We start from the raw sequence: 144,179 nt of genomic DNA on the forward strand, positions 1-144,179 counted from the left end.
AAGCTGAAGTGAAATAAATATGCTGGAGGGCAGAGTATTTTAATAAAATCATGTTTACCATGTAACATATTCTGGAACTCAAATGTTAGAAGCACTGCAGGGCAGCTGTCAGCCAACATTGTACAGACTTCCTAGTGTCCTACGTGTGCACAGGGCTTCTAGGAAATGAGGGTACAAGGAGGGGAGACAGGACAGAAGGATATGGCCTGTGACTACCCCACCCCAAATCCTCTGCCAATGGCCTGGCTTTCCTGGATCCTACTTAGCCCTGTCAGGCTAGGGAGAATCCTTGGGGGATATGGCCCCTCCTCAATAGGGTACACCGCAAAGTGGTATCCCAATCAGAGCAAGGTACCCCTTTGATCCAAATTGTTTCCAATCAACACACCTATCTGCATGATCTCTACCCCCAGGTGCCTCTGGTTGTGGTTCTTTGAAGCAGATTTGCCCATCGGCAAATTCAAGTCAAGTTTGTTTTTACTGGGTGGGTGAGTGCACTTGATTTTGTCTCTTTGATGCTGGAAGTAACAAGACAGATGGGAATTACGAGTATGCCTATGATCAGGAATGTAACTGGACATGTGTCTGCTGCCTGCATTGTCCCCAAAATTGGATATACAATGTTGGCTTCATGTGTATATGCTTTTTTTGTCATTGCTGCTGTTTTCAAGAAAAAATTGCCCATATTTCACTAAGGCTTAAGGTTAGCAGGTAACTCCAAAATTATTTCAAATTACTGCATAAAAACAATGGAAAGAGATCCACTGGATACATATTCTTATACCAGTCCACCACCCAGATGATTTATGAGACAAAGACAAGGCAGAGATGTGGGATAGATCAAATACAATCCAAAAGAGTGACTTCCTTGGCAGGAAGCCCACGTGAGTTGTTTTGGCCAGTAGGATATTAGCAAACATGAAATAAGCAGGAGCTTAAAAAATGCTTGTGAATTTGGCTTTCCTTCTTGTGTGTCCCCCCCTTGTCATAAGGTGAAGAGAGTCTTGTAGGCCCACTGTTCATGACGATGAGAAACACATGTGGAGCTGACTAGACCCAACTCAGCTGAGATGCAGATGTCCAGCCAAACCCAACTTATCAACAAAACCTTAGCTGCTCCACAAATATGTGAGAGAAATTAATGTGTATTACCATAGGCACTGAAATGTTATGATTATTATGGGGCAATGACTGACTGATATAAAGGGCCTGGTCATTTCCCCCACAGTGTAAAATATGTGAAGCCCCTCCTGGGATATCTGTGCTTTTTCTTTCTCATAGCAGTTTCTCACCATGAATTGTGACTATGTGTTCACTTGACTTTCTTTTTACCTAGATACATATTCCTGGAAGCATAAATGTGGTTTATTCAACATTTTCAGGACACAGCACCTACTCAGATAATAGCTGTGGGATGAAAGAAGAAATAAATAAATAAGACACTGCAATATAGAGAGAAAAGGGCATCCAGGGTTCTTCATTTCCATCAAGGGCAAGAGAGAAAAAACATAGTTTAGACTCAGGATTTTTGGCAACACGTTAAGGCTGGGTCTGGGCCCATAAAGTGGATGGTGATGAACAAGAAAAGGAGGGACACCTGCCCATCCTGTGCCAGTCACTGGTGAGATCAGTACCTCTGTTGTTTTCTTACCATCAGGATCCAGGCTGAGTCCCACAGGGTCCCTTGACACCCCAGAGCAGCAGTTCTTTAGAAGAAACCCTAGTGGTGGCCTCTGCTCCTGGTGTCTCTGTGAGTGCTTAGGTCAGGTGATGACTCATAAGCATGCACAAGAATTTACTGAGATTCTGCAGCATGGTGAGCTCTGGCTTGGGCCCAGTACTCAAAGAGTCATTACAGAACACTGGTCAGTAGAGGACAGCCCTGCACAAAGCCGGGGCCAGTGGGGGGCAGGGTGCAGGGACAGAGGATATTCTGAAAGCCTACCTACTCCAAAATATCTTACACTCAACTTCCACCTACCTCATCTTCTGTCATGTGGCTTTCAGCCCTAGTGTGGCCTCACATGTTTACTGCCTGATAGACACCTTGGCAGATACTGTATGCTGAATGCCATGGCAAGGGAGTGAGGAAGTAGTTTGGGAGATAGGAAAAAGAGGCCCATGATGTTTCAGAGAATCTGGTAATCACTCTGGAAGAAACAGGAATTCAAGCCTGAGGTGGTGAGAAGACAGGAGATCTAGCCTCTCCCTCCTATACATGTTGAGAGCCAACTTCTCCAGGGAGTGGGGATAGATTTAGGGCTCATGGAGCACAAGGAGGACATAGGTCCTTACTGGCCTAGAACCCAGGGCATAGGGCTGAGGGAATGGGATGACCTCAACTCTGGCCTCTTAGAGGAACTGGTGTGGTCAACATGGCAGCTTAGGGTGTGCTCTGTTCAACTCCCCCTTCAGAGAGAAACTGCTGCCACAGAAGCCAGTTAGCTGCCCCATTGCAGCATTCCTGCCAAAGGCCATACCCATCCCAGGCCACTCCTAGGCCACTCCCAATCCTTCCTGACTGAGCACTCAAGGGTACTAGACCAGGCTGATTTTTTTTTTTTTAATTTTAAATTGAATTAGCCACCATATAACGCATCATTAGTTTCAGAGTAGTGTTCAATAATTCATTGGTTGCATATGACACCCAGTGCTCATCCCATCATGTGCCCTCCTTAATGCCCATCATCCAATTACCCCACCCCCTTACCCACTTCTCCTCCACTAACCCTAAGTTTGTTTCCTATAATTAATGGTCTCTTATGATTTTTCCTCCCTCTATGATGACTTGTCATTCAGTTTTCCCTCCCTTATCCTACAGTCCTCTGCTCTGTTTCTTATATTCCACATATGAGTGAAACCATATGATAATTGTTTTTCTCTGATTGACTTATTTCTCTCAGCAGAATACCCTCCAGTCCATCCCTGTTGATGTAAATGGTAAGTATTCTTTCTGACAGCTGAGTAATATTCCTGTGTGTGTGGGGGGGTGGGTGTGTGTCTTTTCATAGTTTGGCTGTTGTGGACATTGCTGCTATGAACATTGGGGTGCATGTGCCCCTTTGGATCACTGCATTTGTATCTTTGGGGTAAATATCCAGTAGTGCATTTGATAGACCATAACGTAGCTCTTTTTTTTTAATTTTTGAGGAACATCCATACTGTTTTCCAGAGTGGCTGTACCAGCTAGTATTCTCAGCAATAGTGTAAGAGGGCTCCCCTTTCTCCACATCCTTGCCAACAATTGTTGTTTCCTATATTGTTAATTTTAGCCATTCTGACTGGTGTGATGTGTAATCCCATTGTGGTTTTGATTTGTATTTCTCTGATGGCTAGTGATGTTGAGCACTTTTTCATGTGTCTGTTGGCCATTTGGATGTCTTCTTTGCAGAAATGTCTGTTCATGTCTTCCTTCCATTTCTTGACCAATTGTTTTTTGGGTGTTCAGTTTGAGAAGTTCTTTCTGAATCTTGGATACTAGCCCTTTATCTGATATGTCATTTGCAAATATCTTCTCTCATTCTGTGGATAGCCTTTTAGTTTTGTTGGTTGTTTCATTTCATGTGCAAAGGCTTTTATCTTGAATAAATCTCAACAATTCATTTTTGCTTTTGTTTCCTTTTCCTTCGGAAATGTGTCTAGTGAGAAGTTGCTGTGGCCAAGGTGAAAGAAGTTACTGCCTGTGTTCTCCTCTAGGATTTTGATCGATTCCTATATCACAGTTAGGTCTTTCATCCATTTTGAGTTTATTTTTGGGTATGGTATAAGAAAATGGCCTGGTTTCATTCTTTTACATGTGGCTGTCCAATTTTCCCAACACAATTTATTGAAGAGATTGTCTTTTTTTCGTTGGATATTCTTTGCTGCTTTGGCAGAGATTAGTTGACCATAGAGTTGAGGGTCCATTTCTGGGATCTCTATTCTGTTCCACTGATCTATGTGTCTGTTTTTGTGCTACTGTGATACTGTCTTGATGACATGGCTTTGTAATACAGCTTGAAGTCAGGTATTGTGATGCCCCTAGCTTTGGTTTCCTTTTTCAACATTTCCCTGGCTATTCAGGGTCTTTTCTTTTTTTTTTTTTCCCAAAGATTTTATTTATTTGACAGACAGAGATCACAAGTAGGCAGAGAGAGAGGGGGAAGCAGGCTCCCCGCTGAGCAGAGAGCCCGATGCGGGGCTCGATCCCAGGACTCTGGGATCATGACCCGAGCTGAAGGCAGAGGCTTTAACCCACTGAGCCACCCAGGCACCCCCAGGGTCTTTTCTTGTCCCATACAAATTTTAATATTATTTGTTCCAGCTCTGTGAAAAATGTAGATGATATTTTGATAGGGTTTACATTGAATGTGTAGATTGCTCTGGCAGCACAGACATTTTAACAATGTTTATTCTTCCAATCCATGAGCATGGAATATTTTTCCATTTCTTTACATCTTCTTCAGTTTCTTTCATACGTGTTCAGTAGTTTTCTGAGTACAGATTTATTGCCTCTTTGATTAGATTTATTCCTAGGTATCTTATGGTTTTTGGTGCAATTGTAAATGGGATCAATTCCCTAATTTCCCTTTCTTCTGTCTCATTGTCAGTGTATAGAAATGCAACTGATTTCTGTGCATTGATTTTATAACCTGCAACATTGCTGAATTGCTGTATGAGTTCAAGCAATTTTGAGGTGGAGCCTTTTGGGTTTTCCATATAAAGTATCATGTCATCAATGAAGAGTGAGAGTTTGACTTCTTCTTTTAAGCTAGGTTGATTCTTGCCTGATGGGACTCTTCTAACTGGTAGTCTGTGCCCCAGGGCTTCCCACCTAGAACAGCTCCACAGTAAGAAGTTCTTCTAATCCATCCCCTCTCTGTGTTTCTTTTCTTTATCAGCACTTTCTGTCCCCCATATTCTTTAGGCCCTGCCATTTCAGTGCATATCTTCCAGCTGCCAATGTCAGTCCCATAGGCAGTCTCAATGAGCTGGAATTAGCACCCTTGGACCATCTCTTAACTAATGACTAGTTGGATCTGGTGTATTAATACTCAGCTCCTTGTCCACTCAGTGGAGCATTCTGAAGCATGTATTTTATGCTCTCTCTCAGAATAGAAGTATTTGTCTTGTTATTTATTTTTTTGCACTAATGAATTACAGTATTTTAAAGTCCTTGCCTCTTACATCAATATTTAGATATCCCACTGACCTATTTGTATCTTCCCCTTCTTTCCCTCAACCCAACCATTTGTTTTTATTATCTGGCGTGTGTACTGGTTTTAACTAAATTTGTGATGTAACTGAATAATGGAGTGTGATTACATAATTACCTCAACAAGTGCCTCTTAGAATCTGCTCAGCACAAAGAGGCTTGAAACTGCATTACCCCTTTGGTATAATATAAGCTATGGGAACTTTGCCATAAGAATGAATTGAGCCCCAAGGATGTTGAATATTGAATATTTTGAAGATGCAGTTGAATTTTTTTTTTCATTTTGAATGGAAAATAGTGGTTTATGTGTTTCCCCTCCAAGGTAAGATTTGCCTGTTTTTTTTTTTTTCTTGTTTGTTCCAGGAGTAGAATTTAGTGATTCATATAATTTAGTGATTTAGTGTAACATATAACATCCACTGCTCGTCACTCAAGTACCCCCCTTAATGCCCATCACCCATTTAGCTCATCCCCCATTCACCATCCATCCAGCAACCCTGTTTGCTCTCTATAGTTAAAAGTCACTTATGGTTTGCTTCCCTGTTTTGATATTATTTTATTTTTTTCATCCCTTCCCCTGTGTTCATCTATTTTTTTCTTAAATTCCACAGATAGTGAAATCATATATTTGTCTTTCTCTGATTGACTTATTCCAATTCGCACAATACACTCTAGTTCCATCCATGTTACAAATGGCAAGATTTCATTTTTTGATGACTGAGTAATATTCCATTGTATATATATAGCACATCTTCTTTACCCACTTATCAGTCAATGTACATTTGGGCTCTTTCCAAATTTTGGCTATTGTGGACATTGCTGCTAGAAACATTGGGCTGTTTGTACCCCTTCAAATTGGCATTTTTGTATCGTTTGGATAAATACCCAGTAGTGCAATTGCTGGGTCATAGGTTAGCTCTATGAAACTTTTGAGGAAAACAATACTGTTTTCCAGAGTGGCTGTACTAGTTTGCATTCCTACCAATAGTGCAAAAGGTTTCCTCTTCTCTCCATCTTCATTATATCTGTTGTTTCCTGAGTTGTTAATTTTAGACATTCTGACTGGTGTAAGGTGGTATCTCATTGTGGTTTTGATTTGTATTTCCTTAATAAAGAGTGAGATTGAGCATTTTTTCATGTGTCTATTAGCCATTTGTATGTCTTCTTTGGAGAAATGTCTGTTCATGATTTCTGTCCATTTCTTAATTGGATTATTAATTTTGGGGGTTTTGATTTTGATGAGTTATTTATAGATTCTGGATACTAACCCTTTATCTAATATGTCATTAGAAATATCTTTTCCCATTCTGTAGGCTGCCTTTTAGTCTTGTTATTTCCTTCACTGTGCAGAAGGTTTTTATCTTGATGATGTCCCAATAGTACAGTTTTCTTTTGCTTGCCTTGCCTCTGTAAATGTGTCTAGTAAGAAGTTCCTGTGGCCAAGGTCAAAAAGGTTGCTGCCTGTGTTATACTCTAAGATTTTGATGGTTTCCTGCCTCATATTTAGGTCTTTCATCCATTTTGAGCTTATCTTTTGGTATGGTGTAAGAGAGTGGTCTAGTTTAATTCTGCATGTTGTCCGGTTTTTCCAACACTATTTGTTGAAGAGACTGTCTTTTTCCATTGGATGTTCTTTTCTGCTTTGTCAGAGATTAATTGATCATAGAGTTGAGGGTCAATTTCTGGGCTCTCTATTCTGTTCCATTGATCTATATGTCTGTTTTCATGCCAGTACCATACTGTCTTGATGATCACAACTTTGTAACACAGGTTGAAGTCTGGCGTTGTGATGCCTCCCATTTTGCTTTTCTTTTTCAACATTATTTTGGCTATTGGGGGTCTTTTCTGGTTCTATACAGATTTTAGAATTGTTTGATCTAGTTGTGCAAAAAATATAAATGGTGTTTTGATAGAGATTGCATTGAATGTGTAGATTGCTTTAGATAGTATAGACATTTTAACAATGTTTCTTCTTCTAATCCATGAGCAAGGAATATTTTTCCATTACTTTGTGTCTTCTTCAATTTCTTTCATAAGTATTCTATAGTTTTCAGAGTACAGCTCTTTGATTAGGTTTATTCCTAGGTATCTTATGGTTTTGGATGCTGCTATAAATGGGATCGATTCCTTGATTTCTTTTTCTACTGCTTCATTATTGGTGTATAGAAATGCAACAGATTTCTGTACATCAATTTTATATCCTACAACTTTACTGAATTTATGTATTAGTTCTAACAAATTTTTGGTGGAGACTTAAAGTTTTTGAAAAAGAATATCATGTCATCTGTGAAGAATGAAAGTTTGACCTCTTCTTTGACAATTTAGATGTCTTTCATTTCTTTTTGTTGTCTGATTCTGAGGCTAGGACTTCGAGGACTATATTTAACAATGGTGGTGAGAATAGACATCTCTATCATGTTCCTGACCTTAGGGGAAAATCTCTGTTTTTCTTTACTGAGGATGATATTAGCTGTGATTCTTTTGTATGTGGCCTTTATGATGTTGAGATATGTTCCTTCTATCTCTTCTTTTTGAGGATTTTTTTTTATCAAGAAAGGATGCTAAAGTCTGTCCAATGTTTTTTTTCTGCATCTATTGAGAGGATCATATGGTTCTTACCTTTTCTTTTATTAATTTGGTGTATCATCCTAACTGATTAGTGGATATTGAACCACCTCTGCAGCCTAGGAATAAATCCCACTTGATTATGGTGAATAATTCTTTTAATGTACTATTGGAATTTGATTAACCAGTGTTTTGTTAAGAATTTCTACATCCATGTTCATCAGGGTTATTGGGCTATAATTCTCCTTTTTAGGAGGGTCTTTCTCTGGTTTTGGAATCAAGGTAATGCTGGCCTCATAGAATGAGTTTAGAAGTTTTCCTTCCATTTCTATTTTTTTGGAACAGCTTCAGAAAAATAGGTATTAATTCTTCTTTAAATGTTTGGTAGAATTACCCTGGAAAGCCATCTGGTTTTGGATCCTTATTTACTGGGAGATTTTTGATTACTGATTCAGTTTCTTTGCTGGTTATGGGTCTGTGCAGGTTTTCTATGTCTTCCTGTTTCAGTTTTGGTAGTTTATATGTTTCTAGGAATTTATCCATTTCTTCCAGATTGCCCAATTTATTGGTATATAATTGTTCGTAATATGTTCTTATAATTGTTTGTATTTCTGTGGTGTTTGTTGGGATCTGTTTTCTTTCACTGTGATTTTATTTATTTGGGTCCTTTCCCTTTTCATTTTGTAAGTCTGGCTAGGGGTTTATTGATTTTTTCAATTCTTTCAAAGAACCAGCTCCTAGTTTAATTCATCTGTTCTACTGTTGTTGTTGTTGTTTTTAATCATTTATTTCTCTTACGATCTTAACTATTTCCTTTCTTCTGCTGGTTTAAAGTTTTATATGCTGTTCTTTCTCCAGCTCCTTTTGGTGTAAGGTTAGGTTGTATATTTGAGACTTTTTTTGTTTCTTGAGTAATTCCTGTCTTGCTATATACTTTCCTCTTATGACTGCCTTTCTGCATCCCAAAGGTTTTGGACTGTCATGTTTTCATATTCATTTTCTTCCATGTACTTTTTAATTTCTTCTTTAACTTCCTGGTTAATGCATTCATTCTTTAGTAGGATGCTCTTTAGCCTCAATGTACTTGTGGTCTTTCCAAATTTTTTCTTGTGTTTGACTTCAAGTTTCATAGTATTGTTGTCTGAAAATATGCATGGTAAGATCTCAATTTTTCTGTATTTGTTGAGGACTGATTTGTGATGCAGTATGTGATCTATTCTGGAGAATGTTCCATGTACACTCTAAAAGAATGTGTATTCTGCTGCTTTAGGATGAAATGTTCTGAATATATCTGTTAAGTCTCTCTGGTCCAGTGTATCTTTCAAAGCCCTTGTTTCCTTGTTGATCTGCTTAGATGATTTGTTCATTGCTGCGAATGGGGTGTTAATGTCCTCTACTATTATTGTATTATTATTAATGAGTTTCTTTAAGTTTGTTATAATTGTTTTATATATCTGGCTGCTCCCAAGTTAGGGGCATAAATATTTACAATTGTTAGGTCTTCTTGTTGGATAGACCCTTTTATTATGATATAATGTCCTTCATCTCTTATTACAGTCTTTGGTTTAAATTGCTGTTTGTCTGATATAAGGATGGCTACTTCACCCTTCTTTCGATATCCATTAGCACAACAGATTGTTCTTCACCCCCTCATTTTCAATCTGGAGGTATCTTTGGGACTAAAATGAGTCACTTGTAAACACTACATTGATGAGTCTTTTTTTTTTTAAGATTTTATTTATTTATTTGACAGAGAGAGAGAGAGAGAGAGAGAGTGCACAAGCAGGCAGAGTGGCAGACAGAAGGAGAGAGAGAAGCAGACTCCCCGCTGAGCAAGGAGCCCAAAGCGGGACTCGATCCCAGGAGCTGAAGGCAGCTGCTTAACTGACTGAGCCACCCAGGCGTCCTAATGAGTCTTTTTTTTAATCTCTTCTGATACCCTATGTTTTTTGATTGGAACATTTAGTCTATTTACATTCAGAGTCAGTATTGATAGATATTAATTTAGTGCCATTTTATTACCTGTAAAGTCATTGCTTCTGTTCCTTTCTAGTCAATGTTTGCTTTGGTCTTTCTTTCCCCTCAAAGTGTTCCCTTTAATATTTCTTGCAGGAATGGTTTAGTGGTCATTAATTCCTTCAGTTTTTCTTGTCTTGGAAACTCTTTATGTCTCCTTCTATTCTGAAAGACATCCTTGCTGGCTTCATATTTTCCCATTTAGCATGTTGAATATATCCTGCCAACTTTCTTCTGGCCTGCCAAGTTTCTGTGGAGAGATCTGCTGCTTGCCTTGTCTACCCTCATAGGTTAAGGACCTTTGTCCCTAGCTGCTTTCAGAATTCTCTTTATCTTTGTATTTTGCAAGTTTCACTATGATATGCCTTGGTGTTGATCTGTTTTTGCTGATTTTGAGGGGAGTTCTCTGTGACTCTTGGACTTCAATGCTTGTTTCCTTGCCCAGATTAGGGAAGTTCTCAGCTATAATTTGTTCAAATAAATAATCTGCTCCTTTTTCCTGCTTTCCTTCTGGGACAACTGTGATATGGATATTATTGCTCTTTGTGGAATTGCTGAGTTTCCTAAGGCTATATGTTCCTGATCTAATAGTTTTGTTTCCCTCTTCTTTTCAGTTTCATTATTTTCCATAATGTTATCTTCTCTATCACCTATTTGTTCCTCTGCTTCTTCCATTCTCATTGTGATTACATCTGGTCATTATATCTGACATTTTCCATGTCAGTTATACTATTTTTTTAATTTCAGCCCGATTAGTTTTTAGGTCTTTCATCTCTGCAGCAAGGGTTTCTCTGGTGTCTTCTATGTTTCTTTCAAGCCCAAGACTGTTGTTCTAAATTCTTGTTCAGATATATTCCTTATACCTGTTTTGGGAAATCCCTGGATGTGATTTGTTCTTGATATTTCTTTTGGGGAGAATTCCTCCATCTTATCATTATGTCTAGATTGCTGTCTTTTGTATATTATGAAAGTTTGTTATATTTCCTGCTCCTGAGATTAATACTATTTTCTGAAGGGGGTCATACACTGTTCAGAGTCTGGTCTTCAGGAAGTATTTTTGGTGTGTGCTGTGTATTACTATGCTCTTGTGTTTTGGCTGCTCTTTCCCACAAGACAGACCTCTGCAGAGTTCCTCCTTGCTTGAGGTGGGGAGTGTTTAACTTTTAACCAGTGTGGTTTGATTTGTTTGTTAAGATAAGCCTGATTAAAAATAATAATTTAAAAAAACCTGATCCAAGAAAAGAGAAACAGAAAAGGAACAAAAAAGCCAACAAACAGACAAACAAAAAACTCTAAGCCTGATTCCAAAAACTTAGAAAGAAAGAAGGAAAAAAGAAAATAAAAGAGAGAGAGAGAGAAAACCCTAATCCATAAAGCAATAAAAGGAAATAAATTAATCAACAAATGAACAAAAAACTATAAGTGTTGTTGTAAAGAAAAATTAATTTCAACTAATTTAATTTAAAAAGTAAAAAATAATAATAATAATTTTTTTAAAAAGGAAGCCTGGTCCTATTTCCACCAAAACTGAAGCTAACACTTTGGAGCACTCTGTGATCTATAGGCTTGGTACATGCAAGGGGCTCGTGTTCATTTTCTAGGGAGAAGTCTGCTGCACTGGCTCACAGTCAAACTTGCCCTAGTAAAGAAGTCCCTGCCAGGTGCAGGGGGATCAGGGTTTGCTGTAAGTGACTCCAGTCTCCACTGGAGGTAGAGTCTTCCTCTGAAGTCTGACCTTCATGGTGGATTGGAGAGGATGGTGGTGGGTAATGGCCTTACCCCACCCTCTCATTCCCAGGGAAGGGAACTTGCAGCTGCCACTGTTCAGGGGGACCTCACGGGAGGTCCTGTGTCCCCTCCTGTGTCCCAGGCCCTCATCAGATCCCTGCCCTCAACCTGTCTGTGCCTGGGGACCATGGGCCAGCCCAGTGCCACAGTTCTCCTGTGTTTTATCTCTGGTCAGTGGCTGTGATTCAAAATTCCAAATATTAAAGGACCCAACAAAGCATGGACCTGCTCTCCAGCCCTGGAAGAGAGCCTTGCAACACTACACCCAACACTGTTCTGTCCCAAGAAAGCAGTCACATGGCCACAGAGATACCTGAAGTCTATGATGAAGCACAGCAAAAAGCTGTAGCCAAGTTATCTGCCCCTGCTATTGAATGGTCACTCAGTGGTACCTGGCAGGTCCTTTCTCTTTGGAGAGGAAATACACCCTCTTCCAAGTATACTCCAGGAAGGGGAACATTTATTTTCTTCTAGTACAACCAAGGGATCTTCACACCACAGTGGCTTGCAAGAACCCTACATATTGCTCTCTCTCCTGCTTTCTCTCTCACTTCTCTCTGCAGAAAAGGCTCCCTCCCCTCTGTCACACCTGCCTTTTCTCTTCTCCATTTTATATTCCCAAATGTTACATCTGCCACTTTCTATTCCATCAATTGTGCGGATTATTTTCTTAATCCTCAGATGGATTTCCTAGTTATTCAAAATGACTTGATATTTATCTAGCTGTGTTTGAGGCATGAGGCAAGCTCAGCACCCTCCTACTACTCCACCATCTTAACTCTTCCCTCTCCTAAGGTTGGACATCTTACCAGCCCAGTGGAATGAGGCTGAACCAAAAATTAGGGTGATTTAATGAAGTAAAATATGCCAAATTTTTGCTTATCTGAGTACATGGTTCATACCTGCTAACTTATTTTGGTGGCAGCACCTTATATGTGCTGGCTCAGCACCACCCTTTTTTCATAGAACACCTTGAAATTATCTCAGCTGATCTGTCATTGATTGCAAAGATACAGGCCTTGCCTGAAGCTTATTTGAGGTTCATAGGGTAGTGTGCTGGTTAAAAAAAAAAAAAATGCTCTCCAACACACACACACATATTCATTATAAAACTTTACTGCCACATAATTTACAAATAATAAGCTATACAGTACTAAATTCCACATAGCCAATTGATTTTCAAAGAAAGCTTTTGTTAGTTTTTGACCAACTCTTGTTTCTGTAGCCAAACTGTGGTTATAATTGATGAATGAATATAGTTCCTATATGAATGTTTGTTGATATTTTCTTTCACATTAAAGAGTAGACAAAAGAAAAACAATAAAAGACTGAGGCACCCCACATTTTGGTCTCTTAATAGAAGAATAATTTGGGGAAATAACTTAGTCTGTTACAACCTCACTGTCCTTATCTATTAAATGAAGTTATTAATAACAGATACTTCACAAATATTGATGGAGCAGATGAAATGGTGTTCATACAATGTCTGCAAAAATATCAAGTCCCCAAGAAATGGTTAGTAGCCACATCACCACCATCACCATCACTAGCATCATCATCATCATCACCACCATCACCACATCACCATTACCCCCACATTGCCACCCTCATCACCATTACCACCACCACCACCATCATCATCACCATCACCACCATCATCAGCACCGTCACCATAACCACCACACTGTCACCCTTATCACCATTCCCACAACCATGACCATCACCACCATCACCACCACCATCACCATTACCATCAGGTAATTATCACCGTCATCATCGTGACACTGTGACCTGAAACAGTCAAGGTCCTTCTCTTATCTTTGCTGTCCCCCTCTGGCATCAGGGCCCACCCATCAGGAGCACAGAAAGAAGCTGGCCTGCTGCTTCCTAGGTCCACTAAGTTCAGAAGTTCTTGAGTCAATAAAGCAGTTACCATAATAAAAAGTCATCCATCCTAGAAAACCTGCCAGAATTTCACTACTTTCCTCCTTATCTGTGGAGTGGGAGCCAGAAAGATTTCTTTAAATGAAGCCAGCAACTAAGAAAAATTAAAAGGGAATTTGAAGATGTAGTTATCTGGCTGCCCCAGCCCCAGCTACCCTTCTCTGGAATCTGAGAGAGGTCTGAGTGAAAGGCCAGGTCTGAGTTTCAGAAACAGGAGCCTGGAAAGCTCCCCAGATTGGAGGATTTGATGGGAAAGCTGATTGGGTTTTCTTGTTCTCTTGGAGCCTTGCTCTTTGGTGAGCTATCCCCGACTCCCACACACACAGACACACACACACACACACATATGCCCCCCAGGTGTTCACACCTTGGCGGATGTGACTTGGTTTCCTTTGCACTATGCTGACTTTTAAGCAGCAATTCTTCTCTTTAATAAAAGAAGATTACACAAGCTCCCAGGAATTTTTCACGAAGTAGAAGAAAATGGATGCATTGAGGTTCCTTTGGGAAAAGTAAACTTGGCACAGTACAGCAGACAGGGCCACACTGATCACCCGGGCAGAGATTGGGCCTTCTGGGGGGTCCTGTAACCTTATTATTCACATAGGATGACTTTTAGAGAACATTCCTGAAGAAGACTGGGATTAGAGCTTCTACCTGAGAACTGGGGCAGGTATGGGTACAACAGATCCAAAGGTAGCCCCAGACCAGATAGTTCATTTAAGATGAATGTGGGTTTGTGATTAAGGGTAGTAGAAAGAACCTCAGGTCAAGATCAGGTCATCAGCTTTCTTCTATGCCTGCATCTCACTGAGTGAACTTGGGCCCATTTTCTCATTTCTCTGTGCCCTTGTCCTCCAGAAAATGAGGAAGTTGAACCAGATTAGTAGTTCTTAAACTGTACTCTTTGTGCTCTTCAATTTGTACAGAGAGCCTCAGGGGCTGCCTGTGGGGCAAGCTGGAGATAAAAAGGCCCCAGGATCCCCATCACCACCACTTAGTCAACCAGAGCTGCTCCACTCTGATCCACTTTGTTTGCTGGGCATCTGTCTAAGATTGAAAAGTAAACTTCTGTAGTTAACAGAGATGCTGAGTGGGGGCATCTCTCACTCCTTCACCCCTTCTCATGGACTTATAAAGTACCCACCACATGTCAGGGACTGTGCTGGGCACTGGGACCACAGAGGAGGAGACCAAACAAGTCCCTGCTCTTATAGCCTTAGAGTCCACTAAAGAGAGACCAACAATCTGTGAACAACAAAATAAGATAAATACCAATGGTACTAAGTGCAAGTCAGAGAATTAAAACAGGGCAGTATGAGGGGCTCTGGAGTGGCTCAGTTGTTAAGCATCCTACTCTTGATTTCAGTTCAGATCATGATCTCAGGGTCATGAGATTAAGCCCCACATCAGGCTCCATGCTGAGCATGAGATTATCTCTTGAGATTATCTCTCTCCCTCTTCCTCTGTCCCTCCCACTCGTGCTCTAAATAAATAAATACATAAAATCTTAAAAAAAAAAATGGACAGGAGAGTGATCAGATAGACAGGGAGGAGGTAACATTTAGGCAGAAATCTGAAATGGTCCTTAAGTATGTGAGGAACAGAAAGATGGCCTTGTAACTGGGCACAGGGATAAGGGAGAGTCATACAACAGAGGTGGGAGAGGTGGGCATGTCTAAGATATGGAGGGCTCTGAGTCCCTCTAAAATCTGATGGTTTTTACAATTAGCAATTATTGTGAACCTCACACCTACCAACATCACTGACTTCCTAATACTTTAGACCTGAGAAGCATCCTCCAAGAGCAAAACCCCACCACCCAGCCACTGGTGTCCCAGCCCCTTGGAGGGACTAGTTCTGGGTAAATAAAGGGTCATTATCATCCATGTCCAGATGGTCCCCTGGGGACATGGGAACCACACACTTTACCTGGGAAGAGGACTGAGTTGGCATGGGCTTTGACCCACACAGACCAGCTTCTGTCACCCAGTGGACCACCTCAAGCAAGTCACTGTTCCCACTGCACACATAAAGATTCCATCTCTCTCAGAGCTCCTGAGAAAAGTAAATGAAATCTGGCCCATGTTAGGACCACAGAGCACTAACTGGTTTATGTTGATTGTGTTTAGAATTGCTACCTGTGGGCTAATCTCATAGCCTTTAAGCTAAGTCCTAAGGACATGAGCCAGGATTTTCCCTCCTCTGCCCTTTGTATGCTACCAGAAAAACTGTGAGTGCTCAATAAATGATCAGCAAATTAAAACATGAATTAAGAATAATGCTGAGCATGTGTGTGCAGGCATTGCTCTGAGGATGCCTGAAACTCCTTTAGCTCTCCCACAATCCCAGGTGGTATGTACTCCTGCTACCTCAGTTTTAAAGATGAGGAAATAGACAGAAAAAGACTAAGTTATTTGTAGGTTCCCACAGCTGCTAAGGGCACCAGAGCTTGACAGTCTGGCTCTTCTCAGCTGTCATCTGGAAGGACAGGAGAGCTGAACAAAGAACACATCCTGTTCTTCCACTGATGCTCTCAGAGAGGCCACATTTCCCAGGGGACTGTGGTGGGGGATGTACTGGGTCTGGTCCAAGGCAGCTGCAGAGGGCCAGGTTACAATGTAGGTCACATGCTCCAGCCTGGACAGGCCAAGGATCCAGCACATTCTCTGGCCCCAGGCTTTCCCTGTCACTGCTCCAGCATGCTGCAGCCTGGGCTCTGGATGGCCCTGGCCCCTCTGCTAGGCACCCTCAGTGCAGGTGAGTCAATAGCAAGATCGGTGAAATAATGCCCATGACATCTGGACTCATGCTATGTGTTGGGACCTGGGCTTCTACCTATATTCTCTGTTAGACGTCTTGTCAACTCTGTATATATATGACTAACACTAACTTTTCAGATGAGGTTCTGGGGTTCAGGGAGAGTAAACCACTTGGCCAAGGGCACACTGTAGGTAAGTGTCAGGCCCAGGTATGAACCCAGCCCACGGCCTTCATCATTGCTGGGTCAGTGCCTTAAAGGAAGGGTGGAAGGCATACACCCTGGCCTTCCTCCTCTGGGTTTCACTCGTGTGTGTGTGTGTGTGTGTGTGTGCGCGCGCGCGTGTGTGTGTATCCCCTCCCTCCATCTCCATGCTTTCGCTCTCTCCCTTACCCAAGTAAGTTTGCCTTCTACACACAGCCTTTTCCTCCCTAGGTTCTCAGGGATCACCCCTCTCTGGTCCCCTCATCCGACTCTGTCCCTTCTCTTGAACCCTGGAATTACATGCAGCCTGAGTAGTTTTGTATACTTAGTGGGTATTAATTTTTCCTTGTGAGATGTCTGCCTCTCTGGCCTCATGTGAAACAAGTACTTGTAGTTGGCTTTATCAAGTGCAATATATATACATATTATATAATCTTATAGCATATACAAATATATATATAGATATTTAATATATAAATCATATATCAAATATATATGTCATATATATTAAATGTATACATAATCTTTTCATTTATTGTTCACAGTTCTCTGAGGTAGGTTTCATGTCTCAGTATAACATGATAAAATCGAGGTGGACAGAAGCTGCTAACAGGTAGTGGGTGGAAGAGCTGGGGTCAGAGCCAGGTCTGTCTGTCCCCAAAGCCTGTGGCTTTCCTTCAAGAACCTGGAGCTTCCTAAGGTTTCCCACAAGAATTTGCTGAACAATCCTGAGGCAAAGCTCAGGCAGCTCTTCCTTGCTCTTCAGGGCAGCAGTTTTCAGGTGTGGGGTGTGGCCATAAGAGCACAAAGAAGGGCCACACATCAGGGCTTATGAACTGCAAGGGAGGTCCAGACAGAAGCCTTGCCATATCATACCCTGATTCATGCCACTCGTTCCACCAAGACCTCAGGGTGGCTCTGGCCAGTCATGTGATCTGAGTCCCCATCTTTCCACATGTAAAATGAGAGGGTTGACCAGATGAAATGTCAGCTCTATTATTCTATGATGCTGGTTGCAGGGCACACAAGCACCTGGAATTCTAGAAGGTGAGGGTAACAACAAAGTCATGAGTCTTCCTCACAGTGTCAGGTTTCAGGGGCCTTAGTTGGGAGGCTCTACGCCAATCTGTGGTCCAGTTACATCTGTGCTTTCCTCTTCCCATGTCTTAGGCTGGCCATATCTAAAAGAATGATCATCCTCAGCACCAGTCATTGTGCCCCATGTCCTCAGTGAAGACCCATTTTTTATGACAGTTTATCAATTATTGCAGGCTTTTGCTGAAGTAACATCATCACAGCAGAAGGTCCAGAGCAGAGGGTCTCTCTAGAGACAAAAAGGGAGCAGTGTCCTCACACCAAGCCTATTGCTCCTCTCCTTCGCTCTTCACAGGGGCAGCTGCCCTCTGCCTCCATGGTGGGGTCCAGGGCCACTTCTTGTGCCTCATCGCCTGCCTGCCAGGCCAGCACTCCATGGCTGGGAGCTGCCTGCAGTGCCCCAAGGGCTTTCAGTAAGGAGTAGACACCTTTGTGCCCTAGGAAAAGATGAGGAAAAGGGCAGGAAGGGCAATGCAACAGGGCAAAGGGTTCGGGGAGGTGGGGGCTGCCTGCTCTCTGGAAGAAAGTGGTCTTGTACAGGTCTTTTCCATGGTGGCCCTGGGTGTGATGAGCTCCCAGGGGCATTAGCCCAGGAGCCTGGGGTGGTTGACCCCCCAGAGCATGCCCAGGACACTGTCCCTGGACTTTTGACCTCAATCTCAGCCCAACTGAAGTGTGGATGCCAGATCTGGGCTCTCGATAGTCAATATTTCTCACCTGTCCTGTTACTTGGCAAGTCCTCACCTGGGAATTAGAGCTGGCCATCACATGATATGCTCTTCCCACTCAGCTCCTCCTTAACTCAGATGGTAACATAACCTGAATGGATCTGGATCCCAGGCCTTCAGGGCCTCTCCTCAGTTACTCAGTTTCCTTTGACTTTTGTAGCTGCCTCAGTGGCATGACAGCTCAGTAGCCATGTCCCACTGGAATCTGGGTTGCACCCCCAGGAGTCACAGAAAGCAAGGGCTGCCAGGTGATCCTGGGGAAGAGCATCCCCTTTTCAACTGTTTCTGTGGGAGGGGCCATGGCAGTTATCAAGAAGTCCCCAGAAGAAGTTAAATTTCTCAGGGTCTGGAGCAAGTATGCAAAAAGTAAAGTGGTGATGCTCCCCTTGGAGAAGCAACCAACACTCCCTGCTGACTTCTTTTTTTTTTTTTATTAAAGATTTTTATTTATTTATTTGACAGAGAGAGATCACAAGTAGGCAGAGAGGCAGAGAGAGAGAGGGGGAAGCAGGCTCCCTGCTGAGCAGAGAGCCCAATGTGGGGCTCAATCCCAGGACCCTGGGATCATGACCTGAGCCAAGGGCAGAGACTTTAACGCACTGAGCCACCCAGGCGTCCCTCCCTGCTGACTTCTGACCCAGTGCTCGGGAACTTGCCCAACCAGTTCAATGCAGAAACAAGGAGAATCTACCCTTCCTGTGGGGATCAAATGAGGTGATATCTGTGAAGTTCGGGGAGGTTCAGAGTTACTATTCCCATGTGATATGCAGTTAAGATAGAAACTATGGTGCCGTGGTGCAAATGCACAAAGCCCCCACCTCATGGCCCAGTCATTCACTTAGTAGGCGTCACCAGGCACCTACTGTGTGCAACACTGGGTAGAGGATAAGGATCAGGCAGACCTCTGTCCCCTCAGAGCTTGCCATCCTTCAGAGCTGTGCCCCTAGCAACAGCTACAGCTCAATGTTAGTGCTGGAGCTGCATCCACCAAGATTCAGACAAGAAGTGGGTGAGAATCTCCCCCTTAACCATGAAGCTCTATGGATCACAAGAATTAATTCCACCTCACCATGACAAATGGAGGCAGTGTTGGTGGTGATTTTCCTTACAGAGGAATTTGGAAGGGAAGAAAGGTGAGGAGATCTGCAAAGACACTTGGCAAAGTAAGCACCTGAGCCAAGATTCCCAATTCTCAGCAGCCTCCAGGTAGAAATGTTAGGAAGGACCTATCTGCCCTCTCACCTTGTGTTTCCCTGTTGTCTCTCAGTGTTAGCTGTTCAGGCAGGAGCCAAGTATGAAGCATGCTGCCTGTGTCTTCTGCCCTCTGGGCTACTTCTTCATAGACAGAGTCCTCAGCTGCCAGCCCTGCCCCACAGGTAGGTGAGAATAGACTAGGACCTGATGACATTGAGGAAGGACCAACACAGGGTAGGCTAGGAGAGTCCTCTGATTGGCCTAAACCCTCTGGAAATCCAAAGGTCTCTGAGAGGACACCTACCCCTGGGCCCCAGACACACCCACATGGCTTGTGGAGAGTGAAATGGAGGTAACACAGAAGGAAAGAAGTATGCAGAGTGGTAAGGCACATAAGCATCAGACGATGGTTCAAGTACCAGCTCTCTTCCTTGTATGTCTCCCTTGTATGATCTCTTCCTTCCTTATCTTGGCAAAGTTTTATAGTTCTTAGTGTACAGGAGCTGCACATTTGTTAAACTTACCCCAAGTAATTCATGTTTTTGGATGCTATTATAAATGAAACTATATTCTTTATTTCTATTTCCAAGTGTTGGTAGCTAGTTGGTTTTTTTTTTTTTACTTTGCTTTTTTTTATCATTTTTTAAAATTATTTTTTTCTTTTTTTAATTTAAATTTTACTTTGTTAACATACAGTACATTATTGGTTTCTGGAGTCAAATTGAGTGATTCATCACTTACATACAACACCCAATGTTCATCACAAGCACCCTCTTTAATACCCATCGCCCATCTAGCCCATCCACCACACCCCTCTTTCCATCAACTTTCAGTTTGTTCTCTATTATTAAGAGTCACTTATGGCTTGTTTCCCTCTTTCCCTCCCCCTCCATTTCTCACATATGAGTGAGATATGGTATTTGTCCTTCTCTGACTGACTCATTTCACTTAGCTACAACCATGTCATTGTAAATGGCAAGATTTCAAGTAATATTCCTCTGTGTGTGTGTGTCTGTGTGTGTGTGTGTGTGTGTGTGTGTACATATATATACATACCACATCTTCTTTATCCATTCATCAGTCAATGGATATCTGGGCTCTCTCCATAGTTTGGCTATTGTTGATAATGCTGCTATAAGCATCGGGGTTCATGGACCCATTGAATCTGCATTTTTGTATCCTTTGGCTAAATACATAGTACTATAATTGCTGGATCGTAAGGTAGTTCTATTTTTAACTTTTTGAGGAAACTCCATACTGTTTTCCAGAGTGGCTGCAACAGTTTGCATTCCCATCAACAGTTCAAGAGGGTTCCCCTTTCTCCATATCCTCACCAACACCTGTTGTTTCCAGAGTTGTTAATTTTAGCTATTCTGACCAGTGTGAGGGGGTATCTCATCATAGTGAAATACACATAACAAAACTTAACATCTTAACCATTTTAAGTATACAGCTTAGTGGTATTAAATACATTCATAATGTTGTCCAACTATCACCATCATCCATCTGCACAGCTCTTTTCATTTTGTAAAACTGAAGCTCTATACTCATGAAACAATAATCTCTATTCTCCTGTACCCCTAGCCCTTGGCAACCACCATTCTACTTTCTGTCTCTATGATTTTAACTACTCTAAGTATCAGGTAAGTAGAATCATACAGTATTTGGGTATTTTTGTGACTGGTTTATTTCACTTAACATAATATTCTCAAAGTTCATCCATGGGTACACCATATGTCACAATCTCCTTCTTTTTAAAGGCTGTATAATATTCCATTGTGCATATAAACCACATTTTGACTTTTCATTCATCTGTTGATGAACATTTGAGTTGCTTCCACATTTTATCTACTGTGAATAATGCTATGAACATGAGTATACCAATACATCTTTGACCCTGACTTTTTTATATTGACTTTGCATCCCTCAATCTTACCTGTTTCATTTATTTGTTATAGTAACTTTTGTGTGTAGATTTCATAGTATTTTCTTTTTGTGCAATATGTTATCTGTGAATAAAGACTTTTTAACTTCTATTTTTTCAGTCCATGTGCCTTTTTATTACTTTTTCTTGCCTTGTTAGGCTGTCTATGGATTCTAGTATTACTTTTCAATAGAATTGGACATCCTTGCTTTATTTTAGATCTTAAGAGAAAGTTTTCAGACTTTTACCATTACATATGATATTAGTTCTAATTTTTTTCTCTAATTTTTTTATAAATGCTTTTATTTGGGTTGAGGAAATTCCCTTCTATTTCTAGCTTGCTGAGAGTTGTTATCATAGATAGGTATATAATTTTCTCCTTTTTCTGCATTGATTGAGATGAGCATATCGTTTTCTTCTTTGTTCTAATAAAATGATAAGTATCATTGTTTTTTGGATGTTAAACCAATCTTGCATTCCTGTGATAAACTCCACATGGTTGTGATATTTTATCCTTTCTACATATCATTGAATTTGATTTGCTAGTATTTTTGTAACAATTTTTACATCTATGTTCGTGAAAGATATTAGTCTATAGTTTTCTGATTTTTAATAATTTTTAAAAATTAATTAATTAATTAATTTTTAATAAGCATATAATGTATTTTTATCCCCAGGTGTACAGGTCTGTGAATCACCAGGTTTACACATTTCACAAGCACTCATCATAGTACATACCCTCCCCAATGTCCATATCCCCACCACCCTCTTCTGTCCCCCCTCCCGCCAACAACCCTCAGTTTGTTTTTTGAGATTGAGTCTTTTATGGTTTGTCTCCCTCCCAATCCCATCTTCTTTCATTTTTTTCTTTTCCTACTCCCCAACCCCCCCACATTGCATCTCCACTTCCTCATATCAGGGAGATCATATGATAGTTGTCTTTCTCCAACTGACTTATTTCACTAAGCATAATACCCTCTAATCCACATTGTCGCAAATGGCAAGATTTCATTTCTTTTGATGGCTGCATAGTATTCCATTGTGTATACCATTGTGTATATATACCACATCTTCTTTATCCATTCATCTGTTGATGGACATCTAGGTTCTTTCCATAGTCTGGCTATTGTGGACATTGCGGCTATAAACATTCAGGTGCACATGCCCCTTCAGAGTACCATGTTTGTATCTTTAGGATATATACCCAGCAGTGCAATCGCTGGGTCATAGGGTAGCTCTATTTTCAGTTTTTTGAGGAACCTCCACACTGTTTTCCAGAGTGGTTGCACCAGCTTGCATTCCCACCAATAGTGTAGGAGGGTTCCCCTCTCTCTGCATCCTCGCCAGCATCTGTCATTTTCTGACTTGTTAATTTCAGCCACTCTGACTGGTATGAGGTGGTATCTCGTTGTGGTTTTGATTTGTATTTCCCTGCTGCTGAGTGATGTGGAGCATTTTTTCATGTGTTTGTTGGCCATCTGGATGTCTTCTTTGCAGAAATGTCTGTTCATGTCCTCTGCCCATTTCTTGATTGGATTATTTGTTCTTTGGGTGTTGAGTTTGATAAGCTCTTTATAGATTTTGGATACTAGCCCTTTATCTGATATGTCGTTTGCAAATATCTTCTCCCATTCTGTCAGTTGTCTTTTGGTTTTGTTAACTGTTTCCTTTGCTGTGCAAAAGCTTTTGATTTTGATGAAATCCCAATAGTTCATTTTTGCCCTTGCTTCTGTTGTCTTTGGTGATGTTCCTAGGAAGAAGTTGCTGCGGTTGAGGTCAAAGAGGTTGCTGCCTGTGTTCTCCTCAAGGATTTTGATGGATTCCTTTCTCACATTGAGGTCCTTCATCCATTTTGAGTCTATTTTCGTGTGTGGTGTAAGAAAATGGTCCAATTTCATTTTTCTGCATGTGGCCGTCCAATTTTCCCAGCACCATTTGTTGAAGAGACTGTCTTTTTTCCATTGGACATTCCTTCCTGCTTTGTCAAAGATTAGTTGACCATAGAGTTGAGGGTCTATTTCTGGGCTCTCTATTCTGTTCCATTGATCTATGTGTCTGTTTTGTGCTAGTACCATACTGTCTTGATGATGACAGCTTTGTAATAGAGCTTGAAGTCCGGAATTGTTATGCCACCAACTTTGGCTTTCTTTTTCAATATTCCTTTGGCTATTCGAGGTCTTTTCTGGTTCCATATAAATTTTAGGATTGTTTGTTCCATTTCTTTGAAAAAAATGGATGGGATTTTGGTAGGGGTTGCATTAAATGTGTAGATTGCTTTAGGTAGCATAGACATTTTCACAATATTTGTTCTTCCAATCCAGGAGCATGGAACATTTTTCCATTTCTTTGTGTCTTCCTCAATTTCTTTCATGAGTACTTTATACTTTTCTGAGTATAGATTCTTTGCCTCTTTGGTTACGTTTATTCCTAGGTATCTTATGGTTTTGGATGCAGTTGTAAATGGGATTGACTCCTTAATTTCTCTTTCTTCTGTCTTGTTGTTAGTGTAAAGAAATGTAACTGATTTCTGTGCACTGACTTTATATCCTGACACTTTACTGAATTCCTGTACAAGTTCTAGCAGTTTTAGAGTGGAGTCTTTTGGGTTTTCCATATATAGTATCATATCATCTGCAAAGAGTGATAGTTTGACTTCTTCTTTGCCAATTTGGATGCCTTTAATTGCTTTTTGTTGTCTGATTGCAGAGGCTAGGACTTCTAGTACTATGTTGAACAGCAGTGGTGATAACGGACATCCATGCGTGTTCCTGACCTTAGCGGAAAAGCTTTCAGTTTTTCTCCATTGAGAATGATATTTGCGGTGGGTTTTTCATAGATGGCTTTGATAATATTGAGGTATGTGCCCTCTATCCGTACATTTTGAAGAGTTTTGATCAGGAAGGGATGCTGTACTTTGTCAAATGCTTTTTCAGCATCTATTGAGAGTATCATATGGTTCTTATTCTTTCTTTTATTAATGTATTGTATCACATTGATTGATTTGCGGATGTTGAACCAACCTTGCAGCCCTGGAATAAATCCCACTTGGTCGTGGTGAATAATCCTTTTAATGTACTTTTGGATCCTATTGGCTAGTATTTTGGTGAGAATTTTCGCATCTGTGTTCATCAAGGATATTGGTCTGTAATTCTCTTTTTTGGTGGGATCCTTGTCTGGTTTTGAGATCAAGGTGATGCTGGCCTCATAAAATGAGTTTGGAAGTTTTCCTTCCATTTCTATTTTTTGGAACAGTTTCAGGAGAATAGGAATTAGTTCTTCTTTAATGTTTGGTAGAATTCCCCTGGGAAGCCGTCTGGCCCTGGGCTTTTGTTTGTTTGGAGATTTTTGACGACTGTTTCAATCTCCTTACTGGTTATGGGTCTGTTCAGGTTTTCTATTTCTTCCTGGTTCAGTTGTGGTAGTTTATATGTCTCTAGAAATGCATCCATTTTTTCCAGATTGTCAAATTTGTTGGTGTAGAGTTGCTCATAGTATGTTCTTATAATTGTTTGTATTTCTTTGGTGTTGGTTGTGATCTCTCCTCTTTCATTCATGATTTTATTGATTTGGGTCCTTTCTCTTTTTTTTTTTTTGAGAAGTCTGGCCAGGGGTTTATCAATCTTATTAATTCTTTCAAAGAACCAGCTCCTAGTTTCGTTGATTTGTTCTATTGTTTAGTTTTTATTTCATTGATTTCTGCTCTGATCTTTATAATTTCTCTTCTCCTGCTGGGTTTAGGCTTTCTTTGTTGTTCTTTCTCCAGCTCCTTTAGGTGTAGAGTTAGGTTGTGTATTTGAGACCTTTCTTGTTTCTTGAGAAAGGCTTGTATCACTATATATTTTCCTCTCAGGACTGCCTTTGTTGTGTCCCACAGATTTTGAACTGTTGTGTTTTCATTATCATTTGTTTCCATGAATTTTTTCAATTCTTCTTTAATTTCCTGGTTGACCCATTCAATTTTTAGAAGGATGCTGTTTAGTCTCCATGTATTTGGGTTCTTTCCAAATTTCCTCTTGTGATTGAGTTCTAGCTTCAGAGCATTGTGGTCTGAAAATATGCAGGGAATGATCCCAATCTTTTGATACCAGTTGAGACCTGATTTATAACCCAGGATGTAGTCTATTCTGGAGAATGTTCCATGTGCACTAGAGAAGAATGTATATTCTGTTGCTTTGGGATGGAATGTTCTGAATATATCTGTGATGTCCATCTGGTCCAGTGTGTCATTTAAGGCCTTTATTTCCTTGTTGATCTTTTGCTTGGATGATCTGTGAGGAGAGTGTTAAAGTCCCCTACTATTATTGTATTATTGTATGTATTATTGTATTATTGTCAATGTATTTCTTTGATTTTGTTATTAATTGGTTTATATAGTTGGCTGCTCCCATGTTAGGGGCATAGATATTTAAAATTGTTAGGTCTTCTTGTCTGACAGACCCTTTGAGTATGATATAGTGTCTTTCCTCATCTCTTATTAGAGTCTTTGGCTTAAAATCTAATTGATCTGATATAAGGACTGCCACCCCAGCTTTCTTCTGATGTCCATTAGCATGGTACATTGTTTTCCACCCCGTCACTTTAAATCTGGAGGTGTCTTCAGGTCTAAAATGAGTTTCTTGTAGGCAGTATATGGATGGGTTTTGTTTTTTTTATCCATTCTGATACCCTGTGTCTTTTGATTGGGGCATTTAGCCCATTAACATTCAGGGTAACTATTGAGAGATATGGATTTAGTGCTATTGTATTGCCTGTAAGGTGACTGTTACTGTATATTGTCTCTGTTTCTTTCTGATCTACTACTTTTAGGGTCTCTCTTTGCTTAGAGGACACCTTTCAATATTTCCTGTAGAGTTGGTTTGGTGTTTGCAAATTCTTTCTGTTTTTGTTTGTCCTGGAAGCTTTTTATCTCTCCTTCTATTTTCAATGATAGCCTAGCTGGATATAGTATTCTTGGCATGTTTTTCTCGTTTAGTGCTCTGAATATATCATGCCAGTTCTTTCTGGCCTGCCAGTTCTCTGTGGATAGGTCCGCTGCCAGTCTAATGTTTTTACCCTTGTATGTTACAGACTTCTTTTCCCGGGCTGCTTTCAGGATTTTCTCTTTGTCGCTAAGACTTGTAAATTTTACTATCAGGTGACGAGGAGTGGACCTATTTTTATTGATTTTGAGGGGCATTCTTACCATCTCCTGGATTTTGATGTTTGTTCCCTTTGCCATATTAGGGAAATTCTCTCCAATAATTCTCTCCAATATACCTTCTGCTCCCCTCTCTCTTTCTTCTTCTTCTGGAATCCCAATTATTCTAATGTTGTTTCATCTAATGGTGTCACTTATCTCTCGAATTCTCTCCTCATGGTCCAGTATTTGTTTGTCTCTCTTTTGCTCAGCTTCTTTATTCTCTGTCATTTGGTCTTCTATGTCACTAATTCTTTCTTCTGCATCATTTATCCTAGCAGTAAGAGCTTCCATTTTTGATTGCACCTCATTAATAGCTTTTTTTATTTCAACTTGGTTAGATTTTAGTTTTTTTATTTCTCCAGAAAGGGCTTTTATCTCTCCAGAGAGGTTTTCTCTAATGTCTTCTATGCCTTTTTCGAGCCCGGCTAGAACCTTGAGAATCGTCATTCTGAACTCTAGATCTGTCATATTACCAATGTCTGTATTGATTAGGTCCCTAGCCTTCGGTACTGCCTTTTATTCTTTTTTTTTTTTGTGGTGAGTTTTTCTGCCTTGTCATTTTGTCCAGATAAGATTTGCTTTCTCCTCCTCTGGAATGCACTGTTCTCCTTGGTGAGTGAAGTTGGTCTTGGCTAGGTTTCTTGTTGATCTTCTGGGGGAGGGGCCTGTTGTAGTGATTCTCAAGGGTCTTTGCCCCAGGCGGAATTGCACCTCCCTTACCAGGGGCCGGGCTGAGTAATCTGCTCGGGTTTGCTGCTCGGGTTTGCTTTTGGGAGCTTTTGTTCCCTGAGCGCTTTCTGTAGAGTTCTGGAGGACGGGAATGAAGATGGCAGCTTCTGAATCTCCGGCCCGGAGGAGCCGAGAGCTCGGGGTCCCATTCCTCAGTGTGCCCTCAGAGAAAAGCGCCCAACCGCCCCCGTCTCCCTGGCCTCCAGTTGAGCTTGGAGGAAAGCGCTCAATTGCTGGCACTTGGAGAAAAGCACCCAGTCTCTTCCATCTCCATGGCCTCCGGCCGCGCTCTGAGCTCACCCAGCCTGCGACCAGTTCAAGGTAACCCCAAGCTGAGAGCTCACTCCTTGGCTTTGTCGCTGTAGCTGGCTTCCCCACTCTAATACCTGTGAGCTCTGCGACACTCAGACACCCCCGGTCCTTCTGTGACCCCATGGGACCTGGGTTACGCTGACCCCACGTGGGCTACTCCCTGGTTTAGCCTCTGGAGCGATGTCCCTCCGTGGAGCAGACTTTTAAAAGTCCTGATTTTGTGCTCTGTTGCTCTGCCACTTGCTGGGAGCCGGCCCCTCCCCCCGTGGTCTATCTTCCCGTCACTTTGGATTCACTTCCCTGCAGGTGATCGATTTTCTGTTTCTAGAATTGTTGTTCTTCTCTTCGATTTCCCGTTGGGTTTGTAGGTGTTCACAATGGTTAGATAAACTATCTAGCTGATCTCCTGCTACCTGATGTTGTCTCAGCTTGCTACTTCTCCGCCATCTTGACTCCTCCCCTTTTATCTGGTTTTGATATCAAAGTAATACTGGTCCCACAAAATTAATTAGAAAGTAGTCCCATGCCTCAATTTTATGAAAGATTTTATGTAGATTTGGTATGAGTTATTTTATAAGAGTTATACAGAAGCCAGTAAAGCCATAGGCCTAGAGTTTTCTTGTTGGGAAGGTCTTTAATTACAAATTCAAAAATTTAATAAATTTAAGGCTATTCAGAATTTTTGTTTCTTCTTGTGACAATTTGGTAATTTAAGTCTTCCAAGGAATTTATCTGTTTAAGTTGTAAAACTTATTGTCATAGAGTTGCTCTTACTATCCTTTTGGCATATCATCTGTGGTGATTCTGTTTCATTCCTGATATTGGTACTTTGTGTTCTTTCTTTTTTTTCTGGACTGGTCTAGTTAGAGCTTTATCAATTTTATTTACCTTTCCAAATAACTAGCTTTTGTTTTTATTGATTTTCTTTATTTTTCTATTTCACTGATTACTGCTATTATCATATCCTTCCTTTTACTTGCTTCCTAAGATGAAAACAGGTCATTGATTTTACACCTTTCTTGTTTTCTAATATAAGCATTTAGTATATAGGCATTTAAAACTAAAAATCTAAATCTCTGCATTGCTTTAGCTATAGCTCACAAATTTTATGATGTGAGGTTTTTATTACCATTAAAGTTAAAAAGTTTTCTAATTCCCTTCTGATATTTTCTGAATAGTAGATTATTTAGAAGTGTTCTGTTTAATTTCCAAATATTTGGGGCTTTTTGATGTCTTACTGATTTCTATTTTAACTCCATTGTGGTCAGAAAATATGTTTTCTAATATTTCCACATTTTGAAAGCTATTGAGACTTTTTAGTCATTTATGTGACTCTGGGACATTTATTTAAATTTTCCTTAAACCTCTCTTTCCTGATTTCTAAAATGGAGTTGATAATAATTATGACTAAATATACCTACTAAGTAAAGTCATATGTAAAAAGTTCAAATGGTACCTGCTATAGTCAGAACCAAGTTGGTCCTCACATGAATGCTGGGAACTCTGTGACTAAAAGAGTGGATAACAGGCCATTAGGTGCCTCATCTCAGAGACAAGAGCTCTCTCAGCATGCTCTGCTACTCATTGGTAAGGAACCTTCTCTGGCTAGGCACATGCACATGCAGTCCTCTGTTCTTCCTTCTTCCCCAGCTTCTGAGTGTTCCATAAGCCCCATTACTGCCCACGTTCTTAGAAGTCAGAGCAGGAAAGACAGAGAGAAACAGGCTGGGAAGGGGCCTGGGTAGAGCCCTACTTCATTCCAGAACACATAAATGTCAGGTGGAAAGAGATAGAGAGGTCCTCTTGCCCAGCTACCCACCCTCCCCACTGCTATGAGTCCTGCAATCCTTCCATCTTATGTCCACAAAGACTCTCAGGTTTGAAGTAAGTACTCTCTCAAGAGAGGATGCTCAGGGAATCCTATCCCACTCAGGTGTGCACAGATGATGCCATCACTGTGCAAGGATGGTCTGAAGTGACAGAGAACATGAGAGATACAGGGGCCCTGAAGAAAAGAAGGTAATGTGAAATAAGGGAAATCAGAGAATGCCAAGGTCCTAACAACCAGGCCTCCTCAGGGTGGGGTCGCCAGAACAGAGGAAACCAGGAGTTGACTCCAAGGTGCCCTCTACTCCCATAAGCAGCATGCACAAGACCACAAGACACATGCGGTTCTGAGGACCAGAAAAGGAGCATCTCAAAGCATCATCATTTTTATATTTTTGTTAACTTTTAGACTATGTAAAAAAATGTTTTTTTCAGTAGTAAAGAGTTCCTTCCTTAATTTTGTTTGAGTGGAAAATGAAGTGTGTCCACATTGCCAGGATACTGGCCAAAGGGCAGCAGTGGAAGAGGAATAGAGGGAGAGCCCCCACACCAGAAGGCAGTGGGGAAGCAGAGCTGACACTATGGTTGATGACATCTGCATGAGCAGGAGTGGCTTCTTGTCTCCATCCCTTCTCTTCTTCAAGGATATTGTCCCCACCTCAAAGTCACCCATCCTCTCCCATCCACGATCTTTGATTTATATTGTGGGACAGGATCAGAGCTGTGGGGAAGCCCACAGTATGCACAGGAGACTTAGGCAACAGAGCTCCTTCCAGGGAGCAGAGATGGCTTTGCCCTTTGCCTTAATCTCCTCTGAGCAGCTCTGAGCTGACCCAAGTGGCTTGGGTCACATGGTGTGAAGTCACAGTGCAAACTCACATTTGTCTCATTACTCTGTACCACCCCAAAATGCCCTGAAGTCCACATGGATCCATGTTAGACAGGTTTTGAGCAGTGAAACACCCTGGGGAAGTACTTGGCAGGACCAGAGGCAGTCAAGGACCTTGGTGAAGTGTCTGACTGCCTTGGAAGGGGACCAAAGGTTGCACTGCAGTGACAAGAACGGGGTGACAGTGGGAAGAGGAGCAAAGCCAACATGGAGGTCCCACCAGCCCTCTACACAACCATGTTCTGCCTCACACACTCTTAAGCACCTACACATGCCGGCCACTGGCCAGTGCCCAGGCCTCTGGAGCTCACTGTTAGGAGAGAGACAGACATAGGAACCCTCTAAACTGTAATGTGGAGAGTACTGAATCAAAGTCAGGACAGGGCTGTTGAAGCTCAGAGAGAAGCACCACTGGCAGTCTGCTTGGCAATGGGTCCGGGAGTCTTCTTGGAGGAGTAGACATAGGGGTCAGGCCCAGAAGGAGAAGAGGTTCAATCAGTCAGTCAAGGAGGGCAGGGAGAAACCTTTAAGCAAAGGAAGCAGCTTTTTAGAAAAGCAGAGAGCAGAGAGTTTGCTGATCTGATCTTCTCCCTGGCAGTGATGCTACACCAGGGCTCTGGGCTGCAGCACCCCCCAGAGGCCTGCCCTCTCTCAGTTTGCTCTACCCCTGAGGCTTCCCCTTACAGGCCACATCTGCCAAGATGGTGCTGTAGCCATTCCATGCCCAGCTGGGAGCTTCAAACGCAAGAAGGAGACATCCCACCCCAACACCAGCTTCTGCTCAGAAGGTCAGTTCTGAATTCTGTCTGCTACTTGCTCAATGGGAAGAGTGATTTGCTGACTTTGCTAATTAGGTGCTCATCCAAAGGCTAAAAGACACTGACTTCATGATGCAGATTACTGCTAGTAGGATGTCCAGGCCCTGATGGGGGTGAACATCAGGAAAGCCACACTCAGAGGCCCCATTAGGCCCCCAGGTTTGGGTGTCTGTGCTTAGCTGGGAAAATCAGGACTTGTGCAGGAAGTTCAAAGGCAGCCCACATTGTTCAACATAAAGTGTAAAGGACCTGTGGCTCATAATTCCCTCTGAGCTTCAGAAATCAACTAAGTGGCTTGGGTCACACAGCGTGAAGTCCCAAACTCACATTTGTCTCATTACTCTGTATCACCCCAAAATGCCCTGAAGTCCACATGGATGGATGCTGTACAAGTTTTAGAAGCAAGAGAAAGGAAAAAAAAAAAAAAAAAAAAAGCAAGAGAAAGAAACACCAGGGAAAAACTCCTCACAGCCTCTATTTTGCCCAGTTCTGAGGCTGTTAACTAGAAACAGGACTGAGTCCTTGGTAAACGGTTCGAGGAAACAGATTTCTGTGACAGAGTCTCTCAGCTACTTTTCTGTGATACTCTTTTTTTTCTCTCTCTCTCTCTCTTTTTTTAAATTTCTTTTCAGCGTAACAGTATTCATTGTTTTTGTACCACACCCAGTGCTCCACGCTATACGTGCCCTCCTTAATATCCACCACCTGGCTCCTCCAACCTCCCACTCCCCCACCCCCCCAACCCCGCCCCTTCAAAACCCTCAGGCTGTTTTTCAAAGTCCATAGTCTCTCATGGTTCAAGTGATGTTCTGAAGCTACCAACTCCCTGGGCTATTCCTCAGAGCCATACGGAAAGCACGTTCCCCACTCAGTGTCGATGCTCCCTCTGCAGGCCAGGCCAAGGCCAGCACCCATTGGAGGCCAGCCTCTGGAGGACAGGGCCAAGCTGGGCACTCAGGGGAGACAGCTGGGTAGGAAGGACCCATTTCCTCCACAAGTCCCAGGAGATGGAGAGCAAGGCGCAAAAGTGTCAGCCGCACCACCCGTGGTCAGACACTAACTCCCCTAACCAGGAGCCTAAGTTCCTACTGGAGGGCAGAGTAAGGGCAGCAGTCATCCCACGCTGGGACAGAGCCACAGACATGGCAGGGAACACATGGCAGCCTCCAAGAATAATCAATGTAGGTCTGATGTGAGTCAGAGCAGCCTGAAACTTTCATTTCTCCCAGGGGTGTTGAAACTGTGATGCTGTGACGTTGAAAGGACTCACTGAAAACTGCCATGTGCCCAGTGCTGTGCGGGGCTCTGTCACATTGTACACTGCTGTCACAGAAAGCTTGGGAAGCTGTGTGGTTGTGATTCCACTCTATAGAAAGGAAAATGGGAGATAGAGAAATGGGGAAGCTCCCTATCGCAGCCGTCTATGGGCTGTGCCACTGAGGCAGTGGGGGCTCCCTGGAACCGGCAGCACTGAGAGCAAGGCCACTAGTGTCTGCATGGAGGGAAAAAGAGCCCCCACTCAGCACCTCGGTAAATAGGGATGATAGCTCTGCTTCCTGCACTCCCAGGCCCATGGGATGATCAGGTCCACAAGGTCCTGGCAAGTATTCACTGCTTTTCTTTTGAAGCCAGCAGCCCAGTCCTTCAGAGAGAACTAGAGTGACTAGGGCTGTTCTGTCCCCAGTTCTCAGCCAGTGTCTGCAGTGCCCAGCAGGATACTTCTGTCCCACCGGAGCCACCCACCCCATCCCGTGCCAGCCAGGCACATTTAGCCCGAATCCAGGCCAGGATGAAGCCACAGACTACATTCTATGCCCAGCAGGCAAGGCTTGTACTCAGGCTGGACTGACTCAGCCAGATGCAACCTGCACACCGGGGTAAGGATCTATGACTCCTATGACTTCTCAATGATAGAGGTGACTGTGTTGGGGCTCAGGGTGCTACCACCATTCAAGAGTCAGACCCTCAGGTACAGGTGAGGCTTCGGCAAACATCTGTCCCCCTCAGTGCCCTGGGAGGGCCCCTGCCTCCAGATCAGGGCTCAGTGTCACTCCAGCCTAGGGCTCCTGGACACTCCCCAGGAGTACTGGGGCTTGAGCATGAGCAGGAAGCAGCTAGGTGACTCCTGGCTTTGCATGGGAAGAAAGGAGCACGGGGAGATTACTGTGCCAAAGTCACAGGCCAGCAGGCACACATTTGATTGTCCAGGCTATTGGGCTCTGTCCAGTAGGTACTCCCTGGTTGTCATAGGTATGCGTGCCCTGTGGGCTCCTCCAGCCCCCATGCTCCCACCCACGCCTGCCCGCCTGGGACATTCAGCAGCCGCAACAACCTCTCAGACCCGTCACAGTGTGAGATCTGCCCTTCAGGACTAGCTTGTCCGAGGGGTGAGTGAAAATGGGGAAACACAACCCTGCTACCTGTTAGACCCTGCCTTTGGGTGAAAAGCCATCTCCGCTCTGAGGCAGGAAGGCCAGGAAAATAGACCCTGACTCATAGCCGCTTGTTTGCCCACGAAGATCATGGTTCACCTTACCTTAGGGATGGGACTACAAAGATCATTCTGAGTTCCCACCCTGTTGCTTCAAGTAGCTTCTGGGCCCCTGCTGACCTAGATGCCCTTTTCCCCAGTGCTCGGGCCTAGCCCACACCCCTGCCACCTCCCAGAGGGAGGTAGCTGGGGCGGGGGGGCTGCTGTTCCTCCAGGTCTAGTTCAGGATTGTGTTTACAGGAACTGGGAGTCCAAACTGGCCCCCCATCCCCTGCCCAGCTGACCATTATTGTCCTCTGGGCACCAAACAGCCGACCCAGTTCCAGTGTCCCCCAGGTACCTGGAGTAGCCAGACCGGACTGACAGCTGTTGAGGAGTGTGCGCCCTGTCCCCGGGGCTGGTTCTGTAGCGGTGGCACCCAGCTGCCTTCAGGGACGTGCAAAGCTGGGCATTACTGCCCCCAAGGTGAGTGGGGCCTGGTTCTTCCCTGCAAGGGCACAGGTTAGTGCCAGGAAAGGCATGGGCCAGCCCAAGGTCAGATTTCAGGAGAATCTTCCTGAGAGGAGGACCAGGACTGGTGAGCTACTGAGCATCCTGACTGTGGATTCACAGTGTGTCTCAGCCCAGACATGTCTGATCCTGGGTGAGTGGTATCCCCTGCTCCCTGCCCCTTCCCTCGTAGCCTCTATTGGAGAACTATCTGTAGGGAGTAGGGTGAGAAGCTTCAGTGCCTTGGTAATGCAGCTCTGACCTCCCTCTTTCCTTCTGAGACCCCTTTCCTTCTCTCTAAAACAGGTACAATGTGGGGCACTCAGTTCCCTTGCCCAGCAGGCACCTACAGCTCTCAAGCAGGCAATGGCCAGGTGGAAGACTGTCTCCTCTGTCCCCCAGGGGCCTTCTGCCCCAGTGGTGCCCCCAAGCCTATCCTCTGCCCACGGTAAGGAAGGCTAAGGGGTATGGCTGCTCTCAAAGTTCCCACATGTTTATTAAGTACAGGCTGGAGCCCAGCGCTGTCCCAGGCACCCAGGGGTTTATAAAGAGACATGAGGGCCCAGCCTGCCTCAGGACCTGGCAGCTTTATTGGGACAGGGTGTAGGATCAGCACTGGCAAGGGCCAGGGCTCAGGGATGCAGCATGGAGAGTTGGAATGGGACCTACTCCACTCCCCAGGGCCCTAGATATTGAAAGAGAGACAACTGACTTGGATGGAGTTGGTGAGGAAGTGCCCACACCCCAGTGGAGAAGCTGCTTCAGAACAGCGCACCTCAAGGGCCAAACGTTCTGGAATTTAGTCCCAGCTGAAGTCGGAGTAGGTATCATTTGGCCCAGGCTCTGGGGTCCTCTGTTGATTTGACTGCTTTATGAAGATATGCCCTTAATTACTCTGGTCAAAAAGTAAAACTTAAAAGCATTTTTCTTATTTTAAAAAAGTAATATACGTTCTTTGTGAAAAAAGTGAAAATAACAGAAATCAAAATAAGTAGATTTCAGGTCAAATACAGATTTCAATGTAAAAAAATTATAAAATTAAGTAACAAAGTATAAATGAGCATTTATAAAATCTGAGAGAATGGAAAATCTAAGCATGATATGAAAGGCAGAACTAATTGAGGAAAAGACCACAGTATATGAAGGCAGTTATTTCAAGCTTATGTTCTTCATCAGCATCATGGACAAAGTTAAAAGATAAACAATAAAGCAGGGAGATAAAAGATAAACAATAAAGCAGTATGAATGTCAGGTCCAACATCCATCTACTTACTACCTTATTATATAAGGGCCATTATAAATCAGTTCAAATAAGACAAAGAGAGAGAGAAAGATCAAGAGACACAACAGACCACAGCAGCAGAAAAACATAAGCGAAGTAGAGGAACAGAAAACTTTTTGTTTGTGTTTAAGTTTTTAATTAAATCCAATTAGTTAACATATTGTGTAATATTAGTTTCAGGTGTACAATATAGTGATTCAACACTTCCTTACAACACTCTGTGCTCATCACAAGTGCCCTCCTTAATCCCCATCACGCGTTTAATCCATCCCCTCTCCCACCTCCCCTCTGGTACCCATCATTGTCTTCTCTATAGTTAAGAGTGTCTTTCTTGGTTTGCATCTCTGTCTTCTTTTTTCTCCTCTGCTCATGTGTTTTGTTTTTTAAATTCCACATATGGGTGAGATCATATGGTATTTGTCTTTCTCCGACTGATTTATTTTGCTTAACATAATACTCTCTAGCTCTATTCATGTCATTGCAAATGGCAAGAGTCAATTTTTTTATGGCTGAGTAATACTAATATTCCATCATATATATAGATATATATGGGATATACAGATATAGATATAGATATATAAATATATATATCACATCTTCTTTATCAATCAATGGATATTTGGACTGTTCCTACAATTTGGCTATTACAGATAATGTTCATAACATTGGGGTGCATGTATCTCTTTGAATCGCTATTTTTTTCTCCTTTGGACAAATACCTAATAGTACAATTGCTGGGTCATTGGGCAGTTCTATTTTTAACTTTTTGAAGGACCTCCATGCTGTTTTCCAAAGTGGCTATACCAATTTGCATTCCTGCCAATGGTGCAAGAGTGTTCCTTTTTCTCCACATCCTCACCAACACCTATTGTTTCTTTTGTTGATTTTAGCCATTCTGACAGGTGTGAGGTGGTATCTCAAGGTGATTTTTGATTTGTGTGTCCCTGGTGATCAGTGATGATGAGCATCTTTTCATGTGTCTGTTGGCATCTCTTGTCTTCTTCAGAAAAATATCTATTCGTGTCTTCTGCCCATTTTTAATTGAATTATTTGGGTTTCGGTGTGTTGAGCTTTATAAGTTCTTTATATATTTTGGATACTAGCCCTTTATCAGATATGTAATTTGCAAACTTGTAATAGAAGCACAGTTAGCCCATAAGCCTGGTTTTAAAATATCTCTCAATGCACTGCCCCACCTAGGCCACATTTAGGGCCACACCAACCACATCTTTGGCATGATCCAGGGGCTTACAGCCAGGATGGGCCTTGAAATCCTGAGGGTAAGCCTGGGGGCAGGAGAGGTCTCCTGCCTTCCCACCAGTGGTGACCCCAGGAAGGTTGTGGGCACCCACACTCCTCACTTTCTGCTTCTCCTCCAGGGGAACCTCCCGCCAGAGTCCAGGCGCAAGACTGGCTGTGGCCTGTGTCCTATGCCCTATAGGTCACCACTGCCCTGAGCCAGGCACTGCCACTCCACTGCCGTGTGGTGCTGGCAGCTTCTCTGTAAGTGTTCCCAGAACAGACTCCATCCCTTAGAGGGCCCAGAAGTGGGAGGATCCTAAGGTCAGGGAGGTGGGAAGATGGCTGGGGGAAATGGCCAGTACAGCCTCTGTCCCTGGCTCCCTTCCTCCAGGCATTGATGACCTGGAGACTGAGGCAGATGCTCAGAGAGCACCTCCATTTTACTGGCATCTTCCTGGCTCTGAACCCTTCCCGTGCCCTGACCTCCTCAGAAAGAGAGGCACACACAGACCCTGAAGTCCCAGGCAGCAGCTGTCCCAATTCAATTCTACATGTATTCTGCCAGGTCTGGCCCAAGGGTTAGAGGGGTGGAAAGAAACCAACCTTATTGCCTATTGCCAATCCCCCTTGCAGGGTCCAGGCCACCTCTGGTGCCAGGAGTGTCCAGAAGGAAAGCTCTGCAACCAGACAAAGCTGGCTAGTCCCGCATGTTCACCTGGGCACTACTGCCCAGCTGGGGGCCTGCTGTCCATCCCCTGTCCCATGGTGAGAAGCTCCCCTCAGCCCTCCTGGCATCTCTTCACTTTTGTCTGCAAGGCTCTGGAACCATCAACCCTGTACCCCAGCCCTGCCTGGTTGGGATGGAGGATGCTCCTTCACTGTGACATGGCCATATGTTAGCCCTCTGCCACCTGCCCCACGCAGATTAGGAGCACTGGACTACCCCCCTTTCTTGAGGCTGGTTTCTGATAGTGGTGCTAGACCAGAGGTCACATGGGACAAATCAACCCAGGCTTGTTTGGGGGGTAGGGTACAACACAGGAAGAAGCAGGGAGGAGCTCCAGAGCTAGGAAACTGAGGCTCAGGTGGAGCTCCCAGCAGGGGTGGGGGTTGGGGGGACAGTCTTTTTTCTCCAGCCTCCATCCTCCAATTACCCCATTCCCTACTCTAGCCATGGCTTCCTCTCCCCAAGATACACACACCTCTTCAAAGGACCTGGTGTCCTCTATTTTCTCTTTCTGCCTGCTATCAAAATTTGCTGTGAATTTCCAACATTCTTCCCTGGGTGGATGTCTTGCCATCAAACACTTTTGGCCTATCAAAAGCGAAATCCCACTCATTCTTAGGAGTGTCTCAGAGGCTCAGTTCTTTAAGTAGGCCATCTCCTCCCCACAAGCCCTGTCTGTCCAGGGTGAGGGTAGAGGCACCCTGCTCTGCTCCCTTCCTGGCAGAGCAGCCAGCCTGGCCAGCCCTGGAACTCCACTCTGGCCTTCAGGCTCTTGACCTCAGTAGCATCCTTCTCTCTGCCCAGGGTACTTTCCGAGAGGCCCCAGGGGCGGCTCGTGTGGAAGACTGCCAGCTGTGCCGCCCTGGGACCTTCTGCGGTAGAACAGGCCTGGCCAAGCCCCAGGGGCTGTGCAGTCCTGGGTATCACTGTGGGCCTGGTTCCAACACCTCCTCTCCGGTGAGTGCAGACCCTCCTGGGCCTCACAGAGGCAAGACTGGCCTAAGCTCAGAGGCCTGGACCAGGGTCGGGGGACACCAGCATCTATCTTTAGGGCCCACTGCCTAGTCGGGTGACAGAGTACCCCCAGGAAGATGGGATGAAACCACTGCAGAAACAAAGTTGGAAGAACCACAAGCATTAAATACAGCCTATAAAAATGAGAAAGGGCAAAAGTATCTAATGTCAGTTTCCAGCTTCCACCTCAAAAGGCACCAAATACAAATAAGTCATGAGCTAGGGAAAGGCACAGCAGGGCTGATAATTAAAACAAATGAAGCAAAGCCATTTCTGTACAATATGTATCTATTAGTCATCAAAAGTCAACACACCCGTCCTAAGAAGACACTGCTAAGGGATAGAGTCCACTTCCATGGGCCGCACCTGGGGCCAGGCTGCTGGGCAACTATCGCAAGGCATGTAACAAGGGTCTTAAGGCAGTTCATGACCTTTGATCCCATAGCTTCCACGTGGGAAAAAACATGAAAGGAAAAAAAGTCATGTATTTAAAGATGGTAGAGATGTGTAAAACACCACACATTTTAATAGCAAAAACAAAACACAAAGGAAATACCTAGGCACAGACATGGCATAGCAGCCCCATGGGATACTAGGTAACCACTAACAATGACAAGTAGGTATACTGTTGACACACAGATGACTGAGAGATGATAGAGTAAGATGACAGACAAGTCAAGCTGTGTAGCAGCACTTAACCCGCAAATAAGCAGAGAAGTGGGATTATTGAGGCTATTTAACATTAAAATTTGTTTCATTTTTCTGAAAGCACTTCCTGGAGGGAGGTGTAAGTGCAGGTTGCTATGAGTAACTGAGCCGGAGAGGCTGGCTGAGTGAGACAGTCTTCCTCAGAGAGGGGTTCAGAAGGACTAGGAGGGAGCCCAGTGGAGAGGACCCCCTTGTTCTTAACTTTAAAGCTACAACAGGACCCTCTTTCTCCAGGAGGGCCTCCCCTTTGGTGACCTCTGCCCTGCTGGCCATTTCTGCCCCCCTGGCACCAAGGACGCCAGGCAGAAGCCCTGCCCAATCGGCACTTGGAATGTAAAGAGAGGGGCACAGGACCTGAGCTGGTGTCTTCCCTGCCCGCCTGGGTTCTTCTGTGCTGCAGCAGGCCAGGCTGCCCCCACGGGCCCATGTGCACCAGATGAGGGTGCCCACCTCTCCCTCAATGTCCTGGCAGGAGGAGAGGTAGTCAGGCCCGCCACCTGGGCTCTGGCCCTAGGGCCCTCGGCTCCTGAGGCAGACATATTAGAGAGAACCTAGGGGAAGTGTGTCCAGGTCATTGAGGCTGGGCTTGGCCAAAATAGGAGGGAGGCAGGCTGGAAGCTACTGAGCGGGACTTCCAAATGTGGTGGAAATGCACACAACTTTTAGATTGTCCCAGCCCCTGAGGCCTAGATGAGGCGGAAGGAGAAAGAGAAGAAAGGTCATGTCTGAGGGAGGGCAGTAATATTCCAGAGGCTAAGGAAGAGACTCTTGCCTGATTAGCCAAGAAAGGCCCAGAGATAGTCATTAAGAAGGCCTACCGCCTTGTCTGGGATATGACTTCCCCCCAAGGGCCTCCAGGTTGTGGGGCTCCATGTACAACAGAATATCCATGGGCTCACTGGGGAGTAAAGTTTAGGCCCAGACAGATGAGAGGTAGGCACTCTGCTCTGCTATCCTGCCACCTACCTCAGATGTTCATTCAGAGAGACCTAAATTAATAGCTCATCGGGGACATCCACAGTGCCTGATCCCTTCAAAGCTGTTGTTAGTTGGGCAGGACCCTCATGGATGCGAAGGCAAGAAGCCGGGTTCCAGCACCGTAAAACAGAGCAGACTATGTGCTTTCTCTGCTTCCAGGATATTACTGCCCAGGAGGGGCATGGATGCCGAGACCTCTCAGTGGCCCATGGGGAGACCTTGGCCCTGTGGGCCACATCTGCACTGAAGGCTTGCTGGAGGCTTCATCTCAGCCAGATGGGCAGCACAACAATAGATCAGGTATTTGCCTGGCTCAGGAACCATCTATGACATAGGCAGGCAGGGCCACAAGATGACACAATGGCTTTACTTTCCAGGCCAAGAGAGCCACCAGGAGAGGACCTGTTCCCCTGGTCCTTACTGCCCCCAGGGCATTGGCCACTTCCCCTTGCCCTGCCCCCACGTCACGCCCAGTCCATTGCAGGGCTGGCCATGTTTTGCAGGTGAGGAGACAGAAGGGGGCAGTTGGGGTATCTCCTGGGGAGACAGATAAAAGCTGTATTTTGGGGCCTGAGGAGCAATAGGTCACTGGAAACCTCTCCCTGCTGGCCTGCAATACAGGAGGCCCTGTGAATAGTGGTCAAGGACAGGGACTTTGGGCTGTGCAGAAGCCCAGTGCACCACTCCTTGCTGTGGGTGGGAAATCACTTAAATCAGGTTCTTCATGTGCCTGATAGGAATACAGAGTATAGAAATTTGTAAGACTGAGGTAAAAAATAAGACAGAGCATGGCAAGGACAGTAAATGAATGTTTACCTTGACTGAGGCTAAGAAGTGGCCAGAACACAGGAGAACAGATTCTATGAAGGAGACAAAGGGCTTAGCATGGACTGGGTAAGTGAGGACATACACTCGGTAACCCTCGTGTCTTTGGCACAGAAGTGACAGGATGGGACTGGGCATCCTGCAGGGCAGGCAGAGTAGGGACTTCATTTGACACCCCTCTTCAGAGGGTGGGAGTATTGCAGTGTCTGTGGTGCACAGTCTGTGGCTGTATTCATGTCCCTGGGGCAGCATCAGGAGACCTTCCGGGCAGGGTAAGTTAAGTGTGGAGCTAAATAAGGACAACCATAAGTCACAAGTCGTGGAACCTCCAGGCTGGCGGAACCTCAGCGAACAGGACTCCCTCCATGTCCTTCTTCCAATGATGAGGTTGGGCCTGGCTGGTGGAGTGACCCATCCAAGGCCTGCTGCGGTCTGGTGTCTCCCAAGGCTCTGTCATCATGACAGTGGCATCACCCGTGAGGGTTCTCCAGACCATGGCGGCACTCCAACACTGCACTGTGGGATGAGCACAAGCCCAGCACCTCTACCGCACCTGTGGATCCAGGGGTGACCCAGGGATGAGATCATGGGGCCCAGAGGCTGACAGAAACATTCCCCAGCCCCAGCACTCCTGTCCCAAGAAGGCCCATCAAAGTACACTGTTCATCCTCCCCTTGTTACATCAGTATCCTTAGGGTTGTGGAGACAACTCTCATGCAAGCTTTAAGAACGCAGATGTTTAAAAATGTTACTCTGCCTTTTTCCCCACTGGAGGCTACCTGTTTCAGAAGTATGACATGAAGCTGTGCAGCACTCCATGTTTCCTACACTCACACCCATGTACGCAGGCACACGCACACACGTTTCCATAGGCAAATCCGCCAGTTTATAGGCAGTTACAAAAATGGGATCTCACACTATAATTTCTTTTCTCTTCTCCTACCTTTACGAGAGCCCTCTTCTTCTTAGAGTTTATCTTCAGCATTTTATGTGCTCTGTGAGCTAACCTTAAGGGGACATAATGGTACAAATAGAAGTGACAAACTTGGCCAAGCTGGAAACAGGTTTCCAAAACAGATGTCACAAAGGCCTGTGTTCAATGACCTAGGCTCTCCTTCTCAAGCTAGATACAAAGCCCCCAGTTTTCTCGTTCTGTCCTGTGCCCACCTTTTTCCAGGATAGACAAATGCTGTGGGATTTGTGGGATTTGTACTTTCTCCCCAACTTTGGGTCCGCCTAGATAACTTCCGATTAATTTGGAAAGGGTCACATCTCAGGACCCCAGCCCCACACCTGAGACCCCACCCACTGCCCCAGCAGGGAGCCAGGACTGGACAGAACCCTGGACTTGAGCTGCCTGGGCATTCAAGGGTGATGGTACTCTAGCTTTTAATCTCTACTGCTTTATTTCAGAAACTGCTCTCTTCAGAGGGTGGACAATGTGGGGACTGCTGAGTGAGTGGCTTTGGGTTGGGGAGGAGCTGCTTTGTGATCTCACCCACTTCTGACTTTGGGCAGGAGATGAAGTCACCCACCTGGAGAGATGCATCCATGCCATGGCAGGGGGGCCCTGTCCTCCAGGCCACTTCTGTCCAGTGGGCACAGGGGTGCCCCTGCCCTGCCCTGTGGGCACCTTCTCAGATCGGTGAGTGCTACTGTCTCCAGGCCCATGGGGTGAGCCCAGAGCTGTCTTCCTCCTGGTCTTCCTTCTACACTGACCATCTCCCTAGCAACATCTCTCCACCACAGAGGAGCATGAGGCCTTACAGAGCAGGACTCCCACCTGGCCTGTGACCAGCAGAGGAGGAACAGAGAGGTTGCTGGCCAGAATGAGGGCAGGTAACATGGGCTGCTGGGAGCTTGAGAACATTCATGCCTAAGAAAGCAAAGCCATTAAGAATCCTGTGCACCTGCCCAAGTCTCATTTGAGAGTAGAGCCCCACCGCCCCACCTTTAGGAACCTCCCAGCCTCCAAGAGAAGGTACCCAGAGCAGTGGGACAGCTATGGAGTCAGTGGCTGAAGGGCTGTTGTATGTTCTGCCTATTGCTGCCAGACCAAAAGTCTGTGGCCCAGGACAGCCTGAGTTTGAATTGGGATTAAGATGGAAAAGAATGGGGCACCTGGGCGGCTCAGCTCATTAAGCATCTGACTTCAGCTCAGGTAATGATCCCAGAATCCCAAGATCGGGGCCCTTGGGCTCCCTTCTCAGCAGGGAGTCTCCTTCTCTCTCTCCCTCTGACCCTCCCCGCCACTTGTGCTCTTTCTATCTCGCTCTCTCTCTCTCTCTCAAAAATCAAAGCTTTAAAAAAAAAAAAAGATGGAAAAGGACAACTATACCCAGGTTTCTATGTTGGGGAGTGGCAGGGGAAGAAATAGAGAGACCTGTCACACTCTCCTTTAGGCATCTGTCAGACTGTGCCATGGATGCAGGAAGAATCCCAGGGAACCTGAAGAAGGAGATGCAAAGCAGCTCCAGAAATGTGTGTCTCTTGCCAGGATGCTCTTCCTGGTCCCACTGATGCCCAGGTTTCTCTCTGTCTTCCCAGGATGCTTCTCTCCATGGCGTCAGAGTGCCTGTCCTGCCCCCCTGGCTATTTCTGTGGTGCATCTGGACTCACTGCTCCCTCTGGACCCTGTTCCCCTGGCTACTTCTGTCTGGAAAGAGCCTCCTCCCCAATCCCAGCAGGTACAGAGTCTCTCAGGATGGGCATGGGCCCTGCATTGGCCCAATGCCAGAGGTAGATGGGCACTCTGATTATGAGAAGTGACTGGTTGTGGGGCAGTTTAAGGACAGAGGGGGAGGGTGTGAGCAAGCAGGGCCTGGAAACGATCCTCTGCCAGCATGTTTCAAGGTCTGACCACTATTTCTGGACATGCTGGCTTCCTGTCCTTGTGCCCGCAATAGCATTTCCCACAGTTGGCTCACTGCCTCTGAACTGTGGTCATTGGGCTTTTGTCACATCTGTGTTTCCAAGCCCACCTCAGCCCCACCCAACCTCCTCAGTCAGAACCCCACTGACCCAAATACGGAAATGTCATAGATTTTCAGGGATGTGAGCAGGGAAACCTGGGGGCTTCTGGAGACCAGCCAGCAGGTTCCAGAATGGTAGCCTGTGGGTACCAAGAGGTGAGTTGAGTGTGGTTCTCAGCTCTCATGCGGGCTGGAGACAACATCTTTTGGGGAGGTGGAGTGCAAGATGAGCTCCCAGGGAAGACTCTCTCCATCCATGTTCTCAGAGGATGCTCTCTATTCCCTGGGGACATCTGAAGGGGGAGGGAGGGCAGTATGCACACCACACTGAGCTGCAGCTTTGGTGAGGGCCATTGCACCAGAGCCAGGGCCCTTAAACTCCCTCTTCTCAAGAACTTCCATCTGAGGCAAAAATCCAGCTCCCAGATTGAGGGTTAGGTTCAGGGGAGTTGGGTGGGCAGTAAGAGAGCAGGGACTTGGTGGGGATTATAGGAGGCACAGGGGCTGCTAGGCCAGGATAATTCACTGAAAAGAGAACCAGCCATTCTTGTTTATTACAACTACACATGAAATCAATGATTTCTAAATCCATTTTATTGGAAAATAAACAATCGCATTGTGTATCCTCAAAAGAAAAAAAAAATCAAAGATTTTTGTCCAAAAATGGACAAAGCACAGAGAGATGTTGGCCACACACAGCAATCACCATGCCAGGACACCATCCCCAGTAAAGCTGGATCATTAGTTCTGCCCACCTATGAAAGAGGGATTTTTGAGGCTCCAGTAATATAACATATGTATTAACCGCATGCTGTTCAATCTGGAAGATGCTGTACAAGTGTTATTTATCAACGTTCTTTCTTTCTAAAACCCTGGAACCCCTGCCCCAAGCCCAAGTCCACGTTTGGTCCCAGTGGCACTGCCCAAGTCACCCCAGGCTCCAGCCTGCTCAGTAGTGACCAGGCCTGCATTCCTCACTCAGCTTCCTTCCTTTTCTCAGGCCATTCACATCAGGGGGGGCCCTGTCCCCGAAGCCACTTCTGCCCCAGTGGAACCAGCCACCCTCAGCCTTGTCCTGCTGGCTCCTATAGCAACCTGACCAGCCGAGCCTCCTGCTTCCCCTGCCCTGCCGGCTACTACTGCCCTGAGAACATCACCACCTACAGCGGGCACCCCTGCCCTGCCGGCTTCTACTGCCCCAGAGGTGAGTGCCTGGGCCACAGCTTGAAGAGGCAAGGCCAGTAGCAGGAGGCTGGTACAGGTGCCCGGGGGTGAGATGGGGCTTGGGGCTTGCTGCCTGGGAAACAACAGCGACTAAGGATCACGCAGATGTAATCACTCTGCTTCTGAGACATTCCCACGACCTGTCCCAAAGGCCCAGGGAAGGACTGGATCCTTCACGCTGGCTGAGCCCAAAGCAGCTGGCTTGAGCTGCAAATTTCATGTCTTTAGCTTTACCTTTAAAATTATGAGAGTTTTACTTTCTGTTCCATAACATAATCTGTTGGCTAAAAAATAAAGGTTTAAAATTACTAATCCTACAAATTTTGGGCCACGTGCTTTTCAATAGAGTTAACCATCAAGAAGAAGAGTCCTGCATAGTCTATGGCTTTGTGGACTCTGGGCCTGGGAACACACAGCCTAGGAAGCCCAATATAAGCAGCTGGTGAGGGAGGGGCTCCTGTGACTCAGGCCAGAAGTTTGCCACAACAGGCCCTGCCAAGGAGCTCCAGGAGCAGCAAGCAGCAGGGCCTCCCTCCCCAGCCTTGGGCCAGCTGGACTCCCTCCTCTGAACTTTGCTTTTTAGGCACCAAATACGCCACACAGTTCCCCTGCCCTCGGGGCTACTACAACCCAGACCCACTGACCCAGAGCCTGGACAGCTGCCTGCCTTGTCCCCCAGGCCACTACTGTGGGCAAGAGAATCTGACCCAGGCCTCTGGGTGCTGTGATGCAGGTGTGTTTCCCAAAACTCCCTAAGAAGCTCCCACCTACCCCCTACTCCCGTGTTTCCTACTTCTGAACCTGGACCTGGGGTGATCCAGACTATCTCCTGGAACAGCTACTGGGAGGGGTAGGCCTGCAGTCTGGGTGAGCTCAGCCTTTGATACCCACCCCTACCCCACCAGCCTGGTCACTACTAACCCTCCTGCCCCATGGCCTACCTTTCTGTGCTCGTCTCCACCCCAGGCTGGTTCTGCGTATCAGCAGCCTGGACCTCCCGCCCCTTCGACTTAGACAACTACACCAGCACCAATTGCCTGTGCCCAGCCACGGCTACAGGGGGGAAGTGCCCATCTGGATCCTTTTGCCCCGAGGGTACCCCAGAACCCATACCCTGCCCACCGGGCTCTTTCTGCGCCACCTCTGGTAAGAATCCAGGAAACCTCTCTGGCTGCTGCACTGTGACCCAGGCTTGGAGATGGTGAGAGAACTGATAGGAACCCCAACCTTCTCCCCAGCCTTGTGAGTGCAGACATGAACCCCTCTTTCCCTCCGTAAACGGGAACTGATGCCTGCACCTGCCTAATGGGATGGTGGGCTTGGCATGCTCACAGGCCAGTCTGTGCTGACATAAACTTGCTGCTGTCATGGTTGAGGGAGCATAGGTGGGTCATCACAGAATAGCATGGGAAGGGCAGGTCTCTCTTCAGAAGGAGAGGCTTGGTAGCCCCTCCCTCATGCCCTTTCACTGGTCTCCATGTCTAAGTGACTTCCTGAGCACCTACTGTGACTCAGTGCTATTGGTCACTGGGGACCCAGATGTGAACCAGACTCTTCCCGCCCCAGCTTTCAACCACTCTCAGATGGTAGAACACAGTGAGGCCAAGACCCCAGCCTATGCACAGATCTCAGCTCTGCTACTACTGGCAATGCCTCGGGCCCTCTGTGGGATGAGAGTGGTACCTATACCATGAGGCTGGGTAGAGAAGAGAATGAGATGGAGCACTCCACATAGGCTCAGCCACTGCTGTGACTCTCAATCCTCTGGGTCCTGACACTGCACGAGGACCCTCGTCTATCTGCATAACGAGTCTACTCAGCCCCATCCCGGCACCCCCTCTCACCTCCAGGACTGTCCACTCCCAGCGGGCCCTGTCAGGCTGGCTACTTCTGTGCTGAAGGAGCAGAGTCCCCAGCTCCAGAGGACGGGCTGACAGGGGCCCCCTGCCCCCCAGGAACCTTCTGCCGTGAGTGTCTCCAGGGGCCCCACTCTCAGCCCAATGTGCCCTCCCGCCCAGAAGTCTGCTAAGAGATCACAATGATCACATTCCTCAGTTTTTGTCTGGACCCTGGGGCACCTGGGAAGAGGCCAGAGGGAAAAGGTGTGCCATGCATGGTCCAGCCAACAGCCAAGGGGTATTGCAGAGGGGCATGGTTAACATACACTTGGGGTGTTTGCTGTGGTTCGAATTGTTTAGTATGAACAGAAGTCAGTGGTCATGTCACACTAGGATTCTCATTAGCTGTCAGTGGTATGAGCCCTGATGAGGTAATTCCGGCTACAAGTGAAGGGCTGGGGTCCCTGTGTGTCATCGAGGGGCAAGGGAGCCAGGCTTCAGGGATGTTGGCAGAGGCAGATCTTACAGTCAACACCATGGTGGGCCCTGACCCACCTCACAGGCTGGGCCCACACCTGCTGCCTTGAGATCCTACTCCCTGGACCTGTGGCGTCCCCTTAGCCAGGCCATGCTGCCTCCCTGTGTCCTCAGCTGCAGCATCACACAGGCCAACACCATGTCCTGCGGGTACCTTCTCCAGCCTTCCAGAGCAGACCATGCCCTCTGCGTGCCAGGTCTGCCCACGAAGCTTCTACTGCAAGGAGGCTGGTCTCCAGGCCCCCAGCGGGCAGTGCCCAGCAGGTGAGAGGCAGTAAAGATCTTCAGGTGCCAGCAAAGGGGACAAGGCCAGGAGGGAGAGCTCCACAAGGGCAGCTGTCTGGATCCTGAGCTCCACGGCACGGTCCTTGAGACAGGAAACCTGCTATGACCAACTGCCTTCATGGAGGGGATAGTTCTCCTGAGTGTCCCTCACTCCTGGCCAGGTTATTACTGCGACTCAAGTGCTGGGCCTATCCAAGACTTCAGCCTATATCCTTGTCCTCAAGGCTATTTCTGTCCCCTGGGCACAGCCGTGGCCACACTCCACCGGTGCCCAGTGGGTACTTATGGCCCTCGGAGGGGACTAAGGAGCATCACTGAATGCCAGCTGTGTCCCGCTGGGAAATTCTGTGCACTGGCAGGGCTCATGGCACCAACAGGTATGTCCTGGAGGGCAGAAAAAGAGTCAGGCGGTGGGTAGGCCTGACTGGCGGGTCCCAGAGCAGGCTGAGGAGGAGATGCACTGGGGAGAAACTACATGGACCTGGATCACTGGTAAAAATGGGGGCAGAGCAGCAGAATTTGTTGGACAAAGATTCCCCTACCTTCCCAAGACCCCTTCCATCAGGAACACTGTGTTTCCCCACCCCACCCTCGAAAGTCAGGAAATGTGAGATGGGGCCTCGGTGTCTAGTTTTAAAAGAACTTTCCAGGTGGGGACGCCTGGGTGGCTCAGTTGGTTAAGCCACTGCCTTTGGCTCAGGTCATGATCCCAGGGTCCTGGGATTGAGTCCCGCATCAGGCTCCTTGCTCAGTGGGGAGCCTGCTTCTCTCTCTGCCTCTGCCTGCCGCTCTGCCTGCTTGCGCTCTTTCTCTCTCTGACAAATAAATAAATAAATAAAATCTTTAAAAAAAAAAAAAAAAAGCTTTCCAGGTGATCTGATATCACCACGAATTGGGAGTCACTTCATCAAGGTATGCATGTCTCAAAGTAGAACCACACCCCAGCTGCCCATGTCAGCACTGAGTCCCCACCAACACCGTGGGCAGGGGCCCTTGTACGGGGTCTTTAGCATCTCTGCCCCCAACCCCCCACGCCCTGTTAGCTGATTTGTGTAGGGGGAAAAAGGAGGGTGTCACTTTCTTGGATGTTGGGTGGCTTCCCTGTGAAATGGCTGGAAGTGTTTTGATCCATAAGGAAAATCTGGGCCTGGCAGTTGGCAGTCTCTGAGGAGGGCAAATCTCAGACTTGCCCAGACCTCACAGTCTCTTTGACCTGGAAACTTGGTACTGACTAAACCTGGAGGAGATTCAGGATCCTGCTTGTCCCAGGGTCCGGGCTGCTCAGGCTGGTTTTGGGTCAGGAATTCCTGTAGTCTGTGGCCATAGTGGGGCAGGGTGTGGGGACAGCATGAGCAGCCCTGTGCCTTGTGCTGTGTTCTCCAGCAAGGGGTGCAGTGGGCAGGGCTGACAAGGTATCCTTTCTTCTAGGAGACTGTGCTGCAGGACACTGGTGTAAGGGAGGAGCGACCAGCAAGGACCCCACTGATGGGACACAAGGCCTCCTCTGCCCTGCTGGGCACTACTGCCTAGAGGGTACTTCACTGCCTCTGGGGCTACTCCAACCATGAAAGGGCAGAAGGAGATCAAGTCCCTTCCAGCTCTCTACTGTTGAAGGCTGGTCTCTACGGGTTTTAAGCCGTTCTCCCTGCACACAAGCCATAGCCCTAAATGGAGGACAGTGTTAAGCTATGCAGGGCCGAGCACAGGACCCTTCTCCCCACATGCCCTCCCCACTCTGTTCAACAGTCCCTTCCCCTCCCAAGAACCCTCCCCTAACCTGGAACTCAGGAAGCCTCACTTGAAGTATTGACCTTCCTCCTTTGCCCTGATGATGCTTTCAGGGCCTTGTTATTCCTCCTCCACTTGGGTACTCCCTTGCAGAATGGCAAGTGTCTTCCTTTCATTCAGTGAAGTTGATTCCAGGACTCCAAGCTGAATTGTCCCTGTCCTCTGGATGCTGAGAGGGGGAAGCATTTCCACACTGGTCTGCACAGAGGGAAAAATCCAAGGGGTGGGAGCCTAATTCAGTTCAATGTCTCCCCCTGGGGCCTCTTTCCTCTGTTGCTTTGACTTCTGCAGGAGCTCCTGTCCCCACCCAATGCCCACCTGGTACCTGGTCTGAGGAAGGGAACAGAACCCCAGAAGGATGTCAAGATTGCTCTGGAGGGAGACTCTGCTCTGGCGGCCACCTGCCAATCTGGCTGGCACCCTGCTACCCAGGGTGGGCAAACACAGCCACATGGAGTTGAGGGAACAGTGTCTACAGAGAGGATTTGGTTCCATTCCAGGATCCAGACCCATCCAGAGAACTAGGGGAAGAAATACCAAAAGTCAGGAAGGGGCAACCCCCACTGACCTGCAGGGCCTGTGGGCCACTTGCAGACTTGGGGAGGTTAAGTCATGCCAGGATTCAGGAAGGAGCAGGCTCGCAAGTGTCCAAGGAGTATGCTTAAGGACCATTCACTGCCTGTGGCTGTGTGCCTCTGGGCGACTCCCCTTGACTGAGGCTCCCTTTTGTTTGGCCCCCATTCTTCCAGCATTTCCTGCACTAGCGGAACTGTCGCTACCACCCCCGTGGAGGGGCTCTTTGGGAGATCCTGTCCCTCTGGGCATTTCTGTCCTCTGGAAATGGCTGACCCCTCTCTGTGTCCTCCTGGCTCCTATGCCTCTGGTACCCACACAGCAAAATGTTACATCTGTCCCAGTGGCCACTACTGTGTTCCAGGGTTGAGGCCACAGCTGTGTCCAAGAGGTTAGTTTCCTGCCAAGAGCCTGGCTCACTAAGCAAAGGGTCCAAAGCAAAAGGGAGGAGTGGGCAGAGCAGTTAACATGCCTGTTAACTTAAGGCCTGAGCTAGCTATTCTGATAATAAGGTAGTAACTTCTGGATTTACAGAGCATTTCTACTTCCTGGCAGGAGCCCCACAGCAGAGATGCCAGGCCTCCATGCTGGACTCTAACCCAGCGCCCAGAGCCTGCCCTCTGCCATCTTCCTCCCCCACCCCTGCTTCCTCAGGCTTTAATCTCAGCCCTGATCCCTGCACAGGTTTCTACTGCCCTGAAGGGACAGGGCTTAACTGGCAGCCCTGCCCCCCGGGCACCTATGGCCCCGTGCTGGGACTGAGTAGCCTGCCAGGATGTCAAGCCTGTGACGGAGGCAAGTTCTGCCCCAGGGCCAATGCTACAGAAGCCGGCGGACAGTGCTGGGAAGGTTTCTTCTGCTCCAGAGGATCCACCCGGCCTAATCCAGAGGCCGGCACTGAAGGTACCAGGCCCTCCCTGCTGGACACTGATCCCCTGTTTCCCACCAACCAGGAGGTAGGAGACAGATTCAGAGCCCTCCATCCACTCTGTCAACCAGAGAGACCAATGAGTCTATTCTGTCCAAGAGAATTGGGGTACCCAACCTGGGCCACCTGTGTTCCTGGGCTCTCATTCATGGGAGAGCAGGACACTGGTCCGCAGCATGCATAGCACTTCGGCATTTGTCTCCACTACCTACTATCCCTCCTCAGCAGGACACCCCAAGAACTCCTATGTCCCACACAGGCCAGACTGAGGGCCAACACCAAAGCAGACCTGAGAAAGCTCACCTTAGGGGTCATTGAAAAGTCCTCTTCAGCTGAGCCATGCTTTAGAGTCACCTGGCACATACTGACTGATATGGGGTTGGTGGGAGGGCCAGGCCATCAGATCAGAGTGTTGAGAGTGAGGCTCAGCCCAGGTATGGTCAATATGTTAGCCCTCCCAAGTGGTTCTCATTGTATAGCTGAGGGATCATTCCAGTGGTTTTATCTTCTGGGGCTCAAGTCGTTTTTGGAATCCAGGGACCACAGGGCATGATCTAGTACAATGCTTGTTTCTGTCAGAAGGGAAACTGAGGCTCAGGAAGAGAGTGTGCTTTGCCTAAGGACACACAGTCAGTAGCCAATTTGAGTGCCCAGGCCCACTGGCCCAGGCCCAGTTCAGCTCTCTGCCACGCCGCAGCTGCCCTCGGGCCCTGAGAGTCATACCGTCCTCAGGGAGGCCCAGACACTGGTGAGGTCACTGTCTAATGCACAGCTCATCCCTCCAGCTCCTGACCTGCCAGCTACAATAGCCTCCTCTGCAATAGCCCAGATCTGGCTGGTTCCCATCTTCAGTCACCAAGCAGCCATGGTGGCAGGCCTCTTGGAACAGGGCCTGTGTAGGTGGAGGGAGAGGAGAGAAGACATAGCTAGGCATCTCCAGAAACTAGAAAAAATGTTAAAATACTGGGGCATCTGGGTGGCTCAGTGGGTTAAAGCCTCTGCCTTCAGCTTGGGTCATGATCTCAGGGTCCTGGGATCGAGCCCCTCATCAGGCTCTCTGCTTGGCGGGGAGCCTGCTTCCTCCTCTTTACCTCTCTGCCTGCCTCTCTGCCTACTTGTGATCTGTCTGTCAAATAAATAAATAAAATCTTTAAAAATAAAATAAAATACCAACCAGCGTGGGAAGATCTACAAAGGCTTCTACAGAAAGAGCTGGGATGGTGATAGAAACTTTGCCTCAGTCTCAAATGCTGTCTGCCTATCCCCTAGACCTTGGCACTTGAAACTTCCAGAGAGGCCCTGCCTCCCTCAGGTGCCCTGCCTCCCTTCCAGATGCCACCACCCCATGTCAGGAACAGCTTCCCCGATCTCTTCCCTTCTGTAACAGCAACACAGGGCTCTGCTGGAATAGCCAGGTGCAGAGGGTGAGACCTGCAAAAGAGACTCGCAGCCCAATTCCAGGGCCCAGAGACTGTACCAGTGATGCAGAGGAAGTTCTTCAGAATACCTGCCACTCACCATACATTTCTTGGTTCCAGAGGAGGCTGGCCCATGTCCTCAAGGACACTACTGTCCCAGGGGTTCAGCCGTGCCCCAGCCCTGTCCACCTGGCACCTTCAGCGCACACACCAAGCTCAGCTCAGAGGTAGGGAGACCCCAGCCCAGGAGGAGGCTGGGTGTGGGCACTGTCTGGATCTAGCCAAGCCGTACTGCCCTTGAGGTCAAACAGGGATTGGAGAAGAGGGCCACATGGCTAGCTTCTCCTTCCTGGGGGACTACAGTCACTTTCCCAGGGAGATCTTCCTTGGCCCTCCTTAGCACATATCATAGTCTGCCATACCATTTTTTTACTGGCCTTATTTATTTTCTCTATTCCCCACTAAAATATAAGCACCACAAAGCTAGGGAGTTTTGTCTTTTGTTCCTGTGTCAGAATAGTGCCCAGCACATAGCCGCTTCCAGCACCTGCCTGTGGGCTATGCGTATGACTGTACACGCTGACTTTGGAAACACAGGGAGCAGCAACTGCCTCCCCAACCCTGTGTGGCCGGTGCATGTTGGGGGTTGCCGGGAGCACAAGGAGGGTACTCAGGGAGGGTGGGCTGGAGGGAGGTTGGAGAGGGAAGGAGGAGCCAGCCATGTAGCACCCTGGGCTCCCCTTGAGGACCTGAGTAAGATAGAGGCCAAAGCAAGGTTTGAGCAAAGGAGTGACCTGAAACATTACTTTATAATACATATTAATATATAATTCATAAAGGGCCACCAGAGGATGCACAAAATTCTATTTAAATTGCCAGATTCCAAAAGCAACTTTAATATCTGGTTCTATTCACAAGCACCTCCAAATCACGGTTTGTAGTTCACTATTCAGAGGCCCTCCTATTGTGAAAGGAATATTCCTGACTTGTCATAAGCCCCAAAATCCCCAGTGCTCTGGAGTGCTTGGTCCTCCACACTCGAATGAGCAGAAAGGGCTTCCCTGGAGGTAGATCGAAGGATAGGCTTCCCCTGGTGTGACTGGTCAAACTATGAAAGGACACTGAGGTAGAGAGGAAAAAAAGAAAGCAGGCAGAACAAGCTGCTGATGGAGTAGTTTGGAGCATTAAGCCTTTGTGTGCCTCCCCCGCCCCGACCCCACCCCGGGAGAATGTGCAAGTAGAGGGGAGTGAGTAGCCATCAGGGGTGCCGTGGATGGAGGAAGGTGAACCAGGACAAGCTGTTCTGGGACCTGAGGCCCCTTTCAGGTCTCCTGATGCAGTCGCTGCTTCCCTGCCCCGGATAGAGCTGGGGGTTGGCATCTTAATGGGGGCATTTCCTGCAGGCTGCCTGCTCCCCGTGCCCACCTGGCCACTACTGCAGATCAGCGGGTCTCACCAGCCCTTCTGGGCCCTGCAGCACAGGCTTCTTCTGCCGCCACGGGGCCCTCGTTCCCAACGGCTCCCTAGGAGAAGAGACCAGTGGCCCTTGCCCTGCAGGTACCTCTGGGGGCTGGTCTGAGGAGGAGCCTTAGAAGGTGGGAAGGGAGCAAGCCCCAAGGCCACCACTCAGACAAGACTCCAGGGTCCCCTGGCCCTATAGGAACTGGGTTTAGGCTGGGAGCACTCTGAGAGCCTGAAAGTGGTGTTTCCTGTGGACCTGACCTGTCGGACCTGCTTCCCTTTCAGGGCACTTTTGTCCCCCAGGCACTGTTACCCCCAGGCCCTGCCCAGCAGGCACCTACAACAGGCTGGCCGCCCAGGGCCACTGTGAGTCTTGTCCTGAGGGGTGAGTGCTGAGAGGCCATCCTGGGGGCTCACGTGTCCGGCCTTGCAGGGTGTGCTTTCCTGCTATAGGACGTGCCCGGACCAGATGCTTGTGAAGACCCCTTTCAACTTGATTTTGCTGTGACTTTTAAAAAAGTTCTCTGTAGAACTGCCACATCTTCTAGCCACGCTTCTTGATCTCTTTATTGGGTATCATTCCTAATTTCAAACCTGAGGCTCTTTTGCTCAAATTCAAGCCATTTAAGTACCCCACCCCCCCACCTCCACTCACCCCGGGGCCTTGAGCTGTAGCAGAGCTATGTCCCCAGCAGATCAATAACTCCTGAGGCCGACGATAAAAGGTGAACCTGGGCAGCCATCTTTGCCCTGCTCCATGCTGGTGGGGTCACCAAGCCCTGTGAACCCCCACTCCCCACTTGTCTTTTCTGTAGTTTCTTCTGCCCGTCAAACACCTCCTCTGTGGTGGGGAATGAGTGTCCTGCAGGCCATTACTGCCCAGCCTCCACGTCCTTTGCTTCTCAGTTCCCCTGCCCCCGAGGCACCTACAGGCCACAGAGAGGGGGTGTCCAGCAGTCAGACTGCACTCTCTGTGATCCAGGTAAGGGGATAGGGACATACCTCCACCCCAGCCATACTAGGCCCCATCCTCCCTGACCATGGAGGGCAGGTGACCACAGACAGCAATGTACATCTGCTGGCTGGGGTGGGAAGTGCCCCAATCTCTCTCCTCCCCATGATTAGGGATCCTATCTTTCCCTCTCTCCTATAGGCTCCTACTGCCTCCTGCCTGGGCTGGTGGCTGTATCTGGGCCTTGCAGGGCAGGGTTCCACTGCATTCAAGCAGCAGCTGTCCCCAGCCCCACTGATGGAATCACAGGAGACCTCTGTCCTCCAGGCCACTTTTGTCCCAAAGGCAGCCCCAGACCCACTCCATGCCCTCCAGGTAAGTTACCGATGTGGGGTGGGGGGCACCAGCAGGGCAAGGGTGTGCTCTGGGCCCTTGAGAAGAGAAAGGAGTAGAGGTCCAGCCTTGGGAAGATATCTTAGGAAGGGCAGAGAAGAAACCCCCCAAACTGTACTTAAAGAGCAATGTCCATCCTGCATCCACATCGCTTGGGGCTTCAGGGTAGAATGATGAATGAGGTGACATAGAGCTTGGGCCCAGGCTCTCTGGGGAGAGGGGGTACTCGAACATGGAGGTGGTGTATGGCAGAGGCACCGCAAGAAATGAGTGAGGCCTTGCAGCAAAGATGGGGGGATGAGATGCACTTCAGCTTTGTCAGGTCCCAGACCACCATGTGGTGAGGCAGCCCAGGAGGCTGAGGAGCCCTTCAGCGCCTAGTCTGTGAAGCTAAGCAGGCAGAGCAGGGCCACAGCTCTCCAGTCTGAGAGGCACCACCTTGGGTTTCCATCTGGGAGAGGGGCCCCCTGACGGTAGCTATGGAGTGTGTATCTGCAGGCTCTCTCCTGCCCATCCCTGGGGCCATGTCTCAGGAGGACTGCCAGCCATGCCCAGGTGGCTGGTTCTGCTCCAGGGCTGGCCTGAGCTTCCCAGAAGCCCCATGCAAAGGAGGCTGGTTCTGCCCCAGGGCCTCTGTCTCTGGGCACAGTCCAGGTAAGAGTGGACCTCCTCGACATTTGGGTAGGGGTAGGGTACTATGGGAGTCCCAGTGGGCCAGACTGGAAAGAAGACATGCTTGTGGGCTCTCCCTCTGTATTCAGGTTCTTGAGGCCCAACTGTAGTGAGACAGGCCCTCTTGACCTGGAACCTGCCGTGGAAGGGACTGAAAACACCAAGGGTTAGCAAAGCTCCTCATGAGCCTAATGCACAGAAAGGGAGATGGAAGATGCATGGGATGAGTGGTGAGAAAAGGAAGAAACAAGAAGCATTTTTTAAAAATCAGTCAAAATGGGGAATCCCATGCTTGGGGGGAAAGCTGTATAAGAAACTATAATAAGGGAGCAGGAAGGGTCTTCCTCCTCATGTGCTACCCGGGGTCCAGCAGAGAATGGGTAGAAGCTCAGACTCCAAAGACAAGGGTGCATTAGAAATCCATTTGGCAGAGGGGGCACACTTCTGTCTTCTGGGTCCTTTGTTCTCAGCTGAGAACAAAGAACAGGTTGGTTTTGAGATGTATGTAATTATACTAGAGTTTTTAATTATACATCAGTTTTGAGATGCTTGTAATTATACTAAAAGTTTAAAGCAGATTCCCTTTTTTTTTTTATAAAAATGTATTGAAAGTTGGCTCTATCACTACATTATTCAGTTGCATTCTGACATTCTTTCCTGCAATAAAGAAAAGCACGGTGAAGTCACCCCTGGTTCCTAGGAATCATGCCCGGCCCTGAGAACCTTTAACAAGTGTGCTGTGCAAGGGAAGGTCAGCCACTGAATAGAAAAAAAGGATCTGGCCAGGACACAATCTTTGCAGATCCACACAATTGTCACCAGAATACCAATCAGAGAGATTTGGAAGGACATTAAAGAAACCCTCCTAGGAGTAGGGATCACACCTGCAGGGCCCAGGCCAGCTGTGAATGCAAATGCATGAAGAGACCACAGTGCACATCAGGGCTCAAGGAAAGCTGCAAATCCAGGCAACTAAGTTTAAAAAATTATATTTCAGTGCAAGCCAAGTGAAGCTCCACTGCAGGCAGATCCAGCCTGCAGACCACTTGGCCTATGATCTCCATTCTAAGGCAGTCTTCCAACCAGCAGTCACTGAGACGGTTTGTCAGGCACTGTCTGTAGAAAGCCAAGAGATTCCAGTGCCCTGCTCTCACCAAGCTTACAACCTGATAGCATTTCAGTGGGAAGGGGCTCCTCACCAAACAGGGAGGCTCCCTCTCATATTGCAGCTCTTAGGAGGGATACCCCTACACCGTCCTCCCTGGGAGATCTGATCTTAGCATGGACAAAGCCCCAACCCAGAGCACAACCTAATTAGGACCACATCTCCAAAAAATGCATCAACTATCCCCAGAAATTTAAAAAGTCCATACATAAAAGGAAAAAAGAGTTTCAACTCTTCATCCTGAGGAGTACAGGTTTCTGATCCTGTTCCATCTCTTCCCGTGGTCTCTCTCCTAAACTAGCTCCCTTGCAACCCGCATCTCATGCCTTCACTAATCCAAGGCCAGTGGAAAACTGAGATCATGAACATGGACAGGTTTCCTAATGCTTGTTAGTGCTCTGTATGATGAAGAGCACAGGTTGTCTCCAGAGGACTTAGTTGACACAGCATTTCCCAAACTTACATCCCAAAGAGTCTATGACTTGAAGAATATTTCACAGGACTAGGACCCCTGGGAACACCGTTGGTGAGAGATGTTCTGACCTGGGAGCCTGGGGCTGCCTCAGGTAACTTATGAGGTTCCCAGTTTCAACACCCAATCTGTGGAGAGCACTGTCCCTCACCCCACTCAGCCCTGTCACTACAGATCTCACTTCTTCCCACAAGAGGCCAACAGGAGGTTCCTACGTGGACCTTCCACACAGAGCTGGATTTCAGCTGGAGTGTCCCTCTAGGTGTCGGTGGGGCTAAAGTATAAGGGGCCAAACCCAGGAGAGTCACACATCAGAAGCACCATGAATCACACCGCATCCCCTCAACCACACTTGCCTAGAGGGAGTAAGAATTGTTGTGGGCTCTGGCTGGGAGATGGGGAGTCTCCCAAGAGGAAATAATTATCTCTGGTGGTTTTCTAGGGACTCTCTGCCCTGTTGGGCACTCATGCCCCCCAGGCAGCCTGGAACCCCAGCTCTGCCCCCCAGGGCAGTATCAGGATGAACCTGGACAGAGCCTCTGCAAGATATGCCCGGCTGGAAAGTGAGGAGGTGTTGCTGGGGCTGGGGTTCCTTCTTTATCTGGGTGACACCTGACCTGTCCTGCCCTCTCTGAAGCTAGAGGGACTCAGCCATGTTGCAGGGACCAGTGACCACAGGCCTTCCAGGAACCCTTGCCCTTCAGAGCACAATGTAATTAAAACCCTAATGCCAATGCAGGGGGCTTGAAGAGCTGTAGGTTTCAAGTACAAGACCCGTGAGGAAAGAGGCTATTGTCCATCTTGATGTCCATTTCCTCTGACCTCAGATGGTCTGGGGGGTGGTTTGTTTCTGCCCAAATCCTCTGTGCTCCAGGAGCTTCCTTCCCCTAGAGGACCCTCACTGTCTAGAAAACCTAGGGATACAGAAGGCCCTGGCTGTCATTGCTGACCACCTACTGGCTGTTTCCACAGGTTCTGTTCCTTCAGGATCCAGAGACCAGGCGCCAGGCCTACTTGGCCAGTGAACTGTCCTCCAGGCTACTACTGCCCTTTGGGTACCTGGAGCCCCACCCAGCACCCATGTCCCAGGGGCACCTTCCGAGAATGGCCTGGCGCATGCAGTGCTAAGGATTGTAGGCCTTGTCCTGCAGGACAGTTCTGCTCAGATTCAGGTGACAAGAGCCAATTCTCTGGGACTTTGCAGGGTCCTTAACTGATCCGTTTATTCCAGAGTCATTCAGCCTGCATGCGGGTAACATCATAGTTTCCCTCCCATCACATATGACCTGCAGCTCTATATAGGGGACATTGCCTGAGGCCTGAACACGGGGATGGATAGAGAAGGCAAAGGTGACCTGACCCTGACCCCTGAGAATTGACAGCGGGGAAGGGGATAGAAAAAGACAACCAAGAACGTGAATATCCCAGCACAAGCACACTGATTTCTGGCAGACAAGACACTCCAGCTGTCCTGGAGTTGGGGGGACATTGATCCCACAGGGGTTGAGACTTCATGGAGCCCTTGCAGGCTTTGAAGTTAGTGGCCTTGTTCAGGAAGCAGGGGCTTCTGTCCAGAATGGCAGGGGACAGGACTTCAGGGAGACCCTGCCAGAGCTGAGCCTAAGAATGAGAGGGTAGACATAGCAGTACCACAGTGGAAAGAGAAGGAGGACAAAGTATGGTGTGTCTTTGTCCATTGTAGTTGTCTACCACATTCATGTATAGATCACCTAGAACCAGATATGGTAGGGCAGTAAACAGGCTGGTGCACAGTGCTGGGAAGCAGAAGAAGGGAGGTATGAATTCCCATAAATGGTCCCCCAGGGACCCCCTAGGAGCATGTGTCTGTGTCACACCATAAAAAGGCTGAGGATGTGAGGCTTTGGCCCATCACCTGCAGCCAGGGCAGAAGAGCCCTGCACACCTCCAACAACCACAACAGAGCCTCTACTTCTAGGTTCCTAAGTCAGCACTCTCTCACCTTGGCTCTACATGATCCCATGGGATGTGACCAGACAGGCCTTTTAACTCACTTATCCTCAGAATAAGGCTGTTATTTTGCAGATGAAAAACCTAAGTTGAGAAAGGCCTCCTGCAAAGCTGCACAGGGAGAGAGCCCCGAGCATGAGGGGACGTGGGGTCTGGCTACAAAGCCTGGCACCTTGAGCCTCAGGGCACACTGCATTTCCAAGCTTAGGCATAGCTCCGGACATACTTCCAGGTCCCTTTTCTCCTTTTCCATCTCATTGGCAGCCAGGCCCACCATCGTGGACTCAGCATGCCTCCACCCCTTCTCCACAGGGTCCGGAAAACCCTTCCCAGATGGGCTATGCTCACCAGGTTATTATTGTCCTCCTGGCCAGACTTCAGCCACCCCTACGTCTTTCCGGTGCCCCCGTGGCTTCTACTGTCCAGAGGGATCTCCCCAGCCAAGGGCCTGCGAGAACGGAATATTCCAGCCCCAGGAGGCCAAGGGGTCTTGTGAGCCATGCCCTGCAGGATTCTACTGTGAAGCCTCAGGCACAGGTAGGCTCACTGGGGCTGAACACAAGGCCCCCATGTGGTGCTAGGTCCCAGGGTGAGGTGCTGGTAGTTCGAGCCCCTGTAGAAGTGATGCCTACTTGACAAGGAAGAGGTCACCTCCCTTCTAAAAGGTTGGGGGGAGGGCAGGGACTAACAGTGAATTGGCTCAGTGCAAAAGGAGACCCCTGGTATCTCCCTTATGTCCTCCTTTAGATTTGGCTTTAGAAGGTACCTCAGGAATTCTTATGTCAGAAGCTTGGTTGTCATTGTCATAGTATTACGATCCACATGCATCCCTTGACAACTGACAGTAGAGTGGAGGGAAGGGGACACCGAAACCAGCCAGGTACAAGGAAAGGACATGTCAGGAAGAGGCACTGCATGACGACTCATACCCTGGCATACCCTGTGCCAAGCTCAGGACAATAGGCACCAGATGCAGGACAGGACAGTCTGAGGTCTAGGACCCGAGGATCTAGGTGGCTGTGGCCTGACTCAGTTTTCCCAAGGTATATTCTGCACACTTGAGGTCATGACAGGGCCTTGGTCGTGTTTAGAGATACATGGGTGGCTACTGGCCTGGCAGAGAGGCCATAGCAAGGCAGTGGTGTCTGCAGGCCAACATGTCCAGCAGGGACGAGTGCCACCTTCTGGAGAAAGCGAGCTTTACGCTCAACAGATAGCCTCAAGGCTGGAGATCTCTGGAGCCCACAGAGGTCTCCTGGGTAGCCATTGAGGGTCCCTCTCCAAGCCAACATGCCCAGAAATTGGACAAAGAATCAAGAACATTGACTGAGGACCTGGGCCAGGCCAGCTTCAGAGCCTGGGGTCCCGTCTCTGACCAGGATGCTCAGAAGGTAGGGATCCCACGGCAAGCTCAGGCTAACCCTGCCATTGCCCTCTAGGTCCCACGGCTGGTGGCCCCAACCTGTGCCTCCAGGGCTACTTCTGTCCCCCCGGCTCCCATTCAGCCAAGGCCAACCTGTGCCCTCGGGGGACATTTGGGCCCAGGCGAGGGGCCAGTGCAGAGCTGGACTGTGAGTTGTGCCCAGCAGGTTGGTGGACTCAGGGTCACAGGCCCTTGGGAAGCCTCGACTAAAGGGCTGAGAAGAGAATGAAGAGAAATAGAAGAAGGGCAATCAAACGAGTCCATGAGGGAATGTGCCTTGACCCCTTGGACCTGTACTGTCATGGCAGCCCCTCTCAAGTCTAACAATTGGGGCAAGGAAAACAAAGTCACGTTCAAATATGGGCCCGGGCCCCACTGACCTACAGGCCCACAGCTCCCACCATCTTTTGGATTCTCCAGGCCTCCTCATACCCTGTGGCCCAGCCCACCCCACATGTAGCTCTAGGGCTCAGGCAAGACCAGACCCATGTTTTCTTCAGAGACCAGGGCTTGCTGGAGAGAAATTACTGCCTGGTCAGGGCAGATCCATGTCTCCCTAGCTCATTCTGCCCCTCACTCCATGTATTCTGCCTGGCCATCCTGCCAACACCTTGTGCTAGTCTGAAAGCCGAGGGAGGGAGGAGCTGGTCAGGCACAGCCCAAGAGAGACAGGGCTGGTGCCAGAGCCAGTGGGTCTGCTTCTTCTAGGGATGTTCTGCTCATCAGAAGGGCTGTCCCAGCCATCAGGGCTCTGCCACGCGGCCTACTACTGCACAGGAGGAGCAGTGTCTCCCACCCCCCTCAGACACAAGGTATGTAACGCTGGGCATGGCCCCCCAAGACGTGTATCTGAGCCTACCTGCAACACCCCTGGGGTACTGGACCACAGAGCTGGCCAGTGGCTCCTACTAGGCTGAGGGTCGAGTGCCCTGAGGGCAGGACCATTCTCACCTCTGTGTCACCAGGGCCTAGTGTAGGACCCACCCTGTGATAGCTTATTTCAGTGATTCTAAGATGTGTATCTTTTTCACATTTAACATCTCTAAAATCAACAGTGTCTTCTAATCCATGGCATCTGTAAGCCACGGTGGCAGTGACCTTTTTCTTTTAAGTCATTCGCCTTCCAGGTGTGACTCCTGGGGTTTGATGGCATGTAACGATAACAGCAGTAACATAAACAGAGGCTTTATTCAGTGCTGGCCAACATGCTTGTTCTGTGTCCATAGTGATCCGGCAGTTCTCAGTGGGAAGCCCTGAGGTCATCCTACTTTAGGCATGCAGCTATAGGAACTCTGTGGGGTTCTCAAGGCCACGTGGTGAGAAAGAAACGGTCAATATGTAGGATCATCGTACTGTAGAACAGGGTAGTGGAGAGTCAGTTGGGTAGATGGACATCCAGACCTGCGTTGCACAAACAGATGGCGTGATGTTGGTGTGATAATTGATTGTCTCTGATTCTCATTTTGTTACTGACTTGCTGTGTGACCTTGAACATACCTTCCCTTTGCCCTCTCTGGACCCCAACTTCTCTTTTAGAAACTGCCCCTTCTGGAAGCCCCCAGTTCCACACTGACACTACAGAGAAAATAGGCCCGGGGATGAAGAGGAGAGGGGAGGGAAGCCACTGAGTCAACACTATGATTTAGGAAGTAAGAGACTCCTCCCGGACCTCCTCACTCCTCTTCCTTAGCCTCTGGCTACCACAGGCGAAAGCATGTAGTAATGGGACGATTTTTCATGTAACATTCTTATCTGCACCCTCCAGGGGCCAGCAGGTGCAGGCAGCGGTGTGTGCAACCTGAGACCACAGATCTGATGTAAAGGCCTTTCTTCCTTCTTTCTGAATACACAGGTGGAGGCCCCAGGACTTTCTGGGAATGACATCTGCCCACCTGGCTTCTTCTGTCCCAGGGGAACAGTCTTCCCAGTGCCATGCCTGCCTGGGTTTTACTCCTCTGCTCCAGGCCTGGCCAGCGAGGACCAGTGCCTGCCGTGCCCCCCAGGGCACTACTGCAGCCATCCTGGGCTGTCCCATGCCATGGAGGCAGAGCTCTGCGATGCAGGGTAGGGGACCCTGACCCCGGAGTCCTCAGTGCAAAGAGGGAGTATCCCTAAGTCAGGTCTGACATGACCCCCAAGTCACAGATTAATCCTAGATCCTATGGTCTCTCCTCAGCCCCTGTGAGGATCCTGGGCAAGGGTGATTGTGTCCCAGGATGGGAGCCTCTGATGTGTCATCCCTTAGATACAAGGCTGAACTAATCACAGCCTCTAGGGCCCTCCTAGCACTGACTTTCCAAGATCTAAGAGTGCTGGGGTGCTGGGCCAGCCCCATGTCCCACTCAGCCCCAGGACAGCCTCCACATCTTCTGTCGCCCCTGCCAGGCCCTGGTCTTTACCCCCTTTGCCAACAGCCTCTGCGGACGGTGTCTGAGATTCCCAACAGGTGCATTTTCCCCTTATTGTTGAAAGGGCTATAGACTGGCCACAGCCACCAGTAAGCTCCGTTTGGGTCCTATGTGAAGGAAGGCCTGCCCCATCTGTTCAGGGCCCTGAGGACAGAGAAATTCTGGAGAGGGGAGCCATGCTTGTTCTAGGAAATGTCTAACCCTTCCCAGTACACTTCCTGAGCCCCTACTGCATAGTTTCCTATCACAGGAGCATAGACATTTTAGAGTTGAGGACTAGAGGACCTCCTTCCATCTGAGGGATGGCCCTTGACTGTGGTCACTCTGGCCTTATCCTCAGCACAAGTCTGATGACCTAAGGCTCCAAAGGCCACCCCTTTCTCCCACCTTCTACCTGTCCAGGACCCCATGGTCATGCTATAGGAGGTTCAGCCACGGTTCTCCATTTCCTCAGATACATCTGCCTGGGAGGCAGTGCTGTGCCCTCACCTTCTGATGGAACCCATGGCTACAGATGTCCCCCTGGCTTCCGCTGTCCCCCAGGGGCTCACAGCGAGCAGCCCTGTGAGCCTGGCACTTTCAGCCCATTGCCTGGGGCTCACACCTGCCTGCCCTGTCCAGGGGGCACCTACTGCCAAAAGGCTGCTACTGTGAAGCCCACCACCTGCCCCAAAGGTAATGAATGCCCTCGGGCCAGTCTCTGCCCTCACTCTCAAGGATAGAGGGACACTGGACATGACTGCAATGGACAGTGCACCTCAGGGCTCAGTGCAGCTGGGACCTCTGGCCCCCGAAGCTCAGCCCTCTCCCAGAACTCTACGCTTGATAGCAAAACCTCAGCCTTCTCTGGTAGCCAGTGACCCACCTATAAAATGGGGCTAATCCTACTGCAGAGGGAGGACACAGGGTGAAGGTTGTTGTGGGAGGCTCACCCGCCTGGGGACGCTGCCACTACCTTCCTTTACACGGTCTGTGACCAGCCTCACATGTCATTACCCTAGGTTCCCAGTAGGTGCCCAGGAGGTGAGTGTGCATATGTTACAGAGGGAGGAACACAGGTCTGAGAGGCAGGACATTCTGGTCAGTTCCACTCTGATCCTAAGGTGCCGCTGTCCTTGGACAGCCACAACCTGTCTCTAAAGCACAACCAGAGGACCCATGAGAATCCCACCCCAGAGGAGGTGCCTCCCTCAGTAAACACCCCACAGAGAAGACTACAGCACATCTTGTGTGAGACTCTTCAGCAAGTTGTTGGCCAAGGCCACCCTAACAGGTGGTCTTAGGGCAGCTATTCCTTGAGGAGGCTACTGGGGGCTTGTGTAAAGTGCACATAACCCCACTTTCTCCAGGACAAAAAACTCTCCCTCTTGACCTATGGAGCCAGGCCATACCTGTCACTTACTCTCACTAAGTAATGACCCCAGAAACCTCCATGCTGATGTCCCACACACAGGGGCAGGTACACACGCATGCACACAGGCGCACCTCAGCTGTCTGCACACACACCCCCACCCAAAAGTTCCTACCTCACTCGCCCGGATTCTAATCCTCCCCACCTTCTTCCACCACTGGGGCCAGTGTCCTCTTCCACATCCTTTCACTGTGCTCTCCGCATCCCCTCAAGTCTGCCCTCACTTCTTTGCCGTGAACGGTAGAAGGCTGTAGGGCCCAGGGAGCCACTGTGGGGTTGGGATGCGTGGTGCTCAGGGACACTGGCCTTCCCCACAGGTCACTATTGCCCAAGAGGGACATCCTCCGCTCTTCCCTGCCCTGAGGGAACCCTGAACCCACGGGAAGGTGCTCTCTCCCCTAGGGCCTGCCAGCCCTGTCCTGCAGGGAGGTATTGCCCTGGGGAGGGCAATGGGCAGGCTGAGGGTGAGTACCGGTGACCCAGTGGAGCTATGTCCTGGCTCCACTGTGTGGCTTCCCCCAGCGTTCTCCTTGGCTGAGCCACAGCACGGGTCTGGGTCTGACAGCCTGCCTCAGTGTGGCCCCCTGCTACTTCCTCCCTTGAACCCTGCTCCTCCCTCTTTCCCCTAAAAGTCCTCAGGCTTGTGGCCAAGAATAGGTTCTCATTTTAGCTCTGAACTTAGTGCGGGTGTGACCTCAGACAGGTCACTTCATCTTTCGGACCTCAGTCTCTTCTCCTAAAGTGGGGATGATCACAGTATGCACCTCCCACAGTTGCTGTGGAGAGTGTGGTCATTACAAACAGGAGCTTAGAACAGTGCCTGGTGTACAGCAAGTGCCCACACCTGTTACCTCCTAGAGCTACCCCTCCCCCTGGATTCCGTGTGGAAGCCACCAGCTAAGGGTCAAGGACTCCCTTCTTCCTTCTTTAATTTCCATGATTCTTTGGGGTTAGGTACAGCAGGCAGGGACCAGGGAGGAGGCAAGATATAGCATAGGCAGCTGGTAAGGTTTCCGTTGCTGCTCTAAAATTCTAGTCTTTCTATATCCAAGGACCCTGCTCAGCTGGTTACTACTGTAAGGGTGGAGCTGCCAGCCCCACTCCCCAGAGAAAATCTGCCTTTCCCCTCAATGGACCTTGCCCCCAAGGCCACTACTGCACCCAGGGGACTCTGTACCCTGTGCCCTGCCCCATGGGGACAACAAGGAGCAGCCCAGGTGAGCATCTGCCCTGTGTTTCCTATCCCCTCCCAGCTATGGGCCCCTCCTCCTTCAAACTCCCAACTTTAACACCCTAGACACAAACAGCACAATGGGAACATCTGTTTGTCAGGGTCTTTGGGGTTCCCACTGGGGTGGACTTGAGTCTGGGGGAAGGCCTGTGCCTGAGAGTTGATGTTAGGGCTTCTTGTCCCCGGGACACGGCCCACTCCTCCACCCCTTAACCTATGCCCAAAGCTGGGCTCTGCCCGTGAAACGCCAGGCTGCACCACTGGCCAACCCAAAGAAGAGATGCTCTAAGGGAGGCTCTGGCCAGTGGCTGCTTCATTCAACACATATTGTACCAGGCTCCATTCTAGCAAGCAGGAAAAGGTCTCATCCTCAGGGGTTGATATTCCCACCCGGGGACACACAGAGTCCATGAACCATGACCTCCCTATCCAAGGTGGCACCTCTGAAGGAAGCTGTGGACTGTGCCCAGCTGGATCCTTTTGCCCTGGCCTGGACCTAAGCTCTCCTATCAGTGCCTGTGTGGCTGGCTCCAAATGCTCCTGGGACCTCAGGACCTCCAGCCCCATGGCTTTCCTCTGCCCTCAGGTACCTCCCCAGGAGCTAGAGGAGGGAGCCTGGTCTCCTAGGCTTGGGGAAGCCAGGGATCCCCACCCAGGATTCAAGCTGGAGCCCTCCAGCTGGGGACCTCAGGTGATCTTCTGGTGCCTCCTATGAGGCACCTCAACACTCCCATCTCCAGGCCCTAGTTCTTTCTCCAGTGCTCCCAGCCAGCCTCTGGTCTCCTATACTCCAGTCACCATGGCCTGAACCAGCTGGAAGGAAGGACAATGCACTGACATTCCTGAGCACAAAACCATACCCAGCCTGGCTCTCAGAGGGACCACTTTGTGTCCAATGCCCAGGGTCACTTCTGCCAACCAGGGTCTGCTTGGCCTGCCCCATGCCACCAAGGGGAGTACCAGCCCTCCCTAGGCTCAGACACCTGCCTTTAGTGTCCACCTGGCTTTCACTGTCCTAATCCTGGCACCAGAATGCCCAGGCTTTGCCCAGCACATGCCTACTGCCCAACCGGTAAGCTCTCAAGTCTCCATGCATCCCAGGCCCTCATCTTTCTCCCCAACATCCTCACCTATCTTCCTTGCTTCTTTTCTTTCTTTCTTTCTTTCTTTCTCTTTCTTTCTTTCTTTCTTTCTTTCTTTCCTCATTTAAACTCCATGGAGAGCCTAAGGATACAATGCCAGGCACTGTATTCGCACTAGGAATGCCAATGGTGAAGACCATTTGCATAGATTTAATCCTCCCCTCATCTTTGCCCCAAGCCCATCCCACCGACTCTGTTCCCTTTCTTTTCTTCAGCTGTTGACTCATCCATGCACAATGTCCTCTCCCTTCATTACACTCAGCCTGGGGGGCCAGGGTGAGCGCCTGGACCAGGTTGATGGCAAACAGATGTCATCACCTGTGCTGGTCTGGGTCAACCATCTGGGAGCAGTTTCCTGAACAACACATAGAGAATGGCTCCTCGGTGGTGTTGGGCCACTGGAAGTGGAACCCAAAGTTCAGAAGATGGTGCCCCAGTGATCACAAGTGTGCTCTCCTCAAGTCTGAGTCCAGTCATCCTGAACACACTGTGCATGAGCCCACCCTCATACCATACACACACCCTCACACAATACACACACCCTCACAGAACACATACACATATGCACAAGTATACTCACAGTGCACACACAAACTCACACGTGTGCACATACAGTGTATACAGGCACACACACATGCATACACACATATCTATGCTGTCCCCAGGCAACCTGGCAAACAAATAGGTATCCACAAAAGTTCACAGTCTCTTCCACGTCTTACATCAATTTAGGCAAATCTTCCTGCCAATTTTAGGAGTTGTAACTACTTACACTTTGCAAGTGTTTGATTCACAGGTGATACATACATTTGTTTTCCCTGTGACTAAGGTGTGAAAGGTCTATATGCCACTTTAAAATGAGTGACCTCTTACCCCAGAATATTTACATTTCAAGTCCAAAGAACTTGGCCTGTTGTCCCCATGACTACTCATTGTATTAGTCACACACACACACACACACACACACACACACACGGAGGACAGCTGGTCTCTGGGGAAGCACTGTTCTGCCTTCCTGTCCCCACCACCCAGACCCTCAACCCACTCTTGCTGAAGTTGCTGATTCTTACTTTAACCCCCCCTAACTAAAGTCACACCTTTCAGTTTCTTACTCCCCTTCCTGGTCAGAAATTTTTTTTCAGCAGATGCAGCTGCTCCCTTTAACTTTTTTCCCTGTCGGGGGACTTCTCTTATTTCCCATTCCAGATGTGTATACTGGGGTGCCCCTGGCACCACAGCACAGGCCACAAGAAAATGTTGAGGTCAGCAAAGCCAGAGGAAGGCCCCCAAGACAAGAGCCACCGATGAAAGGGGGCTGTGGGGCAACCTGTGTTGGAGAGGAGGCACACAGGCACATCCCACCCAGCCAGGCCGGGCAAAAGGGCACTGTGGAAGGATTGGCTGGGAGAAGGCAGTTCCCAAGAGAGATGTGCTTAGTATGGATGGACTGGTTCCAGTCAGTCCCAGAGAACCCAGTGTCTGGTGCCAAGAAGGCAGATTGGCTAGATTAAAGCCCCTCGCCCCTAAATAGCTTCACTGCTACCTGGAAATCCTTCCCTAGGGAGTTACCCTTCTGTAAGGAAACAATAATCCTAGGGAGAGAGACTAAAGTCATGGCCATTTCAGCTCTTCAAAAGCTCTGAGAAAGCAGGAAGGAAAAACTCAGCACCCCGGGGGCAGCAAGAGGCTGATGGGTGGGGGGCCTGGTCACTAATTGATCCAGGCATGGAGCAGGTGGGTCCACAGGGATCAATGTGACCTGAGCCCTTAGCTGCCCATCTTCACTGCCTAACCCCCCTCTCCAGGAATGTGGTCCCCTCCTCCATGTCCTCCAGGGACCTTCACACCCCAAGATGCATCAGGCCTCCGGGAAGAGGGTGACTGCTCCGTCTGTCACCCTGGTAGCTACTGCAGGTCAGTAATAGCCCAGAGTCCCACACTGACATCGAAGAATGCCCTCCAGGCAAAGAGGCCCAACAGGTCCTGGGACTGCCCTGAGCTCACATCCCCCCATTAGTGGGGCAGCTAAGGAGCGAGGGGGCCAGGGCCCACTACAGGATGGCAGCCCTACCTGGCCACACAGACCTGAACAGGGAAGGAAACCTGACAATTAGGTGAAGAGAGATAGGACAATGGGCGCAGGCCCAGGACTTTTTTTTTAAATAATAATAAATACATTCAAACTGAGGAAGGGTCAATATAAAATAAAAATAGCTCGGCTTAGTCCCTACCTAAAAACATGGGAAAGTTCCTTAGAGGCAAAATTCTTTGTGCCTCCAGTTAATACCAGAGTTCTGCACATACACCCGGGGAAAAAGAGGAACAATCCTTCCTTCTATCTCCTCTTCTGAATCTTCTACAATGTGAATAGTTTTTGTAATTATTGGAGCTAGAAGGACTATGAATGTTACCTATAAACAAAATAATCAGAGAGCAGGGCTCAGGATGGCCAAATTCTATCTGAAATGTCCTACACCTACTTGGTATGGTGAAGACACGTATTTATACAATGGGGACATTCTCACTCTAGCAGTAGAAGCCACTGGAAGAACACTGTACTTGGGATTCAGAGACTCACAGGCTCTAGGGCTGCATGGGATAGGGGTTCCCCAGGCTCCCATAAGACCTTTGGGACAAGCCCACCCCTCAAATTAGCCCTCGGCCCAACTCCCCCAGAGTAACCAGACAAAAAGATTGCGGGTCTCTGGTCCAGAGAAAGCTCCCAACATTTGCTGAAAACACGTACCTCCAATTTCCTGGGACTGGGAAGAGGGATCCTCAAAAGAAGAGTTGCTCTATTTCATGCAGAGGCAAACTTGCTTCAAAGCAGATTATTTTCTACTTAAAAGGTGATCGTGGAGGTTTCCTCAGATGCTCTTTGTGGAGGATTGTCTCCCTGTACTCAGGAAGTTCTTCCTGAGGTCTAGCCTGCTTTCTGCTGCAGAGTGGGAGATAAGACTAGTGACCAGACTAGTCTTCTAGAGAGCCCAGGCCCAGGAACCTGACAGGCCGCCGGCAAGCCTGGGGGTAATGCAGAGAGTAGGTAGACTAGCTGTCAGCCCCCTTCCTCCTCACCTAACAGTGAGTGCCGAAGGACTAACCAAGTTCCTCCAGGAGAGGCTCATCCTGCTACTGGCAGTCCTGAGTCCTGCCCTTTATCCGCTGAGCTCCGCAGTCAGTGGAGTAGACATCCAGGAATCTGTCTTTTCCGGAAGGATGCGCAAGGGTGGAGCTCCCATTGCTGTACTGGGCCCAGCACCCCTGGGTCTGAGCCTCACGCCCCGTTTTATTGCTGGGTCTTGTTTCTATCCTATACATGGATAGATCCATGTGTTCTCCTGGGAGAGAGGTCAAAAGCATTTCACACTGTGGATCACAATAAAACTATCTGAAACAAGGGCCTGGATCCCCTCTGGTGCTGAGGCACTGGGCTCAGATCAGCCCCTGCACCCTGATCTCACCCTTCTCCCCTCTCTGTGCTGTTAGGGGTGGACAGGTGTGGGGGAAATGCCCTGCTGGTTATTTCTGTCCTGCTGGGACCTCCGAACTAACGACACAAGGTCCCAGGGAGTCTCAGCCCTCGTGCCCCCAGGGACAACTGTGCGCCAAGCAGTGCCCACCAGGTAATGACCCCTGTTTCTTGCCCTTAGAGTGTGAAAGAGGCAGAGAGCAAGGCTGCTTGGCTGCTACCACAGCACCCACCCGGGCAAAGGATTTCTTTTTTGGGTCAAAAACAGACCCTGAAAATAGCTGACTCCCACACCTGACTGGCTCAGTAGAACCCGTGACTCTTGTCACATCAGTAACCTTCTGAATTTCATTAGAAGGTTTGATCCCCATGTTGGTCATAGAACTTCCTTAAAGAAATCATCAAAAATAGTTGAGCCCCAGTGTTGTGCAACTAACATGTATCTGCATGTGCATGTGTATGTAATTACATACATCAAACGTATGCGATATGAATAGACACCTAGAGCAATTCAGAAGGTTACTAATTTTACAAACATAAAAGCAAGTGAAGCCAGGACTGGCATCCAGACCAATCAACTGCTGGGCCAACAGAACCCCCGGGCCACCCCTGGATTCATGCTGTTACTGCTCTGCCACAGCTGAGCAGTCTACCTACCTTCCACAAGACCCAGTGTGACCCCTTATGCTTCAGGCTTTTACTGCCCAGAGGGCAGTGGAGAACCCACCTTATGCCCACCTCATACTGTGGCGGCTGCCCCTGGAGCCAAGCAGCAAGATGAGTGTGGGCCTTGCCCTGCTGGGCGCTGGTGCAAAGCCGGTAAGTTAACTGCACCGTAGCCAGGAGGGCACTGGACCCAAGAAGGGCCGAGGGAGGCCCTCTGGGCAGGAAGAGAGGATGGAAAGTGAGCACAACCTTTGCTCTCCAGGAGACCCGACCACTCACCCCTGCCCTGCTGGCCACTACTGCCCTGGAGGGAATAAAACCAGTCCAGGAACCCCCCAGGCCTGCCCTGAACACACCTATCTGGCTGCAGAAGGAGGCCAGAGTCTGGCAGAGTGCCTCCCTTGCCCTCCCGGGTACCACTGCCTGTCCCCAGGTGAGAGTTTGATCCTAAGCTGGATGCTGAGAGCCTCTATGGAGGAGAGTAAGAGGTTTTCAGAGGTCGCATGGCCATGCCTGATGTTTTTGCCTCCAGGTCTCTCTTCCTTCAAAAGCCACCCATGTCCTCCAGGCTACTGGTTTCCAGGTGATCAGGGTGCCTTTCTCTGTCCACCTGGCACCTTTCGAACAAAGCCAGGGGCATCATCCCAAGAAGACTGTGAGCTCTGTCCCCCTGGCCACTACTGCCCCCAGGCTGAGCTTCAAGATAATGCAAATGTGTTTGTGATCCCCTGCAGAGCTGGAGCTGAGTGCCCTGCAGGTGAGACTGCCTTGCCTATCTGCCCTCCCCAGCCCATGCCCCTAACCCTGTGCCCGCACCCCTGAGGCTTAAGCCAGGTGCTCAGGCAGGTCTCACCAGCACAAGGCACATCATGCAGGCATGGTATGGCCACTTGCTTGCCCTAGCAAAGCCATATACCCAGTCCCCCAGGGCCCACTCAGTCTTGGTTGGATCTGCACCACCTTGAGTCCCCCTAAGACCCACGTGCCTTGGTCCGTTCGTTCTGTTTCTTTCAGGTTCTGTGGCTGAGGTCACATGCAGGGCTGGCTCCTACTGCGGGCCCCAGACAGGGGTCCCCCCACTTTGCCCTGGGGGCTATGCCTGCCCTGCTGGCTCCTCCACCTACACTGGCCCAGGGCAGCTGTGAGTACCTCCCCTGTCTGTGTATCTGGGGCTCCCCCTGTGTCTCAGCCTCTGGGCTCTCCAGAGAGGAGTCAACCCCCTGAGTCCCAAAGGATGCAGGCCAAAATAGCAGAGCCCAGAGGCAAGTACTGTGTAACGCATTGCTTGGGCTTCCCATCTAGGGTGTTCTGGTGCCCCAGTCCTCCCTCTGTCCCTAGGAAGGATGGGTGAGGAAACAAATCCCACTGAGATGCCCTTCTTAGTTTCCAAGGTCATTCCCTGTGGGGTGGCCAGATTTAGCAAATAAAAATACAAGAAAACCCAATTAATAAAAAAAAGAAAGGAAGGAAGGAAGAAAGAAAGAAAGAAAACCCAGTTAAGTATGAATTTCGGGTAAACAAATAATTTTTTAGTGTAAGTACGGCCTATGCAATATGCGGTAGTACTTATTGTTTATTCATTGTTAATTGCTCATTGTTTATCTGAAATTCAAATATGACTGAATGCAGTGTATTTCACCTAGCAACCTCAATCCTGTGTCCAGGACCGACATTCCCAGCACTCCCAACTGTGTCCCTCAACCCGGAGATGATCAGATGTGGTCCACATATTCTGTTGCCCAGGGTGAGGTGGGTAGGGAACACAGGCTTGGACACTGTCCAGTGGCCTGGCCACTTAGACGAGGCTCAGCCTCCTCCAGGAAGACACCTTGACCTACTTAGGCCTCTTCAGACAGTAGACCACCTCAGAGCCCCTTATCTGGGACAAATTCAGGGCCACCCCTCCCCCAGCCAGCTTAAGGCCCAAGTGTGGAGAATGTGGAGAGGGGTGGGGGACCCAGCTAGTGTGCTGAGATAAATAGCACACACAGACCCTCTCAACATGAAACTAGAGTCTGGGGGGTCTGTGTCTCTGTGCAGCTGTGTGTTTCCCTTTTACTGCCCCGTGGGCAGTGCCCATCCACGTGCGTGCCCTGGGGGCTCTGAGGCCCTGAATGGGACTGGCCTTAGGGTCTCCAAGGAGACTTGCTGCCGCCTCTGTGAAGCAGGCACCTACCGCAGCCAGGCCCTGGATTCCCAGACCTGTCATCCCTGTCCGCCTGGATTCACCTGCCACCAGGGTGAGTTTGGGAAGCCTGGGTGTGAGCAGGAGAGGGGGGAATGGAATTCTTGGAATTGGACAGAGCCCAGTGAGGAGGATAGAGGTGGCAAGTAGGGAGGACCCACAGAGCCGCTAGGAGCATGCAGGGGAACAGGCCTATAGTTTTTCTCAGCTAGGCCAGCCACCTGATTGAGAAAAGCCCAACTGTATGGCAGGGGTGGGGGGGGGGGGGGGGGGGGAAACACAGGTGAAAGGAGAGTCAGAGAAATTAGGTGCCACACCTGTCTTGATGTTAGGTTTAAAAGACCTAAAAATTATTGACTGTGCATCATATCATACAATGAGCATGTTGGAGCCTGTCCTGGGAAACAGGACAAACTACAGCCTGGTGTATGAGCAATGCTGGATATGCAGCTCTGTGTCTACTGAGAAAGATGGAAATGTGTTGTGTAGTGCCCAAAAGGCCAAGGGTATTGTTGCTTGGGGGGTGGGAGGGTAAATACAAGAAAGCACAGAGACTCTACTATCTCACAATCTAGATTCTTCCCTGATCAGTATTTGCTTTGCTATCTCCCCTCCCACTCCCTTCCCCACTTGAATCCTACCGGCAAGCTCATTCTTCCCTCAGACTCTGCCGTTTCCCAGTCTGCACCTCAGCTAGAGTCCATGGCTCAGAATTTCCCCCTCTATATCCCTCCAGAAACAGAGAGTTACCACAGCCACCCCTGCCCAGTGGGGTACTACTGTCCCACCGGGACTCACAGCCCCAGGCCCTGCCCATTGGGAACGTTTAGAAACAGCAGCCAGGCAGGGGCAGGTGGAGAGTGCCTGCCATGCCCTGCAGGCACCTTCAGTGCCCAGCCTGGCCAGGCTAGCTGCCTCCCCTGCGGGAGCTCTGCTTTCTCTCCACCAGGTGAGTCTCCATTTATGCTCTCCCCCGCAAACTGGTTAATCACCCTTGTCTCCAGATATGGCCTCCAAATACACCATTTCTCCTGTCCTCTGAAGTTTTGAGGATGAAGAGTGTAAGGTTTCAGAAAACCTCACTGCCATCAGATTTAATTGTTTTATGAAAGCTGCAGTATGTGAAAGAATGGGTGACCCCATGACTCCCACAGCACAGGCATAGTGTGTGTGCGTAGATAAAATGAGTTTGTGCCTTGACTTCAACAAGCAAATGAGTGAATGTGAGGAAACAAGCTCAGAGATGTCCAGCAACTTGCCCCAGATGACTTGAGTAACGGAGGAGCCAGAACCTTGCACTGAGAGAGCAGGAGAGGTTCTGATGCTGCAGCAAGCTCTTAAAGGTGGCAGCAGCCACACCCAGTTCTCTCACACCCACCCCCGGCTCAGAACCTGTGCAGCAGGATTAGGCACAGAGACATAAACCCAGGACTCAGCTGTGGTCACTGGTTCCTTGTTGATCCCCTTCACCTCGCTTCATTTCAGAGGTGGTCTCCTCCTGGTTTTTGCTGTGCGAACCACTTGTGCGTGGTCCACAGAGCAAGCAGGAAAAGTAACCAACAGCAGGCAATTTAAGTTGTTCAAATCATAGGTATGTAGCCTCAATGGGGGCTCCCTCCAGTCCTGCTCCCTGATGAGGGCTGACCCAAGATCTCCAATGATAAGAGCATCCACTGTGTATGCCCTCTACTGTTGCAAGTGCTGCCTAATATCCATCCTAGTGATCCACCGACTCTCTGAAATAGTCACAGTTACTATCATCATTGCTTTATAAACACACCAACTAAAGTGCAGAGAGTTTAAATAACTTGTCCATGGTCAGAGAGTTAGTGGCAGAATCAGGATTTGAACCCAGTCTAGCTGACTTCAACATTCCTGCTCTTAACCACCATGCCATGCCACCTTCAAATGGTATTACTTGAGGTTTCCAGGGATTCTATCATCATTTCTTATCTCTGCTTTAAGGCATTCTATCTCTTAGGTGACCAAGCTCTGAATCCAGTGACCAACCCTCACCCCAGAACTTGGAGATTGGGAGCTGAATGAAGCAGGTCCCATTGGTTGTGTTATCTAAATTGCATTTCACTGGCTTGTACATAACAACCTAGTACAACCAGTTGCTTTAGTTATTGAGAAATACATTTTAACCGTTTTATCTTGGAATGATCATGAAAGAATTAGAGCTCTACCTTCTATGGGCATGTGATAATAATTTTTGTGGTGAGATGACCCTTAGGTCACACCAATTAAATTTTTTTCAGGCTGAAATTATTGCAAGCATTCTCTGTCACATAGAACCTTGGGGCTATATTAGTCTTCTTGGGCTGCATGACAAAAATACACAGACTTGATGGCTTAAACAATAAAGTTCTATTTTCTCATAGTTTTGGAGACTAGATGTCCAACATTAAGGAGTTGGCGGATTTGGCTTCTTTTGAGATCACTCTCCTTTGCTTTCAGATGACTGCCCTCTTTCTGTCCTCATAAGGGCTTTCCTCTGTGTGCAGGCATCCCTGGTATCTCTCTCATGTGTCCAAATTTCCTCTTACAAATACACCAGTCAGATTGGATTGGGGCCATCCTAATGGCCTCATTTTAATTTAATCACATTTTTAAAGGCCTCATCCCCAAATATAGTTGCATTCTGAGGTAGTGGGAGTTCAGACTTCAACATAAGAATTTGGGGGAATAAATATGAAGCCGTAACATAGGCCTTGATCACCTCTAGGTCAAATTTTGAAATAAGCCAACATTTTCTTCAGGCTTGTGTTCGGATTAGCCTTTTCAACTTCTACAAGAAGTCTCACTCCAGTTAATATAGTCTTGCATTTTATTTTCTAAAAGTTTTGCTGATTTATAGCATAAGGTATAAGTTAAGGGTCAAAATTCATTTTTCCCAAACAGATATCCAGTCAGCATAGCACCTTTATTGAAAGATCACTCATGTTTGTCATTAGTCAAACATCTCAGTGAATCTTTATGTTTATGAATCTCTATTCTGTCCATTGAATTTTTTTCCTATCCTTGTAGTAATCATTGTCCTAATCACCATAGGTTTGTTGTTGTTTTTTTTTTTAAGATTTTAGTTATTTGCCAGAGAGAGAGAGTACACACAAGCAGGCAGAGAGGCAGGCAGAGGCAGAGAGAGAAGCAGGCTCCCTGCCGAGCAAGGAGCCTGATGCGGGACTCGATTCCAGGACCCCAGGATCATGACCTGAGCCGAAGGCAGCGGCTTAACCAACTGAGCCACCCAGGTGTCCCCTAATCACCGTCGTTTTATATTAACCTTAATATCAATAGTCTATGTCTTCCAACTTTGTTCTTTTTAAGATTGTGTTAGCTCTTGTGGTCCTTGATTTCTATACAATCATAATATCCACAAAGATACTTGCTGGAATTTTTTTGGATTACTTAGAAACAACAAACCCTTTTGGAGAGAAATGGCATCTTTATTATAATTGAGTCTTCTAGTCCTTAAACATGGCTTAACTTTCCTTTTATTTACGTCTTCTTTACTCTTACAAGATTTTTGTCTTATTTTTATTTCTGGGTAGGGCCCTTATATACATCTTGTTAGCTTTATTACTAGGTACAGGAATACCTTATTTTATTGTGTTTCTCTTTACTGAGTTTCATGGATACCACATTTTTTACAAATTGAAGGTTGTAGCAACCCTGCATAGAGCAAGACGAATGATGCCATATTTCCAACAGCATTTGCTTGCTCCATGTCTCTGGATCAAGTTTTGGTTAATTCTCTCAATATTTCAAACTTCTTCTTTAACACTATATTTGTCATGATCTGTGATCAGTGATTATGACCTGCTGAAAGCTTGGATTTGATTAGCATCTTTTAGCAATGAAGTATGTTAATTAAGGCTTATACATTGTTTTTTTTGACATAATGCTATTAACACTTAATAGACTACAGTATAGTACAAACATAAATGTTATATGTACTGGGAAACCAAAAAATCCATTTGAATTGCTTTATTTATGTTTTTACATTGTTTTATTGCAATCTTTGATTTATTGCAGTGGTCTAGAATCGAACTCACAAAATCTCTAAGATTTCCTTAAGTTTTAATATTTTTTGAAGTCATTGCAAATTCTGTTAGGTTTTTAAAATTTCATCTTCCAAAGTTTTGTTTTTCTAAAATTTCCTTTTTCAGCTTATCCTTGAAACATATTTTGACAAAGCAGAGAATTCTAGCTTGACAGTTGTTTTCTTTTAGAATTTCAAAGATAAACTTCCATGGCCTCTGCCTTTTGTTATTTTTGTTGAGAAGTGTTACATAAGTCTTATATTTGCTCTTAGGAGGTAAATATCATTTTCCCCTGGTACTTTTAAGATTTCCTCATTGTCTTCAGTTTTGGGGAATATAACTATAGTTCTCTTCCTATAGTTTTCCTTTTTTTTTTTATCTTCTTTGAGTTTCTTTAGCATTTCATCAAGTCTGTGAAATTCTTAGCCATTATGTTTTTTTAAATTTTTCTGCTCTACACCCTTCTTTCCTCTTGACTCTTCAATTACATTATCTCTTTTTACCATACACATGTCTCTTGCATTATTTTCTGCATTTTTCATTTTTTATTTTCTCTTTCTGAGATTCAATCTGGATAGTTTTTTCAGACCTATTTTCTTCAGCTCCATATAATCTGCTATTAAACACATCTATCAATATTTGATGTTTTGCTATTGAATCCCTCAGGCCTGGAATTTATATTAGTCTTTTATAATTCCCTGTTGAAATTTTCCTCTGATCTTGTCCTTTGATTTATCAAACATACTAATCACAGTTTAAAGTACATGGCATGTCTTAAAACTCCAATATTTAGATCTCATATGAGCCCGTAACCAGTGTCTGGGGTTTTGGTTGTTGTTGTTTTCTTTCTCCTTCCATTTCTTAAAAATTCTTGCTTTTTTTTGCATGTCTGGTTTTTGTTTTATTTATTTTGTTTGTTTTGTTTTGTTTTGTTTTGTTTTGTTTTTATTGAACAGTACACATTGTGAGTGAAAATTGTGGGGAAATTCTGGATATTGTTACCTTCCTCCACAAAAGAATTACTTTCTTTCTGTAGTAGGAATAAATCACCTCAGTTCATCAGGGATTCAGAAAATCAGTGCTAGGCTCCAGGTTTTGAGAAATTTAGTTTCCTTACAGTCAGTCCATACTAGGTTGCAGCCCTTCAATTGTTCAACCTAAAAGCTTGTGATGTTTACCAGAGACACTTATTCTTGGTGGGCCCAATTTTTGTCCCCTTAGCCTTATAAGACATCCTGAAACTATGCTTCAGCTTCTCAATGGCACCTTTGAAGAGGTAAATGCCTTTCAGAAAAATGTGGTGCCAAATGTGGGGCTCACCCCTCTGAATTTCCATTGTCTCCAAGATTTTTTTCACCATAAATCTTCAGTTAAGTTCTTCATGCCTTCAAATCGATGTTTTTTTATATTTTCCTGGTCTTTCTAGTTATATGTCATAGGAAGATCGACCTAAAGTAAGGTATTCTGCTATTGTCAAAGGTAGAAAAACTTATACACACTTTTATAAATTGCCTCTTTCCCTTTTGGGATGAGATGGAGAGATTTTTGGTTCATTTATTTTAGAGGTTAGCTCACAAACACTAAACCTCCAACTATTGTTCTTAGTGCGACAAAGACACTATGAAAGATATGAAGACAAGTGCAATAGGAAGAAAGAAAAGAATATATAACAAACTGGCAGAAGCAAGTGCCACAAGAAAAAAAAAAAAAGAAGTCTGGATGGTTCAATATAGGAAGAAATTGAAGGATCAGGGAGACTTATGGGAAGGTTGTAATTTTTTTTTTTTGAGGCTTGATGCATGTTTATTTAAAACAAACAATGGAAAGTTTATCATACCATTTGCAGCAACCCAAGCAATATTTTCTAGCCATTACAAAACATATTAAAACAAAATTTCTAGATTGCCTTTGACTTTTATGTCTCTTTCTGAAAAGCTAATTTCACGAATATGCTTGGTTTCTCTAATACAATAGGGGCAACTCACATTAGAGAACAGAAACAGTAAACTGTGAACTGAGTTGAGGGGAAGTTCCTGAGGTTGAAAGAGCAGATGTGCATAAATGTGGAAATGAAAATCATTGTCAGGAAAGACATATATTTTGTCAATTTTGGAAAAGTAAAGTGAGGAAACGAACTAATGCCTTCTATTGCCTTCAGGTACTTCCAGTGGTAGTCTAGATGCTTGAAATAGATGATTCCATCTTATCCAGAGTCTCAAAAAAAAAAAGCCCTGTGAAGTAGATACATCATATACATTTTTGCTTGTTTGCTTCAAGTTTTTATTAAATTCTACTTAGTTAATATATGGTATAATATTGGTTTCAGGAGTAGAATTTAGTGATTCCTCACTGACATCCAACAAGTGCCCTCCTTAGTACCCATGACCCATTTAGTAATCTACCCACCTCCTCTCTATCAACCCTCAGTTTGCTCTCTATAGTTAAGAGTCTCTTATGGTTTGCCTCTCTCTCTTTTATTTTCCTCCTTCCCTTGTGTTCATCTGTTTCCTTTCTTAAATTCCACATATGAGTGAAATCATATGGTATTTATCTTTCTCTGACTTATTTTGCTTAGCATAATACACTCTAGCTCCATTCACATCATTTCAAATGGCAAGATTTCATTCTTTTTGATGGCTGAGTAATATTCCTGGGAAAGTTTTTATTTATTTTATCTTTTTATAATTCTATACACATTTTATTTTATTTTATTTATTATATTCAGTTAGCTGATATATAAAAAGGTTGTATTTAAACAGGAACTTGAAGATAAGTAAAATCTTATTGGGTTGAGATGTTTGGGGGAAGATATTAAACAATGATTCTTTTTTTTTAAATTATTTATTTTCAGCATAACAGTATTCATTGTTTTTGCACCACACCCAGTGCTCCATGCAATCTGTGCCCTCTCCAATACCCACCACCTGGTTCCCCCAACCTCCCACCCCCCCGCCCTTCAAAACCCTCAGATTGTTTTTCAGAGTCCATAGTCTCTCATGGTTCACCTCCCCTTCCAATTTCCCCCAAATGCCTTCTCCTAACTCCCCATGTCCTCCATGCTATTTGTTATGCTCCACAAATAAATGAAACCATATGATAATTGACTCTCTCTGTTTGACTTATTTCACTCAGCATAATCTCTTCCAGTCCCGTCCACATTGCTACAAAAGTTGGGTATTCATCCTTTCTGATGGAGGCATAATACTCCATAGTGTATATGGACCACATCTTCCTTATCCATTCGTCCGTTGAAGGGCATCTTGGTTCTTTCCACAGTTTGGCAACCGTGGCCATTGCTGCTATAAACATTGGGGTACAGATGGCCCTTCTTTTCACTCCATCTGTATCTTTGGGGCAAATACCCAGTAGTGCAATGGCAGGGTCATAGGGAAGTTCTATTTTTAATTTCTTGAGGAATCTCCACAGTGTTCTCCAAAGTGGCTGCACCAACTTGCATTCCCACCAACAGTGTAAGAGGGTTCCCCTTTCTCCACATCCCCTCCAACACATGTTGTTTCCTGTCTTGCTAATTTTGGCCATTCTAAGTGGTGTAAGGTGGTATCTCAATGTGGTTTTAATTTGAATCTCCCTGATGGCTAGTGATGATGAACATTTTTTCATGTGTCTGATAGCCATTTGTATGTCTTCATTGGAGAAGTGTCTGTTCATATCTTCTGCCCATTTTTTGGTATGATTATCTGTTTTGTGTGTGTTGAGTTTGAGGAGTTCTTTATAGATCCTGGATATCAACCTTTTGACTGTACTGTCATTTGCAAATATCTTCTCCCATTCCGTGGGTTGCCTCTTGGTTTTCTTGACTGTTTCCTTTGCTGTGCAGAAGCTTTTGATTTTGATGAAGTCCCAAAAGTTCATTTTCACTTTTGTTTCCTTTGCCTTTGGAGACATATCTTGAAAGAAGTTGCTGTGGCTGATATTGAAGAGGTTACTGCCTATATTCTCCACTAGGATTATTCTTTTAATATAGATCTGTGATTATTTCTACAGTCATGTATGCCAGACCAAGAGTTCAGACCTTTGTTCAAAGTATTATTTAGCAACATAATACTTTTTCAAAATATTTCACATTTAGGAAATTAATGTGAAAAAATGTAAAAGCAGAGTGGTACAGATTGAACAAAGGTTGAGTTCTAAAATCCCCAAGGCTCCCCTGTGTAACCACAGGCTTACAGAGTGCTTTGGACAATGAGATATGGAAGACTCCCAGGGTCTCAGCAGAGACCTGGTCTAGATAAGCCAAAGAATTTATTGGAGTTCAGGATATTACAGAGGGCTTCACCATCTAGAACCTGACTCATGAAAATGCTATGTGTCATTTCAGTATTGAGTAATTACCTTTCTTCTCCACAGTAGAAATAATTATTCTTCTTGTTAATGGTCCCTAAATTCATTTGGGGAAAGAATATGACCATATTAGCAAAAGGTGTCAACTCTCAATCCATTCAACAAGCTCTGCTGAGTTCTTTTGGTTACTATGTACCATACATGTAAGTGATTATCTGCAGGAGCAGACAAGGGCTAAACTTTAAATGACTTTTTTATTCTCCCTGAGCAGATGAAAGTTCCAACAGGGGTGAACAAACTGGAATTGCAGTGAATCCTAGTCAACTACAAGGCCCCAATCTCTACCTCCCCCCAGCTGGCTCTCCTAGAAGAACAATCACCTAGACTCTGTTAGTCTCCCAAATAAAATCTGAACCTTCCCCACTCATCACCTTCTTCTCTGCTGAGAATCCCTGTTCTCTTGGCTCTGCCATCCAGTCCAGACCATCCTTCAAGCTCCTTGAGAGGCCTTTAGTCTCTGTAGCTCTCTCTATTTTCTAGAGATGGAGGTCTGTGCCAGTCCTTCAGAAATGGTCCCCCATGGCTTTGTGGGATGGAGAATAGGAACAACACTTTCCATTCCATAACGTGTCAAGTGCTTTCAACTACATCCATAATTCTCAGCCACAGCTACACATTAAAGCCCTCAAGGGACTTAAAAAGTAGGTGTTCTGGCTTCACCTCAGAGGTTTCTATATAATTTACCTAGAGAGTACTTGAACATCAACATTTTTTTAAAAGCTTCTCAGATGAATCTAATGCAAAGTCAGGGTTGAGAATCATTGACTCAAAAGATCTCATTCAGTCCCCACAAAGACTTCTAAGGTCAGTACTTTGGTAAATGTGAGTATCTGGTCTCCCCATCTAGATCACAAACTCCCTTTGGACAGGGACAGAGAGTTTACCCATGTCTCTGGCTCACTATTAGGTGTGTGTGATGGGCTATGGGACTCCTCTATCCCCAGGTGCCTCCAACTGCACGTGTCGGGGCCTGAACAGGGTCTTCCAGAAGTCAGATGGTTCCTGCATCTGCCAGGCAGGACATGAGTCCTATAGCAGAAGGGGCCTGGAAAGTGAGGAGAGCAACGGTGATGAAGACTGTCAGCCCCAGGTAACACCTTGGCCTCAAGAAAGGAAGGCTTAAAGACTGAGGAGAGATAGCATGCCAGCCACTTTTTATTGGCTGTCTGGTTAATGTTCAGTCCATTGTGCTGGGTGGATTACCTCCTATACAAATGAGAAGACCTCAGAAGGATCATATGGCAAGACACATTTCTCCTTATCAGAGACCAACACATCTTCAGCATTCAATATAAAGGATCCAGTGTCCCCAAAACTAAACCTCCCAAACATCTCCCTCAGTCAGCAAACTTGTTTTCTATTACTTACGTGGGTCCCCTCTATCCTCAAGCCTAATCCCAGTCTTAGGACACTGACTAAGTGACCTCGCAGAAGAGACTGTTTCTCCAGAGGCCCCACTGTGTCTCTGAAATTTTCTTTGATGCAGAGAGTGCCCCAATCCTTGGCCTACAGGGGGTACCAGAGCCAGGACTCTTCTCTTACACCTCCCACAGGTGGTAGAGCGATGCTGGGCTGGAGAAGTTCGCCTGGCTGCCACCCGCAAGTGTGTGACCCCACAACTGCATGACTGCTCTTCCTTCTGTCACCCAGTGGGTGGAGAGCTCAGTGCTGAACTGGGCATGTGAGTAATGAAAAGCTGCTGAAAACAAAATCAATCCACCATCACCTGAAAGGTCCTGACTGTCCCCAGAGAGCCCATCTGGAAAAGTTGGGTAGGACCCAGCCCTGATGGGAGACTAAGCCAAATACAAGCTCCTTCCAGAAGCTTCCCTGTTAGCATTTCCCAAGACGGAGAGCTAGGCTAACAACAACCAGGTCAAGCAGCCCAGAGCTGAGGAGGTGCTGGCAGCAAAGCAGAGTGAGCTCAACACCCCAGGTCCCTGAGCCAACTGCTAGGAGTGCCCCTGACTAGATACCAAGCCAAGAAGGATTCCAATTTTATCTGACATTCCAGTCTTCCACCTGACTTGTGGACCAGAGTTCCCCAGCACGCAGAGCTGGGGAGCCACTGTGCTGGGAGGCCCACCGAATAGAGTATGCCGGGCTGAACAGCATTCTCTCACTTCGCTCTGGCCTCAGCAGGGAACCCAAAACAAAAATTCTGAGCCTATCAACTAAGATTTGTCCCAGACATTGATCCCATTTTGGGAGATGCCTAGGCTGGTACAGAAGCAGGAGCTAGAAGAGTGCATTTTAATGAGTCATCATGGACCTCCATTCAAATTATAGTCACTGCTTAGGAAGCATAGACACCTCATATCCTTCTGAAGGGGCCTGTACTAGCATAAAGGTATCAGGGGTGCACAGCTGCTCCATACCCATCAGAGCAGACCTCCCATCTTCTCCTCTCCCACAGCTGCCAGTGCCAGGAGTATGTCTCAGCCGAAGAGCTCTGCGATGCCCAGTGTCTGGCTAGGGCCCCCCAACTTGCCCTGGCCTGGGGTTCCAGCAGACAGCTGATTCTCAGTGTGAAGAGTGAGACAGGAGACAGCGACCAGAGTGTAAGTCCAGTTCAGAGAAGGGCTGGGATGGAAGGGCAGCCTCTACCTGCTAAGGACCCAAGCACCCTGGCTGCAGAAACCAGGCAGCAGAAGGGAAAGTCCATTTGCCAACCAGTTTTTCCTAGTCTGTTGCTATCTGTATGAATTTCCATTCTGTAAGCTGGAGGGAAAGGCAGAAAAGAAGTGTATTTGTTGGTACAATAATGTCAACCATCTGGTTTGAATGCCAGAAGAGAGCTGAGAAAGCATCAGCTTGGCTTTACATAAGTGTGAAGTGAGGCCCAGGGACATGAAAGCTTTCACCATGGTCACAAAAATGGTGTGAGCCCTGCTGGAACCAAGCCTGGGCCTCTCATCCCAGCCTAGACCTCTGGTCAGAGAGCAGAGCCTTCTCTTGGCCACCATCATGTTGGCTGTGACTGTCTTCAGGGCCTCAATGCTTCATCGAGGTTGGAGGGGCAGAGGATCAGGGCCAGTGCAGATCTGGCTCACCCTGGACATTTGCCTACCACAAGGTTCTAGGTGGCTGTGTCTGTTTGCCATTGAAAGAAGAAGGATCACTGCTGTGGCACTGGAGAACAGATTTGGGGTGATAGGAAGATAAGTGTTCTGAAGAAGTTGTTCTGTTAGTAGGAATTTGGAAGTAGCGAGAAAAGGAGCAAACAGTGACCTGGTACAAGGACCAGAGATGAGTCAGGGGTGTTTTCTGGAGATAAGGAGAAGCCCAGGGCACAGGAGGCCGCCTGAGCAAGTTTCACTGAGGAAGGAGACATGTCCTGATGGAGGCTGATAGTGGGCATCCTTGAACCCTGCATCACCAGGGGCTCTGCTAAAGGACTCAGTTTGGGTTTCTGGCCATCCATCATTGCAAGCCTCTCTGCACCTCCTGTCCTCTCCAAGTATATAATGCTGTGTTGCATGTTCTCAGGAAATAGTGAGCACTCTGGGTCCAGACCAGTTCTTCCAAGGGAACGCCAGGGTCCATCTGGTCCAATGTGGCCCCCATGGCACCTTTGGCTTTGTCATCTCCAGAGTGGACATGCTTGGCTCCTTCCTCCTTGGTAAGTGGAGGAGGGTACCAAGCCCAGGCTTTCTCAGAGAGTGGGAGGAGTAAGGGGCATGGCTGCATTCTTCCACTAAGAAATGGGAAGCTGGGTCCCCCACCTATGGCCCCTGAGAAACTTTTCAGTCCTGTGTTGGTGTTCAGGAGGTGAGAGTCTGGCAGGGACCACAGAAGACCTTGTCCTTGGGGAGGTAAGGGCCCCAGAAGGGCTGAAACTCCTAAAAGGGAATCGAGACAGGATATGGTCAATAGGTGAGTATGTGTACATCCCCAGACAAGCCAAGGTCCCACAGCTTTCCTTCTCCAAATTCTCCCAGGACCACCTGTATCCCAGCCCTGGCTGCAAAGGCATCATCGGACTACAGGACTGGAACACTCTGTCCCTCATGACCCCCACATCCATCCCCATATTCCAAATCCAGTGGTCTGCCTGGCAGAGGGGGATGTGATTCTTTTCCAGCTTCATATTCTTCCCCACAGTAAGTTTCCTACTTCAGTACATTGGACCCTTCCTCTGGCCTGACTCTCTCATCCCTCCCCTGCCTGGCTGTCCTGTGACTTCACATACTGACCACACCTTTGAAGTGGCAAGTCACAGGCCTGTGTTGTGCCCCTATTCTCAACCTGATTGGTCACTTCACTGTGGGCTTCCATGCACTTTCTCAGAGCAGATGTTCCAGTCCAACATTCTGCAGCTCCTCCCTGCAGCCCATGAGGGTCAGAGTTCTATGCCTTGGGTGGAGGCAGGGACTCACTTAGGGGACCTCTTGTTTGAGCCAGTCCTCCTGCATGTCCACTCTGTACCACATGGTCATCAATCCAGGGCCTGAAGCACCCCAGAGGCAGACTACTCAACCCCTCCTGGCAGCCCCCTACATCTTCAGATACCTTGGTTTATAAGGATTGTCTTCCTTGCGATGAGAAGAAGCCTGTCTCCTGTGACTCCCATCCCTGGGAACCTCAACAAGACAGTTTTCCTCCATGAGACAGCATTTACTGATAGAAGAGGGTCTCATCCCCTTTGGGCTCAGTGCCACCTTCCATGCATTGAGCACAGCTTGGGCCCTTGGTAGACCTTAATTTCCTCCATTTCCCCTGCCAGGTACTTCCCTAGGGTGCTGCTGTGGAGTGGATGGGCAGTCCCCACACACCCAACCCACCTACTCACACACAGATGACAGATGTACAGTGCTGTCCCACTAAGATGCTCCAGGACACTAAATGGCTGGGCTGAGACAGGGATAGTTCTGCAGCTCTAAAGACATGAGAGAGGCAAGAGAGAAGCCAGCCCTGGGCTGGCTTTTTTTTATCTTCTCCAACAGATTTCTTTTTTAAAGGAATGGATTTTGAGGAGAAAAAAACAAAGGCAGAGAGGTATGGAATAGAAAATAAAGGCAAATATAAACTGTTCTGCTAATTGTTTTATAACCACAACAAATTAGTACAGATAATGCTGTGTACAAACAACACAATAAAGGTTCAAAGATTAAGGTGCTCCCTCAGGCAATGCTGAAAATAGTGGTCTCTGGTATTTGGAATTTATGCTTCACTGGGCGTGAGGCACAGCCATGCTTTTAACCTGATTTAAACAGAAGAATGGCCCCTTGGCCCAGGTAGAAATAGTTGAAGAGTTTGGTTTCATGGGTCACCTAACTACTGAAGTTCCTCCCCACATAGCAGTGCTAAGGCGATGAGCATCCAAGGGGGAAATAAATCCTGGAAATGAACTCTAAACATTTATGCACTGGTTTCCAGGCCAGGTTTCCTGTAAACCCACTGGGACCTGGGAAACCTCCATTCCCTCTAAGCCTTGGTATTTACATGTGTGGAGTGAACCCAGTTGCATTCCCCCTTCTCCACACAGCGGGGAGGTGAGATCAGAGTCCCATCTTTTGGGAGGAATGGGAGTGCTCAGAAGAACTGACACCTGTGCATGGGAAAGACCTCCTGTGCTGAAGGAATGGCCTGGCTGGGCCTGTCTGTATTTCTGCCAGACTTCCCATCCACCACCTTAGCTGCTCCTTCTCTTAGTCATCCCACACAGCATGTATTGAGTGCCTGTTGTGTGCACACTGCCTGTCAGGGGTACAGAATTGAAAGGGTCTCGCCTCTGAGAGTGCCAGGGCTGCCAGCTGTGCTCTTGCACAAAGGGCATGGGGGTGTGGGGGCCCCTGTTCATTGTGTTTCAACAATGTGCCGGTGCGCTCATTTCTTAGGCCAGAGGGAGAAAGGGTCTTGCCCTGACACTAAGATTTTTTTTTTTAAGATTTTATTTATTTATTTGACAGACAGAGATCACAAGTAGGCAGAGAGGCAAGCAGAGAGAGAGAGGGGGAAGCAGGCTCCCCGCTGAGCAGAGAGCCCGATGCGGGGCTCGATCCCAGGACCCTCGGATCATGACCTGAGCTGAAGGCAGAGGCTTTAACCCACTGAGCCACCCAGGTGCCCTGACACCAAGATTATTAAATGATTATTATCATAGACATGAAAGGATGAAAAATGCCATTTCGTTGAAAACATATCTTCTCAGTTTGCTCACTCTCCCACGGACAGAAGCTGAGCTGTCAGGATGTGAGCTGCCCAGGCCTGGGACTGAGGAGGCCCCTGGAACACAGCCCCACCCTGCTCTTTCTCCAGATCGCTCAGCCAGCCACTATCCTGTGTACCAGGTGCAGCATCTGTTTAACAGCAACCCCCACTGGGACTTTGGGGCCTTCAGGAGACTCAGGCACTTGGTACAAGAGACTCACCTCAACTTCTCAAGGTAATCTCAGCTAAGCTGTCTGGGAACTTGGAGGGGCCATGGTTCCTCATGTGTAAGACAGAGCTGGGGAGGCACTACGAGGACCAGAGGAGGATGGGAAGCCACCAACAGTGTGGGAGGTTAAGGCCAGCAGAGACCAATGGCAGGTGAGTCCTCCTGAGTACGTGGAGGGGAAGGGTTTGGGAGTCATGGACAGCTTCCTTGGGCCACATTATTCCTGTGCGTGGGAAGGGGTCCTGCCACAGGTTAAGGTCACTCACATTTAACCTGATATGAACAACCCAGAAAAGCTGACTATCCCCATATTCTGACCCTTCATCCCCCAGGTTTGCCCACCAGTTCCTAGATCCAGGTACATATGTGTTTCGAGACAATTTCTGTATTTGGAGAGGGCACGGATTGCATGGAGCACTGGGTGCTCCAAATGCTGCCTGAAAGCTTCATGGTGGTGCTGGTGAAGAAGAAAGGAGTGGCCTGCAGTTCCAGTCTATCCCCTGTACAGCCCTCCTCCCCATATCAGCTTACCAGGCATGGGGTCCTCAGGCAGAGGCTGCCAAGCCTGGGCCCAGACTGGGCAGTGATCACAGGTACTGACCTTGGACCAGAGTAGCCAAGACCCAGAGGGGGCATGGGAGAAGCCTTTCACAGCAGGACCCTGAAGTGTATGGCCAGTCCTGTCTGTTCCTTTGGGCATAGCCCCAAAGACTTCAGATGGGCACAGGGACAAACTTGTCCCTGAACTAGGGCTTCATTTGCCAGGTAAAGTAAATTGAATTTCCTTCTTGGGGTCCCCTTTCTCTCTGCCTCCCAAGCCGCTCAGTTTTGGGACCTGTCCTTATGAACATGGAGGGTGTCATGGTAAACGAGGCCAATGAGTAGAGTCATAGGCTCACAGAGACGCCTATTCTAACCTCCTCTGTGGGTTTTCCATCCATCTTCTTTCCTGCTTATTTTTTTTTGGGGGGGGGGTATATACTGGTATCTCAGTGCAGTTTTTTTAAATCATTTTTTAAATTTATTTTCAGCATAACAGTATTCATTGTTTTTGTACCACACCCAGTGCTCCATGCAATCCGTGCCCTCTCCAATACCCACCACCTGGTTCCCCCAACATCCCACCCCCCACCTCTTCAAACCCTTCAGATTGTTTTTCAGAGTCCATAGTCTCTCATGGTTCACCTCCCCTTCCAATTTCCCCCAAATGCCTTCTCCTAACTCCCCATGTCCTCCATGCTATTTGTTATGCTCCACAAATAAGTGAAACCATATGATAATTGACTTTCTCTGCTTGACTAATTTCACTCAGCATAATCTCTTCCAGTCCCATCCATGTTGCTACAAAAGTTGGGTATTCATCCTTTCTGATGGAGGCATAATGCTCCATAGTGTATATGGACCACATCTTCCTTATCCATTCATCCGTTGAAGGGCATCTTGGTTCTTTCCACAGTTTGGCAACCGTGGCCATTGCTGCTATAAACATTGGGGTACAGATGGCCCTTCTTTTCACTACATCCATATCTTTGGGGTAAATACCCAGTAGTGCAATTGCAGGGTCATAGGGAAGTTCTATTTTTAATTTCTTGAGGAATCTCCACACTGTTCTCCAAAGAGGCTGCACCAACTTGCATCCCCTCCAACACATGTTGTTTCCTGTCTTGCTAATTTTGGCCATTCTAAGTGGTGTAAGGTGGTATCTCAATGTGGTTTTGATTTGAATCTCCCTGATGGCTAGTAATGAACATTTTTTCATGTATCTGATAGCCATTTGTATGTCTTCATTGGAGAAGTGTCTGTTCATATCTTCTGCCCATTTTTTGGTATGATTATTGTTTTGTGTGTGTTGAGTTTGAGGAGTTCTTTACAGATCCTGGATATCAATCTTTTGCCTGTACTGTCATTTGCAAATATCTTCTCCCATTCCGTGGGTTGCCTCTTGGTTTTCTTGACTGTTTCCTTTGCTGTGCAGAAGCTTTTGATTTTGATGAAGTCCCAAAAGTTCATTTTCACTTTTGTTTCCTTTGCCTTTGGAGACATATCTTGAAAGAAGTTGCTGTGGCTGATATCGAAGAGATTACTGCCTATGTTCTCCTCTAGGATTCTGATGGATTCCTGTCTCACGTTGAGGTCTTTTATCCATTTTGAGTTTATCTTTGTGTATGGTGTAAGAGAATGGTCGAGTTTCTTTCTTCTACATATAGCTACCCAGTTTTCCCAGCACCATTTATTGAAGAGAATGTCTTTTTTCCACTGTATATTTTTTTCTGTTTTGTCGAAGATTAACTGACCATAGAGTTGAGGGTCCATATCTGAGCTCTCTACTCTGTTCCACTGGTCTATGTGTCTTTTTTTATGCCAGTACCATGCTGTCTTGGTGATCACAGTGTTGTAGTAAAGCTTGAAATCAGGTAACGTGATGCCCCCAGTTTTATTTTTGTTTTTCAACATTTCCTTAGCGATTCGGGGTCTCTTCTGATTCCATACAAATTTTTGGATTATTTGCTCCAGCTCTTTGAAGAATACCCGTGGAATTTTGGTTGGAATGGCATTAAAAGTATAGATTGCTCTAGGCAGTATAGACATTTTAACAATGTTTATTCTTCCAATCCAAGAGCATGGAATGGTCTTCCATCTTTTTGTGTCTTCTTCAATTTCTTTCATGAGTGTTCTGTAGTTCCTCGAGTACAGATCCTTTACCTCTTTGGTTAGGTTGATTCCCAGGTATCTTATGCTTCTTGGTGCTAGAGTAAATGGAATCGATTCTCTAATTTCCCTTTCTGTATTTTCATTGTTAGTGTATAAGAAAGCCACTGATTTCTGTACATTGACTTTGTATCCTGCCACGTTGCAGAATTGTATGAGTTCTAGTAGTTTGGGGGTGGAGTCTTTTGGGTTTTCCATATAAAGAATCATGTCATCTGCGAAGAGAGAGAGTTTGACTTCTTCATTGCCAATTTGGATACCTTTTATTTCTCTTTGTTGTCTGATTCCTGTTGCTAGGACTTCTAATACTATGTTGAACAAGAGTGGTGAGAGTGGGCATCCTTGTCGTGTTCCTGATCTCAACGGGAAGGCTGCAAGCTTTTTCCCATTGAGGATGATATTTGCTGTGGGTCTTCCATAGATAGATTTGATGAAGTTCAGGAATGTTCCCTCTATCCCTATACTTTGAAGCGTTTTAATCAGGAACGGATGCTGGATTGTGTCAAATGCTTTTTCTGCATCAATTGAGAGCACCATGTGGTTCTTCTCTCTTTTCTTATTAATTTGTTCTATCACATTGATTGATTTGCGAATGTTGAACCATCCTTGTAGCCCAGGAATGAATCCCACCTGGTCATGGTGGATAATCTTTTTAATGTACTGTTGGATCCCGTTTGCTAGGATCTTGTTGAGAATCTTAGCATCCATATGCATCAGTGATATTGGTCTGCAATTCTCCTTTTTGGTAGGGTCTTTGCCTGGTTTGGGGATCAGGGTAATGCTGGCTTCATAGAAAGAGTCTGGAAGTTTTCCTTCTGCTTCAATTTTTTGAAACAGCTTCAGGAGAATAGGTGTTATTTCTTCTTTGAAAGTTTGGTAGAATTCCCCAGGGAATCCGTCAGGTCCTGGGCTCTTGTTTTTTGATCACTGCTTCAATCTCGTTACTAGATATTGGTCTATTTAGGTTGTCGATTTCTTCCTGGTTCAATTTTGGGAGTTTACAGTTTTCCAGGAAGGCATCCATTTCATCTAGGTTGCTTAGCTTATTGGAATATAACTGTTGATAATAACTTCTGACGATTGTTTCTACTTCCTTGATGTTAGTTGTGATCTCTCCCTTTTCATTCATAATTTTATTAATTTGGGCTTTCTCTCTTTTCTTTTGGATTAGTGTGACCAATGGTTTATCGATCTTATTGATTCTTTCAAAAAACCAGCTTCTAGTTTCATTGATACGTTCTACTGTATCTCTGGTTTCTACCTCATTGATCTCAGTTCTAATCTTGATTATTTCCCTTCTTATGTGTGGAGTTGGTTTGATTTGTTGTTGATTCTCCAGTTTTAGGGTGTAGAGAGAGCTGGTGTATTCTGGATTTTTCAATTTTTTTGAGGGAGGCTTGGATGGCTATGTATTTCCCCCTTAGGACCGCCTTTGCTCTATCCCATAGGTTTTGGACCGAAGTGTCTTCATTCTCATTGGTTTCCATGAATTCAGTTCTTCTTTGATCTCCTGGTTGATCCAAGCATTCTTAAGCAAGGTGGTCTTTATCTTCCAGGTGTTTGAGTTCCTTCTGAACTTCTCCTTGTGATTGAGCTCCAGTTTCAAAGCATTGTGATCTGACAATATGCAGGGAATAATCTCAATCTTTTGGTATCGGTTGAGTCCTGATGTGTGACCCAGTACGTGGTCTATTCTTGAGAAGGTTCCATGTGCACTTGAGAAGAATGAGTATTCTGTTGTTTTAGGGTGGAATGTTCTGTATATATCTATGAGGTCCATCTGGTCCAATGTATCATTCAATGCTCTTGTTTCTTAATTGATTTTCTGCTTCGATGATCTGTCTATTTCTGAGAGAGGCGTGTTAAGATCTCCTACTATTAATGTATTCATATCAATATGACTCTTTATCTTGATTAACAGTTTTCTTATATAATTGGCTGCTATTGGGGACATAGATATTTACAATTGTTAGATCATCTTGGTAGATAGTCCCTTTAAGAATGAGGTAGTGTCTTTCTGTATCTCTGACTACAGTTTTTAGTTTAAAATCTAATTTATCTGATATGAGAATCGCTACCCCAGCCTTTTGAGGCCCATTGGCATGAAAGATGCTTCTCCATCCCTTTACTTTCAGTCTGGGTGTATCTTTAGGTTCAAAATGGGTCTCTTGTAGACAACATATGGATGGGTCCTGTCGTTTTATCCAATCTGCAACCCTGTGCCGTTTTATGGGCGCATTTAGGCCATTCACATTGAGAGTGATTATTGATAGATACGTTTTTATTGACATTGTGTTACCTTTGAAGTCTTTCTTTCTGTAGATTGTCTCTATATTTCTGTTCAATGCTATTCTTAGGATTTTTCCTCTTTTATAGAACCCCCCTTAATATTTCCTGCAGTGTCAGCTTGGCGGTTGCATAGTCTTTTAAGCCTTGGCGGTCTTGGAAACTCTTTACCTCTCCATCCATTTTGAATGTCAGTCTTGCTGGATAAAGTATTCTTGGCTGCATGTTCTTCTCATTTAGTGCCCTGAATATATCTTGCCAGCCCTTTCTGGCTTGCCAGGTCTCTGTGGACAGGTCTGACATTATTCTGATGGGCTTTCCTCTGTAAAGAAGGAGCCTCTTTGTCCTAGCGTCTTTCAAGAGATTATACCTACAATTATGATTCCTCAATTTGACTATCAGGTGCCTTGATGTTTTTCTGGAATCTATAATCTTGGGTGGAGACTGTTCGACCTCTAGTACATGAACGCTGGTTCCATTCACGAGATTGGGAAAATTTTCATGAAGAACTTGTTCCACTATATCTTCTAGACTTCTTTCTTTCTTCTCCCCTTCAGGGATTCCAATGATTCTGACGTTGGAACATTTCATGGCGTCATTTATTTCCCTGATTCTGTTTTCATGGTTTCTAAGCTGTTTGTTCCAGGCTTCCTCTTGATCCTTTCTCTCTATCTGTTTGTCCTCCAGATCACTAATTCTATCTTCTGTCTCAGTTACCCTAGCTTTGGGAGAATTTAGATTAGATTGGAACTCATTGAGAGCATTGTGAACCTCAGCCCTGGTAGCTTTTAGCTCTGCCCTAACATTGTGAACATCTTGTCTGGTCGCTTTCAGCTCAGCCCTAATCAATTCCGTTTGTTCATCCATGGCTTTCTCCAACCTAGCTATCGCCTGGATAATTGTTAGCCTGAATTCTCTTTCCGACATATTGTCTATGTTGATAGCCATTAGCTCTGTTGCAGAAGGTCCATCCTCTGTATTTTTCTTCTGTTGGGCATTCCTCCTCCTCGTCATTTTGGTGAGAGATGACTGAACAGATGTAGCTGGTTGTATCGACTGTGGTGCAGTCTGGGTGCACCCTGGAACACTTCTGAGCAATCAGGATTCCCCACCCAAATGAGAGAAAAAAGAAAGGAAAAAGAAAAAAAAAAAGAGAGAGAGAGAGAGAGAGACAGGAAAGAAAGGGAAGATGAAAGAGAAGATTCAGCCCAAATGGGCCCCAAGGTAAGATTTATGAGGTATACAAACAAAAACAGACAAACAAAAAGACTGATAAAAGTATATGACAAGAGAAAAAAATTATATATATGCAAATAAAGGAAGAACCCTGTCAAAAAGAAACCCAAGTGTAAGATTTATATACTATCAGGACAAACACAAAAACACTGGTGGAAGAAAAAGATGGGAGAGTGGTTATAAATTCTCAGTGTGGGCGAGGAAGGTTGTTTTGATTCTTCCTGGATGTATCTTGATATCTTTGTTAAAGGACTCAACTTTCCTAGGCTAAAGGGGGATTAAAAATTGGTTTACCTATAGGGGCAGTATTGATTGGGGAAAGGGGAATACTTTGAAGTTTAACTCTATATGAATATTAGAAAATAAAAATAAAAAAGAAATAAACTAGACTAAACTAAACTAAAATTTAAAAAAATTCAAAAAATAGAAATGCAAAAGAAAAACACAGGTGTATATATCAAAAAGTTCAGGTGAGAAGGTTATTATGGAGTTTGATGTACTGGACAGCTTGCTGTGATGGTAAATAGGTTAAAAAATTATCTATTAAAAAATGAGCCAGAATAGTGGGAACAAATTAAAAATAAAAGTTGTCCTATGAAGTAGTGGTGGTGGTTCTCTTGTAGTCTTTTTTTTTTTTCCTTTCCTATTGGTTTTCTGGGGGAGGGGCCTGCCATTTGGGTTTTCAATCAATGATGTTCCCTGAGTTAAGTCTTCCAGTCCCCCTCAAGGGGGTGGGCTCTGAGGAAACCAGTTTTTTCAGGCTTTTGTTTTCTGGAGGTTTTTGTTTTTGTTCACTTTTTTTTTTTTTTTCCTCTCGCCTTGACCGCTTTTGATGGTTTTTGTAGGTTTAGAGGAAAGCAAACTGTACCCTGACATCCCTCTCAGAGAGAAGCCTCAGTCTGTTCTTCTGTGAGTGCTGCAGAGCCCATATAAATCCCCCCCTTGGCCACTGGCAGAGCAGGGGACGCAGGATCTTCTGCTTGTACCCAAAACCACTGCAGCAGCGGCGGCTGTCTGGGCAGTTCCAGACCGCCAGAGAGGTTCCAAGCAGTGATCGCACACTGAGATTTTCCCGCTGGCCCCGGGCTGGGAGTGCCTGGTCTTTCTGGGTCTAAGAGCACCCGGCTTGCGCGCACCTCTTTCAGGGGAGAGTTTGGGGCGCACGTCTTAGGCTCTGAAACAATGGAGCATGTCAAAGAGCGCGGGCTGGGCCTTTGGACCTCTCTCAGGGGAGGATAGGGGCGCGCGCATCTCAGGCTCTGTAGCAGGGCTCACGCGTTCTGCCATCTGGCGTGGCTCCCATCCCCTCACAGGTGCCAGAACCCACGCAATCTCGGGATCGTTGGCGGCTCAGGGACCAAGACATGGTTTCTCTGCTGCACTCTCTCTGGCTCCGCGCCAGGGGAGGCTGTCCTGAGACCGGGGACTTAAGCCCCTGTCCCTAGCTGCCCCGATTCCCACAATTCCCCCCCCCCCCCGCGATCTTTTGCTCTTTTGGAGTGCTTTCAACCAGTCTCCAAGTTAATGCTGGTCCCCAGACGCAGGGCACTTTCGCTCGTATTAGGAGTATTACTTTCCAACCGGTCACTTCTGGTGGCTCCCTCCCCCTTTTGTTTATCTTCCGATATCAGTCCGCCTTTCCCACTCTGCTTTACCTGCCCACTGGCGTCTTCTGCCCCTGTAGAGATTCAGATGTGCATAATTCTGATCTCAGGCTGATTTCATGGGTGATCGGTGTTCTTTGGTAGGTAATCAGCTCACTTTAGGGTACAGGTTGAAAAGGCACCTCCTCCTACTTCCCCGCCATCTTGTCCCCCCCTGGATGGTAATGATTTTAACTATCATCCCCACACACTAAGCCATGATTAATTTTCTCTCTGCCAAATACACAGGGAGTCACATTAGTGTCCAAAAAAGGCAGAAAGAAAAGGTGTTATTTGTTGAGAGCCTCCTATGAGCCAGGACTGTGCTGATTGCTTTCACAGAGAACACCCATGTGAATCTCAAAAAAACCCTCTGAGACAGACCCATTGACTCTTCAGCTGTGGAAGATGAATGTCAGAGAGGGAGGTAAACTTGCCCAAGAGAGTTTTAAGTCCCGTTCTATCCACATCAGAAACTTCTGCTTTTTCTTCTGTATCATGCTGCCTGATCTCATTCAGAAACACAAATGAGGAAGGGGACAGAGATCTTACCCTGATCCCCATCTTTTTCAATCAGCTTTTACAGAAGAAGGGCTGAGTGTGAGGGAGCTAGGGATCTAAAAATAGGTCAAATCCATTTCCTTTGCTCAAAGAACTGACAGGTCAGGAAGGCATCTTGGTGTCCAGTGAGATGGCAAAATGAACACACAATACGGACATGTATAAAATTGCATATGCGAAAAACACAATCTATTAATGAATACTGCTAGACAACATTTAAAATTTCTACCTCTATATTTCTTCACTTCTCCTTTATGTTTCCCATCTATTTGCCTCTGGGTTCCATATTCCAGGTGATGTCCTCATAAGTTTCTACAAACCCACTACAGTTGGGTCTATATGTAAGCCATTGTTTTTCTCTTCATGTGTTTTCATTTCTAGATTTATTTTCTCCATAATGTTCCTGTGCTTGCCTTATGAATTCTATTCCTTCTGTCTTCCTTCACACATTTTTTAAAAAGATTTATTTATTCATTTTAGAAAGAGAAAGAAAGAGTATGTACACATGTTGGGGAAGGGGGAGAGATAAAGGAGAAAGAGAATCTCAAGTAGACTCTCTGCCGAGCAAGAAGCTCTATGTGGGGCTCAATCGCATAACCATGAGATCATGAGCTGAGCTGAAATCCAGAGGCAGATGCTTAACTGACTGAGCCACCCAGGTGCCCCTCTTCCTTCACACTTTAAACATGCTTTTATGATAGTCATGCTCAGATTTTACTGTTATCTCTAGTTTCTTGAGGGTATTTTCATCAAATCTGCTCACTTTTATGCCATTGGGTTTCCTTCCATATTTTGTGTTTTCATCCACAAGTCATCTTCAGGGGGATTATCCTCCGTGCATGCCTCCCCATGGGGCAACTATCATTGTCTCCACTTGCACACTATGAGGTTTGTTGCTTCCAGTTATCTTGGGAGGTTAGTTTCCACATCCCTCATCTCTCTCTCTCATCTGGCCTCTTACAGTGTACTCAACTTCATGGTTCCAATTTCTCACATCGAATCTGTTCCAGCCTCAGCCCTGAGCAACAAGCTTGCTCAGCAATGGGCCATGTGCTCAGGCCAGAAGGAGTTTTTAATTCAAGTTCAGAGAAGTTCCTGAGCCCAGACTTTACTCAGGCAGCCACAGGCCAGTTCCCATCATAAATAGCCTCGAGATGGCAGTTAACACCTCAGCCTTTAAGAAAAAATACCTACATGCCATGTGCCTTCAGCTTCCTCCTACCACTGATTTGTCTCTTCATCTCTGGCATCAAGAGTGTTCCCACTGAAACGTGGTTCTGCATTTGTATTTATATTTTATCTGGCATTTCATGTGTGGAGCAAGAGGTGAACTATCCATGACAGCCAAGTTGGCCAGGCAATTGGATGTTGTATTAACTGAGGGTATGCCACAAATAGCTTAAATGTAACATGTTCAAAAGCGAACCCATCAGCACCTATGATCTACAAAGTCTAGGATCGTTCTTTCTGCTCCATAACCCTTAGCACACGACTTTCATCTTCATGGTCCTTGTGGTCACAAGATGGCTGCTGGAAAGGTAGGAAGGTAAAAGGGCACAGGCTGACTGAGTCAGCTCTCTTTTTAAAGAGGTTTTCTAAAATCCATCCATTCAACAATTTTCTTTTACATCTCATTGGCCAAGACTTATGGAAATCTCAATCTAGAAGAGAGTCTGAAATAAGCAGTTTTTTTTAGCTGAGCACACAACACTCCCCACAAATTGAATTCTATTAATAAGAAATTCTCTGCCATAGTAGCTGATACTAATGCACAAGACCCTTTGTGGCCTACTGTCTCTAGCCCTCTCATCACCTCCATTTCTCCAGTATCATCTCCTTCTACTCTTACAAATAAATTCCTTGCTACCACCAAACTGAAGCTGGACTACTTCCTGTAGCAACCTTCCCACAGCAATCCACAGGTAACATTCATCACTCATAATTCCTTGTTTTAGGTCTGCCATTCTTGATAGACTCTAAACCCCATGGAAGTTCACAAATGGAATTTCAGAAATAATCACTGGCTTGACATATACTGGGTGCTCAATAAATCTTTCTTTACTTATGAGTGGATGGACAGATAGATGGAGTGATAGATGGATGAGTGTTCTCTTTCTCTCTCATATCTCTTTGTTTTCATATATGCTGTTCCCTTTGCCTAGCATGCCCTTCTTCCATTGTCCACCCAGCTAATACTTGTTTATCATGAAAATTCAACTGAGATGTGCCCCATACAAGAAAGTTCTCCCTGGTCACACCTACCTGGATTTGGTGTCCTGCTATTTGCTCTTGTGGTCCCTGTGCATCCCTCCACAGCAGCCTTTACCATGTGTACTTTGTTTTTAGAGAAAGATTTGGCAGGTGGAAGATACTTTGGATGAGATGAATGAAGAGTTCTTCTGGCTCACTGCTCAAGCCCTGGAGCTCCAGAAAGAAAAAGACAAACAAGGACAACTGCTCCCAAGTGAAGGCAATACATTTGTGGTAAGCCTAGCAGACCACTGCCTCAGCTCCTGAGGTGCCCACAGACAGCTGGGTCTCACAGTCTGCCATAGAAGGGCTTGAGACCAGAACAACTAGTTCTGATCAGAAATCCCACCAGCCATAGTTTGGTTTTGCCTGTTTGCTTTGGCAAGTACTTCTAGTGACAGGGAAGCCCAGTCAATCAGCTTGGGTTTGCAGCTGGGGTCTCTAAGTAAACTTATGGCCTGGAAAGATTGAGGAAGAACATGAAAAGGGAGCAATAAAAATAGCAGTTCATATGCAGCCTAACCAGTAGCACATGGTTCTGGAACAGTGACTTTTTCACAAGATGCATCGGTCATCTAAATTGCTCCCCCATTCTAACTTGGGTCTTTGGAGGTATCAACACAGGGAAGGTTGGAGTGGACAAAGACAAGAGACAAAAGGGATGATTTAGTTGTACCTGCACTGAGCTCAATAAAACTCTATCCACTAAAGCAGGCAGCCAGCTTGTGGGCCTTAGTTTTCCATTTGGAGATTTTTAATACTCCATTAAAATACCATTTTTCTTGACCTGAGTTTTTTTGCATACTCTTAATTTCTGCACCCAAGCCCATTCCTCCATCATCTCACCCTACTCCCTGCCTTACTAAGTTGCTAAACACAGGCAATGCTCTGAGTGGTGGAGGAGCATTCATAGACACCTCCTCTCACCAGGCATCCAAGAATGGGCATCTCTGTCACCAAGGAATCCCCTCTTCAGCTAAGAAGGGCCCTGGGAGTGAGGACCCAGGAGGAACAACATTGGGGCACTGCAGTACTCCATAAATACAGAGAGTTCCATGAGAACATTGTCTGTGTCTGGGCCTTAATGTTGGGAGATTTGGAAAATCTGTTCTTAGTCAAGCTGACCTCCTTCTTCAGACAAAAACAACGAGAAAGGTCACCTGTGCTCCCAAATGATTAAAGGAAAATTTATCTTGTGTACAAACAAAGGCACAACAGGGGCTGTGTAACAGCCATGAAATGCACAGATGCCCTTCCCAGCAGGGCTGAAGGAACAGTCTCCTGAGGCCCAAAAGGTTCCCTGAACCCCCAAGGTGGGTCTTCCTTATGAAACCCAAATGCAGATGCCAACTTCCCATTGTATTCTTTCCTCAGTGTGTTTATTGTTCCTTCCCTGAGCTTCATCTAGACTTTTCCCAAAAAAGTCACACTAAGCTGTGGGGTCTCTAGACAGCCACCCTCCAGTCAGATAGGCAGCTATGATGTCAGTTCCACTGCAGAGAGATCTAGCACAAGGATCTATCATTGACTGCATTGAGGGGCACAGATGATTTGGTGAGGATAAAATAACATGGATACTTCAAGATTAAAGAGACATTATATAAATATCTCTAGTATTAAGGAAGAAAAAAAAAACAGGATGAGCTGAGGGGCTATAAAATGCAGCAAGATTTAATTATTCAATAATTATTCCAGATTATTAACCATGATAATTATGTAATGATATAATTAGTTGTTGCGCATTACTGTAGCAACATAAACTCAGGGAACACTATGTCTTTATTAGTTAATTGTGAGGTCAGTGCCTGGAGGTAACTTGTTGGCATCTGCCCAAGTATTTGGAAGGGTGGTAATGCCTAGAGGCTGTTAGAGTGACAAGCATCTTGCCAATGTTACATGGTAGATTCAGGAAAAATGAGTTTACAATTCACAGGGACCACATCTCCTTCTTCTATTTGTGTCCTTTTCAGGAGGTTCCCAGCATCTTCCCTTGTGAGTGGCAAGAAGAAAGACCCTACCCAGTGGAGGCAAGTGGCCCAGAAGGAGACAATCTGGGCACCTGGGCCCTGAAGAGTGAGCAGACCCTGATGCTGGGAGTTAGAAGAGCCCACCTGGCTCAGAGGATTGAAGACCTGGAGTGGGAGCTGTCCCTGCTCCTCCAGGTGACAGATGGCAGTGTGTGTGTCGGAGGGAGCTGGCCCAGCCTGGGGAGACACTGAGTCACACAGGATGTTGCGGTGGCCATCCGTAGGAGTGCCTTCTCCACAAAGAACATAACCTGGTTAATCAGCTCACTCCTGATAGGAAGGAGTGGGTGTCTAAGGGGCCACAAGCCTGAAGCATGTTCTCAGTTTTATGACATGCTTCTTTTGGGTAATACCCAAATTTCTTTCAGAGCCTAAACCTTGGCTTGTGCAGATTTCTGTCTGCCATCTTTGGGGTAAGGGAAAATAAAGTTATACAGGTTGAGAAAATTGACATGTATCCCATCACTGAGTCTATCCCCCATTCTCTCTTCAGGGTGCTGGTCATTGGGTGCTCTAGTCCAGACCAAATGCCCCCAACAGCTTTACTGGGGAGCCTGGCTTCAGGAGTGAGAAGTGTTTGGGATGGGGACCATGAGGACTTAGGTACAGCCATAGCACAGAGCTTCCACACCCATCTTCCAGCACTTCTGAGTCCTCAGGGGATCCCGTAAGCCACATTCCTTGCTTGGTTTCAGTGATCTCCTGCAGCACAGAAAGGCTGGCCATGCCAAGCTGGAAAGCCCCAGCCTCCTGTGCCATACTGAAGGCCTCAGCCCCAGAAGGGACTCTGCTTCCCCAGGACAGCCTGAACTTTCTGCCCTCTGTGCCTTTGCACAAGCAGCTCTCTTCCCAGAAGGTCTCTCCTCTCTCTGTCCACTTATGTCAGCTAAAGCTCTTTGTACCCTCCAAGACCTAGTCCAGAGGTGCCAGGCTCTCTGCAGCAATTCTCAACCTTCTTTGCAATCTTTCTCTCCTTTGAATCCTCATGTTGCCTTGTCTCTACTATTCATCATATTCCCACGTTAGCCATTTGTGCCATGGTTTATCCTTTCTTCTAGACTTTAGGTTCCTTAAAAGCAGAGTGTGTCACACACACACACACACACACACACACACACACCACATCCCACAGCACATTCTTTTACACGTACAGGGTACCATACTTCATGAGTGTAACTGACTGTACAGACAAAGCCACTAACCCTGATGTCACATAGTCATGTTGGAATGACCAACACATGGGAAACTGAACACCACTAAGAAAGAGAGAGGCATTCAGAGGCAAAGAAGCAGAGCTCCAGAGTTGGAGCCCTGGGACAAGTTCAAGGAGGGGTCAGGATCTGAACCAAGCCTTCAAGGGTGTGAAATATGGATTGTGGGCAAGGGGCCCAGAAAAGAGAGAGCACTTCTGGCTGGTTAGGTAGCTGGTAAAAGAGAGACATGAAAGAGAAGAGCACGCAAGGTATTAACCAAAAGGAATCAGGACAGAATCCATTTAGGAAGAGGAAACCACAAGAAGAAATAGGGGTGGAAAGAGTGTCCTGAGTCCCAGAAATCCCTGGCTCCTGGGGCTCCCCTTCCCATTCTCAGCTAGTGCTCTTTGGCCCATAGCCATGCTGTGACTGAGGCTGCCAGGCTAGGTCATGCCACAGAACTGTGTCCAACCATTTCTGATAACTAGTGTCGGGTTGTGGACCTTGGTCCTCATAGCAGCTAGGTGGAGGCATACATGGACTCTGATAGCTTGTCAATTTGATCATACATGTCTGCCCATGTATGTGTCTGTCTCACCATGGACCTGAACCTGGGAGTCTCAAGCAGATATTCACCTAGGGCCTGGAGGAGCAGACCTCCCCTTGCTATTCATTGGGTCTGTCATGGTGGCCACCCACAGTTGTGCCTTAAACAATTCAGGAGGTAGCTTTCTCACATGATTCTCCCCCCAGCCAGGAGCTATCACTACCATAGGGGGTGTAGGTCTCCAAGTCTCTTCTGCCTGTGAGATCCTACAGTTTAGAGCTCCAGGCCACTAAAGAAAAACAAGCTGTTACGGGGGCCAAAGTCCCCCATCAAGTCCTCACTAGGGTATGGGATGAGAGGAGGTGCTTTGCTGACTGTCAGCTGGTTTTTACTTCTCTGGCTGGTCTGAAATATTCATCATCATTCTCTATGGAGATGAATGATTGCTGTCTCTTTTAGTAGCAGCAAGTCTCTGGGCTAGGACACAAGAAAGGTCACTCCCCATTTAGGCTAAAAAGGAAAAAGCACCAATGATGCTGTATTTCTACTGCTCCCTGGGCCTCCAGGCAACTCTCCAAATAATCAAACTGCTTCCTAATGTGGTCTCTAGGATTGACACTGCTGACCCTGAGAGACCTAGAAATCCTATTTCTGCCACCATCAACACTACAACACAACCCAAAGGTGTGTCTGTCTGACAATATTCATTGACAGATACATGGTTCAGAGTTGACCAAGGCCCAGAACTGAGCTGTGAGCAAGAGGCCTGGGGGATTTCACTAGACATGTATCTATGGGACAGTTCATGCCTGTGGGTCTGGAGATCAGCCAGGAAGGAGTCCACATGGGGGCTCAGATCTGACCCCATGGCCACCTCTCATGGATCCTAAATCAACCATTAGAACGGCCAGACATTTAGCAAACTCAGAAACTACCTTCATTCACGGAAGGGGATCCAAAACGGTGGGAGGCTGGTCCAGGCTTTCATAGTGCTGGGCTCAGTGCATCTCAAACTGCACATGGAGGAAAATTGCCAGGGGTCTTGTTAAAAAGCAGCTTCCTATTCTAGAGGTCCAGAGTGTCTGTGTTTCTAACAAGCTCCAAGAGAGCCACCTGGGCTGCTGGTCTGTGGGCTTCACTTTGAGTCCAAGTTCACAGGCCCTTGGTGAGGAAAGTCAATAGTATTTTAGCCAGGAGAATAATATGATCTGGGGGTACACAGCATTGGGAGGTCAGTGGGTCCTAAATTCTGTTTGTTCCTGAATTTGAGATGCTACTAGACACCCAAATCTTCTACAAGCTATACATGTGATCCTGAAGCTCGGTGACATGGGAACTGGATACAGGAGAGCCTCCAAAGGACACTGACATCCTAAAGACACACAGCCCTCAGCAACCTGCATAGCACTCAGCCCTTGGCAGCCCTGCCCAAAGTAGCTACTCCCACTCCCCCTTGGACAGTACTTTCTAAATGCCAAAGCCTGGTCTAAGAGCTTTAAATACATAATCTTATTTCATTTTCACAGGAATCATATTGCTCAGGTGGCATCGCTTTCAGCCCACCGATGAGGAAATGGAGGACAAAGAAACAGTGATCTCGGGAACTGCATGGCAGGTTTCATATTCAGACCTTGCTCTAACAAAACCCATGTTCTAACCATCATGTTACAGTGCTGACTACCCAGTGAACATTCTGAAATCTACAGGTAGTTAGAAATGAACAGCCCAGCACATACTCACAGAGTCTCAAATGAAGGCCATCTTTGACTTGCCTGGACCAGGGGCATCTAATGCAAGCTACTCTGAGTCCTACGGGTCTTCCAGTATCAGAGAGTTCTACAAGGATTTACTTCAGTTTTTTAAGTCTAATTTAACTATTCTAAAGCTAAAATATATTCAAAGATATAATGGCCAACACACAAATCATTGGAAAACACCCAAGTCTCAACTGCCAGGTTAGTGTGTTTTAACATGAACTCCAAAAATTAATCTCCTGCCCTCTTAATTTTAAAATATCCTGAAATTGCAAAGCAAGATGTTTTTAAACTTTCAGAATTTAAATAGTTGTTCTGTATGAATCCAGATTTTTCTCAATAATGCGTCACAAAATAACATAAGTAAGTGAGATGTTGGCTTGCATATATGTCAGCCGAAGCCATCCATACCTCCCATTAAATGTTTGTATTTGTCAGAAGAGCCTCATGCTTTTGTTGACCAGTTTACAATAATTTGTTCAATTTGAATTTATAAAACAACTTATACTATTAGAAGGTGGTCTCTCTCTCTCTTTTTTTTTTTTTTTTCAACTTTGTTTACTGCCTTCTCGTAAGATTTTGTTGGCAGTAAGATTCCTTTACTTAAAGAGAGCTTCTGCCTGCCTGTGGGTCCCATCTGAGCCCTGAGGCTCTGGGGCTGGGTTCTGGCAGAATGACCTGCCGTGCCCCTCAGGGGAATGCCCTGGGTGTTGGCAATCTTTGTTTAAAAGCCTTGTCATTTCCCTGGTGTGGGCAGCATCTCTGGGGAAAATACTGCAGCATTTCCGTGTTGGATGGTGCTACCAGCCCTGGCCTGGCCCTACCACAGAAAAGGGACTGCCCCCAGAACTCTGTAGGCCTGCCTCATCCCGCCCTGCGTTCCTTCTTTCTGATGTTGTTGACAATGATAATGCTTGGCACTGACACACTAAGGACAATCCAGCCTCGCAGCTTGTTCCCACTTTCCCAAGCACTGCTAGGGCATCGGGAAGGTCAGAGAACAAACACAACAACTTGCTCTCCACCACCTTCTTAATCACTGCAAACCACTCTCAGCTCAAGAAGGGGTGGCTCACCCTTGCAGCTCCTGCATTTGGCTTTACCCTCAGAGAGATGATCCACTAGAGTAGAGAAGCTTGAAGGGTCTGTGCTGCACAAGACAATGATACTCCAACATGGACAATGCTGAGAGAAGTATCAGCATTCACACACAGGTGGAGCTGGAAGCAAATGAAAACTCCCTGTCATCTGAGAACTGTAGATTCCTCCTCAGCAGGAAAGAGCTGCAATCTGAGACAGTGCCTGGCTTATGGCCAGCTCTGACACCTCCTGGTAAAGCAACAGTGAGCAAGTTCCTTAAACTCTGTGCTTCAGTTTCCCTGTCAGTAAAACAGAGGTGATCAGCACTTGCTTGGCAGGGTGGCTGCTGGAATTAGAAATACTATGCATTAAGTTTTTGATGAGGGATTGGCATTCTATAAATGGTAAGCTGGTTTGTTTATTTTTTCACTCTGAAAAGGTTGGGAGATTGTGCTGTAAGGGCCAAGGGTGAGTTGCCCCAAAATGTGCCACTTTGAATGCAGGTTATTTCAAGCTGAGAACAAACAGTTCTTTCAATCAGTCTTGAAAGATTCAGGAAGAAGCTTTGATATTCCTCCCTAAATGCCTGAAAGAATTTAGGAAAATTTTTCCTCGACAACTGTAGAAAGTGAGGGATCTTTTCCCCTGATGTGAAAGTTGGGGCCATGCAGCCAGGGAGAGAGATAGGAGGAACTTGGGTTTAGGTGACAAGTCCTCCCAGGGTTTGCATAGAGGCTTCTGAGTGTACACCACCCATTCATGTTGATGTCTCTGGGGTCTGGAAAAGCCTCAGCAAGACACTGGCCTTGCCTCAAAGGCCCAGCTCCACACACATGAACTGTTCAACTTGATGTTGTCAAGGAGGAAGAATTCCCTCTGCCTCCAAATGTCTTTCTAGCTAGACTAAAAATCAGATGACATGAGACAGATTAACAGGGGGAAATTAAATTTCATTTCATGCATACAGGAAATCCACAAAGACATGGAAATTCCAAAGATAACCAGACAAAATGAGGTGTATGTATCATTTTGAACTAAAGAGAAGGCGATAGGGAATTCAAAGGAAGAAATGCAATTCACAGGAAGATGAAAAAGAGTAAATGTTTGACCAATAAATTTTTTTGGACCATCTAGAAAAAATAGGACACAGAGAGACTTTGTTCAAACAGGCCTTGTTCCATTTCTCCCTGCCCACCATACCTCATGCATATTACAATGTTTCCATGGTGACAGCTCTCTTCCTAGAGCAGGTCCTCTATCTAAATTCTTTTAAGCATTTATCCATTTCTCCCAGATTGTCTAATTTGTTGGCATATGATTGCTTATAATACTCTCTTATAATTGTTTGTATTTCTGTGTTGTTTGTTGTGATTTCTCCTCTTTCATTCATGATTTTATTTATTTGGGTCCTTTTGCTTCTCTTTTTGATAAGACTAGCCAGGGGGTTATCAATTCTTTTAATTCTTTAAAAGAACTAGTTCCTAGTTTTGTTGATCTCTTCTACTGTTGTTTTTTGGGGTTTTTTTTGTTTTAATTTCCAGGTCATTGATTTCTCCTCTGATCTTAATTATTTCCCTTCTCCTGTTGGATTTAGGTTTTATTTGTTGTTCTTTTTCCAGATCCTCTAGACGTAAGGTTAGGTTTTGTATTGGAGACTTTTCTTGCTTCTTTAGGAAGTCCTGTATTGCTCCACAATTCTTTCCTCTTAGAACCACCTTTGTTACATGCCAAAGGTTTTGGACTGTTGTGTTTCATTTTCATTTGCTTCCATGTATTTTTTTTTTAATTCTTCTTTAATTTTCTGGTGAACCCATTCATTCTTTAGTAGCATGTTCTTTAGCCTTCATGTATTTGTGTCTTTCCAAGTTTTTTCTTGTGGTTGACTTCAAGTTTCATAGCATTATGGTCTGGAAATACACATGGTATTATTTCAGTCCTTTCTTGGCAATTGAGGCCTGATTTGTGACTCAGTATGTGACCTGTTCTGGGGAATGTTCCATGTGCACTTGAAAGGAATGTGTATTCTGCTGCTTTAGGATGAAATGCTCTGACTATATCTGTTAAGTCCATCTGAGACATTCTCTTTTTATTCTTTATTTGATTTTTCTAATTTTACTTATGTGAAGAGTGCTATGATGAATGTCTTTAAAATAAGTAGATGTTTTTTCTTTCCAATTATTTTATTGTTATGTGTTTTTCTAAGGTGGCATTAATAGGTCAAAGGGTTTGAGTGGCTTTTTGGCTTTGGTTATATTGTCAGGCTGCTTTTCAATTCAATTCAAATTCAATTGTGCCTAATTATGTCTGACCCTTGAACCTACATTGGGTCCCCCACCGAGGCAGAATACAGCCAAGTTGATGCTCCAAGGAGACCATGGTATGTAAGTAATCCCTGCCAGCTGGGCCCTCTTTTCTGTGAACTACCTCTGCACCAGTCATCAGGCACTCAATGCGAGCTTGGTTTATTCTGTTTTCAGGCATGTGTCTTCTCAACCTAGTTCTTTGGTGAAAGGCAGAAAATAAAATTGATTAAGTGTCTATAATGTGAAAGACCCTGTTTCGTTTTTACAAAAAAGGAGGTCATTCTCATTCCTATATCTGAAGATGAAAACATTGAAGTTCATGGATATTTCATAACATGCCACAGGCCCCAGAAACAACAAAGGACTGGTTGGAAATCTGTTAGTCAAGCTAATCTGAATCCATTTCAACTCTTCAATTGTTCTACAAAGGTCTGAAAAGAATGATGCTCGTGCTGAAGGTGGTGACAAAGGAAGGAGAAGCAGTGGTGTTGGTGGTGTTAGACATCCTTAGAGGTTGGGAGAGTGAGATGTGTCTCCCAGTTAGGAATTACTAGCTTTAGCACTGATTTCCATACTCCTCATCTTTTGCCTTGATGTTTGTCTCATCTCATGGGCCATGATAAACAGGGAAAATGTATGAAAGATGGGACATTCTGAACTGCCCTTTGGAACATCTCTAGAGGCAAGGATTTGCTAAAGTTGCTTATGGACTTCTAAAACTTTTTTATTTTTATTTTTTTCAAACCAGTTAAAAGCATCAGTAGATCGTTTTCCTATGAAAGACTGTAAATCTTGACTCTTCTAGTTCTACATGAATAAGTTTTAAGACTGGATTTGCAGTGATTGATTTAAGACACAAAGGCCATTAATAAAGTGTAAACAACTCATGTCAAAGAAAATCAGACATTGTATTCTCTCCCAACACCAACCCTGCCCTCCTCCTCTTTATCAAAAGCCATGGATTTCCCTGCTTTAGTTTTTATTCAATTGTTCTTTTATTATTATTATTATTATTATTATTATTATTATTCAAAGCTATTCTTGAAAAGCTTAGTGTGTACAGAGAATCTGTGGAAGAAACAAAGAAATGAAGAAGTTACAGAAAAACAAGCAGCTTGGGGGAGTTGCCAAGGGATAAAAATTCCCAGACAGACAGTGGGGCATTAACACAAAAATAGACACATAGATCAATGAAACAGAATTGTGAGTCCAGAAATAAACCCACAACTATACGGTCAGTTAATCTATGACAAAGGAGGCAGAGTATCCAATGGGAAAATGACAGTCTCTTCAACAAATGGTGTTGGGAAAACTCAACAGGCACATGCAAAAGAATGAAAACTCAACAGGCACATGCAAAAGAATGAAAAAAGAATGTATATACCATATACAAAAATAAAATCAAAATGGATTAAAAACCTAAATGTGAGATATGAAACCATAAAATCCTAGAAGAGACCACAGACAGTAATTTTTCTGACATCAGCCATAGCAACACTATTCGAGATCTGTCTCTTGAGGCAAAGAAAACAAAAGCAAAAAGAAATTATTGGGGTGACATCAAAATAGAAAGCTTCTGCGCAGCGAATGAAACAGCAAAACATGAAAGACAAACTACTGAATGGGAGGAATATACCAAATGACAGAGCCAATAAGGGATTTGTATTCAAAATATGTAAAGAATTTATGCAACTCAACACCCAAAAACCAAATAATCCAATTTAAAAATTGACAGAAGATGTGAACAGACATTTCTCCAAAGAAAAGATGCAGGTGATCAACAGACCCATGAAAAGATGCTCAACATCACTAATCATCAAAGAAATGCAAATCAAAACCACAATAAGATGTGGCTAAATCAGAATGGCTAAAATCAAAAACACAAGAAACAACAAGTGTCGGAGAGGATGTAGAGAAAAAGGAACCCTCTTACACTGTTGGTGGGAATCCAAACTGGTGCCGCTGTTGTGGAAAACAGTATGGAGATTCCTTAAAAAATTATAGAATTACCATATGATACAGTTATTCCACTAACAGGTGTTTACCCAAAACACTAATTCAAAAATATATATACACCCCTATGTTTATTGCAGCATTATTTACAATAGCCAGAAATGGTCGTGACCCAAATATCCCTCAATAGATGAATAGATAAGGATACACACACACACACACACACACACACAAAGGAATATTACTCAAGCATAAAAAAGAATGAAATCTTGCCATTTGCAACAATATGGATGAGTCTAAAAGATATAATGCTGAGTGAAGTAAGTCAGTCAGAAAAAGACAAATACCATATGATTTCATTCTTATGTGGAATTTAAGAAACAAAACAAGACAAAGAAAAAAAAGACAGACAAACAAAACAAAACAAAACAAACAAACAAACAAAAAACCAGATTCAAATACAGAGAACAAACTTGTGGTTACCAGATGACAGGTGGGTGAGGGGATGGGTGAAATAGGTAAAGGGGATTAAGAGTATACTTATCATGATGAGCACTGAGTAATGTATAGAACTGTTGGATCACTATATTGTACACCTGAAATTAACATACTGTATGTTAAGTGTACTGGAATTTTAAAATGAAATTAAAAAAAAGAAAAATCCCAGTCAGCAGTGGCCTGCCTTCAGAGACAGAGATCAAAAATTCTCAATAGATTTCTTATTTTTAATATCCAAACTCTTTTAGAACACAGAGATATGGATGGGCTCTGTTGAGGTTAAGATCTTAAAGAGAGGAGCGAAGACAGAGGTCTGGCCCAAATGTGCCAGGCTTTCTGGTTGTAGGATAGACATGTTTGATCATCTCCGATGCAAAGCAGGCCATGCTGAAGCGCTCAGAGAATAGGACCTGCAGTCCTGGAAACAGAGACTACCTCACCCAGCAGCATTCCAACCACAGGCTGCAAACACCAGTGTTTAAACTTTAAAAGCATCTTCTTTTTTTTTTTTAAGATTTTTTATTTACTTATTTGACAGAGAGAGATCACAAGTAGGCAGAGAGGCAGGCAGAGAGAGAGGAGAAAGCAGGCTCCCTGCTGAGCAGAGAGCCCAATGTGGGGCTCGATCCCAGGACCCTGGGATCATGACCTGAGCCGAAGGCAGAGGCTTTAACCCACTGAGCCACCCAGGCGCCCCCAAAAGCGTCTTCTTTTGTATTCAGAGGAACATTCACCAGGAGAAAATTTTGATCACCCTGGAGGTACCCAGGAAAGTAGATAAGTGAAGGGATTAAGTATAACCTATCCAGAGCCACACAAGGGCAGCACTGCCCCAACATGCAATTGGCTTCTGGGCTTTGTGCTTCTCCTGTTCTGGTCCTTTAAAAGATGAAGGCAAGGAAGGGAACCCCTTGGTGTCATCAAAGGCAAGAAGATGTGTAGGGACAGCAACAAAAGAAAGCAGGAATTTTCTCTTCCCTTTCTTTCATACTGCTAGCTCAAGAGAGATCAGCCTTCATTTTCAGGCTTGTTCTGGGCCAAGGACCAGAGTGAGTACCAGCCTTCAACAGGGTTGCTGCCCTTCGCTGCACAAAGTAAGACCAGGAAAGTCAGAAGTTGTCTTTGCCCCAGTTCAGCCTCCTTCAGGAGTGGAGGTTTCTTTCTTGTAGAAGGAAATAAACATACAACTCTTAGAACTCAGGGACTTGTCCCTGCCTTACAAGGAAAGTAGTTCAAAAACAAATTCTACCCCTTACTAGCTGGGTAACCCTGGACAAATTTCTTATCCTCCTCAACTTTAGCTTTCTCATCTCCTAGATGTGGACAGTGATAAGACCCACCACAAAGGTTGGTGGTGGGGCTGGGTAGATGAACAAAGTTTTCAGAACAGCACTTGGCACATGGAAAGTGTTAACAAATATTAACTATTACTATTTTATTTGGTCCATAATAAGAATTCAGTTAGATAAGCATTTTTACTATGATAAATAAGAAACCTGATGTTTATTGAGAATCTGATGTATATAAGGCATTTTTCTAGATATACTGGGCTTGCCCTCCATACACCATGAGGCTGACACTTGTGTAGTAAGTAGAACACTCAGCAGATTGTGGTGAATGCTCCTTTTTTAAGTACAGGAAAGGGCTGTGGAAACACAAGGGAAGGAGAGTCTAGGAGAGATCTGGAGAACCTTTGTGGACAACTTGACACTTAAGGTGGGCCTCAAAGTTGGGATTCTATAGGTGGAAATGGTGGAATTTTCCAGGCAGAGACAGCCTACAGGGCCTAGAGGCTGGGGAGGGAGTGTGTTCAGGGAATCATGCTTCGGTGAGGGATGCAAACCCTGAGCAGATTCAGTGGGACGTATGGAAGTGTACTGAACAAAGCAGGACCTGCTTCCAAGGAAGTTGATTTGAGAATGGGTTTTACTTCTTACTGGGACCTTAAGTGAATTATTTAATATCTGATCTTCTTACTATTCAGATGTAAAATGGGTGATACAACACCCTCACCTCACCAGGTGATTGCAAAGACCAAATGCTTAGCTGTGTTTAAGAAGTGGTATGTAGGGGCACCTGGGTGGCTCAGTGGGTTAAAGCCTCTGCCTTTGGCTCAGGTCATGATCCCAGGGTCCTGGGATCCAGCCCTGCATCGGGCTCTCTGCTCTGTGGGGAGCCTGCTTCCTCCTCTCTCTCTGCCTGCTTCTCTGCCTACTTGTGACCTCTGTCTGTCAAATAAATAAATAAAATCTTAAAAAAAAAAAAAAAAAAGAAGTAGTATGTAAACTGTAAAGCATTATGCAAACATTGGTAATCTCTCTGTTGTGGGCCCTCCTAGGAGTCTGAGCAAGGCAAGGGCCCGGTGGCCTTCTGGGAATCCATTGCAACACTGGGGAGAGGAAAGAAACCAGCTAGGCAGACTCAAGCTGTGAGCATTTCCAGCTTCTGTGGGATGCTTCTATTCACCACCATTACCCCAAACTCTGGTGCTGGTCCATGAAACAAAGCTGTGATTAGCCTATTTTTGTAATCTGAATTTCCATGCTGGCTTAGAGTCCTCAGTATCAGTGCATATATATAGAAGACAGTGAAACCCTGGAAAAAACTCAGGTCAAGCACTTTGTACTCAAATGGATTTTAAGTTTGTTTTCTCCTTGTCCTTAGAATATATTTACTTTTTTTAAATAAAAGCTTCTAACAAAAGATATTACTTTAGAAGAACAAAAGTCTTTTTTTTTTTTAACATCTCTTCTGCATATTTGATTTGATTTGCACAGATTGGGGGGCTGGGACAGAGGAAGACTGATACTCTAGAAGTTTGTGGCTTCAACAAAGTCAATCACAGATTTAGAATTGAAACCTAGCTCTATTATATAATATTCCTTCCTGATCCCTTAGCCCGTACTTATAAGGGTTCCAGTATTGAAATATCAATGATCTTTATAGAAAATTTACTTTATAGAAGAGTAGAATAATAGAAAAAAAAGCATAGGATTTGAAGTCAGAAGACTTGAATTCAGAGCCCTGGTTCTCCAGGGAATTCACTAGTCTGCAATTTTGCTCCTCATTGCTAAGAAGCCATAGTTTTCTTCTAAAAATGAGGATGGGAATACCCAAGACACTGAGTTGTTGAAACTTTAATAAAATAAATACATGAATGCACAATAGATAAAATGCTTGGTCCACAATGGATACTAAATAAATTTTGACAGCAGCGGGTTTTAATTTTAAATAAGTAACCAGCATATCTGTATCCATTGCTAAGCACTCAGGGAACACAAAGGACGAATAACAGTCCCCTTCTCTGGCTGAAATGGATTCTTGACATTCCCTCAGAAAAGTCATCAACAAGGGGAAGAATTAGCCATCATTAGCCCCGGTTCAGTCAGGAAACTTCTGCTCTAAATCTGCAATTACTGGTCTCTACAGCCAGAAGTCATTCACTCCTGAATAGGACAATGCATGATTACTTTCAGCTTTTCTGAAGTGAGGAACGAGCAAAGTGTAGTTTAAAATGCAAAGTTGTAAAATACAACAGCGGAACACTAAGCAGTGAGAAGCAGGAGCTGTCTGTATCAGCCTTGTTCTTTCTGCTTCAGAAACATATAACCTAACAAAGGACACAGAAACAGCCATAAGACAGTGAGAGGGAAATGTGTTACACTGCACGATTACCACTAACCAAATGGGAGTATAAATCGTGCAAGTCTCTAACTATTGGAAGATTTTATACTGTGGGTGGAGCTTTGATGGGTCTTCAAGAACATTGAGTACAGAGTCATCGCAAGATAATGAATAAACACTTCACAGTGGGCAGGATTTATTCCCTGTTGAGGAACAAAGGAGCATGTGAGATAAGCTTGGACAAGGGAGTAGGGGCCATATTATAATGAGTCTAAGGCAAAAGGCAAAGGAGTATATCGTTGGGGCAGCAACAGGAAGTCCTCTCAAGTTCTTGGCAAGTTAGTGACTGCTGAAAACTACATTTTGGGAAAATAGCATGAGGCCTGAGCCAATACCCTTTAGAAAACCGCTTTAGGTTTCCAGCCTCGTTTGGAGAGGGTAGTGCATATTGGTTGATTTCCTTTCAGCCTGCACTTTCAGAGTAACTTCTATATGTAAGGTCCCTGTAGAGCAGATTTTCCATGTAAGAGCAGAAGAAAAGCAATAGGGATGTGTGTGTGTATGGGTGTGTTGGAGGTAAGAAAGGATGGAAGAGAATGGTGCAAGGAGGGGAAAGGTACAGAGGGGATGGTGAGGGGCACAGGAAGGAAGGGAAGGGAACATCCTCACCACCTACACTGTCAGCCCTTTGGGAGCACAATGCCATGCACACAGTAGAGAGGTGACAGAGATAGCTAGAGACAGCCATCTTGCTCCCCTTAAGAATGAAGAGCTGTTGGCCAACCGGGTATCTCATTTCCCAAGCCTCTTGTAGCTAGGTGGTAACATGAAAGTGAGTCTGGGCCACCGAGTGTGGGCTGACATGAGTAGTCCATGGCACCTTCCCAAGAAATCTTCCTGCTCTCTCTTCCTCCTTCCCCCTGTTGTTGACACACAGGGCCAGGCCACACAGCAGAGGCTCCCTCACCCAGGTTCCAAAACTACTGTAAAGAAATCCCCTCCCTTTCATCCTAGCTCTTGCCTTCCACCCTGAATTTCATATGATAAATCAACTTCAATCATACTAAACTATGGAAGTTTGGGGATTTAGCTTGGGGATTTAGATAAATCTGCTGAATTGCTATGAATTTAACCAAATTCTTTGTGCCTATGGGGTTTTATATGTATTTTTTATATGTATGTTTATATAGCTGTCCTTCTAGCTAGGTGTAGTTAGAAGGAGGGTTAAAGCATCAACCTTCCTGAGAGCTCAGCCTGCATATTAAAATAAAATGTGAACTTGGAGGGCTCCAGATTCTCAATCACCACCATGGAGATTGCCTAAGGTAGCCGGATTTGATGTCCTTAAATAATTTCTGAACATTTTCTTAAAGTATGATCGTTATCTCTAAGACTTTTTACAAGATGGCAAGTCAGAGAAATTATGTGGCATAAGAGTTTGAATAGCCAAGCATACTTTAAAGCACTTACAGGCCAAAGGTGGTCTCCATGGATACCTCTCTGTCTGGCATTCTTCTAGAAAGAACAAGTCATCTAAGAATTTGAACTTTAGATTAAGCATTAAAGGTGATTATTGAGCAAGATACTTCCACACAGCAAAAAGGTTTCTGGGAAGTCATATAAAGAAACAGAAAAGATCATTTTTACCCCTTTTCACACAAAGAATCAAGGGTTCATGGCCTTGAGTTCCCCCAAATGGTTCAAATTAATGAGAAGTCAGAAAACCATCCCTTGCCCTTTATAAAGAAAATCATTCATGCTCATTCTTTTCAATCCAAACTACCTGCCCAGCCTTTTTCTCTCCAGCTCTTTACCAAAAATCAACATAGTGAGGCATTTTTGTGGGGTCCCATCCAAAGCAAATTATTCTTACTTGAGTTCTCTGGCACAGAAGGCACAGGAAGAAAACATTCTAGATATAAGGTAAGGAGTAGAAAGCAAATCATAGAAATGATCATGTGTTTAAAAATAACAGAAATTAAAGGATATTAGTGTCAGGACTAATAAATATCAGGAATTTTGGTTAGCACCCAGCACAACCCTGGTTCAAAATCAGCACTTAATAAATATTAGTATTCTGCGTGATTTCATGAGACTTTCACATGACGGTTTGTGAGGTAAAGGGACACTGGAGATGGTCCACCAGAAATCTCCTAGAAATTGAGTCAGAAGAAACCTAGAAGCTGGAGATGAAAGATACCCTAAAGTGACTTCCCAAGCTCACATACTTTATTAGAGGAGGTGAAGAGCCTGGACCATAGGTCTCTTGACTGGGCTTTGCTGGATGACAAGGAATCAAGAGACAATGGACAAAGACATCTTTGGAACCATGTATTCCTACATGCTGTGTCTCCTCCTTGGGCACATCCCCTAGTTTCTCTGACCCTCAGCTTCCCATCTGTGAAAATGGCATGTTAATACATATGGTGCAGAGACACTGGGAAGATGGGTGGGAACACAGAGCACCTGGCACACTTTGGTAAAGGGTGGCTGTTACCAGGAAGAGGAGGAAAACATTGAGGAGATGGTAGACAGATGCAAACATTGCAAAGCTGGGGAATCTGAGCAACTGATTGATGTTCCAATCAATCAGTTTTTATTTTTAGAGCTCTATTTTTACAGCTCCAAAACAATGTCCAAATGAGTTTGTCCTGGTTTTATGTAAAAGTTTCCATCTACTGTTCAAATGAAACTCAAGAGCAACTTGAGAAGGAAGAATTGCTTTTATCCTTCATGAGTCTCCCTTATTTCCCCCTCCTATTGAAATGAAAATGTCAGGCTCAAGATTCTTATGCAAAGTAAGAAGAGAATCAAGTCAGGTTCCACACCCTTCGCTAGCTTCTCTGGCAGAAACAGAGTCCAGGCCTTCCCCATTACCAGCCCAAAGTGACTCAAACTTCCTCAGGGCTTCTCCACCCACTGCTTGGAGGGCCTCGAGTGAGGGCTTTGGCACAGCTGCAGACGTCACCTTGTGCAGGACCTATTCTGGTCACCATGGAAAGATAGAAAAGATGGAGACAATGTCCCCATTCTCAGGTACAGAAACACAGCAAAACTATTACTGCTAAAACAGAAACTCAGGCCCTGACTTCCTGTGGCCGCATAGGGAGTCACTTCCTGCAGGTTGTGCATACTGTTTCCTATACTGCTATATCCGTGCCTCATTTCTCTTTCCTGGTTTCATTCATTCAATTCAGTTCAGCCTTCCCTGAATGGTGCTGCAGGTGAGTCCCAGAATGCAGGAAGGAATGCATGGGGCCTGCCTACAGAAGGCTCAGAGTCCCTATGGAAACCCCCATGTACCATTCTGTGTGGGCATTTCCACATTTGTCCTACACAATCATGACATAAGTTGTTCATACCCCCCCTTTTTTAAAAAGATTTATTTATTTATTTTCAGAGAGAGAGTGCGCATAGAGGTTAGGGGCAGAGGGAGAGGGAGAGTCCTAAGCAGACTCCCTGCTGAGCATAGAGCCCAACTTGGGTCTTGATCCCACAACCATGAGATTATAATCTGAGCCAAAATCAAGAGTTGTACACTTACCTGACTGAGCCACACAGGCAACCCCATTCATATCCCCATTTTACAGCAAAGGAAAATGAGTCTTGGAGAAGTTGTCACACATACCCATAGCCAACAAGCAGCAAAGCCAGATTTAGACCTAAGGCTCTTAACCTGAAGCCTGTGGCCTCCTCATTCTCCAAAACTTACTCACCTTAGATGACTCAGATGACAAATAAAAAGGGAGGGGGGGAGTCAGAAAATTGGATTCTAAAACTAAGGTGTTAGTGCGCTAAGAAATGGTTTTACCACAGGTGTCAGTCTCAAGGGTGATAAAGGAGTAATGGCAAGAATACTTAGCATTTGTTGATGACAGTTAAAATGTGCCAGGTGCTCTATCTTTTCTAAGTGCTCTGTATGTGGCATCTCATTTAATCCTTGCTATGATCAGGTATGGCAGGTACTATTGTCCCAATTTTATTTTTGGGAAAACTGAAGTTCAGAAATCAACCAGCTTGTTATCTTTATGATCTCACAGAAAGATTAGTGACAGTTGGAACTGAAACCCAGATATAGAGAATGCCAAAGGTAATGCTCTGAATTATTATAGCATACTGCTCTTCTGTGGACAGTGCAGAAGCTGAGGGGAGGGCATCACACTTCCAGAAAGTTTGCTTATGCATTGTCACCTACATCTGACTAAATGGATGTATGTATAGGACAGGATGTGCAAAACATGATTTTAAAACACCAGCAGCTGGGCCTTCCAGCCCTGTCACTGAATGTGTGAAAGAATCATACATCCTGACAGTTAATCTGAGGTGATTGGTGATGTTTCCTATTTCTGACAATGTGGCTGATATAATTTGTCTAAAATCCTTAAGATTACGAAAACAGAACAAATTTTTTTTAAGAATTTTTTTAAGGTTTTATTTATTCATTTAACAGAAAAGGAGATTACAAAGCAGGGAGAGCAGCAGGCAGAGTGGGAGGATAGGGAGGGAGGGAGAAGCAAGCGCTCTGCTGAGCCAGGAGCCAGATGTGGGACTCGATCCCAGGACCCTAGGATCACAACCTGAGCCGAAAGCAGCCGCTTAACAAACTCAGCCACCCAGGTGTCTCCAGAACAACTTTTTAATGCAAGGCTGATCTTTAAACAGAAGGAAGTGTGGAGCAGGGTGGGGAAGGGTAATTTCCAAGTGCCATAAACTAAGAGGGAATGAAAAGTGGAGTAGTGAGTGCCTCAGCTGATGCTGTGGCTGCCCTCAGAGAAGGGTGTTCCCAGGCCCCTGGGAGCTTGAACAGAAGGTGTGACTGAATCCTCACAAGGAGACAGGTCATGGGACTGTGAACACAGTCTAAACACAATCCTTAGTTCACATGAGGGGTGGGTTAAGAGAAACTTACCCACAGGCACAGGCTGCTGAAAGGAAGCTTATCTGCTATAGGCACTGGATGAAAAGAAAAGTTTCTCTGAGAATTTAGAACTCCAGGCTTTCTCTTCAAGTAGAGGTGGAGCTTGGCTACTTATATTACCACAGTAACCGCAAGCCACAATATTATAATAAATTGGCTGCAAAACTGGTCTAGAAGGACTTTCACAAAGAAGCCAGAAGAGATTCTCACGGAGGAAACAAGGCCCACTAACCACAAACTCATAAGCTAAACTGACAAAACACGCAAGGAAACAGCCAACAGTGAATGAAAGTCAGTGAACAGAAAAAAAGCAAAATTAGATCTGTAAGTACTTGAAATAATAAAATGGCAATGTGAAAGAGTATGTAAAAAGTATATTCACTTCTTCCCATTCAGTTTTCCCTCCCTTCCCCTATGATCTTCTGCACTGTCCCTTACATTCCGCATATGAGTGAAACCATATGAGAGGGAGACAATCCATGAGAGGCTCTTAACTCTAGGAAACAAACTGAGCATTGCTGGAGGGGAGGTAAGTGGGGGGATGGGGTAACTGGGTGCGGGGCATTAAGGAGGGCAGTTGATGTAATGAGCACTAGCTGTTACATGCAACTGATGAACCACTGAACTCTACCTCTGAAACTAATGATGTACTCTGTGTTGGCTAATTGAATTTAAATTGAAAAACAGTATGTTGAACTACTTAAAATTTTAAAAGAATGAGTCAAATTTCTTTAAAAAAAAACACAAAATCTTATTTAAAAATCAGTGTGGGGGGTGGGGGAGCAAATTATGAAGAAATACCAGGTAGAACTTTCAGAAATGAAAAATATAGAGTATTTTAATTAAAAATTCAATGAACAGGTTAAATAACAGAACATAGACAGCTAGAGATTTACTAGAATTGAAAAGCACATCTGAGGAAACTACTCTGAATGCTACAGAGAGAAATAGAAAGATCAAAACCGTGCCTGTAGTGTTACATTGAGACTAGAATGAAAGAGTCCATCACACTAACAAGCATTGCAGAAGAAGGATATAGGCAAGGGGCCATATCCAAAGAGATATGGACAGAGAAATTCAAAAAGTTTAAGTCTCAAACAGTATAAATCATTATAAACACACACATAGACACACACACACACATACACACATACACATGGAATATTACATGACAACACAGATAGACCTATAGGGTATCCTGCTAAGGGAAATAAGTCAGACTGAGAAAGACAAATACCATATGATTTCACTAATATGTGGAATCCTAAAAAACAAACAAACAAAAAAACAAGTGAATAAACAAAAAGAATCAGACCTATAAATACAGAGAACAGACTGATGCTTGCCAGTAGGGAGGGGCTAGGGGCATGGACAAAATGGGTGAAGGGGAGTAGGAGTTACAGGCTTCCAATTCTGGAATAAAATAGGCTACTGGGATGAAAGGTGCACCACAGGGAATACCATCAGTGATATTGTAATGTTGTCTGGTGACAAATGGGACCTACACTTGCGATGAGCATAGCATAATGTACAGAATTCGTGAATCACTGTGTTGTACACCTGAAACTAATGTAACATTGTGTATCACTCTTATTCAAATTAAAAAAACAAAACAAAAATACCTTTTTAAAACAGTATAAATTGAAATGCGAAGGTTTTAATGGACTGGGATACATGGGTGGCTCAGTCAGTAAGCATCTGCCTTCAGCTCAGGTCATGATCCCAGGGTCTTGGGATTGAGTCCGGGGAGCCTCCTTCCCCAACTGCCTGCTCTGCCTGCCCCTTCTCCTGCTTGTGCTCTCTTCTCTGGCAAATAAGTAAACAAAATCTTTAAGAGATGTATGTATATTTAATGAACTAAAAAGTGAAAAAGAGGAAGCACTTTTTTTAAAAATTGTATGCATTTATTTCAGAAAGAGAGTGCGTGGAGGGGAGAGGCAGAGGGAAAAGAGAATCCTAAGCAGACTCCCCACTGAGTGCAGAGCCAAATGCAGGCTCCACATGGGGCTCTATCCCAGGACCCTGAGATCATGACCTAAGCTGAAACCCAGAGTCGGTCACTCAACTGACTGCACCAGCCAGACACCCCAGAGGAAGCACATTTTAACTACAACAGGCACACTTCAAAACTGCAATCAGTTGCTTTATTGACCAGATATATTTCTGTTACCATACACTAAAGATGAATTTCCTGTTTTGTCATCAGCAGGACATACTTTAAGTGTAGTAGAACTGGCAAGGAGTAAGAAATTTGAGTAGAGGGAAGCTCTGTGAAAGCAGAGCAGGATGGCAGGAGGAAGGTAGAAAAGGAAAAGTGGGGACGGTGAGGCCTTGGAGGGGAAAGTATTAGAAGAAGAAAGCCTGAGGCATTTCTGAGCAGAGGGAGGGGCTTTCTCTGAAGGTGCTGCTGAGACTGGGTATAGGAAAGAAGAAAGCAATGTGTAGGGGAGGATAGGTGAGGGAACAGGAGCATAGTTTAATAAAAATAAATCACACATTTTCATTAGTATTTACCAAATATTTATCACTGGGAAAGAGGCTTTCCTCTTTGCCATACATACTGTGTTTCCATTATGATTATTTCCATTATGAATATTAACATAATGGAAATCAAAATTTCCATTATGATTATTAACACATGTCCATAGGAAAAGTACAGGTGATATTGCTGCTGACAAGTTTTAAGACAACTTGATTCCCCCTCAGCTTGCACCCCTCTTTCACACTGGAGAAAGTGTAGCTGTTTTCACTCAAGCCTTGTTATCAACAAAATGAACCAGTGCAGTTTCCCACAAAAAAGGCCTGTAGGCACAACTATTTGTCATCATAATGTCATTTTTCCTGTTCAGGCCATGAACAGACAATTGTGGTTAGTACTCACATTCAAAATTATCCACAAATTCTCTCCCCGCAAGTTTTTCCCAGTTCCCCCCACCAAAAAAAGTTTTCTGATTAGAATTAGTTATTCTGATTAGAATAACTATTTGGTTAAGAAGTGGTTTGCACTGGAAATTAATACAGAGTAATATTTTTGGAATAAAATATTTAAAAGTTATACTGAAATTTCCCCTCTTTATTCTCTCATAGGAGCATAAGCATAGATGTAACTGTCCATCAGAACAATGTATTACTTAAAATATAACTTATAAGAAATTGTACTAGCCATCAAGCATGCCTAGATATAGCCTTAAGAAAAACATATACTGGTAACAGGCCTCTGGGGGAGAGGATGATATAGGTCCTTGAAGCTGAGCAGCTGGGGATGCCCAGCTGGCTCAGGGCAGAATGCCACCTGTTTCATGGAAGTTGAGCAGTGGGGAACTGCTTCTTTTTTCTGTTATCTCCCCTACCCCAGAAACCCCCATGGCTAATTAGATGATCCCTTTGAATGTGCTTGCTCAACTGTAAATTTTATACTGCTTGACCAGGCATATCCTGCTTTTCTTCTTGCTTATCTATAAGATTTATAATTAATGTATAACTCCTATTCCTTCTTGTTTATCGACAAGGCATATGATTAATGTATAGCCTTCTTCAACTCCTTTGTTGATTACTAATACCTAATAAATACAGGACTGAGGAGTTGTTCAGGGAGACAGTCTTTTCTACTGTCATACCCTGCTCCCTTTCTCTTGCAGCTGACTTGTTTGTGCCTCATTCTTCTCCCGTGGGCCGACGTCAGGAAGTGGCAAGTAGCACTGGAACAGGGATCTGAAACGGAACAGGATAAGAAGTCCCAATGTGTTTGCCTGCAAGGCCGTGCCTTTTTCTCCCGCTGGTGAGTTGTGGTACTTATCGCAGGGTATGGGTAATATAAAGAAGCACCAACAAATATCGCCCTTAAGTATGTTTATTGAGATGGCTCCTAAAGGTTGGAGGAGCGAAATTCAGTGAGGGCCAACTTTTGGAGCTTTTTAAAAGTAATTAAAGAACATTGCTCCTGGTTGCCTACATTAGGGACTTCAGATTTACAGACATGGGAAAATGTAGGTCATAAGTTAAAACTTTTACATGCTAAAGAAAAACCAATTCTGATTACTATATGGTCCACTTGGACCCTTATTCACTCCGTTTTGGAGCCTTTACAAACCTCTGATTCAGATAGCAATAATGAATGTTCAGGAGAAACTAAAAGAGAGGGACCTGAACATGCCATCCTGGAGGGAAAAAAAATTACTAAAGTCATCACAAAGAAATATATAAAGGAGGAATCTTCTCCCCCCACCCCAATAACAAAACAGAAAGAGAGAACAATTACTACTATGCCGTGGCACCATCGCCATCAGCTCCACCATCCTATGAGAAGGCACCATTTAGCATAAAAGATGAAAAATCCATGCTATCAGCCCTTCAAAAGGGCCTCCTTGAAGCAAAGTGAGCAAGAGACCCAGGTGCCTTACATTTTAATTTCCCAGTTACTATTAGAGAACATGTCACTCCAGGACATGATCTTAACAACCCTAATGGTATTTATGAGGCCATACACGAGCCATTTCCCTTCAATTTATTGAAGGAATTAAAACAAGCAGTACAAAACGATAGAGTTAATTCTCCATTTACAATGGGAACCATTCAAGGCATTGCAGAAGGCAATCAACTTATTCCAATTGATTGGTCACTATTAAAAAAAAACAGTTCTATCCTCACATGAGTTTTTGCAATTTAAAACATGGTAGCAATATCATGCAGATATAGCAGCTGCTCATAACAGAGCTAATAATGTTCCTATTTCCAGGGAGCAGCTCATGGGCATTGGGCCATGCGCCTGGGTGCTAGATCAGGTACAAATGAATGATCAAGCTATTGAGCAGCTCCGGCATTGTTTGAGAGCCTGGGAGAGAACAGAATCCCAAGGAGAGAATTGCTCTTCTTTTCAAAAAGTGGTACAGGTTCCAAAAGAACCCAATACTCACTTTATTGCGAGATTACAAGAAGCTGTTAAAAGATAAATAATCTCAAGGCTGCTGATACTATTCTTCAGCAGTTGGCTTATGAAAATGCCAATGCTGACTGTAAGAAACTGATTACACCCTTTAAAGGCAAGGGAACATTGACAGATTATATTAAGCTATGCCAAGGAGTAGAAAGAGAGACCTGTTAAGCTGATTTGTTAGCTCAAGCAGCAGCTGCTCTGACCACAGGAAAATTAAAAGGACAGTGTTTCAGCTCTGGGCAGACAGGATCTACTAAAATTCAGTGTAGGCAAAAAGGAAAATTCCCTCCACGAAATGCAAGAAATAAGTCACCAGGTCTTTGTCCTGAGTGTAAAAAGGAAAACATTGGGCAAATCAATGTCATTCTAACTTTCACAAGGATGGATCCCCCCTTCAGGGAAACTTATTTTGGGGCAAGTCCTCAGCCCTGAAAAAACAAGGGGACCAATTCTCCCTTAATACCCAGCTTTCAGACAATTGTACCATTTTAAATTTATTACATGCTATGCCTGGTAGTGCTGGACTAGATATCCCCCTTCCCAAAAATCATCTCTTAATGCCTGCCAAGCTTCCCACTAAAATTCCAATTAATATTTTTGGCCCTTTACTGAAGGGAACCACTGGGCTACTTTAGGGGAGATCCAGCCTTACTTTAAAGGGAATACTAGCTCACACCAGTGTTATTGATTCAGACTATACCAGTGAAATTTCAGTGATGATAACTACTGTGGCTCCATACCATTTTCAAAAAAGAGATTCCATTGCCCAGTTGCTACTTTTACCCTATCTCCAGGGTCAATTTAAAAACAAAGAATTGCACTTGTGCTGTTTTTGTTTAGTTTGTGAATAAAGACTTAGACAAAGTACAAAAAATAAATCCTCTTTTGCAACCTAGAACTCATGGCTCAGTATGAGTTTTGATGCAGATAAGAAGGAACAAGATCCGGGGCACCTGGATGGCTCAGTGGGTTAAGCCTCTGCCTTCAGCTCAGGTCACGATCTCAGGGTTCTGGGATTGAGCCCAGCATAGGGCTCTCTGCTCAGCAGGGAGCCTGCTTTCCCCTCTCTCTGCCTGCCTCTCTGACTACTTGTGATCTATCTGTCAAATAAATAAAATAAAATAAGATAAAATAAAACAAACAAAGAAACTAATGGGTTTGGAAGCACTGGAAAAACTGGGGCATATTTGACTGAGAAAATTTATCAAGATAAACCGATTTATCATGTTAAAATACAAGGAAAGGAATTTTCAGGTCTAATTCATACTGGAGCTGATGTCTCTATCATAAGCTCATTACATTGGCCTAAAAAATGGCCATATAATTCATCTTCTGTTACTATACGGGATTAGAACAGGCTAGCAATATGCATCAGAGCTCTAATATTCTTTTCTATGAAGGATGTGAGGGTCAAAAAGACTATATGCAGCCATATATTGTAGACTTGCCCATTAAACTTTGGGAACGAGGTTTACTAAATCAATGGGGAACCTCTCTGGTTATACCTTTCCCTAAGGAGGATTCCCAAATTTTTCACTGAGCGACACTGCTCTTGAACCCATTAAGTTAAATTGGAAGAGTGACAAACCTATTTGGGTGGAGCAGTGGCCCTTAACAGAAGAGAAATCACTTACTTTACAAGCCCTAGTTGAGGAACAGATAAGAAAAGGGCATATTGAAGAATCTCATAGTCTTCGGAATTTGCCTGTCGTTGCTATTAGGAAAAAATCAGGAAAGTGTAGACTTTTAACAGACCTGCATATGGTTAATTCTGTTAATCCAACCCATGGGGTCTCTCCAACCAGGATTGCCTTTGCCTAATCTAGTTCCATGAGAATGGCCAGTAATTATCATAGATTTACAAGGTTGCTTTTATACTATACCACTTGCCAAGGAAGACTGTCCCGTTTTGCTTTCACAATTCCCAGTGTAAATTTAAAAGAACCAGCCAAACGATATCAACGGAGAGTTTTACCACAGGGAATGTTAAATAGCCCCACTATCTGTCAGGAGTATGTGGCAAAAGTTATACAGCCAGTTAGAGATCAATTTCCACAAATTTATCTTATCTATTATATAGACGATATATTATGTGCAGCCTCTGATATAGTACAGTTGCAGGACGCATTTAAAATATTTCAATTACAATTTGAAAAATACAACTAATTGTAGCTCCAGAAAAAATACAAACCATGACACCTTCCTCATATTTGGGATTCATTAATGACAGGACCTCAATTAAACCATGGAAAGTTCAAATCTGTAGAGACAAAATTATGACTTGAATGATTTGCAAAAATTATTGGGAGACATTAATTGGATAAGACCTAAAATTAGAATTCCCACTTACGCTTTGCAGCATCTATTTGCCTCTTTAAAGGGAGATCCTAATTTAAATAGCCCTAGGACCCTATCAAAAGAGGCCTTAAAAGAATTACAATTTGTTGAAAACCAGATTCAATCAATGCAAACGGATAGAGTCCTGCCTGAGATACCATTAGACCTTCTTATTTTTCATACCCCACATACACCCACTAGATTAATTATACAGGAAGAACTAATCATAGAATGGGTTTTTCTTCCAAATAATACTGTTAATACTCACTACCTATATAGACCATATTGGCAGCATTATTCAATTATGAAGAAAAAGAACTTGCCAAATATGAGGATATGATCTGAAGGTTATTGTTCTGCCTTTAAGTAAGACGCAAATTGAAACAGTATTCCAAAATAATTTAAATTGGCAAATTGCCCTTAGTCGCTTCACTGGAAACACTTCTCATTATCCCTCTTTACCTGTTGTTTCCTTCTTAAAAATGTACTGCTTTTGTCCTTCCTAAAATTACTTCTAAAAATCCAATAACAGATGCCCCTACTTAACTTTTCTGATGGCTCTGTCAAAGGCAAAGCCTGCTATTATGGTCCTACATCAAATATCATATCTATTACTGGTCTCTCAGCACAGAAATCAGAATTAATGGCTGTTATTACATTGTTTCAAGATGTTTCTCCTGCATTTAATCTGTTATCTGATTCTTTATATACAGTATATGTTTTATAGCATATTGAAACTGCTGCTATTTCTACATCTGATGTCTCCCTCCACTTATTTTCATCATTTACAATCCCTCGTTCATCAACATTCTGCCCCTTTCTATGCTATACACATCCGAAGTCACACGGCCTTCCTGGGCCATTAACCAAAGGTAATGAAATAGGTGACTCTCTTGTTTTCTCAGCTTTTCAGAGGGAAGCATCCGATTTTCACTCTCTTACACATGTAAACCAAAAAGGACTTCAACACAAATTTCCTATTACTAAGGAACAAGCAAATTCTATTGTCCACTTCTGCCCTTTTTGTGCTGCCATCAGTCTGCCTACAGAGCCAGCGGGCATCAATCCACAAGGCATAAAAGCCAATGAAATATGGCAGATGGATGTTACTCACATCCCTTCATTTGGGAAAAAAATCTTTTGTTCATGTCACTATAGATACACCTTCTCACTTTATATGGGCTTACTAGACATCTCCACTCTGCCTTTGCAGTCATAGAAATTCCCAAAGCTGTAAAAACTGATAATGCACCCACTTATGTTTCCAATGAGCTACAATCCTTCTTTAATTTGTGGAACATTAAACATTCCACTGGCATCCCATATAATCCTCAAGGACAAAAAATTATAGAGCAGGCTAATCAAATATTAAAATTACAACTTCATAAACATAAAGGGAAAATACAAGGTCCTCCTCAAAAAATATTAACAGAACTTATATTTACTCTTAATTTTTTTTAATCATAATGGTAAAAACACTGCAACAGTAGAAAGACATTTTAGTAAACAAAAACAAGACAACGTATATCCTCCGATCTGGTGGAAAAATATTACTTCTAATCAATGGCTCCCTGGTAACTTAGTTACCTGGGAAAAGGATATGCATGTGTATTACCTGACAAGGCCATAGAGCCCATATGGGTGCCCTCTCATTTCATAAAGTTTGTGACGCACAAGAAGAAAATATTCAGATTCGAACCAGTCCCACCAATCATCAGCTTCTAGGGTCTCACACTGAAAAGCACCAAATCACAATGTCTGGGACAGACTGAGCAAAGATTCCAACATGGGGTCAGATAAAGAAGCTGACCAAGAAAGCAGAAGAAGTTCTGGAGAATGAGCAGCGTTCTTTCACCCCTAACAACGTGGTGATAACTATGATGGCCCTCATCTTGGTAGCCGTAAGTTTTCCTGGATGTTATACACAAATAGATAACTTCACTTATTGGTCTTATATACCCAATCCTCCCCTGCTCTGTCCAGTAGAGTGGGGAAAAGATATAATACCAATTTATTTAAATGCCTTAAAATGGGCACCTAAAGGTTTGGATCCTAAGTTGCCACTATTGCCCCAAGAGGAGGGCACAAGCATTAATCTTAACTTGGGATATCGAAATTGACCAATACATAGCAACAATCATTCCAGTTGCCTTATCCCTGATGATCAAAGATGGTTCGTGGCCTCTCCTACTAATAATAATCTGACTAAAGTTCAGTTACATTTACTCTCCACTAAAGGATTCTTAGCCAATAAATATCGGGGTCCTAGCTATAGCACAGCAGCACTCCCTATTCCCAAATGCAAACTGACACAGATGTGGTCTGATGAGGGAATTTGCCCTTTATGAGAGGATTGTCGAGCTTCTTACCCCAGTGTCATTATTAATGATTCCACGGAATCGTATGAGACTGGTCCCCTAAGGGGATGGCAGTCACCAACTATACTGGGAGACGCTGCTCCTCTCATCGAAATTTATAATGGCAAGTTTTTAATCACCTCATCTCACCACAAACCTTAACTTGGGGAGATGTGCCTCTGGTCTGGCATGGACGAGGACTTTCAGCACCATCCCCTTTGGTTAATTTTCATAAAAGACGAAAGAATTTATGGAAAGTCGCCACCGCTTTAAATCACCTTAGAATTTGGAATGGCTCTTATATTTATCAGTCTGATAACTATGCATTCTCCATTTCCCTAATGAGAGAAGAATGAGTAAGAGTGTGTGTTAGAGATCCCTATGTTTTTGTTATTGGAAAAATGATTTTTGATCATAAAAAAAGAGAAATATACTATCCCAAATGTTAAATGTTTACTTGCATGACTGAGAATGTTTACACACATAAATCCATCATTCTCATAGCTAGAAGAATAGGAACCGGGTTACCAGGGAAACATCACCGTGTTTGGGAAAGTTCTCCAGATATGCATGTACTTTTAACAGTTTTGAAAGACTGAGTCTGTAGATCAAAAAGATTTCTTGGGATGCTTATAGCAGCCATTTTAGGAATTATAGCCATTACTGCTATGGCTACACTGCAGGAATAATTTTATATCAGACTGTACAAACCACACAATTTGTACAAAAGTGGCACAAAAAATTCTAGCAAAGCTTGGAATCAACAATCATAGATCAAAAATTAGATAAAAGAATCTCTGATTTAAAATCAGCCATAATATATATAGGAGATGGTCTTCAAAATACAAAACTTAGGCTCCACCTTTTATGTGATTGAATTTTTTCTTCCTTCTGTGTTACTCCCCATGCCTGTAACAAATCAAAAATATTGTGGAGCAAGATTTGCTATCATATTACCAATTATTATGGCAATAATTTAACTTTAGATATTAAATAGCTTCAAAATGCTATTCAAGACATCACTCACTCATCATTACAATCAGTTCCAGGAATGAGTTTTGTGCAAAGGATTAATGATATTCTGTCTGATCTAAACCCTTTTACTTGGATCAAACAAACTGGCCTTGGCATTATAGGTGCAATGATTATTCCTTTTATTGCTATCATCTTTTAACGTTTAGTCCTCAGATGCACACAAAAATCCTTCTAGTGACTAAAGGATTGAGAAGTTGCAAAATCAACTTTCCTACTTCTGTACAAACAAAAAAAAGGGAAATGTAACTGTCCTTCAGAACAATGTATTACTTAAAATATAACTTAAAATATAACTTATAAGAAATTGTACTAGCCATCAGGCATGTTTAGATATAGCCTTAAAAAAACAAAAAACAAAACAAACAAACAAAAAAAAACCTGTACTGGCAATAAGCCTCTGGGGGAGAGGATGATATACATCCTTGAACCTGAGCAGCCAGGAACACCCCGCCACTCAGGACAGAATGCTGCCTGCTTCTATTTTCTGTTATCTCCCCTACTCCAGAGACCACCTGTGGCTAATTAGATGATCCCTTTGAATGTGCTTGCTCAACTATAAATTTTATACTGCTTGACCAGGCATATCCTGCTTTTCTTCTTGCTTATCTGCAAGACTTATAATCAATGTATAACCACTATTCCTTCTTGTTTACCTATAAGGCATATGATTAGTGTATAGTCTTCTTCAACTCCTTTGTTGATTGCTGTTTAATATCTAATAAATACAGAACTGAGGGGTTGTTCAGGGTGACAGTCTTCTACTGTCAACCCCTGCTCCCTTTCTCTTGAAGCTGACTTGTTTGTGCCTCATTCTTCTCCTGTGCACCATCAGGAAGTGGCACATAGACAAATTTTAGAGCTGTTATACAATCACCCAACAAGTACAGAGATCCTAGTTTTATCCTCTTTAAAATTCCCTAGGACAGATCATCTATAAGAATGACTTTAATAACCCTTTTGACATTTTCAAATATCAAATATGCCCCCATTTTATGACAGTGGAAATATTGTACTTTAAAATCAAGAGTTCAATAAAATGAATCAAAGAAATGTTCTCATTACTCAGGCTTTGGTTTTATATATTCTGTTCCAATATTGACTTTTGTTCATTTAACAAAAATAATAAGCATATATTTCAAAGTATATCTAGCTTTTGTCCTATCATAAAAAAACAAGCCTTGTCCCCCAAAATGGCCTCTATAGAGTTCTTTAATCATGTTTAAATGACTGCATATGAATGTATTTCCATTTATATCACAAGGATTTAAGAGAAAGCATTTCTTTCTGATATCAATTCACAAGTTGACCTGATCATTTTCATATGTAAAGTCACTGCTGCCATTTTGAAACACAGATTTTTCTGAGATGTGTGTAATACCAATCATGACTCTTTTGCATCCCATATTAAGGGACATTTAGGTTTCTATTCTACAAAAGACTCAATAATAGCTACATTGACAAGTGCTTACTACCTCCCAAATCCTGTGCTGATGCATTCCTAGGAGGTGAGTATGTTGGCCCCATTCTACAGATGAGGAAATAAAGGTTGCAAAAGGGTTCCTGTGCAGGCAGCTCTGAGCCTCCACTGAATACTGCCTCTTCATAAAGCATGACAAACACGGTTCCAATTTCTGTATATTTCTGTATATTTCTGTATCTCAACCTTTGAGGGCTAGAAAGAAATTATGTACAGCAAAATACAAAGAATCCAGAGAAGTACTTGAGGCTCTTTCCCATCACAATTGCAGACTTAGTTTAATGGAGATGAGTATCATATGCATAAGATATCTCACTGTTTCTGTGTAATAACCAAAGTCCCAATACACAATGCAGTGACTCTTGGCCATTTCCCTTGTACACCTGAGTTCTGTATTAGTCTAGAGGATTGAACCAATAAGGATGATGTGAAGCCTGGCAGAACTGTCTGCAGCAGAGCCTGCAGGAAGAAAACGCTAAAAATAGGAGATCGCTAGTACTTAAGCCTAAGACAAGTGAGCCAGGAAGTGCTGTAGCCCCTATGGGGAAAACCCACTGGTTCTCTAAGGTTCTCTCAACAAAGGATCATTACACAGCTCTTAAATTGTCTTAAACTGCAGCCCAGGACGGTATTTCTACACAATATCCTCCGCTGCAGGGAGCATTGCATAGCAATCTAGGTCAACTCAGATACCAGGATAGGCTGAACCATAAATTAGCTTTCTAGTCCCTGGCCATTCCTTGGGTTTGAAAGCTTTTTTTTTTTTAAAGTTGAGCATAGAGCAACTAACAAAAGAATATTTTCTACTGCAGATTTAATGGGCTAAGAAATGGAGAGGAAAAACCACTGTTGGTAAATAATCATTCTTAAAAACTATGCAAAGGTTTCACTTGTGAACCCTTAAGTGGGGTGGAACCGGGAAGCAATGTGTGAATGTCATCTAGAGGTGAGGTGCTGAAAGAAGCCTGACAGTGGGAAGAGGGAGGAGGGACACCTGATAAATGCTTCTGCGGTTTATGCTTACGTGTGCACCTGGGGGTGGCTGCAGGCGTGCCCAACAGTAGGTTCCAGGAGGCATTTCTCTGTGGGTTGTTTGTTGATGCAGACTCTCCCTATGCCTAAACTAGAGAGTTCTTAACTCTTAGGGTCACCACTTAATAGTTTGGAACTAAATAGTTAGAGCATGCTACAGTCAGCCTCTTTGCAACACATGCCTGTGGCTGCTAAAAGGCTAGGGAGGGGTGAGTAGAAGGCTGAATCCCCCAGGGCTGTTACCAGGTGGCACTTAGTGCTGGCCTGGTGCACTGGTCCCAGCCATGGGGTTGGTTGGCACCCCTTCTGCAATGCTACATGTTTTTAATATTAACCCTGACCCCATTGTCCCCACAGAGGGGAAGGTGGGTCCACACTAGCACCATTCCCAACTTATATCAAGGCTCATCATTGCCTCTGATGTTCAGGGAGCACCCTTCCCTGCCCATGAGGCTTTCTTTCTGACTCTTCACAGAGTATCCCCACCGTCTTATGCTGTTGCTCAACTCTTCTGTCCTCACCCTCCTGCATCTTATTCCTGAGAACCTTCTGCCTACACCAGATTGACAATTATCGTTCCTTCCAGGATATCCATCCTGCCTTTGATAGCAAGTCCCAGATTCTTCCTCAGCTTGGCTTGCTGCACTCATGTCCTTTGCACTTCAGGTGGACAAACAGAGCAGACTTCTTTCAACATACTCATGACAGCCACAAATGATAATAACAGTTTCAAATCCACTGAGGCTACCATTATACACATTTTGCCATCTCTTCCTACTAATGTATAATAGGACACTATATCCAGGTATGTTCCAGGTCCTCAAACTCAATTAAGGAAACCGAAGTCTTATTCTGATTTAACTTTACACCAGTCTTTGCTCTTTTTCTTACTAGCCTTCTTTCTATTTCCTCAAAACACAATTTAAAGACAGCTCTTTAATAATGTATTCTAGACTTCTACAGGGAATGACCATCTCCCAGAATCTAGCCTTTCTTTCCTTTTGAATTTGGCCATTTGCTCTTCTTTGCCCCGTCCTGTGGAGTCTCCTTCCCACACAAAAGCCCCACTGCTCTCCTACCTCTCTAAGGTGGCAGTTGGCTCCCAGACTCAAAGGAGACCCTCCATGCCTTCCCTGTCTTGGGAAGTTAGTCCCTCTGACTGACCCTGCTTCAAACTATCCACCACAAAACAGTACCATGCATATCTATTCAGGAAAAACTGCATTGAACAAAAGGTTTTCAGATGCTCTCCTAAGAACTGAGGAGGATACAAAAAATTCTGTCCCTCAAATAACTAACAGACTAGTTTCTCAGGCCTTGAAGGTGACAGGTTAATATTTCTGACAAACTCACACTCAAAACTAAGGACTGAATGTGTTACCCTCCCAGAGACATTTGCTTTTTAAAAGACTTAGTTTGACATACTTGACAAATGGCTTTAAAAGTTTCTAGTGAGACTCCTGAATTGTAATGCTAGTAATGTGAACAGAAGGTAACAAAAAGAAAATGAACAAGCTGACAATTCTACTTCAAGTGCAAGCTTTCTATAAAGTTTCACTATGAAGTAAAAACAATGAGTTTGAACCCCACATTGGGTGTAGAGTTTACTTAAAAAAAAAAAAAAAAAAAGAAAGAAAGAAAAAAACAAGGAATGCCTACCTGGCTCAGTTGGTAGAGCATGCAGCTCTTAATCTCAGTGTCATGAATTTAAGTCCCACATAGAACTTACTTAAGAAAAATAATAATAATTTAAAAACAAATAAAAAGAATCTTGAAGAAAAAAAAAAAAACACCACAATGATAATTCTACACTTGATCTTAGCCTGAAGTCCAAGAACCAATCAACACAATGTTAATTCTAATGAGGTTAGCCAAGAAATAACATGCAAAAAATGTGAATCATCTAAGAAAACCATTTCAAATCTGGCTTTATATAGACTATCCTTAATAATGAATTGCACGCTATGTGTTGCCTTGATTTATTAACTAATAAATACATGATGATATCATTACTGATATCATTTAAAATGCAAAGTTACTTTATCTTTAATTTATTTAACTTAACTCATGTGTTTATAACATATCTCATGTATTAGCACTATAGTATCTATACACCATAGTTAATTAATATACATACATTGTGGTCGGTTGCAAAAACTTTTTACTGGTAACTGCATGAGATCACAGGACATTAGGAGAACACAGGTTCAGACTATGGGGAGTCTATTTAGTTCATAAACTCTTGAAGATGGAAATTATCACTTCTCCTGACATTGACCTGTACTTATGCTTAGTGGGCCTTCAAAATTTGTACCAGAATGCTTCTGTCAGCATCAAAATAATTAAAAAGAGCTTCTGAAGGAAGCTTCTGAAGGATCAAAGTCCAGTTCTAAACACCAGAAAACAAAACTGTGTGCTCACCTCTCCTCTTCTTGACTTAAATTTAAATAACCTGCTAAGCCTACCGGGTGAGTTACCTGCATGCCTGTTTCGCTTCCTTTTCTGTTCAAACCAGGAACAAACTAAACTGGATCTGTTGGCCTGTCCCTGGGAAGAGCATGATACCCGGTGAACTAAAACAGAAGTCCATGATGTTCACTTTCATAGCACATAATTGGAACAATATGGAGAATACTGGCATGGCCCCAGCACAAGGATGACACAAAATTCCATGAAGCATTCCATGTTAAAAAAAAAAAAAGAAGTCCATGTATTGAGCAAAGTTTCTCCAAGTTTAACAGATACAGCTAAATAATTCCACTTAACAGTTTAAACAACTTGGGGTTAAACAATTATATTGTTTACAGCTGCAGTATAAGACACTAAATAAAATCACATCTACCTCAAGGGCCAGGTTTTGATGTGATAATGGTTAAGGGTAAATTGGTCACATTTGCTCTGATATTTACAGACTAACATGGATTCTTTCATGTTAACAGCACAGAACATTAGAATCTGGGTCAAATATTTAATGAAGAGCTTCAACAGATTGGAAACCTTTATTGAAAAAAACCTGACCCTCTCCATTGGCACTCTGATAATGGGCTTCTGTTTAGGCTAAAAGATAACCTTGGTTCTTGAATTTATAAAACAGAATGTTTATTCCAGTGTCTACAATTTGGAATCTAACACATGTGAACATTAACAACTGATGATAATAGTATTTCAAAGACTTAGCTTATCACAAGTTTAAGAGAAGTTAAGAAACTATTTTGCTTTTGCACCCAACCTTAGTAGCCAGGGAACGTTCCCTTGCATCGGTCCATAATTTTCCTAATATTACATACTGAGCAATAATATAAACAGCACTAGGACTTATGGAACACACTCTGGTAAATTCTCCTGACAAAACTGCTCACTGCTTTTACCTGAACTGTGTAACCTGATTGTTTCCTTTTGTTTTGATTTCCAGATCCTTAATGCTGTTTCTTTTAAATTCTCAATAAGTCATTTATTTGAGGTATCTTGTACATATGTGTCTTTATTCTTGCTGATATCTTAGATATTTTTTCTGTTTGCAAAACTAATGCATGTTTATTGTAGAAAAGTTGGCTTAAAAGAATATAAAGAAGAAAATATAAATCTTCCACAATTTTAGCAGAGACAATCACGATTAAAATAGTTATATTTATTTCCAATCTTGGTTTTTTTTAGGATTTTATTTACTTATTTGACACAGAGAGAGAGAGAGCACAAGCAAGGGGAATAGCAGGCAGAGGGAACGGGAGAAGCAGGCTCTCCACTGGGCAAAGAGCCCAGTGTGGGGCTCAATCTCAGGACTCTGGAATCATGACCTGAGCCAAAGGCAGATGCTCAACTGACTGAGCCAACCAAGTACACCACCAATCTTCTTTTTATAGTATGCATATTTTTTTTGTTTAAAATGTTAGAAATAAATTTTATATAAACTTAGAGATTTCTTTTTCCATTGACCATCAATATTGACTATTTCCCTCATGACAACTAAATATATCTTCAAAACATGATCTCTGCTAGCTGCATAAGTCTATAATATGAATATACCTTCACTGATTTAATTGTTAGACACTTAATTTTTTCACTTTTAACTGTTATAAATTTTAATGTAATAGGAATAATTTTTGAGAGAGAGAGAGACAGAGAGTGTGTACATGACCAGGTGGTGGCAGAGAGGGTAGGGGGCAAAGAGAAAGGGAGAGAGAATCTTAAGCAGACTCCATGCCCAGTGAGGGCTTGATCTCATGACCTTGAGCTCAGGAGCTGAGCAGAAATCAAGAATTGGATGTTTAACCAACTGAGCCAGCTAGGTGCCACTAGATGTAAATTTTTTTAAAGTCATTACCAAATTGCTTTCCATAAATTTTTGCCAATCTATACTTCTACCAGCAATGGATGAGAATACCTATCTCCTCACACCCTCACCAGTATTGAATAATACAGGTTTTTGTTTTATTTTAACTTCACCAATTTAGTAGGTAAAAAATAGCATCTCAAAAAAAATAGCATCTCATTTTACTTTGCATACATTAGCTAGTTAAGTAATATGTTTCTCTGTTTGTTGCTATCCAATTTGAATTTCTTCTCTGTTCATTGTCTTTCTCCTATATGAATCATTTCACTGATTTAAAAGAGTTATTTAGATAATAATTTTAATACTTTCTCTTTCAATATTGTACATATATTTTCATTTGTTTGATGTTAGAAATTAGTAAATTTTTATAGGCAAATCTCTTGATGTTCCCTTTTGTGTTTTCTTCCATTGCTTATACCATCCTTCCCTACCCCAAGATTAGCTATATTTCCTGTGTTTTTCTTTCTTTTGTTTGTATATGGTATGAAGAAGGAATCTAATTTAATTTTTATGCATATCAATTCTCCACCAATTTGTAATATTCTGCTATATTATATGTATTTATTTGCTATCCCATCAGTCTATTTTGGATCTCTTCTATTTTCATTGGTTTTTTTTTGATTCAGTACCACTGTTTCGTAGGTATTATAGCTTCATAATTTCTTACACTCAATAGTTTAAGTCCTTTTTCTTAATTTCTTTTTTCAGAAATATTTTAGCTATTCTTGGATCATTTACTCATTCATATGAATTTTAAGAACAGTTTGTGACAAAAGGGGCTCCAAGATGGCAGAGTAGGAGACCTAAATTTCATCTGGTCCCAGGAATTCAGCTAGATCACTATCAAGCCATTCTGAACACCTACAAACTCAACAGGTCATTGAAGAAAAGAACAGCAGCAACTCTATAAACAGAAAAACTACCACTTTCTGGAAAGTAAGACATATGGAGAAGTGAAACTGAAGTGAGATACAGGAAAATAGACTGTGGGGGGAGGGAACCTCCTGGCAAGTGATAGAGCACAAAATCAGAACTTTTGGAAGTTTGCACCAGTGAGGGATATTGCTTTGGTGGCTAAGCAGGGGGTAGAACCCTCACTGGAACAGTGTGGTCTCAGGACCTTCAGAGTCACAGAAAGACCAGGGGTGCCTGAGTGTGGTTGAGCTCCCAGGTTTCGAAGCAGGGAAGCCAGCTGCAAAAACTGAGCCAAGGAGTGGGCTCTCAGCTCAGGGTTGCCATAAACCATGATCTGTGGCACAGTTGAGCCACTACTCTTAGCAGGGACCCAACAAGTGGCCGATCCAAGGAGACTGCTCTTCCTCCCCTGGGAGGAGAAGCACAGGAGCACACCACAGGAATCTGCTGGGTTTGGAGATGACAAATGGGGTCATGTGCCAGAGAAAAAAACTCTCAATCGCAGGCCAGGTGAGCACGGAGTGTGGGCAGAGACCAGGGACACAGGAGTGATTGACTGCTCTTCTCTGAGGGCACAGTAAGGAGTGGATCCCAGAGGCTCCTCTCCTCAGCTCCTCCAGGGACCAGAGAATGGGAGGCTGCCATTTTCATTCCTGTAGGAGGCCTTCCAGGAAAAAAAAGCTACAGAGAGCAAACCCAGCATTTACTTAGCCTGGCCCCTGGAAAAGGCAGTGCAATTCTGTCTCAGGCAAAGACATTTGAGAAACACTGCAATAAGCCCCTCCCAGCCAAGGCCAAGTCTACCAATCAATGAGAACAGCAAAGCTCCAGCACTAGAATACAGCACATAGAATTCATGGCTTTTTCCCTGTGATTCCTTAGTCTTTCAAAGTTAATTTTTAAATTTTTCTTTTTTTTTATTTTTCTATTTATTTTTTTTTAATTTTTCTTCTTTCCTTTTTCAACCAACTTCATATCAATTCCTTTTTTAAAATATTTTTTTATTTTCATTTTTTACAGTCATATTCTATCCCTTCATTGTATTTAACCTTGATGTTTTTGAAGATTCTTCTAACAGACCAAAATATACCTTACATCTATGTATGACTTTGTTCTATTCACCTGCTTGATCATAGTCTATCCTTTTTTTTTAAATTTTTCTTCATTTTTTTCAACCAACTTCTTATCTTATCAAATCCTTTTTTAAAATCTTTTTTAATTTTCATTTCTGCAGTCATATTCCATCCCTTCATTGTATTCACCCTTATTTCTGTACACGTATAGTTTTTATTTCTTTAAAATTTTGGGAGGAAACTTCTTCCAAAAGACCAAAATACACCCAAAATCTAGTGTGTGACTGTGTTCTATTCACCAGCCTGATCATAGACTTCTTTTTTTTTTCTTTCTTCCTTCCTGCCCTTCTCTCCCCTCCCCCCAGTTTTGGATCTCTTCTGATTTGTTTAGTGTATATTTTTGTGGGGTCATTGTTACCCTAGTAGCATTTTGTTCTCTTGTTCAACTATTCTTCTCTGGACAAAATGGCAAAATGGAAAAACTCACCTCAAAAAATAAAAGAACAAGAGGCAATACCAACTGCCAAGGAGCTAATCAACATGGACATTAGTAAGATGTCAGAACTAGATTTCAGAATGATGATTAAAAAGATACTAGCTGGGCTTGAAAAAAAGCATAGGCAATACTAGAGAATCCCTTTCTGGAAAAATAAAATCTAACCAAGTCAAAATCAAAAAGGCTATTAATGAGGTGCAATAAAAAAATGGAGTCTCTAACTGCTAGGATAAATGAGACAGAAAAGAGAACTGGTGATATAGAAGATGAAATAATGGAGAATAAAGAAGCTGAGAAAATGAGAGATAAACAATTATTGGATCATTAGGAGAGAATTTGAAAGATAAGTGATACCAGCAAGAAAAACCATATTAGAATACTTGAGATCCCAGCAAAAGAAGAAAGAGAGAGGAGGGCAGAAGGTATATTGGAGCAAATTACAGCAGAGAACCTCCCTAATTTGCAGAAGGAAATAGTTATCAAAATCCAGAAGACAGAGAATCCACCTCAAAATCAATAAAAAATAAGTTAACAACCAGACATCTATTAGTAAAACTTACCAATCTCAGAGACAAAGAGAAAATCCCGAAAGCAGCTCAAGACAAGAGGTCTGTAACCTACAATGGTAGAAACATTAGATTGGGAGAAGACCTATTCACAGAGACCTGGCAGGCCAGAAAGGATGGGAATGATATATTCAAGGTACTGAATGAGAAAAATATGCAGCCAAGAATACTATATCCAGCTAAGCTGTCATTGAAAACAGAAGGAGAGATAAAAAGCTTCCAGAACAAACAAACTAAAAGAATATGAGGTCACCAAACAAGCCCTATAAGAAATACTAAAAGGGGTCTTCTAAGCCAAGAGAGAGTCTAAAAGTAACATAGACCAGGAAGGAACAGATGGTACACATAACAGTCACCTTATAGGCAATACAATGGCTCTAAATTCATAATTTCAATAGTTGCCCTGAATGTAAATAGGCTAAATGCTCCAATCAAAAGACACAGGATATCAATTGGATTTAAAAAAAAAAAAAAAAAGACCTATTGAAATGCTGTCTGCAAGAGACTCATTTTAGACCCAAAGAAAAGTCCTTATTTAAAGTGAGGTGGTGGAAAAGAGTTTACCATGCTGATAGACATCAGAAGAAAGCTGGTATAACAATCTTTATATCAGACAAATTGGATTTTAAACTAAAGACTGTAATAAGAGATGGAAAAGGACACTATATTATATTTAAAGTGTCTATCCCATGAGAAGAACTAATATTTGTAAATCATTATGCCCCTAACATGGGAGCAGCCAGTTATATAAGCCAATTAATAACAAAAATCAAAGAACACATTAACAATAATAAAATAATAGTAGGGGACTTTAACATGCCCCTCACTGAAATGGACATATTATCTAAGCAAAAGATCAACAAGGAAATAAAGGCCTTAAATGACACACTGGACCAGATGAACTTCACAGGTATATTCAGAACATTCCATCCCAGAACAACAGAATACACATTCTTCTCTGATGTACATTGAACATTGTTCAGAATAGATCACACAGTGGGTCACAAATCAGGTCTCAACTGGTACCAAAAGATTGGAATCATGCCCTACATATTTTTGGAACACAATGCTTTGGAACTTGAACTCATTTACAAGAGGAATGTTGGAAAGAACTCAAATACATGGAGGCTAAAGAGTGTCCTACTAAAGAATGAATGGGTCAACTAGGAAATTAAAGAAGAATTTTAAAAATTCATGGAAACAAATGAAAATACAACTGTTCAAAACCTTTGGGATGCAGCAAAGGTGGTCCTAAGAGAGAAGTATATAGCAATACAGGCCTTCCTCAAGAAACAAGAAAAGTCTCAAATACACAACCTGGAGAAAGAACAGTAAATAAAGCCCAGACCCAGCAGGAGAAGAGAAATAATAAAGATCAGAGCAGAAATCAATGAAATGGAAACCAAAAGAACAGTAGAACAAACAGATCAATGAAACTAGGAGCTGATTCTTTGAAAGAATTAATAAGATTGATAAACTCCTGGCCAGACTTAGCAAAAAGAAAAAAAGAAAGGACCCAAATTAATAAAATCATGAATGAAAAAGGAGAGATCACAACCAAGACCAAGGAAATACAATTGTAAGAACATGTTATGAACAATTACATGCCAACCAATTAGACAATCTGGAAGCAATGGATGCATTCCTAGAAACATATAAACTACCAAAGCTGAACCAGGAAGAAATAGAAAACCTGAACAGACCCGTAACCAGCAAGGACACTGAAGCAGTAATCAAAAATATCCCAAGAGCCCAGGGCCAGATGGCTTTCCAGGGGAATTCTACCAAACATTTAAAGAAGAATTAATACCTATTCTTCTGAAACTGTTCCAAAAAATAGAAATGGAAGGAAAACTTCTAAACGCATTTTCTGAGGCCAGCATTACTTTGATCCCAATACCAAACAACAACCCCACCAAAAGGGAGAATTACAGGCCAATAACCCTGATGAACATGGATGCAAAAATTCTCACCAAAATACTAGCTAATAGGATCCAACGGCACATTAAAAGGGTTATCCAACACAACCAAATGGGATTTATTCCTGGGCTGCAAGGGTAGTTCAACATCTGCAAATCAATCAACGTCATACACTACATTAATAAAAGAAAAGACAAGTACAATATGATCCTGTGAATAGATGCAGGAAAACCATTTGACAAAATACACCATCCTTTCTTGATGAAAACTCTCCATAGTGTAAGGATAGAGGGAACATACCTCAAAATCATAAAAGCCATGTACAAAAAGCCCACAGCGAATATCATTCTCAATGGGGAAAAACTGAGAGCTTTCCCCCTAAGGTCAGGAACCTGCCAGAGATGTTCACTCCCACCACTATTGTTCAACATAGCACTAAAATTCCTAGCCTCAGCAATCAGACAACAAAAAGAAATAAAAGCATCCAAATAGGCAAAGAAGAAGTCAAACTCTCACTCTTTGCAGATGACAAGATACTGTAAATGGAAAACCCAGAAGACTCACCCCAAAATTGCTAGCTCTCATGCAGAAATTCAGCAAAGTGGCAGGACATAAAATCAATGCACAGCAATCAGTTGCATTTCTACATACCAACAACAAGATAGAAGAAAGAGAAATTAAGGAGTTGATCCTATTTACAATTGCACCCAAAACCACAAGATACCTAGGAACAAATCTAACCAAAGAGACAAAGAATCTGCACTCGGGAAACTAGAGAATACTCATGAAAGAAATGGAGAAAGACACAAAGAAATGGAAAGAGGTTTCATGCTCATGGATTGGAAGAACAAATGTCTATGCTACCTAGAGCGATCTACACATTTAATGAAAATACCATCAACTTTTTTTTCAAAGAAATGGAACAGATAATTCTAAAATTTGTATGGAACCAGAAAAGACCCTAAATAGTCAATGGAATGCTGAAAGAGGAAACTGAAGTTGTAGGTATCACAATTCCGAACTTCAAGCTGTATTACAAAGCTTTAATCATCAAGACAATATGGTACTGGCACAAAAACAGACACGTAGGGGTGCCTGGGTGGCTCAGTTAAAGCCTCTGCCTTCAGCTCAGGTCATGATCTCAGGGTCCTGGGATCGAGCCCCACATCGGGCTCTCTGCTCAGCAGGGAGCCTGCTTCCCTCTCTCTCTCTCTGCCTGCCTCTCTGCCTACTTGTGATCTCTCTCTCTCTCTCTCTGTCAAATAAATAAAATCTTTAAAAAAAAAAAAAAGACACGTAAATCAATGGAACAGAATAGAGAACCCAGAAATGGACCCTCAAGTCTATAGTCAACTAATCTTTGACAAAGCAGGAAAGAACATCAAATGGAAAAAAGACAGTCTTCAACAAATGGTGTTGCGGGAAAATTGGACAGCCACATGCAGAAGAATGAAACTGGACCATTTCCTTATACCTCATAAAAAAATAGACTCAAAATGGATGAAAGCCTGAATGTGAGACAGGGATCCATCAAAATCATTGAGGAGAACACAGGCAGCAAGCTCTTCAACCTCAGTCACAGCAACTTCTTCTTAAAAACACCACCAAAGGCAAGGAAAGCAAGGACAAAAATGAACTATTGGGACTTCATCAAGATCAAAAGCTTTTCACTTATTTTGATAAATAAGTGAAACAATCAACAAAACCAAAAGACAACTGACAGAATGGAAGAAGATAACTGTAGCCGTCTTCTCAGATAAAGGGTTAGTATCCAAAATCTATAAAGAACTTATCAAGCTCAATGCCCAAAACACAAATAATCCAGTCAAGAAATGAGCAGAAGACATAAACAGACATTTCTCCGATGAAGACATACAAATGGCCAACAGACACAGGAAAAAATGCTCTACATCACTCAGCATCAGAGAAATACAAATCAAAACCTCAGTGAGATACCACCTCATGCCATTCAGAATGGCTAAAATTAACAAGTCAGGAAACGACAGGTGTTGGCAAGGATGCAGAGAAAGGGAAACCCTCCTACATTGTTGGTGGGAATGGAAGCTGGTGCAGCCATTCTGGAAGAAGTATGGAGGTTCCTCAAAAAGTTGAAAACAGAACTACCCTATGACCCAGCAATTGCAGTACTAGGTATTTACCCCAAAGATACAAAGGTAGCAATCTGAAGGGGCACCTGCACCCCTTCAGATGTTTATTAGCAACATTGTCCACAATAGCCAAGCTATGAAAAGAACCAGATGTCCATTGACAGATGAATGGGTAAAGAAGATGTGATATATATATATATATATATATATATATATATATATATATGAATGAATATTACTCAGCCATCAAAAAGAGAAATCTTACCATTTGCAACGACATGGATGGAACTAGAGGGTATTATGCTAGTTGAAAAAAGTCAATCAGAGATAAACAATCATCTTATGATTTTAGTCAAATGTGGAATTTAAGAAACAAAACAGAGAATCATAGGGGAAGGGAGGGAAAATAAAATCAGATGAAATCAGAGAAGGAGACAAACCATAAGAGATTCTTAACTATAGGAAACAAACTGAGGGTTGCTGGAGGGGATGTGGGTAGGGCATTTGGGCATTAAGGGCAGCATGTAATATGATGAGCAGTAGGTGTTATATGCAACTGATGAATTCCTAAACTCTACCTCTGTAAATGATAGTACACTGTTAAATCAATTTAATTTAATTTAATTTAATTTAATTTAATTTAATTTAATTTAAAAAGAGAGAGAGCAAGTTTAAAACCTTCCAGGTATGTGAAGTGTGGGTC

The 144,179-nt window shown here is 44.7% G+C and overlaps 1 protein-coding gene and 2 non-coding genes across 3 annotated transcripts; all 3 read left to right on the plus strand.

The window, feature by feature from the left end:
* Positions 1-13,276: 13,276 nt before the first annotated feature.
* LOC116855484 (neurogenic locus notch homolog protein 3-like) lies at positions 13,277-89,270 on the plus strand. Its single transcript, XM_032838268.1, has 51 exons — positions 13,277-13,320; positions 16,209-16,267; positions 19,563-19,671; positions 33,418-33,554; positions 33,899-34,123; positions 34,454-34,595; positions 36,809-36,932; positions 38,203-38,355; positions 39,355-39,556; positions 40,258-40,398; positions 42,442-42,568; positions 43,471-43,610; positions 44,896-45,099; positions 45,703-45,852; positions 46,086-46,265; positions 46,970-47,086; positions 47,609-47,758; positions 47,941-48,156; positions 49,208-49,312; positions 49,859-50,000; positions 50,317-50,531; positions 50,825-51,043; positions 52,607-52,713; positions 53,890-54,043; positions 54,233-54,332; positions 54,763-54,929; positions 55,101-55,274; positions 55,791-55,946; positions 58,044-58,164; positions 58,574-58,773; positions 59,903-60,127; positions 61,030-61,179; positions 61,722-61,825; positions 62,866-63,077; positions 63,876-64,096; positions 69,011-69,119; positions 70,692-70,828; positions 71,368-71,493; positions 71,603-71,773; positions 71,873-72,097; positions 72,355-72,481; positions 73,381-73,580; positions 82,878-83,023; positions 83,487-83,614; positions 84,350-84,494; positions 85,423-85,555; positions 85,875-86,036; positions 88,111-88,226; positions 88,322-88,440; positions 88,648-88,696; positions 88,746-89,270. Exons 1-51 carry the CDS (start codon positions 13,277-13,279, stop codon positions 88,929-88,931), a joined length of 7,671 nt encoding a protein of 2,556 aa, XP_032694159.1. The 3' UTR covers positions 88,932-89,270.
* Positions 89,271-124,646: 35,376 nt separating this feature from the next.
* On the plus strand, positions 124,647-124,772 carry LOC116855514. Its single transcript, XR_004380371.1, has one exon. It is a non-coding gene; the product is annotated as a small nucleolar RNA SNORA40 (small nucleolar RNA).
* Positions 124,773-134,657: 9,885 nt separating this feature from the next.
* On the plus strand, positions 134,658-134,759 carry LOC116855508. The gene has a single exon (XR_004380366.1). It is a non-coding gene; the product is annotated as a U6 spliceosomal RNA (small nuclear RNA).
* Positions 134,760-144,179: the final 9,420 nt, after the last annotated feature.

The sequence above is a fragment of the Lontra canadensis genome, unplaced genomic scaffold, assembly GCF_010015895.1.
Source record: "Lontra canadensis isolate GAN:19392208 unplaced genomic scaffold, GSC_riverotter_1.0 scaffold103, whole genome shotgun sequence".
In the NCBI taxonomy this organism is placed as follows: Eukaryota; Metazoa; Chordata; class Mammalia; order Carnivora; family Mustelidae; genus Lontra; species Lontra canadensis.

What these genes read in the sequence shown, in the direction of transcription:
- LOC116855484 (XM_032838268.1), top strand. Translation starts at nt 13,277, where the DNA reads ATGACCATCACCACCATCACCACCACCATCACCATTACCATCAG. An exon ending in CTCTTTCTGCGCCACCTCTG is followed by an intron (nt 46,266 to 46,969) that starts GTAAGAATCCAG and finishes TCTCACCTCCAG; the next exon opens with GACTGTCCACTCCCAGCGGG. An exon ending in GCCACTATCCTGTGTACCAG is followed by an intron (nt 88,227 to 88,321) that starts GTGCAGCATCTG and finishes CAACTTCTCAAG; the next exon opens with GTAATCTCAGCTAAGCTGTC.